The 135,927-nt window shown below is 37.7% G+C and overlaps 4 protein-coding genes and 1 long non-coding RNA gene across 12 annotated transcripts; 3 read left to right on the forward strand and 2 right to left on the reverse strand.

The window, feature by feature from the left end:
- Positions 1 to 3,153: 3,153 nt before the first annotated feature.
- otx2b (orthodenticle homeobox 2b) lies at positions 3,154 to 86,603 on the reverse strand. 7 transcript variants are annotated; one of them, XM_048191687.1, is made up of 7 exons: positions 86,160 to 86,603; positions 82,792 to 82,951; positions 51,585 to 51,672; positions 41,024 to 41,083; positions 5,833 to 6,065; positions 5,094 to 5,245; positions 3,154 to 4,867 (listed from the first exon to the last, which is right to left on the reverse strand). In XM_048191687.1, the coding sequence occupies exons 5-7, from the start codon at positions 5,927 to 5,929 to the stop codon at positions 4,247 to 4,249; spliced, it is 870 nt and encodes a 289-aa protein (XP_048047644.1). In that variant the 5' UTR covers positions 5,930 to 6,065; positions 41,024 to 41,083; positions 51,585 to 51,672; positions 82,792 to 82,951; positions 86,160 to 86,603; the 3' UTR covers positions 3,154 to 4,246. The 7 variants fall into 7 exon arrangements, with proteins under 7 accessions (XP_048047644.1, XP_048047648.1, XP_048047643.1 ...); XM_048191691.1 differs by lacking the exons at positions 51,585 to 51,672; positions 86,160 to 86,603 and adding exons at positions 42,192 to 42,438; positions 85,980 to 86,151; XM_048191686.1 differs by lacking the exon at positions 86,160 to 86,603 and adding an exon at positions 85,980 to 86,151.
- Positions 8,307 to 15,470, forward strand: LOC125269000. Of its 2 annotated transcripts, none has more exons than XR_007185013.1 (4): positions 8,307 to 9,056; positions 9,661 to 9,806; positions 10,820 to 12,591; positions 14,289 to 15,470. It is a non-coding gene; the product is annotated as an uncharacterized LOC125269000 (long non-coding RNA). The 2 variants fall into 2 exon arrangements; XR_007185012.1 differs by having other exon boundaries at positions 9,706 to 9,806.
- Positions 86,604 to 88,875: 2,272 nt separating the features above from the next.
- Positions 88,876 to 106,420, reverse strand: exoc5 (exocyst complex component 5). Its single transcript, XM_048191694.1, has 18 exons — positions 106,251 to 106,420; positions 104,798 to 104,892; positions 101,615 to 101,762; positions 101,281 to 101,475; positions 97,637 to 97,701; positions 96,755 to 96,783; positions 96,557 to 96,666; positions 96,413 to 96,457; positions 96,156 to 96,296; positions 95,084 to 95,166; positions 94,700 to 94,909; positions 94,448 to 94,595; positions 94,212 to 94,320; positions 92,174 to 92,294; positions 91,984 to 92,070; positions 91,771 to 91,879; positions 91,418 to 91,633; positions 88,876 to 90,453 (listed from the first exon to the last, which is right to left on the reverse strand). The coding sequence occupies exons 1-18, from the start codon at positions 106,275 to 106,277 to the stop codon at positions 90,265 to 90,267; spliced, it is 2,127 nt and encodes a 708-aa protein (XP_048047651.1). The 5' UTR covers positions 106,278 to 106,420; the 3' UTR covers positions 88,876 to 90,264.
- A 119-nt stretch (positions 106,421 to 106,539) lies between these two features.
- On the forward strand, positions 106,540 to 113,866 carry ap5m1 (adaptor related protein complex 5 subunit mu 1). Its single transcript, XM_048191695.1, has 8 exons — positions 106,540 to 106,860; positions 108,980 to 109,643; positions 109,728 to 109,955; positions 110,202 to 110,341; positions 110,524 to 110,609; positions 113,048 to 113,160; positions 113,267 to 113,363; positions 113,587 to 113,866. The coding sequence occupies exons 1-8, from the start codon at positions 106,793 to 106,795 to the stop codon at positions 113,667 to 113,669; spliced, it is 1,479 nt and encodes a 492-aa protein (XP_048047652.1). The 5' UTR covers positions 106,540 to 106,792; the 3' UTR covers positions 113,670 to 113,866.
- Positions 113,867 to 117,010: 3,144 nt separating this feature from the next.
- naa30 (N-alpha-acetyltransferase 30, NatC catalytic subunit) lies at positions 117,011 to 125,258 on the forward strand. The gene is made up of 4 exons (XM_048191696.1): positions 117,011 to 118,007; positions 119,610 to 119,733; positions 120,015 to 120,070; positions 122,412 to 125,258. Exons 1-4 carry the CDS (start codon positions 117,219 to 117,221, stop codon positions 122,547 to 122,549), a joined length of 1,107 nt encoding a protein of 368 aa, XP_048047653.1. The 5' UTR covers positions 117,011 to 117,218; the 3' UTR covers positions 122,550 to 125,258.
- The last annotated feature ends 10,669 nt before the right edge of the window (positions 125,259 to 135,927 follow it).

A 135,927-nucleotide genomic window follows, 5' to 3' on the forward strand; every position in this document is an offset into this window, starting at 1 on the left:
AATATGTGTCCCTGAGTGTTGGGGGTGGGTGGCATGGCATAAAGTTTCGCGTAACTGTAGCTCAAAATTCAATTAACTGTCGTTGCAACTGGCACGTCTGTCTGCCACAATGGCAGTAACTGTCATAATTGACCTACTTAGCCCAAGTATTTTCTCACATTTAAGGGTTACAGACACAGTATGACGGTTGGATGAAATGTCAATGAGAATTGTGATGCGGGTTATTACAACCAAGCCCATATCGTTGTATGAGAAAGTGTGCGGTTAAATTGGTATGTGATGTGATATGACTTCTTTTCCACCTGAAATGGTGAGATCATGATATGATTTATGTGAGTCTAAGTAATTTAGGACAACAATATATCATTGTGTAGCAATGTAGTAGGTTTATGTAGGCTATTGAGTATGTTTTGTACCTAATTTTTGCCCACTTTTCAGCTTATTTTTTTATAAAATTGGTGTATGTATTCAAAACAATATTAGGAGCTTGTATAACTACTTATATAAAGCGATTACTTTTTTTTAGTAGGCCTAAGCTGCAGCAACTCCTGAAACATATTTATTGTGGTGCAAACATATTGTTGATTTTTTTTTTTTTTCATCGCACTCTTTTTTCTCAGTTGTTTGTACAGTTACATTGCGCATTTAACATGATGGATATTTTACTTTGTGTTAACGCGTTGAGATATTATTTCATATAGGCTATTATTTAATATTCGCATTAATTTTAGTATCTTTTGTGTCAGTTTACTTGACCATTAACATCTTAATCTTTTAACTTCAAGAAGGTTTTATTATAGACTATAGTTAGAGACAGAAGGTGATGCAGATATGTGTTTGTTAGTCACGAGAAAATCCTGTGTTCTTCGACTGTCTTGGACGCTGAATCTTGTAAATTTCAAACAACACGGACGACTAACACGTGTTAGAAATATACTGGACTCGATGTTCTGTAAAGGTTGGTTTAGAAGAATTATTTCATTATTTTGGGAAAACACCTGGACAACCTGGATAACACCAGCGCTTGTATTCCTCGGTGTTCCAGAAAGAGGAGAAAATAAACAATCAAAAAAAAAAAAAAAAAAAAAAAAAAAAAACATTGGCCTCTAATCGTTAGGGGGTAAAACGAAGAAAATGTATGTAACTAATACATTTCTCTTGGTTGAGTTTTTAAAGTTCGTATGAAAAGGAAGCTGCTTCAAATAAGTTTTCTACAAAAATAGTTAAATATGATATGATATATTAGAAGAAAATACAAATATATCTATTTAAATATATATAATTAATAATTAATGAATAAGTCAGTGAATTAATGATGTTTTATTAAAATCCTTCCAAAACACTGTTTTTCCTAACGAAGAGTTTGTAAGATTAGTCAGATAGTTAGTCATTCAGACTATGTCGGGCAACGTTTTTTCATAGTCATTTTTAACGCAGTTTTCTTTTTACACCGTGCTAAAATGTTTTCTTCGTTTTGTCGCTGTTTAGTGTTTATTTGTTTGACTTGTCACATCTTTATACAATGTTGTGTGTAACGCCTCAAGTGCATATACATTTTTCTGTTTGTTATTCGCGCTGTTTGACACCCTGTGTAAAAAATAGCCTAAGGTTTTTTTTTACGAAAAAAAAAAAAATAAAATAAAAAAATAAGAATTAAGAAAACTAAAACTTCGAACATATATCAATCATTTAGTGAGCTTCATTTCTTCCCAATTTCATTTGGAAACGGTCTAAAATTCCTAAAAAAGGTTTGATCATTTCGCACCATTCATTAAATTGTCTTTAGAGAGGATGTGAATGAAAAAGGAGATTATTTGGCAATGTCAAGGACGATAATTGAATGTTCCATTGCTCGCAATTATGATGGAATAATTCAAAGATTCGATTCTGACTCCCTGCCTCCAAGTGAACTAGTTTAATTATGTGATGTCGCTCAAATCAGGCCCTTACAATAGAATTATTCCAGGACCCGTCGGTAACCGTAAAGTCCTCAGTTTGCTCTCTACGCTCCTTTCCTTTACAGAGGGGACTCTTTGTGAAAGTTTTCCATTCAGTCACAGAGGACTCCGGGGTGTTAGCTCGGTCCTCACAGCTGTTTAAATCAAAATTGGAATTAAAGTAGCCTGTTGGATTTGTAGTTTATTGTATGCCTTTTTAAATAAATAGATTTTTTGGTTTAATTATTGTACCATTGTGTGTTTTTTTAAATGGGGTTTTCTGAATTCGTGTCATAAGAATCCAACACAACAGTACTATTCTAAAGTTTGTCGAATTGTCACGTCAAAAAAAAAAAAAAAAAAAAAAATTCTATTGTGAAATACCATCCGCAGACCAAAATGGTGGGGTGCTGCATTCAGAAAATGCGGTCTTTAAAGTAGGCTTTGAGTTACGTTTGAATTGCCCTCTGCCCTAAAGAAACCCTGCCAGTGAAATATTGGGATTAACTGGTCTTTGAGGCGCGGATTAGCGCGACTTTCCCAAGCCGCGCATTCTTGGTGCCGTGACTCTTAAAACGAAAGGGCCGGAAACCCGGCGGGGAAAATGAGAAATAATTAAAATTTGCTCACGCCTTGCAGTTGCACAGTTACATTGACTTTAAGAGTCCTGATCTTTAATAGCCAAATTACAAGACACATACAAGACAGTGCTTTTTAAGTTTTACCTTTAAGTTTCTGAGTAGGGCTAAACCCTATCAAAGCCAAATAAACCATTCACATTAAATTGATTGGAATACGGCATGGAGTTGAGATCGACAATTTCTTGTAAATCAATCAACCAGGAGATTTCCATTAATATTTAATGTGAATATGAACGGGTTTTCTCTTTTCATTCCTCCAAAGGAAATGGACATAATTTCAGTTTTAAATTATGAACAACATATAAAGTATGTTGTGAACCAATTCACATGTTAGAGCGCTTTTAAATGATCACCATCATTCTGTTAAATAAATAGGTAATATTTTTTTTTTTATGTAGTAGCCTACACGCCATAGTTTGGCAGTTTCCTGATAAATCATCATTGTCCCTCAAGAAAATTTGGCGGTTAATTTTATTTTTCTTTCTTGACATAAATCAGGTCCTATAATCACCTTTATAGCCTTTTAATTTCAAGCTATTGTAGCTAACCTATAAAACACAAGCACACACATAAAATTCAGAATACATTTTAATAACTCGTTCAGACTTAATAACTTTAAATAGGATTGTGTCAGATTTTAAATTGTTTATTCATATTTCTGTGGCGGGACCACATTACCACTCCAGACAAGTTTAAGATCCACGTGGGTGGTATATCAGTTATGACCAATGGAGATCAATGAACGGGGACAGACAGTTCCTTTCTTACACATTCTCTAGAGTCCCTGTATTTTCGAGATCGCTTGTCTCTTGAAATTAATCCAATAGTAATCATGTGACTAATCTTATTTACCGTCGTGTTTTCTTAAAGAAAAAAAAGTTTAAAATCTATTAAAATCACAGCCGAGTCTTCGCAGATGCGACGGAGCTCACAAATTGCATACAGTTACAACAGATCACAGTTTCGAAGGCTAGCACAGATAAAAAAAACAAAAAAACAAAACAAAAAAAAAACACAAATGTACCATTTATATAAGACACACATTGATTGTCTTTTAAAAACTACATATTGATTCCTTATAAACACCTTTTCTTAAATAAAGTAGTGCATCCAGGTCGCCATGGGGGCGTTCAGCACACACGCACACGTACACACGCACTCGCACACATCCTCTCTATCATCCTCCTGATGGAAGTGTCTCTCGTCTTGCCAACATTGAAATAGGTCGGCGTGCTGTAAGAGGCTTAGAGAAAGCCTGCCCATTCCAAGCACTTAAGCAAAAGATTGGCTCCTTTTGCCATGTAGTTTTTTTCTCTCCTCTTTTCTTGTGTAAAGATTTGTTCCGTGGCTTTGACCTAACTTATTACAAATTCACTTTGATTCCCTGTACCTTAAACAACAGGTTGTGGTCAGATGGCCTATGTTTATACGCACTCACCACCCTTCAAATACTTTGCACGCCACAAGGGGTGCATGTAGCTCAAATAGATATTTCATGTCAAAGACAAACTTCAAAAGCGTTGTCGGGCACAATGCAAAACCCATCCATCTCGGAGAGTTCGCGCTTCACGGAACACTTCTGTTTTTGGAAGGATGGCAGGTCTACAACGTTTATTTTATAGTCTTTTAGTGTGTTGATTGGACTGAATGGCAGACGTTTTGTTAGTTTCACAACACCTGGAATTTCCAGGAGGAAGTCTGATCTTTGTAATCCAAGCAATCAGCATTAAAGTTCAGTTTCCACGAGGACGCTTGGTCCTTATAATCCAAGCAATCCGCGGTGGAGTTGAAGCCGAGCCCCGAGGCACCGTAACCTTGTGTGGGAAGGGACGCGGGAGACTGGTTCAGGTGACTGGTGACCGCGTTGCTGCTCATGGGGCTCAAAGTGGATCCTGGCCCGGTCAGCTGATGGTGCATGGGCGTCAAGTAAGAGCCGCAGTCCATGCCCCCAAAGTAGGATGTGGAACCAGCGTAGCCCTGGCTGTATCCAGAAGCTTGAGTATAGGTCATGGGGTATGATCGCTGCATGCAGGAGGAGGAGGTAGAGAGTGGGTCTGACAGCGGCGAGATGGAGGCCGGGCTCCAAATGGACACCGGCGCGGTTGTGGTGGAGATGGCCGGTACTGAAGTGCTGGAGGGCGGGGTGAACTGGCCACTCGCCCCGCTCTCAGAACTGGCCTCCCGAGCTGGAGAGCTCTTCTTTTTGGCAGGTCGCACCTTGTTCTGGCCTCCGTTTTGTTGTTGTTGCTGCTGCTGGCGACACTTTGCCCTTCGGTTTTTAAACCAAACCTGATGTGGTTAAAAATAAAAATAAAAAACAGGGTTTATTAACATTTACAATGTGACCTACAGCTTAATTTGTGGGGCAGCACAACTTCTATCCTTAATTATATGTAAGAAAACAACTTTTATTATTTTAGTGCGTCCCTCAGTTCATAAAGGTGTCCATGCATTTCATATGTTTGGATTTTTAAAATAAGACACTCTTGCATGACTTTAATGATACGCAGCCTACCTGTACACGGGACTCCGGTAAGTTGATTTTCAAGGCCACCTCCTCACGCATGAAAATATCCGGGTAGCGCGTTTTCGCGAATAAAGCCTCCAGCACATCAAGTTGCGCTCTAGTAAATGTTGTCCTTTCCCGCCTCTGCTTTCGAGGAGTCGCTGTTTTAAATAAACAAATGCATCACACTGTTGTCCATCCAAAAATCTTTCATGCATAGTTACTTTAAAAGCAGGTTATAAATATAAATACATGATACAAAAAATAATAATAATAATAAAAAAAATACTACAAAATATTAGTAGGCTATATCTAAAACGGCATCGTACACTGATTAATAAAAATGCTTTAAACTTTTTTTTCTTCTTCTGATATGTGTTATTGTTGGTACAGTTAACAAAAACAATGTAGGCCTAGTTTTGAGAATAAATATAAAAATAATAGATGCAGTTTTATTTTATTTCACCAAGTTTTTAAATTCTTACAATTAAAGTACTATTATTTGAAATTGGATTTTTAAAAAATCTCATAATTGTACAATCTAAAATACATAACCTTTGAAAGTGTAATTATGAGACTAGCAAGCGTATAACACCAGCAAATCAAATAGCCAGGCCTACTATTTACATTTAAGCACATACGGGCAAAACTGTTACTGCATAATCCTGAATCCATAAATAACAACTCTATATCAATCGAGTTTCAATCGTCTTTTACATAGAATTGTTTATTTGGAAGCTTGTCTCACCTGGGTAACCAACGGAAGGGTGCAGAAGGTCCATACCGGAGGTAGTTAAACTTAGCCCGTTGACCGTGTAAGGTGGTTGCTTGAGATACGACATCATGCTAAAGATGGTTGTGGGGGGTAAAGCTGGAGAAAATGTGGAAAGCTGGATACCTGCTCCTTCAGTTTCTTTTCCTTAGCTTACTTTTGCGTCTAGCTTGTTTACGTCTTCAGCAGTGGTTGTGAAACCAAAAACCCTGTTTTAAAAAAAAAATCACAAAGAGATGTTCACGTAATTGCGACGATGCAGCTTGTCGTTTCAACGTCTGTCATTTGATAGAAACGTGGTTCCTCTAGCTACGATGACTTATAGGCGAATAAACCACGTCCACACCGCAACGTGCTCTTAAAGCCGTTCCAGACCTCCAGCTGTCCTCATGAGATGAACGAAGCTCATCTTGACAAACGCCCCCCGTCCCTCCCCTTCCTCCCCTCTCCCCACCAACCCCAAAAAGTAACATCTATTAATTGCAACAAGTCTTCACAAAGACAAAACTCAGTCGTTCAAATGTGCACACAAGCCAGAAACACAATTTGCATAGGAACCCGGCTAATTGTCTCAGGCATAAGAGCATTGATTGGGAGCTATTGGTGGAAACAAAGGCCACTGTTAGCCTGATAACTAATGCTGATAACAAAAGCTCCATTGGCGAGGGACAAAAGTAACAATGACAAAAGTAACCTCCTCCTTTCCTCAATCATATCAGTCAGAACACTATTATAAAAGTATAATTATAGTATTTTCCAGAAATTAACTCTGTTAATTTTGACCATGTTAAATGGAGTCTAACAAATAGCTCAACTTTGGTCTTCCATCAAACATTTGTCCTTCGATGGATTGTGTTTGTTTAGCTGATGTAGTGTTATTGATTACTTTTTATTGGTTTAGATAGCCTAATAGTTTATTAGAATTTTTTTTAAAAAAAGAATCTGACTGAAGAGAAAAGATTATTAGCCAGTTTAAGTTTTCAGGCCCAAATGAAACGTACACGACATCACGTTTCTTATAGTAAGCTATTGGGCCAAGCAAAACTTTAAATTGTCTGAAGTTCAGCACCATCCAACACACAACCCTGTCTGAACAAATGAATATATTATTAAACAAAAACTTCAGACTTGTTATGCAGAAAGTTGTTTTTTTTTTATCCAACGGTTTCGCCCCTCAATCTGTCACTTAAAACAGTCCTCGTCTACCAGTTGCGCAGCCGCTCAATAGTAATTACCTCATCCAAGAATTAATTATGATAAATGTTGTTGTTGATAAATTAACGAGATAATCCGTGTGGCACGCGCTCCCCTAATTACTGGACGCTACCTTTTCAGCTGAACGTTTGGCCTCATTGATTCTGTGCATGACTACAATAAAAATCGCACGCGTGCGCGCTCGCGCACACATACACTCAAACACTTCAATGTAACGTTGTCTCTGACATACTGAACAAACTACTGAAATTAAAAAAGTACTGAGACTATAAGCATCAGATTTCTTCTTGTGCAAGAAAGAGGAAAATAAATCACAAGCCAATCGACACAATACAAAATGTGTGTTTGTACTCCTTGTTTATCTGTATTCATATTATCAGAAATAAGAGAAGTGTGTCGAATTATTTATCTATTATTTATCAATTTGCCCTCAAACTGTTGAAATGGGCAAAAAAGTTACTTACGGTAGCCGCGGATTTAAATAATATTTTAAAAAAGGAAAATTATGAAACGGCGTACTACCACAAGTCAAAATGTGTATCAGGTAATATATCGATTTAAAAAAAAATTAAGGATCACGTTAAACATACAGTAGGCTACTTGTTCGGCGATCTTAAATACAAGCCTAAAAAGAAACGAACGTTTTGGCCATAAAAAGCTTAACTGACTGCACAGAAAGATTAATTTACGTTGCCCAACAACGACGACGATGCGAATAATAATATTAATAATAATAACATCACCACTGCTCGCAAATTCTTGAAACATAAATAATATTGAACATAAACGACTAGCTACATAAAGCGGGCTACTTACTGAATTACTGGATTCAATTCGAAGTCCGTTAAAGTTTTATGTCCGATAGCACATATACGTCTAAATCGTTACAAAAATATTCAAGGCATCAAGATAAAATCCTTTTCATCAAACCGTGAAGCAAATGAGTTACGATGAAGCCTCTACAGCTAAACACGAAGAATGGATAAAATGGTTTAGAGAGATTAAGCACATACGGTTATGATTCGCTGCTCTTCTGGGTTGAAGTTGCTGGAGTCTGATTTGTACAGCACGCTGGCCAATGAAGAGCTCAGGACTGGAGTCTGTTTCTCTCGCAGGGCCCTTTGCAGGGAAACAAATGTCGACAGCTACTTTTTGATGCAAACTCTCCAGCCAATGAGAGCGAGGCCCTAGCGGAGCACATTCTCATCTCTGAGAGTCATCGGAATGTAATTTTATGTTGTAACATTAACTCATAGTGTTTTGAAGAAAGTGGAAAGAGAATTCATTTCTTAATTGTTACACTTTTATCATAAAAACATTGTTTTTATATATTTGCATGATGGATTTGTTTGAAATTACCATGCGGTGGCCCCTAGTGAAAGTGCGCCGTATAGCTATAGCCTACCACTCCAAAAAGTTAACAACAGTATATAATCTCAGGTATGATTATTAATCATCATAAGAGAAAACGGCAGACTCAGTCTTTTATTATTCTTATAGGCTAAATATGACACCGAGGTTAAAGCGGAGAAAACAAATGTTGAAGACGGACGCTTGAATACACGCAGACCTCTTGCATTTCTGTTGCGTAGCTGGAGGGATTTACGGGGACTTAATTCCTTAAAACTGTCCTCTCGTCCACATGACGCTCAAACTGCAAGTGCTCAAGCTGATATACCCAAATGTATCAAGAGATGAGTGCATCGCATTGCCATGGGGCTAGATTAAGGCCTTTTATAAGACATGTAGAATACACGTGAAACCAGTGTGGAGTGGCGCAACGAGGAGGTGAGTTAGATAGCTACCTTTAAAAATGTTTAAAACAACACGTTGCCAATATCCACTTCGAGAAATGTCTATCGGGATTCTTCTGTGTGGGAGGAAAGCCGACAGTATCATAACAGCTTTAAGTCCGTAGCCTACATTTAAAGACATCCTGAGAGAGAACCTGACAAGACTCGAGACGCACGGACAAATGAACAACGGTGAGCAACATATTAACAAAGATCATTGTTATTTAACGCATGCTTTTTAATTTAATTGAATCCAGGAGACTTATGTTTAAATGAAATGAGACTTTTTCTGAATGAAATAATTTGATATAAATGCATCTACATATTTTATGTATTATGTTGATATTTTTATTATCATTATTGTTGCTGTTGAATTTTCAATCCAAAATTGTAATGGGATCAGTACGTTCTAATCCTTTTTCAGTTTAAAGATAACATTGTAACATTTTGTTTGATATTATTCGAGTATAAACTATAGCAAATGGGTAAAATTTTTGATTTTTTTTTTTTAAACAAAAGTTAAGATTAGGGTATTTTTGTGTTTTGTAATAAAGTATAGAAACAACAACTTCTTGAGTAATAATAATAATTACTATTATTATTATTATCATCATTATTATTATTTGAGATTACCCTTGTACATTACACTTATATTAAATAATGCCGTCACTGAGAATGTAAACGCAGACAGTTTAAAAAATTACAAATATAAAGTGTCTGCTGTTTCACTCCAGTTAGAATCTATCAAGTAGACTATGGGCCTAACAAGTTTTTTTTATGTTATATATATTTCTAGGAATGTCATCCCAATAATCGAGTGCGATCTTTTATTGGGTTACAGATGAAGAAGAAAAAAACCTTTTACACTTCAAGACAAGATGGAAAGCTTCGGTTGTGCACCTGCTATTGTGGAATGAGATGATGACAGCCACCATTATCCTGGTGATTTACCTGTTAATATTTCCCCACATCCACCTGCCACGTACTGTTTTGAAAATCTATAAACAATGACTTTCACTGCCTGCGCTTTTGGAGTTCTTTGTGTTCGAAAATGAAAATGAAAAATGAACCCAAATTGCCGTTTCTCCGCTAAACTCGTTCGCTTGAGCTCAAGTATCAAATCTGCAGGTCGCTACATGTCGAGGATTAACCAAAATGATAATTGTTCTGAGTGTGAAAACATCTAAATAGACAACATACAAAAACATGGACATTTTTGCGGTTCTTCCTTTAAGATTAAAAACTGACCGAGCACTAAAAACACTTGAGAAGTTCACATCTGCAGTTCTTTACGCTAGAATATGGGACCGTGTGTTTCACGTTCTATTAATTCGCACTGTGTAATTTATTTAGTAACACGCAATGATAAATAAACGATGTTTCATCCACCACCATTCCGTTTGCCTTTATCGCTGGGATCTCGCCCAGCGTTGCCTCTCGCTGTTTAAACTGCTAAATTATTTATCAAATTCTAAACGCCCCGCGTCCGGAGGGAACTCTCATCTTTAAAGGAATTGTGGTTTGTCAAAGTGAAAAAGAGCAATGCGTGTACGCGCCTGTGGCCACAACAGCGCAATCCCAGTAAATGACACCCTTTCCCTTTAATCTCCACTTTGGTTGAGTGGCGAGCTTCAATCCTAAACGTTTATTTCAGTTATATTGCTGAGCATGCAGCAATACGTAGTAATTTGCTACATTTCCTTTTTTGACGGAATAGTAAATTTACAATCACCCTACTAAAACAGATAATGAAAAATGCGTCGATAATAATAATAATAATAATAATGTTATTATTTTATTATTAACAATAACAGGGATCCATTATTTTTAGTCTATTATTATTATTATTATTATTATTATACAAACAAAAATGATAAAAGTATTGTATAGTTAGAAGTAAATCATTAAAATACTAACACCTCAAACCCTAATCTCTCTTTATGTCTCCCCTGCAGGTCCAAATGTTTTGCAAGCTCTGGTGGGCAAAAGCAAAGTGGACATTATCTGATGTTATCTTATGTGAATGTTTGGAGGAGCACAGTAGGAGTGGATCAGTTTCTTCACAGTTCTGAAGATTAATACATCTTTAGTAGCTTTTCAATTATGATACCATGTGTTGCACTTACTCATTTAAATTAATGTTTGACTTGGTGTGTTACATATATTGTGTTTTTCTCTTCAGAGGTTGAGTTTAGAGATTAGATTAAATCATTTATGTGGTTGAATGGACATAATTTAGCATGATACATTACAAACTGACCTGCTATAATATTCCCCCAAATGTTTCTCTGATTTGACATAATTGTGACAGTGTTTAAATGCGATAACAGAGTCATTTTTTTGATGAGAGGAACACTTGAATGTGAAGGTATATTTGCACAAAGTAATTACTATGAATAAAAGAGCTCGTTTGATCTTTATTGACATTCATAATTTCCCGTGTGCCACATCTTCCCGTAAGGTACAGGAAACTTAAATGGGGTTAAATGTTACGCGTCACGGTCCGAGAAAATAAGGATGTCAGATTGGAAGGGTGGGGGAAACGGAGGATGATTGCACAGTACATTTCAAGAGATCACTAAGGTTACAGCAATCTACATAGAAACAGACTTGGGATAAAAAGAGAGAAAGCACATTAAAATTCTCCAGTAGAGTTATTCATGCTGCAACAATATTGTACAACACCACATTTTAAAATACATCTATGTATCATTGTGCACTGTAAAAAATAATTTTCATGATTTATCACTTTTTTTTCTATTGTCTTAGATAATTAACGTGGTGTTCCGATAACATAATATTTTGAGTTTCTGTTGATTAAACCAATCGCTTTCATTGTATTAACTCAATTTTTTAATTTCAATGAACTCAATTTTAAGGCAACCAGGAAACTCACTTTTTTAAAGTTAAACCAACAATTCTTTTTTACAGTGTTTACGCTTCTGAAAAAATTACTTTTTATGCTTCTTCCTTTACTTTGTTCTCAAGCAAGACAGTTTTTCCCTCAATGCAAGTTTTGGTAACACTTTATTTTACAATGACGTTGTTACACATATTGCATGTACACAGTAAAAAAAAAAAAAAAAAAAAATTCATGATTTGTTTTCAACATTTTTTCTTTTGTCAAATCAACTTAAATAATTAATGTGGTTCAGATAACACCATATTTTGAGTTTCTGTTGATTAAACCAATCACCTTCATTGTATTAACTCAAATTTTTAATTTCAATGAATTCAAAATTTTAAGCCAACCGTTTAACTTACTTTTTTTAAGTTAAACCAACAATTTTTTTTTTTTTTTTTTTTTACAGTAGTAGTTACTTTAGTAATAACTATAAATTATGCATAATTACATGCAACTAACCCTAAACCAAACCCTAATCCTTACACTAACCCTATAGTAAATATATGTAGTTAATTAATATTACTCAGTACTTAAATGTATAATTACACTGTAACAAAGACACCTTAAAATAAAGTGTAACCCAAGTTTTCAAAGTTTGTTGTACAGAAGTGTGCTCTCGAAATTCTAACTAGCAGAAAAAGCCACAAAACCAGGACAGAATTCTGTGCATATGTATGATGCATTTAGTATCTTCTGGAAATATTAAACGGCTATTAATCACCACTGTAATTGTTTGTCTGCTGTTTACACAGGAGCCAAGCGGCAAACAAATGGATTCAATTAAAACCGATTCTTCCCTTCAAGTCATCAATATGAGGCAAAGTAAGCCCTCCACCATACTGACAAGGACAAACAAGTACACACAAGGGGACACTAAACGTTCTTTCAGTCATGCATAAACATGCTTTTCTCTCTACACTCTTGCTCTCTCACTTTCACACACACACACACACACACACACACACACACACACACACACACACACACACACACACACACACACACACACAATACAAAGACCCTCAAGGTGAACTTGGTGAAAGATCTACGAATACAGATCTTCAAAGAATTTGCAGTGCAGTTGTTTCAAATTGACTTCTCCAAATGAATAACGATAACTCCATTATAAAGCAAAAGGATCTAGTATAGAAAAGCAACATCTCTTTTTCTGAGGTGTGTGGAGTACGGTGGAACCTGCCCTGCAGTGTGGGCTTCACTTCTCTTGCCTCTCTCAGAGTTCAAAGGCACAGGGACTGAGAGGGTCGGATTTATTCAGGCTTTATGTGGTAAATGCTTGGATGTCTTTCTTGTAGTCTGCAAGGCCCTAAGATCACATTTAGGAAATGTTCTATTGTGAGGTTGCCTGTGAAATCCCCATAATAAATTCACCAAACAGGCACAAGCAATGGCTATTTATGATCGTGGCCATATTTTTCCTTTCTATCTTGCCTTCTGGGTAAAGGTGTGTCTGTTTATGCATCACTTTTAGACTCACAGTGCTACAAACATGAGTAACATGGACATGAAAGGATCAATGATCCTAAGATATACATTAAAACAGTCTCTCTCCTATTCAAACTTTCAATACAAACGTTGATGGTTTTATGACAGTCCAATTAAACAAATAGTTCACCATCAAAAATGAAAATTTGTTACACATCCTCATGATATGACTTTCCTTCTTCTATGGAAAAATATTCAAATGTCTGTTTTTATCTAATGTTGTTTTTAACCCTCGTGATTTTTAATGTTTTGGCAGAAACATTTTTGTTTACACTTTATTTTAAGGTGACGTAGTTACATTGTATAAGTACTGAGTAATATTAATTAACTACATGTACTTACTATAGAGGGTTTGGTTTAGGGTTAATACCTTGTAATTATGCATAATTTATTACAGTAAGTACATGTTTTACCACATTTTTCAAAATATGAAGAGGAATGAAAGTCATATTTGGAACAACACGAGTAAATGATGACAGAATTTAATTTTTTTTTGTTGGCTAATCTATCCTTTTAAGTAGTGATAGTTATTTAGGTGAGTAAATGATGACAGAATTTTCATTTTTGGGGTAACTATCCCTTTAAGAAGTGACATAACAATTATTTGTTATTTTGCGCCCAAGCCAAATTTTGAGCACCTATCCTCAAACATGCACATTAACATTATTGAGTCTTTAATTATGTGATATAATTAACCCCGCACCCAGTTTGAAAGGCATGTGAGTCGAGGACGAGCCCCCATATGGGGTGAGCATTCCTTGCATGTGCCCCGTCCAAACCCCACTTTGTTTTGAGTGACATTCTGGCACTCGTGTTCATACACTAGTACTCAGCCTCCAAATTGTACCGTCTTGCTGTCTTCCACACTGCCAGTTCACACACATCTCTCTCCCTTTTTAATGCTCTCTCTCACACTCAAAAACGTTTCATCAGGTTTTATGCAAATACATATTTTTTTTTAGTTTTCTGAAAATCTTACACTTTTCTTCTTTTGCTTTCTCTTTTCTTTTTTTTAGTGCCAGTCCCTCTCAACTGTTTATATCTCTTTTGGGAAAGTGGTGGCTGTCTGTTGGGACTCCTCTCATAATTCTGTCAGTTGGATGTTTCCATTACGTTCTCTTCACGTTCCTGCCATGTTCTTGTCCCGGCTCCAGCCTGTAGTCAGCTACCCTTCCAGCCACAGGCTGGCAGCTGTTTTTTTTTTTCTTTTTTCAATTGTGTATCTCTAAGGGCTTGTCTGTCAACTGGAACCCTCCCCTCCAATTAGGAGAGTAAACACAAGACCCGTCTCTGTGTGTGTGCTTGTGTACGTGCTTATATAAAGTTCACAAACTGTCACTTAAAACTCCCCTCTAGTGATAAAACAATGCCTAGATTCTGATTGCCTGATTACTCTCTCCATCACCAAACTCCTACACTTTTAATTGTATAGACTGTCTCTTAACACTAAATTGGATTATTGTGGCATAAATACATAGTAAAAATACTACATACAAACAACAAAGTATATATAAATAAAGAATATATATAAATAAAATTTATATAAATAAAAAAAGTTGTTACTTATCTCCTGTAGATTTGAAAGGAAACATATTTATATTTAATATATTGTAGTTTCTAGACATTTATATTGACTGATTTTTCTGAGCAAGCTGGCGCTTGGTTGGTTGCGGACATATTTCAGTAAAAAAAGTGAAGAAAGTGTTTCTTTTCGACATTAACATGACAGGACACCACTCGCCACTCTCCTGGTTACCATGGGGTACCAATAATGCTGAAAAGAATGTAGAGTCTGCCAGAGTTGCAGACTGGGACAGAACGGGATATGCGTGTGTATGTGTGTGTGTGTGCGCTTGACTGTGTGTGTGCTGGGGGTGGGAACACTCTCAGAAACCCCAGTGGTTACCGCCTTGCGGCTGGCAATAGGGATGCAGGAATTTCACTAGACCTACTGCCCGGAAAATGCCAGGTGGGAGACGAGGAGCGGACAGAGGGTGTGGACGAGTCACATTAATTGTTGGCAGGGGAGGTGGTGGATAGGTAGCTCAGGAACTGTCAGAAGCTCAATAGAAAAATAGAGCAGTCAAATCAGTTGCAGCCTGATGTATTTACTGTCGCTTTAATGTCATTTGCAGAATGAGCATTTCTCTTGCTCTCTAGCTAGAATGCAAACTAATCTCTTTTATTTTCTTCTTTCTTCGGAATATATATATATATATATATATATATATATATATATATATATATATATATATATATATATATATATATATATATATATATATATATATATATTGTTTTGAGTAAGGATTTTATTATTTGTTTAGAGTTAAAGCTGAATAACTGTTTGAAATGGTAAATAAAATGCTACTAAAATATAAAAGGCGTCACCTTTCTTTGTGGTTATTGTTAAAAAATTATTGTGACATGCTGAAAATAATTATAATAAAATTATATTCTTATGATGCTTTTATGATTGCAACCAACATGCTGTAAACTGCATTTAAAAATCTTCAAAATCTTTGTGTAGGTGTATCTTTATCTTTTATTTAACAATGAAAACAATCTTAGTTTTTGACGTTTAAAATAGTTTCAAACACATATTTTAAGATAATATTATAAAATTATCTCTTTTAATAAGTGTTGTTTCATAAAATCGTCTCTTTTTTGTCATTGAACTATGCTGGATTTTGTTTAATAAAAATATTTGTAGTACATCTTGTGGGTGTAAGTCTATTAACAATCATTTTATCATGATTCTATAATGTGACTCACATGGAGCCATAAACATATAAAATGGCATTACATCTACAAATGTGGTGAAGGGGAAGAACAGCTCAGTTGCTCTGAAATCAATGTGGTCTCTGCTGTGGAGCTTCTGGGGCACAGTTCAATAAAGCAGCAGCATAATGGTCAGCACCATGGTGGAGCCATCGAGTCATGGAGCAACATCATGCTCCGCAGCAGGGGAAGACATCGGGCAGATGGGTCCAGTGTAGCGGTACAACTCCATCCCTCCTCCTCTCCATTCTATACTTCTCTCTTTCTAGCTTTCTGCCCCACAGTGCGATTGGTCAGAGTCTGATGAATCGGTCGAAATCAAACAGATCGGGAAGGTTATTGCACAGGAAAAGACCAACAAAGCACAGCAGGACATATTAATGCGGTATGTGCCATTTTTGATTGGCGAATCAATTATCACACTCTAAAAATAAAGGTTCCAAATAGAGGGATACCATTGAAGAAACATTCTGGGTTCCCCAAAGAACCTTTCAGTGTGTGAAGAACATTTCAATAATCTTAAGAACCTGTTGTGTAATGGATATGTTCTGTGGATGTTAAATGTTCTTCATGGGACCCTAGATGCCACTAAAGAACCTTTTTTTTTTAAGAGTGCAGCTACATGGAACCGTATGGTCATTTATTTTAACCAAATGAGAGAGAGAGAGGGCAGATTTGCAAGAGAGTGGTAGGATGAGCTTAAGCGAGGGAACAAGTCGGTGATAAAGACGGAGAAAGAGCAAGGGAAAGGAGGGAGAGAGAGCAAGGGCAAACGTGTGATTGAAAGAGAGAGGGCAGGCATATCCCTTTGAAATGCCCACTCAGGGGTAGGAGCCTGGGGGAGCAGGCTGGAGTGGCCCAGCGCCTGGACAGACAGGCAGTCACCACTCTGGGCCAGGGTCCAGCACCCCTCCGCCATTCCCACCAGCCTCTCCTCCTTGCCCAAGCCAGACTGGCTATGTCCCCCCCTCTGCCCATCAGTCAGCCAGCCTCCAGTGGACCAACTGGAGCCTCCCAACCTCACCTTGCCAACAAACCCCCCTATTTCCAACCCCCACCCAACTGTATGGCCCAGGCCCAAACTGATTCGCCCCATCAGAGCAACCTCTGTAGTGTGAGGGACTGACTGATCACTCCGTAAGCTCGGCACACGGTGTCTGGTGTGTTTAGTTTGGATGTCTGTGTAGTACTAGACCATTCAGTTATTCTTATTGTTGGAACTTAAAACATTTTTGGGACACATGTTCAAAAGAGAACACATCTTAACCCTATGAAACATACTGTATCAAATTTGATATGCAGATTTCTAAGGCCTCCATCTCTCATCATTGTATTACATTATATGTTTTGTGCCCACAATAAAAACTACAGAGCTTTGATCAAAAAAAGAACTTTCTTAAGTATAATCTTACTTAAGACCTGGGTATACTTTGTTTTTTTACGCACACAGTCGAACACACAGCCTTGCAAAGTATACTTCACTTGACTCACACGCGTACACAGGCGTTTGACGCATGCACAATTTTGAGCAATCTTTCGCCATGATTACAACCCATGTAAATATATTTGTATTCTTTCATGCTAGAGTTTTACCAATGAGGGTACTTTCTAACCTATTAGCACAATCTGTCATCTATATACACCTCCTTTGTCGATGTAGCTTGCATGCGTTCCTGCCTGTTTCTTCGACTACCTTGTGAATCGACGCCCCCAGGGCATGGTTGCCACCTTGTGGATAAAGTAATTACTGGAAAAAAAAAAATTAAATGCGCACATGCGACCTGTGTGTACAAAGTACGCACAGTTACAAAAATCCAGTGGTGCGCGTACAGTACACGCATATTCGTGATGAAATTCATGTCGAGCACTGTACGCTGATCCTCGTGTACGCGTAAAAAGAGTATACTTTGGGCTTAAGACATATTATTGGGAGAAACAGAGTGACAGCTGATATTTATATGTATTTTATGTAAGTAGTCGCTATACTGTTATAAAGATCTTATTTTACATTACAAGCTATCAGAATTTCATCTTACTTTTTTGCCATATAAATATCAACAACTGCACCAAATTGCATATTTTTGCTAATTTTTGGTCTCTGAATAAAACTGAGGTGTCCATATTCTCACTACTCCATATTCTCATAATATCATACTATATGCGCCATAAAAGCCTGATGCATCAAATATGAATTTGTTTACTCTCACAAATTTAAAGGTCCCGTTCTTCTAAGTAAATTATGTGAAAAATACTGTTTTTTTTACACGCGAAACATGAACACATGTTATATTGCACACTATAAACACAATCAAAGCTTCAAAAAACCACGTAAAACGGGACCTTTAATGTACTTTTAAATGGAAAGTTCAACACAAAAATGAAAATTCTGTCATTATTTACTCACACTCATGTTGGCCCAAACCTGTAGAAGTTTTTTTTTGCTCTGATTAAAACGTTGACATTTGACACAACTGTATAATTCTCTGTTGTTTTTGAATTGTTAGCCCATATTTTATTTATGTTCAATAAATTTTCCAACATGTTTGTTGTTTTAAGAGTAATATTTTTTCTTTTATTTATTTACCTTTATTCAAATTAAAATGCAAAATATGGAGTTGGCAAAAGGGTGAAGGGGATTTATATAAAAATCAATTGTCGAAATCATAAATCATGCACTGTATATTTTTGTCAACAAATTTAATCTGTAGCAGATTAAAAAGTGCAAAAAGTTTCCTCTAACATAGCTACAACTCCCTGTAGACCCAAATACTTCTGTTGTTCACAGGGATCAATTCGGAGTCCAAGTCAAGTGTCAAGTTTACAACTTAAGTGCTATTCAAGTTTGACTCTCATATGTGCTCTCATATTCAAGTTTGACTCTCATATTCATGTTTTCTTGCATCTTCGTTTTTGCTATTATTGACTGCTTGTGCTTGTCAGTGCCATTGTCTGCCATTGTCAGTTAGTGGTTTGACTTGCCAAGTCCACGATAGCCAGTAATTGTTCAGTGCATTCCTCTATTGTTTCATTCTGAGATATCATCTGATGCGTCATCTCGCCATTATTTTCTGCTCTGCATACTATCAGGGATGACAACCTCAATCTCTCCACCACCCCCAGGTCTAAGGCAAGGTTACCATGTCCCCATGGCAACAGCAGCAGGCCCACATGATTCGGCACAATGTGAGTGGGATTCTTGCCAAAGACTGGGAATTTGGGTGTGATGTAGACATTGTGGATAACAGGTTCAGCCCCAGTGGAAGCACATGGGTCACATGAGGACTGACTTTCAGAGCATTAGATCTCAACGATATTGTTAAGAGCCGCTGTCAGTGTCTTTAATGAAATGTGGTGCTATTAAGATTGGATTTTTTTGTTTAAAATTAAAGTTTGTAGCCAGTTGTAATGAAATCTCTCTCTCTATCAGTCTCTCTCACTCACTCAGCTTGGCTGTGTGTACCGGTGCAATCTACCCAGTGTTTATTTTGTTGTTCTCGTTACAGACCATAAACACCACTTACGCTGCTGTTTGGGGTTGGAGTTGAGTGTGTGTGAGCCATGTGCTATATTTGCTGATAACAGGATTTGCTTGTGTTACAAATCACCAAACGAGAAAGGTTAATTGTCAATGCAAGCTCCAAAATGGCAGTACACTTTAATCTTTAGTATGCGGATGCTTTATTATTTATCTCCAGTAATTAGATATAGACAGACTTTACCCCATTTTTTATCAGCACTTCCATGTTATGTCAAATTGCATTTTTGTTTCTTGGGCATCCTTTATTTCTACAACTGAAATAGGGCTGTTGTTGTTGTTGATAAACGAATTGTAAATTATAAATAATGTAAATTGTGAAGTATTAAGTGAGTAATACAACTACTTATGCTTTGAATTCACAGTTTTAAGCTAATTATAAAAATTTATAAAACATTTATAATAGTCCTTTACGATTGTTGCTTGTCAGACTGTATGAACATGATCCTCATGTCGCACTGTGGGATCTCAGCTGTCATTTATGTCAGACTGTACAACAGTCAAGACATGTTAAAAATGGACACATGCATGAAAACTTTTTTTTTTTACATCATAGTTTTACATCATACACGTTCAGTGACTTTGAGCTGCATTACACGCGGGACTGAAATTGTGGCTAACAAAGACATCTCTAGTGTTTGACGTTTGTTGTAGGAGAATTCACACTGCAGAACTGTGTGCCAAATCTGACACTGCCGGAATTTCGTTGGAGGTAAAATTTGATTGCAACCATCATTAATCGGCTGTCGGTAAACGTCAAACTAGCGATCAAAGTGTAACGTAGCGGGACTCATGGTAAGATCCATATGCAAGCTTTTATTTACAGTGGTAAGCGTGGTCGTACAGGCAGGGTCTAAGCAGGGGCAAACAGGAACAGCAAGGGCTAGGCAGAATCGTAGTCAGGGTACAGGCAGTAGATCGAGGCAGGCAGATAACATTCACAGAACAGGATGGCAAGGCAAGGGTCAAAGGCAGGAACAGGAACAGACAGGGAAACAGGATAAACACAGGGAAACGCTTAGAATTGACACACAGGGTAATCAAGACTTCGCGATCGGATGGTGTGAGTGAGAGTCCTTTTATAGTCCAGGTAACAAGCTGCAGCTGGGTGTGGTGATAGTGAGGAGTGTGTGCATGGCTGTATGTGGCGACAGGTGATAGGTGTGGAGTGAACATGTGACTGGCAGGGAGGATTGTGGGAAGTGTAGTCCGGGAACTGACAGGAGCAGACTGTGATCATGACACAAAGACTACAGATTTTAGCCTAGGATTATAGGAATCTTTTAGGATTCTCAAAATATGTCTCAAATGACCAAATCGTGGCCAAAATCGCACAATGTGCACCCCCCTTTTAGGCCATGTTCACACAGAAACAGAAAACGGTTGTCGGTCCTGTATTTGAGTTCTTATTACAGTTACGTTCACACACAGTACGGTTATTTACGGGAGTGACAACTGCATTCTAGAACCGAACTCACACCCAGATTTTCAGGACTCACAACCGCATTCTCAGAAAACCTGCGCTGTGTGAACAGAAACTAGTTGACTAGTTGTTAACTAGTGGTTGACTAGTTGTTAACTAGTGGTTAACTAGTTGTCCATCACGTCATACATTGCAAGAGAGCATTTCTTTTTTTTTGACTTTCTGTAACTTACAGCTATGAAGATATGAGCTGTGGCTATGTGTCATCTGAAGGTCTTAAATACAGTCACAGTTCTCTTCTCCACTGGAGCGGCTCGCGTTAGTTTTGTGTTCTATGTACGAGCAGCGCAACTCAAATGCTCGCTCTCCACAAAGATATATAAGCTGTTGTTGGTTAACCCTTTCGCACGTAAGTTTAAAATATTCTGGCTGACCCCCCAGCGTGAGTTTTTTAAGGCGACCGTTATTTAGAACGTATCACTTTATGGTTTCTATGGTGACGCGTTACTGCTTGTTACGTGACACACCGCAGCACTGTATGAATGATGATCTGCTTTCATTTAATATTTCCTTTTTTATTCAAAATATTCACAAATTTGTTAACTATAGCATGAAATATCTAATATACCGATTGTCAAATATGTGCAAGTGGATGTGTTTTGCTGTTTAAACACCTTTATAACGATCATGTTAGTTGAGCTGCATGCGCGATGGACGCCGCCATGTTAGTTTGCGCCGCACAGAGAATCGGATCTGTTGGATTTACAACAGGTTAATTTATCCACTTCTCCTGAAATACATGAAAGTAAGTGAGTCGGTGAACTGGGGAAGAATAGAGTAAGCTTTAAAGTTACTTTCACAATGTGTATCTGATATGAATAAAACGTGTCGTCTAATTATAATGGAAAAGGTTGTTATTTCCGCTTCTATAGACGTCATTGTGTATTTTACAAACTCTAAATATAATTGTTTTGTTAGTACTCATGTGTATTTAAATGTCTGAAACCTAAAATAAACATTATTTGGTTGAAAACACTGCATATATGTAATATATGAAAAGCGCTGCGCGCGTCCATCTCTGGTTTAGCGCCAGCCAAAGCGTGCACTCACATTTGAATTTGGCAGTTGATCACGTGATGCGCTGAACGTTCTAATCACACCGGCGTGATCGTATGCTCCTGGGACCAGCCAAGACTGATCACACCGGTGTGATCGTACGCGTTAAAGGGTTAATGAAGATTATAAGGATGAACTCGAGGCTCGATTTTTGTCATGTCAAAAAGTGACAAGACCTTTCATTTTTATGGACGATGCCAGCTTTGATATTACTTTGGTCACTGTCGTGGTTATTGCTAAGACAATACAGACTTGCACGTTCACAGACAGTTGAACAAACGCAACTGTAAGTTGCTGTGTGAACGGGACATTTCGAGACTCACACCTGTAAGTAAATGCTGTGGTCAATCCACAAAACTGACAGTGTGAACGTAGCCTTATAGTATAGTTCAGCCCAAAAAATAAAATCTGTCATCAGTTACTCATCATGTATAACTGTATAACTTTAAAAAAGTTTTCCATAATAAAAAAATTGTTTTGGACTAAAACATTTGAAACTTTATTCAAAATATGTTCTTTTGTGTTCTACAGAAGAAAGAAAGTCATACAGGTTCTGACTTCAAAATTAGTCAAAAGTTACACACTTTACTTCTGTGCGAGTGGTTCACTGGTTGCCAAGCACGAGGATTGACTGGGATAAATAAAGATTGAGAGGTAGGTTGAGAGAGAGTAAGGGGGTGGGGAGGTGGTCATGTTTTCCACTGGCACGTCGTTAACCTCCCGGGTCTGTGGGGAGAATCGGAGCTGCTGTGGGAGCTTAGAGCATGGAGCATTTGTTTGTGGGACCCCCGGGGGGAGGCAGACCCCATGCCTGAAAATGGGCTTCCAAAACAGCAGTGGGTTGACGAGAGGGGAGGGACTGGATGAGAAGAGGGAGGAGGAGAGGGGGAGACTTAAACAAAAACACCCTAAGGGTCGGGGGGTCCCCCTTGGGCAGAGGCCTACAACTATGTCCCCTTAAGAGTGATCCAGAGGCACTGAAACAAGTGTTGTTTATTACTGGTACCTATTGTTCAGCGGTTTCACAAACAATATCATAGATGTGTGCATTGACAAGTCTTTGCACAAAGAGTTGGATTACTACAATCTAATACAGGTAATGTGACTTGACCAAAAGCTGGACTAATCTGGTCATCTAAATTCAGATTTGGAGTTAAAGTCTGTACAACAGTAAATAACGTACCTAACAACAACCCAACATCTACATTTTTAATAGGGCACTGTTGTTTTCCACTAAATTAAGTGCTCTTGGCCAGGGCTTCTAACATTGCACAACTCTTAACCAACACTAAATCCATCTTATTTTGGATGGATGTTAGAACATATTATTCCTCTGATGCAGGAATTTTTACATTTCAAGAAAAAAATTTGAATTTTCAAGAATATTACAATATATAAGGTAAAACTTTATTTTTAGGTGATGTAGTTACTACATGTACTTACTATGTTAATAACAGTAAATTATGCATAATTATAAGTAACTAACCCTAAACCAAACCAAACCCTAACTCTATAGTAAGTACATGTAGTTAATTAATATTACTCAGTACTTATTTGAGTGAGTACAATGTAACTACGTCACCTTAAAATAAAGTGTAACCTTATATTGTACTATATTATATTATACACTATTAACATAAACAAGAATATAAAAATAAAAAAAATTTTGTCACACGTCAATATACTACAAAAGAAGGTATACAGAATTATGGTTATGGGTCATACTAAATCACCCTTTGCGGTCTGGTCTGGTTATGCAAAAATATATACTACCGTCCAAACGTTTGGAGTCAGTAAGATTTCTTTTTTTTCTGTTTTTAAAAGAAGACTTCCATGCTCACCAAATCTACATTTATCTATGAGTGCACTAACAAACCAGACAGAGTATACATTTTTATGCAAAAAATTATCAAAACAAGAATATACTCTTTCTCAGTCCCCTTTTTCTTCAAAATGATATATAGTGGACATCTGTCCACTGCATATGAAGGTGTAGTAAATATTCCAGAGCTTCTGGTGGCTTCACTACTTTCATCAGCCATTTTGAAGATATTACAAATAAATAGTGAAATATGAAGAGGACAGTGATATAGAATAAGGGTTAAAAGGTTAGTTCACCCAAAAATGAAAATAATGTCATTAATTACACACCCTCATGTCGTTCCACACCCATAAGACCTTCGCTCATCTTCGAAACACAAATTAAGATATTTTTGATGAAATCCGATGGCTCAGTGAGGCCTCCATCCGTCACTGAATTTCTCAAGATCCAGAAAGTTACTAAAGACATATTTAAAACAGTTCATGTAAGTACAGTGGTTCTACCTTACTATTATAAAGCAAAGAGAATACTTTTTGTGCGCCCAAAAAAAACTAAACAACGACTTTTCAACAATATCTAGTGATGGACGATTTCAAAACACTGCTTTGAAGCTTCACAAATCTTTTGTTTCGAATCAGTGGTTCGGAGTGCCAAAGTCACATGATTTCAGTAAACTAGCCTTTGTTTACACAATCCGAACCACTGATTCCAAACAAAAGATTCGTAAAGCTTTGAAGCAGTGTTTTGAAATCGGTTGCCACTAGATATTGTTGAAAAGTTATTATTTTGTTGTTGTTTTTATTTGGCACACAAAAAGTATCCTTGTCGCTTTATAATATTAAGGTTGAACCACTGTGCTAACATGAACTGATTTAAATATGTTTTGAGTACCTTTCTGGATCTTGAGAAGTTCAGTGACATTTCTGGCAATAGAGGCCTCATTGGGCCATCGGATTTCATCAATAATACCTTAATTTGTGTTCCGAAGACGAACGAAGGTCTTACGGGTGTGGAACGACATGAGGGTGAGTAATAAATGACAGAATTTTCATTTTGGGGGGAACTAACCCTTTAAAGGACCACCTTGGTTGTCCAGATGTAACATTACACCATTAATGGTTAAGAACTTTCCGTCCATTGTAGTGGGAATCAGAAGATTAAACCATTGAAATGTAAAGATTTTTCTATTCCAAAGTATTTGAAATGACCATTACATTGAAAGACTTTTTTTTTTGAAGGACTAATTTTCCTCTGTTCCAACACTAAAACATGCCAACAACTGATCGCTGCACATGTCATCGGTTTTGTTCTGAAGTGTTGTATTTAAAGTATATTGAGACACTGAGTGCCTCAGGTTGAAACTGTATTGACCCCCGCTGCTCTTTTTAGTGGAAGAGGGTGAGCTAGTACAATGATGATGGCCTAACACTGGCTACAAGACACTGAATCCGCCCTATACCATATACTGCTGAGCTGGTAAATACTCTTACAATCAGTGTATTTTCAACCAACCTTTCACCCCCTTCTTTTTCTTTTCCACCCAACAGTGCCCCTCTATTTTCCTACCTCTTTATCCCTTTTAATTAGAAGGCAAATTCTGCTGGGCTGGAGAGATCTAATCCTCCGCCACCCAACAATGCACAGAGTTTGCTTTGAACAACCGACCTGCGGCCCTTAAACACAAACCCCCGCCTCACAGCTGGCCCCACCCCTCTGTTACCTCTCCTTCTCAGCAGCTGATCTAGGAACAGCGGCATTGGTGTCCTCAGAATGGTCACATATAGGGATTAGAGAGTTGTATTCTGAATCCAGGTCATCTTCAGAGGCCAGGTTGTGGCATGCAAAATCACATACAGAAGGCTTCACTCTTTTTAAACAGTAATAGTTGTATTGAAAAATACTTTCTATTATAGCGTCAACTGGGGGAAACATTCAATAATTCTTAGCTTAATTACCCAAGAAAATGTAATTATTCTCTCAATAACCACGTCGAAGGGTCAGCGTGCAAAAAAAAAAAAAAAGGAAAAAGAAAAAAAAAGTGTTCGTTTTGCTTTGTTGGAGTTTTTATCATTTCATTTCTCCCAAGACAGCGTAAGTGTTATAAACACACCAGTGCAAACGGTGGAAGTACGAGTAAGACAGAGTTAGACGTTAGATGGAGAGAAAGAGAGAAAGTGCTATAGCAATGACAGCCTGTTCCTCTGCTAATTTACATATATATTAATGTTCTTCATTGTACATAGAGGATCTCATTAGTCTGTGTGATTTTCAGTCAAGATGCAGTTGGTGGATATTCATAAAACTCATCATTACATATACATAGACACATACATATGTGTTTATGTGTGCAGATGCACATTTGCATTTTGTTGTTTATGAATGACATTAGTTGATATGAAAGTCTGTCAGTGCAGATAGTTTCGAAAAACAAAGATAAGGCTATGCAAAATTATACATTTACACATACAATTGTATAACAATGCATAATTCCATGTATGTCGTAACATTGCATTCTTTTACATGACATTCAGCTCAATATATGCCGAAAACTCTTTCACGGTGTTAACCAACAAACAATAGAGAGTAAATATTTTAATACACACATGTATAAACATCTAATTTGCAAAGGCTGATGTTTAATTAGTATTCCCAGTTAAAGTTTTCCATTAGCTTGTGTTGAAGAAAATTTCCTATATATAATTAGTTTTTAATTTCTACATTTGGTCCATTAAATTAGCTGACCTTTCTCCATGTCTCTGTACTTTGGATTGGCCAATTACACTGGCTGAAGTGATCATTCTAAAGAGCATAAAATGGAAATGATATTCATGCTGTTCTCAAAGCAGTCTGCCTCTCATATGTCCTCACACCAGGGCAGAGAGTTCATCAGATATAGCCATAATGTGTAAGAATGAAAAAGCATTTAAGAAGGATAATGACCCAGGGTTCTGCTATTATGTACTAAGAGATAAGCACATTTTGTGTTTAATAATTCAGATATATTATATGCATAATTTTATGTTAAATAGGCCTTTCTACTGATCTATTTTTGAGTTTTTTTTCATGTAATTAAACATTTTAATATTTAAAGGTATGTATTGGAAATTTAAAAATGTCTGAAATGCACTCTAGTGGTGTGGCACCCTATTGTATAATTTTCTGATCTCTTTTTCTTACTATTGTTAACTTTCTCCTTTTAAACTATCCATATCAATAAAATGAAGTATTTTATTGGCATATCATTTATATTATGCCAGAAAGATCGTATTTACAAGTTTAACATACATGAACGTCACCACAAAGTCATAATTATGAATGGGAAACTGTTAATTTGTTAAAATGAAAGTTGCATGTACAAAATACCATAGTATTGTACAATTATGATAGAATATATAATGATTCAATTTACAGCACCTTCATAAATTGAATAAATTATAAAATAGCAAATACAGCCGATGCACACTCTTTATTCATCATTTTGTAGATGCACTTAAAAATCTTGTTGAATTTTATGAAATAAAGGTTCATTTGAATGTACCTGACATCGTAATTATGATGTCCAACATAAATACAAACTTCCCAGGAGGACTTGAATGCACCAATAAACACAATATATTTTTGACATGGATTATATGTATACACAGTATATTTACAGTATTTTTTTTATTAATGTTTTTTTTACAAACATAAAAAATACTTTGATTCTGCATGTTTCTTTATATTATCTATGAGTTGTTTACAACTGAAACAAATTAGACTAAATGCAACCCTGCTGCGATGTGTAATGCAGCACACGCTGACTGCTAATATTTGTGTATATTAAGCCTTGCCATTACATAATTATTACTTTGATCTAATGTTAATGTACTCTGATCGTAAGTCTCTGCCTCAGGGGAGTGTGCAGTGTGTATAGGTGATATTTCTCTATGTATCACACAGATGGGGGGGCCACAGGGGAAGTCAGTCCACGGGCCTCCACAGAGTTCTGTGAATGATTGCACACCACGATGGCTCCCCTTGTACAGTTTTGTAGCCTAAATATTTTACAAACTTAATTGGCATTCTCAAGGGAGGGCTGCCAGCTGCCTGCCTGATGGCATGGATGTTTAATTACCAAGCAGGCATGGGCAGGCAGACGGGCAGACTGTCTGGAGAGACAGTGAGGTGGTAACAGAAAGACTGTAAACCATTTACAGTATAAAGAGCTTGAATTTTGCTCTGTATTTAAAGTCATTTGTTTTAAAGGTGCAGTAAGTGATTTCTGTGAAACGCTGTTGAAAGTGGATCAGACCGAACAGCACCACACACTTCAGCCAATCAGCAGTAGGGGGCGTAGACATTCATGATGGAGGAGGAAAGAGAGTGAGCAAGAGGGAGATTTGAAGAAAGACTGTAGAAAGAGACATGGCTGAGAGACATTACAAAAGAGAAAATGTCAGAGGAATATCACTGGAAAAAGAAGAGGTATGTTTAGGGAGGAGCTTTATAGGAGCTGCATTAATATTAGAAAAACTTTTGCTGAAGCCATTAACCAGCATTATTTCACTTATTTTTAAAACAGTTGGTGTTTAACAGCTGAATGTGTGGTGGAAAACCACATTACTCATGATGCTGTACAGAAAAGTCGACTAATCAGAGAGTTGGAGTGAGCAAATCATGCCAAAAGAGCCTACTGCCATGAAGCTCCATGAATGACATAATCGAGTCAGTCTGGATATGCTGTCAAAATACTGAAATATTTGTTACATATATATATATATATATATATATATATATATATATATATATATATATATATATATATATATATAAATGTTTTTAATTTAATATCAATCGCGATGCTTGGTTCTTTTTCTCATTAAAGCAGTTATGTAGTCTTGTACCTTTGTCTTTTTGTCTGAATACTCTTTTGCTTTAAATAAAAGTTTTTAATGTTGTGATTCACCTCATAGCTGGTTGTCTTGGTTCATGGCTTATAACACTTTAACGAAGACTTTATAAAAATCCTTATGGGAAAAATAAATGGAAAAAATACTTCCAGAACCAGTGCCGCTGAAAAAGTGGACGGGCACTAATAAACTCTTTTGGGATCAATTGTGAATAAAGTGTCCCGAGTGGAGGGCAATTTGCATGGAATTGCTGCTTATGTAGAACATTCCATATTAGTGACTTATGAGGTTCCATCTTTGTTAGGATGCTGCCTTAGAAGGCAGCTGCCTATGTAGGTACTAGGCAATGAGGCAACTCACTAGGTTTTAGAAAAGTTTTAATGCAGATGCAGAAAACTTTGAGTTCAATCTAGTAAAAAGTCACAGTGATTTCCACACATAATAGATGGGATAGTAATTTTACATTAGCTTAACAGCCTATGACATATGCAGTGGTCTCTGGAAGTATTTAAATTATTAAGAAACATTTCATTACATTATAATTAAATATCAAACCAAGTATCACCAAGAAGCAAACCTTTTCTCAGTGTTCTAACAAAGTAATCATATGGACATATTTCACTAACACTGGAGAACCAGAAAATGTCCAAATACTTAATTTGTTAGAATTTAAAACCCAAGAAAGCCATGCCATTGTACTACTTTAAAATTCCCTGGCATTTGCCCTAGTTCAAAAATAAATTGTAATATTTTAACTTCAGCAGTAAGTTTAGTAAGTCCTCCAATAAGTAGCTGGAGTATTTAGATAGAGTGTGCTTGTCTCTGATAAATGGAAACTCTCAGAAAGGTTGTTCATTTATTAGTCTTTGACGTAGATAAAAGCAGACACATTAAATTTCCCAGTGCTCATTAGAATCAAGGATCTGAGAATACATACAGCAAGTTCTTATGTCAAAGTACCAAATCTTTCTCTATTTTAATGACCTGCGGTAAGACTGTCAAAACTCGCAAGAGGAAAATCATTTTAAAACAGAAAAAAATATGTATTAACAGTGTCCTGGCTTTCTAATTTATATATATGTATCATATCATAATTTTTGTTAAATTTACAGTAAAAAAAATGGTAGTTACACTTTATTTCGTTGGTCTACTTTAGACATTCTACTAATTACAAGTATCTTTGCAACTAATTGTCATTAAAGTATGAGTAGACTAGTAGACTTTTGACCGTAGTAGACTGTTAGGTTAGAGTTAGGGTTAATACAATAAGTTGACAAGTACTTGCAAAGTTGTCTTTTGGAGAACCAACAAAATAAAATGTTAGCAGATATTAAGGAGACATACTATACTCTAATGACTGGTAGCTTACATGTAGTTGCAAAGTTACTTATAGTCAGTAGAATGTCTAAAGTGAACCATGGAAGTTAAATGTAACCAAACTGGCACCTGTGTCTATCAGAACTTTAGTGTGATGTTACAAGCATTAAAAGGACATGAAACCTCAAAACACTTTTTGAGATGTAAACAGATATGTATAGGCTGCACATCATTGAAAACACTAAAGGTACTCATTAATGTTATTCATAAGTGAAAAATAGTTATTTTTGCATTTTTCAGAGCGATTTCTGTCTTCCGGTTTGAAAAGCTGAGTCGGAGCAACGTCACAAAATCTGACGTAATCGTGTACTTTCAGCCCAAGTATGGGCATGGTCGAATATGCTGACGTAGACCGTTTCGAGCGATTCTCGACATATATTCATGACATAAAGCTCATTCAATCCAATCACTGCGCTGTAGTATGCATAAGATTATAAATGCGGTATTATGCATGAGGAACTTCTCTCGCCTCGGTCTCTTGTCATTCAGAGACATATCGTTGGTGTTTGTTTCCTCAGTGCCACAACACAATGTGTTTTCCTGCGACATGACTAGAGCAGAGGTTTGTGTGCATGTGGATTGTTTAGCTGTAATCTACCAGCACAAATGGAAAATATATTCGCGTGAGATCGCATTACAGCGAAAATGTCACAAAAGTGCGACTCATTCACCTCTGCCTGCTCTAGCTGCGTTCAAACACGCGAGCCGTAGGCTGTTTCCTTCAGCACAGCAGCACATGAGTGTTGTTTGTATTTTGCTCGCAATGCGGTCAGAACTGGAGTTTGAATACAAACGTATGAAAAATACGACTGTTATGATATACATGCAGAGCGCGCATATGATCGGTTTCAGCACGGAGCTTCGCGATGAGTTTAATAACACTAGCCACGTGGATCCTATAGCTCGTATACAGAATAAAGTATCCGTGTTTAAAGTTTTTATTTCACACATTCTCCTGCACCAAACATGAACCAGCACGGTGTAGTTATGCACACATATTTCATCAAGTCTTCTTCAAATGAATTATATGTGCAAACTGGACACTGATACAGTGGTGTAGCCTATTTGAACGCGACGACACGATTATTCTAATAGACAAAAGACTGATTTTGAGACTGCAGTGCTCGTAAACGTAATCAAAGTAGCCTATTATTAGCCCTATTAAATATTCTTTATTCTGTTTAATGAGTGTGTTGTATGTCTGTGCTTCATTGGTTGTTCTCTCCCCTCTTCCCCCCCTCTACACTCCCACTTTTCCAGAGCTTTACACGGCCATTTTTACAGAGTTTTTGCAGCTCAGAGGTGTGAACGACCAGGCTAAAACAGGGGGGTTTCATGACCCTTTAAGGGATGGTAATTGGTGGTAAAAGGCTATACGATGACTTAAAGTACATCAAAATATGCCTCTCTAGTATCTACTGTGGCCAATAACGATGCAAAGGCAATTGGCAGTGATACACACACAAACACGAAACATAACAGACAACACTAAAATAATGAGCAACACTTTACAGTAAGGTTTATTTGTTAACATGTTAGTTAATTACTTTAGTTTAAATGAACTAACATGGAATGAAAAACACTTCTAAAGCATTTAGTAATCTTAGTTAATGTTGTCAACATTTACTATAAAAATTAAAAGTTGTATTTGGTAGTAATATTATTTAATGGACCTGAGCTAATATGAACTAACAATGAACAGTTGTATTTTTATTAACTAACGTTAACAAAGATGAATAAATACTGAACAAAATGTAATGCTCATTGTTAGATAAAGTTTGTTAATAATGCAGAACAATTAATAAGAAGTACACTGAACTACATTCAGTTTTTTACATTTTTTTTTACAGTGGTGTCATGTTAATGCAAGTGAAATTTATCTAAGCCTGCCTCTGCAATTATTAAAGGTGGTTGTGTGTTTAAGGCTGCCTCTAAGAATAACAGAGGGATATATGTGGTATACAAAAATATACGTGTTTTATAGATCTAGTACTATCTCTATTAAGGAGACAGAGGTATGCATATATGGGGTGTCCCTACAGGAGACAGAAGAATTTGAGTGTTGAGTTGAAGCAGCCAGTGATGTTTGGACGGTAGGACATGTTGACTCAACGTATCTCATTACTGGTCCATGTGTCTGCATAGTCATGTTGGATAATGGGCCCGCAGCAGCAGCACGCCAACAGGAAATGTAAAAGTTACAGGCTTTCAAGGGTAAACAGGCTCTTTGCCTTTTGGTTATGTAGAGACAGTTGAGCAATTTACAAACATCAGTCAAAGTAGCCCATGTTAATGATGGATCTTGTTTTAGACATGAGGGGCCAGCAACCTTTGGCTAGATTATACATATTTTGACTTATCATGATAGAAGACATAAGTAACACTTTACAATAAGGTTCCAATAGTTAATATATTTAATATATATTTGTTACAGTATTAATTAATCTTTGTTAACGTTAGTTAAAAATTTAGCTCAGGTCCATTAAGTAACATTAACAGCAATATTTTGATAATGTTTGAAGTCATTAACATTGAGTGGAACAACACTGACTCTTCTTCCTGTTAAAAGATTAACTTTTGATTTTAATGACGTATTAAGAAATGTTGAAAATAACATGAATGGAAACCTTAAATGGAACCATATTGTAAGTGTTATTAACATATTTTATGATGTTGGCCTTATTCTTGAAGTGTCATCATCAATTTGGGAAACATAGACAGATGCTGATGTGGATAGAGTGGTGGGAATGAACATCCTAACTGATTTACTGGCTCAGTTAAGATGAAAACAATGAATTCATTTTTATTTTAGAAGTAGTTTAGGGACCCGGAAACCTTTTGAGAGTGAAATTGCATGGGTGAAAATAAAGTCAGCTCCTCTCACAGAATGCAAACAAATGGGAGGATTTACCACATGACATCCACCTTTGCTATTATGAAAAATGCTAACCGTTCAGTAACATTTCAGTGTCTCATGAATGGATTTTTAAATTGTAAATTTAAAATTCACAACAATATACATTAATAGCACTGTAATTACATAGTAATAACATAGTTATTATTTAGTAATGGCAAAGTAATAAATTGTAGGTCTTGCGGTTAGACCATGAATATCTCGAATGTTTCTAGATTTGGTATAGAGAGGTGACATTGCTCAGATACAAGTTGAGCACAGGATGGTACTAGAACACGGGACTTCTAGCACCATCCAATGCTCAACTTTTGGTATCTGAGCGGTGTCGCTGATGATTAGTGCACGCACCCTGTTTTCTTAATCCGAGTGTCTTGTGTGCGGCAGGACTCTGTCAGGACCCTGTGAGGCAGGCATACTTCTTTTCTGGAGGGTAATCATGTTTTGGTTACTGACGACTGAGGCTAATCTCTCCACCAGCCTGTAATATGGAGCCCGAGTGGCCACTGATATGTGCCACCATTCGTGAATTAAGCTACTTAATAATCTTATTAGCTTACAGTCATCCTTTACTGCACCTTTCATGTGACTTTAGAAGTCCAAACAACTAGCTCTTCCTCTGTCTTTCCCCCAGACCAGAGGATCATAGCCAGTCTAATTAGCAAACTCCTTCATCCACTGCCCTTACCCATAGTCCTCTTCTTCAGCTGCCCTGCTCCCACAAGTCTTTGGAACCAGAAGCCTTCTCTAAAATGTCTTTGGTGTATCTTTACCTCTAGTTTGACATTGCAGTCTTACTGCCAATGTCCTTCTCTCTAATGATTGTTTCAGTATATAAAGTCACAAATCACAAATGCATGAGCCAACTGGTGTCCTCTAATTGTTTATCCAAGTGTTGGGGGAGTAACTGACAAAAAGTAGCGATGCTGCTAACACAGCAGCGTGACAGTAGCTCAGCTGTTTTCAAAATAGAGTAGTTTTTCCAGTAAAGAGCTACTTTTTCCAACACATGGGGTGTAGCGGAATGATACAGCACTGTTTTTAATGCAATGCTCCAGTCTTATAGCTGAGTAAACTAAGGCAATATTTAAATGGCTCTCTTAGAATGTTCTCTCTGACTCATATACACTCCATATACAAGCCATTTTGGGCTTTTCTTGGGCTTTGAAATTGTCGTAACCACAAATTATTGGTCAGGAAATTAGCAAAATTTAAGCAAGTGCACTACTTAAAAAGCCATCGCTGTCTCAGAAAAACATCAAAGACAGAGTGAAGTTTTTGGCAGAATATAGGAGTGATGAATCACAATGAAACACGAGTTGCATGGTGATGCTCCAGAGCGGTCTTCGAAAATCTGCTAAAAATTATAATAATAAATGCATCTCTACCACAGTGAAGCATGGAGGAAAAGTGTCATTGTGTAGGAAGGCTTTTTAGCTGCTGGTATTGTTGAGCTACTTCACTGTGAAGTCATTTAATGCTTTGGGGTACAGGAGAATATTGCAAAATGGCTTGCTTCCCTCAAATGAAAAGTTATCTAAAGAGGAATGATCAGATGTTATTTTTCAAAAGTACAATGCTCCTGCCCAAACTGCAAAGACAACCAAGAAGTGGCTTGAGAACAAGTCCATCAGGCTCATGTTTTGGCCTTGGTCAGAGTCCAGATTTGAACCTATAGTAAGTGTTTGACCACTTAACTACTATTGAGTATTTAACTACTCGTTAACTGTTAAAAGCCATTAACACTGAGTGGACTCTTCTTCCTATAAAAAGCAGTCTGCAAGTTGAGGAAGGCTATTCCGTGCTAATTTACTTTATCTAGAGTATTTGTGCAATTGCTTCTAACTTCCTGACCACTGATTTGTGATTAAAATGGTTAAAACCATTAAAAGACCACTAAATATTTTGCCATTTTTGGCTTGGCCCATTTCTTTGCACAGTATAGTAGTGTTCATCCCATTTATATATAAACTGATTAAAAAAACAAAATATTTGAGTCCCTGTGGATTTTTTTATAATGTAATATATAATTAAATGCTACTGGTTGTTATTTTTACCCAAATATTCCTAAAAATCCATTGCACTTAGAAGAAAAAAGTTATATGAACTCGATAACTGATCATATTAAGCAGAACCGAATAAGTTGCAGAAGATTTCATTTTCCTAGCATGCTTTGCTTCTGACTGTTTAAGGAGAGTGCATTTTGAAATTTTTGTCTTTGGTAAAGATGGTCCAGACTTTCCCAGGCTGTGTGATTTCTTCACACTTCATTGCTCACAGAGTAGTGTGTAAAAGTGGAGAGTTCTTGCATATGTGTGTGTGCGTGGACAGGTTCATTTGCTCTGTGAAGAGTCATGCTTAGGGTAGATGAAAGTAGATGAAAGACTTCATGTCTTCACTTTAGCAGGTCAAGTTGAGCAGCACTCATCCGTGAAGAGACCCTCTTTCTCTTGAACTAAATTGCCCTTCTCACTCTCCCTTCTCTTACTGTTTTTCTCTCTGTTGCTTCTTTCAGACTTTGAGCTTCAGATTTATAAGATGTCAAAAGTGCGACTCACCGTATATATCAAAGTGAGTGGGGTTTATCAGTAATGCATAACTACAATTAATTCAGACATCATTAAAGCTTAAATAATAAACTGATAAATCTGCTTTTTAAACTCTGGAATGCTGTCTTGGTTTACTTATAAGAGTTTTCCTATCACCACAATTATTATTTTCTTTGGTAATCAATGCCACAAATGCTGTTAATAGAACTTGCATTGAACTCAGAACATTCCATTAAGGTCACAATGGCACATGTTCACCTTTCACAGACTGTATGTTTGTTGGACTGTATGTTATTGCACTACAGTACAACCATAACAGACTCTTTTCCACCATCAGGCTGAATGGAAACCAGGCCGTTACCGTTCCAGGCCAGTTGGCACGATTGCGGTTTCTTTTTCCACTGTGATGCTACGAAATCAGGATTAGAATACGTTAACCTCAGTGATGCAATAGTTGCCGACGGCGTGATATTGTAGGGTAAACACTAGAGTAAGCATGTTATGGGAATGATGACATCATACAAAAGGTAAAAGTTCAGACTAGCTACAAAGGACATTTATTGACATAATATTATCTGAGTAGTACTGACATATTGAGGGTAACACTTTATTTCGACGGTCCACTTTACATATTCTACTAACTATAAGTAACTTTGCAACTACATGTCAACTAGCAGTCATTAGAGTATGAGTTGACTGTCTGCTTAATATCTAACACTTTATTTTGATGCTCCCCAACAGACATTTTACTGACTATAAAAGTCTAAAACCTAACCATAACCTAACAGTCTACTACAGTACACTAATACTTTAATGAGAGTTAGTTGACATATGCTTCATAGAATGTCTAAAGTGGACTATTGAAATGAAGTGTAAGCCACATGAAAAACATAAAAAGTGTAGACATCTATAAACATTAAAAACATAAAAGTAAAGACATGTATGTTATGATGCACAACTGAGAAATGAGAAATGTTTCTTGAGCAGCAAATCAGCATATTAGAATGATATCTGAAGGACCATGTGACACTGAAATTCAGCTTTGCCATCACAAGAATAAATTAGATTTGAAATTGTAATAGTATTTCACATTATTACTATTTTTCCTGTATTTTGATTAAATAAACGTAGTCTTGATGAGAATAAAGGCCCGGGTATACCTCACTTTCCGCACCCGGACGTGTCTCGCATGCAGTCGTGCCCGTGCATCTTTCAAATTATACTCAACCGCGGATGTGCGCGGATGACCAAGTTCGACACATGCGCAGTACAATTCAATTTATGAGTCGTGTCATCAGCGGGACATTTGCTGGGCAGGATTGGAGAAGAAAAATAGTGCATCCACCATTGCAACATAGTTGTATAACAATAATATAATATACATCAAGAGAACAAGAATCAAAAATGATGGAGAAGGATAAGCTTCTAAGTTTACTTGTCCTGTTTTTGAATTGTTCTTTCCACACTCTTCTTCGACGACTGCACACTGTGCTCAGTACTGTGTCATCTAGTGGACTCTTCTGTCCTGCTTGCGCAAGCGCTGTTTCACGCGTACCGTCTGTCCGGTCTTGAAATTTGGGCTGCACGCGAACGGCTGAAGTATACTTTGGGCTTAAAGGGTTAGTTCACCCAAAAATGAAAATAATGTCATTTATTACTCACCCTCATGTTGTTCTACACCCAAAAGACCTTTGTTCAACTTTGGAACACAAATTAAGATATTTTTGATCCGATGGCTCAGTGAGGCCTGCATTCACAGCAATGACATTTCCTCTCTCAAGATCCATAAAGGTACTTAAAACATATTTAAAACAGTTCATGCGAGTTCAGTAGTTCTACCTTAATATTATAAAGCGACGAGAATACTTTTTGTGCGCCAAAAACCCCCAAAATAACGACTTTTCAATAATATGGTGATGGGCGATTTCAAAAGTTTTATGAATCGAATCAATGACTCAGATCTCCTATCAAACGGCTAAACTGCTGAAATCACGTGACTTTGGCTCTCCGAGTCACTGATTTGATTCGCAAAGCTCCGAAGCAGTGTTTTGAAATCACCCATCACTATATTAATGAAAAGTCATTATTTTGTTTTTTTGGCGCACAAAAATATTCTTGTCGCTTTATAATATAAGGTAGAACTACTGAACTCGCATGAACTGTTTTAAATATGTTTTTAGTACCTTTATGGATCTTGAGAGAGGAAATGTCATTGCTGTGAATGCAGGCCTCACTGAGCCATCAGATTTAATCAAAAATATCTTAACTTGTGTTCTGAAGATGAACGAAGGTCTTACGGGTGTGGAACGACGTGTAATAAATGACATTATTTTCATTTTTGGGTGAACTAACCCTTTAAGGGACCTCTTTCACAAAATTTTTAAGGATAGTGCACCTCGCTGACAAAAAAGAAGTGTACAAAATACTATATTATATTAGAAAACCAATAAAATATCACTAAAGGCATGGTGGAAACAGTTTGTAAATAAACCATGCCAAACTGGAACTGAAACTGTAATCGCATTTATAGTCCAATGGTGGAAATGTGCTTTATGTCTCTCTTGACAACTACTAAATGTTGAGAAATAAAGCATAATCAAATTACAAGAGTTATCAATGCACACACAAAACTGAAAAACACAAACTATACCTCAGGAAGAACAAGCTTTATGGACTCTTCACCTTGAAGCTCAGCTACCTGTGTTGAACAAGCCCCTCTCAGTCAAACACAATTTCCCCCATGAAAATGTTTCTACATGCGTTTCACAGAGTAAACAGCAGGGAACTAGGAGACTTCAGAAAGGGCAACATCAGGCTGTTGTTTGTTCCAGAAAACAAAAGGGCCTTTTGCCGCTATCAAACTGCCATTAGATACGGGGAATTGAGCGCATGTCTCTCTCAGTGCTCCAAACGCTGGGGTGATAACACTCAGCAAAGGCAGGCCAGCCTGCTAATTGCACACCGAATATTTATAGACCAGACAATTAGCTACTGCCTTTTATATGCAAACAAACAGCAGCGGCAAGGCAACAGAGCGAAGGAGGGATGGACGAGAGGAAGTAATTAAGATGCTGAAAACAGGACACGGACATGCTGTCTGTTGTACAGTGATTTGTGGCAAACAAACACAATAATTAGCCTGTCATTGTGGGATAATGAAATTGCTGGTGTCTTTCGCTCTCTGCCAAGTGCCATTCGGCACAAGGACGTTTTACTCTGAGTCCGCAGCCATATGGCGAGGAGAGGGAGTGTGTGGTTTTGTCTCTGAGAGTTCAAAGGTGACAATGTGTGGCGTGGCTCTCGGGAGAGGTGAGAGCGACTGCTCGGATGAGGTGATTTTTCATGCCACCGCAGGAACGGAAATAGTATTGAGTGGCTACGTGTTGGCGCGCATGTCGACTGAATTGTCCTCTGACAAATACAGTCACGCGCCTACACTCCTACTTTGTTTAACCACACTAGGAGACAAGCAGTTGGTATCAAATATTGTATGACGCATTCACAGAATCATAGTTACTTTTTTTTTTTTTGCCTAAGGAAATTTATTAAGAACATTTATTAAATTTAGACAGATGGGTTTTGCCAGAATACTGCAGCCAAAGAAAGCAAGCAAGTGGCCTAAAAACAGATTCTAGACAACAACAAAAAAAAGAAAAAGGCATGAGCAGTTTGTTTAAGGTTATTTTTTATTATTGTGTCTACCTTTTTAGCATTTGTTAAACATTTAACTGAATTGAAAGTATTATTATGTATTATTTTTGTGTATTATTTATCCTTGCATCATAATGCATGCAATATAATGTCAGTGAGTGTTTATAGGCATGACGCAAGGTGGAAACACCTTCAAACATTATGAAATTACTGTAACATAGAGACTTGAAGGGTTAGTTCACCCAAAAATGAAAATAAGGCCTTTGCCTTATCTGACCTTTGCTCATCTTCGAAACACAAATTAAGATATTTTTGATGAAATCCGATGGCTCAGTGAGGCCTCCATTGCCAGCAATGTCACAGAACCTCTCAAGATCCAGAAAGGTACTCAAAACATATTTAAATCAGTTCATGTAAGTACAGTGGTTCTACCTTAATATTATAAAGCGATGAGAATACTTTTTGTGCGCCAAAAAACCCCAAAATAAGGACTTTTCCTTTTTTTTTTAGTGATAGCCGATTTCAAAACACTGTTTCGAAGCTTTACGAATCTTTCGTTTCGAATCAGTTGTTCAGATTGCGTATCAAACTGCCAAACTGCTGACATCATGTGACTTTGGCGCTCCGAACCACTGATTGGAAACAAAAGCTTCGTAAAGCTTCGAAGCAGTGTTTTGAAATCACTAGACATTGTTGAAAAGTGTTTTTTGTTTTTTTGGCACACAAAAAGTATTCTCGTTGCTTTATAATATTAATTTATAATATTAAGGTCTTATGGGTAGAACAACATGAGGGTGTGTAATTAATGACATAATTTTCATTTTTGGGTGAACTAACCCTTTAATATATGTCAATATATGACAAAAGACATCAATGTTCAATAAGTAATAACATTTATAAAAGTTAATAGTTAACAGTATTATAAACAACTCTTCTAACAGATAATTTAATTCAGTAGATGATATTTAGACTTAGAATTCAACTGATGTGCATTACAGGTACAGTACATGTACTGGCTATTTAATAACTTCTTTAAGTTTTACAACTTCAAATGTGGCTCAGAGCCTGAATTATCTGTTTTATAATGGCATTTGTATGTATGGGTCTCCATAACGTGCATAAAGGGAATATTTCAAAGTCTTCAGACCCTGTAACGGCTCATTCAGACAGGAGTGTTCAGTCTCATTGAGTTTTTCTGACATCTCATTTTCTAGCGTTCCATATCAGCTTTGTAGAATTCCTTTCATATTCACTGCATTGTGCTAAAAGACAGAGGCACACTGCAGTGCAATATGAAGAGGAATGAAACAGGGGACGTGTCACTGTTTGGGGGAGAAAGAAATGTTCTCTTATCAGCATGTATTTGGGTGTGTGTGTAAGTGCTTCCTTATCAGCCAGTATGTACTGCATGAAGGTGTGTGAGACTGGGGCCACAGGTTCAGCAAACCTCCGGTTCTACTGGGCAGGATCATTCTGAGAGCTGAATTGATATTTGGCTCTGATAGGGCCCATAAGAGTGCCTTTGTTCCGCACTATTGTTGCGGAGCTTAAGCTCAAACCCTCTTCATCTTCCTGACTGGCTGGGTTAATAACACTGATAAAGCATCACTTTGATAGAATCATCTCTTTTTTTTCCTGCACATTCACTCGCCTATCTGTCTCTCTGTGTATCAGTCATGAATACTGTCATCTCTTACCTTATTCATCCCCTCGCCTCGTCCTCTGTTTTCCTCTCATTCTTTCTCCACAGCTAATACCTGCCAGTCAAGAGAGAAGAACCTAATGAGGGTGTTTATGTGGTGGTTATTTAGAGGATGCTTTTTCTAACAGCAGCTGCATCAAACCAGGTTTTATGTGTGATTTTACTTGTTTGTGAAACAGATTCTAGGCAAATAAGGGTTTATAATGCTCTTGGGAGATGATTGTGCCATTTGCAAAGGGGACAGCTGAGTATCATGGAAAATATTTAAAATTTGGGTTACACTTTATTTTGATAGTACACTTTAGACATTCTACTAACTTTAAGTAACTCAAACTCCACCCCCACAACGCTTGTGTTCATCTGCCTCCATTTTTGAGTGCAACATCCAATCAACAACCAATAAAACCAAGCCCAACTATTACACTCAGACATATGTCACAATACAGAAGAAAAGATCTATCACTATACTTCTATTTCATCGCTAATCAGCTGCGATTCCACCGCAGGAACTTTCCCCAGGAACTAGGGAGTTTAGGGTGGTACTCGGTATATTAGAGGTGAAATTAAATAAAAAAATTGAAATTGCTGTTTGTTTTATACCTAAATTTGTTTCAAACTTGAATTGTTGTCGTAATTTTTAAAATGTACTTCTTAAAAAACAAGAACAATATCCCATTTGCCATAACAGTATGGGTCAATCAGGATCTGATTTTTCCTTGTCTTGGGTAGAGACATTGGGAACGGTTCCAGATTGGGCTCCATCCTCTTAATGGAAAAAGGTGTGTGTGAGTTGGCTGTGGAGTAATGATGGATGAATCAAGTTCACTCGGACAGCTAATGTAAAATCCTCAAATTCTCAATAAAGTAACTGTGCACTTCATTCAAAGACCATTTGCATGACATAACAGTATGTTTGGCTGTGATCTTTGATCACAGGCACACACTAATGTACACACACGTACACACGGTTAACCTCGCAGCTATGGTTGCCCATTCATTTGATTTCATATCCTCTCTCTGTGTCGCTCTTTCTCTCACCCTCTCCCTTTCCCCCTTTACTAATCTCTGCAGGTATTTCTCTCCTCTGCATTATTAGAATGCAGCCAATGCTCTCTATTGATGCATGTCAGAGCTCATTCTTTCATCTCCAACATTTAATTTACCATCCTGTTGTGTGGCTAATCCCGTGTCGTGCCATTTCCTCCACTCCTCAGATTGCTCTCTCAAAGCCCCTTCTTTTGGCCAGATAAAGGGGAAGGTAATCGCCATTGTCAGCCACAGATACACCACCGTGGCCCTCCCCTCGCTGGTCCCCCCCACTCGGGTCCAAATGAAAGGGGCTGCGCTGGCCTTCCGCCTCACTAATCACTGGCCTGCCTCTCGGTAAGAGTGGAACCAGCGGCTAGTGCACTTTCATCATGAGAGCGAGAGAGTAAGGAAGAAAGGGAAATCGAAAGAGAGGGAGAGAGAGAGCAGTCTTTCCAAAAAATGTACTGTATACCAGGGTCTAAAATTAACTTTTGGCCACACCTTCCAACAGCAGGTGAATTGAAGAGAATATATATATATATATATATATATATATATATATATATATATATATATATATATATATATATATATATATATATTTATATATATATATTTCATGTGTGTCACTTGCAACATCATATACAGTTGCTCCAAATTGTATTTGTCGCATTTAAAAATGATGGACTTTGCAATATAACTATAAGAAAATTAAATAAATATATATAATTAGAAAAAACGTACCTATGCATACAAGCAAAGCATTTCACAAAAAGCATTTTAGATAAAAAAAAAAATAGGATAAGTTCAAAATTATTATTTGAACAGTTAAAAGATATATATGGATACCTTTAGACTGTCAGTGAAACATGCTCATTGTTGTGGTTTCTCTGCTAGGACACCTGTGTAAAACATCATACATCTACTAAAAATCCCATTGAAAATTGTTGGTTAAAAGTAATTGCTCAGAAAAGTTAGCAGTCTTGCATTCTTTGCAGATGCTACTTTGTTCATATTTTGTTATCTAATGCATTTTTAGATGACATTCAAACAATTTTAATTGTCCAACAGTGTCCAAATAATTCTTGGTGCCACTGCACTGTATGTGCTCAATAATTACAACATTCTTATTCTATGGTAGTTATGTATGGAAGCTTGTTTCTACCACTGAATAAAAAAATGAAACAGGTGATTGCGACTTTTTATCTCACAATTCTGACTTTTTTTCTCGCAATTGTGAGTTTACATCTCACGTTTCTGACTTTTTTTTTTTTGGAACTGTGAGATATAATCACAATTGAGTTATAAAGTCAGAATTTCGAGATATAGTCGCAATTGCGTGTTATAAAGACAGAATTCCGAGATATAAAGTCGCAATTGAGTTATAAAATCAGAATTGCGTGTTATAAAGTCAGAATTCCGAGAAAAAAAGTACGAATTGTGAGACAAAAAGTCCCAATTACCTTTTTTATTTTTTATTCCGTGGCGGAAACAAGCTTCCAAACATAAATACTTCCAAGGAGTGGAAAAGCTTCCAAGGAGTGGTACTCCAAGGTACTTAAAAGAATACAATGGTAAATGTCAAATTAATATTTTTGTAAGTAATGCTTTCCTACAATATCATTGTCTACACTGCATTATAACATCAAATATAATTAGTTACATTACACTGAACAGCAATTATTGTTCACAATTAATTGATTTTGGAACACCACTTTACTTCAAATTTATCGTAAAAGTCATCTTTTTTGCGGCGATGACTTGGCCCTCTATAAATTCAATTGCCTCTTGAGTTGAAATGGATCCAAAAACATTTGTTAACCCGAGGACACGAGTAGAAGCGGAAGGGCACGCTAAACGCAGGGCTTTTTGCTTGTGTCGGACACTAAAACCAATCACCTCTTCCGACATGTCTCATTACAGTGTCTGCCTGAGAGTGGGAAATCCTCTTTGACTCAAGTTAAGGGGCTGCTTAATATACAAAGCAAATTAATGGACAACATAGACTGATGCTGCAGTGGTACTTGGGGATGTTGGAGGGGGGTGATGGTGGTGGGGGAGATGATTGCCTGTGATGTGGCCCTAGCTTAAGGTTGTAATCCCTGGCCAACAGATTCTCTCTGTCTCTCTTCACCCACACGGAGGCCCTCGGCCAAGGATCACTCCGAGCTTAATTAGAGAGAGAGAGAGAGAGAGGGAGAGAGAGACATAGAAAGGGAGGGAGGAAAAGCAAGAGAGAAATCGGATGGAGGTGTAGCTAATTAAGATCATAGCTAGGGCTGAAATGCTCTAAATTGCAGCGCTGCAGGAGATGAGTCCCTGGGGAAAGGGATAGGATAGGAGGGAGGATCAAGCGAGACTGGGAATATTCTTTTCCCATATAGTCCGAGATATGGGCCTGGGTCAGGGATTAGGTTCTGACTGGGAGTCAGTGGGTCGAGAGGATGCTATTACTTGATCGTTTCGTTATCTTGCCTTTATAAAGAGCCCTTGGTTGGATTACGTTAGTTTTCTTCATGTGTTTTTCATTGATATAGTTATTACTTGATATCACAAGGATGAGTAATGGACAAGGATAAAGCCTTGCAGGCGGCATGTGTAGATAGGACAATCACAAAAATTACACCAAATCAGAGGGAAAGGTGAGAGTCAACATCTCTTTGATGCAAAGAAATTGACTTATTATGAGATGCCAATCCCATTTTTCAGGAAAAATTATGTAAAAATATGCAAAAATAATTGCAATAATAAATCTACTATTAAGGTGAACTAAGAGGAGAACTGGCCTCCCAACTGAGCATGATTTCTCCCAAGTTTTTTTTTTCTCCACTACTGTCACTTGATGGAGTTTGGGTTCCTTGCCATTGTTGCCTTTGGCTTGCTTAGTAGGGTTTTAAAAGACTCTTAATATTCAGTAATCTAATCGATTTTACAGGACTGACACCACCACATGAGAACAAAACGTGAACTTGAGCAGAATAACGACACTGCTGCCTTCTGCAGAGCTGCTTATGCTGAACTGAACTTGTTTCATAATTGAATAATGACACTATTGTCCTTTTTAGACCTCATATTTGAAGAAATCTGCATCATTGACCCAAGGAACTAGGGACTTTGGGGTGGTACTTTGGTGTGTTTCGATCACAGGGACCAGAGTCTAAATGAAGTTCTGGGTAAAACCCCCGGCAAATTAGTACTTCTTCAAAGTTCAGGAGCTTTTGGGGGATGGGACATGGGTGCTGAACATGCTGATTGGTTGACTAAATGCAGCATTTTACTTTGACCACCATTTTTAAAAGTCTGCTGCGGTGCATGCAGTAAGAGTTGTTTGCTATTCGAATCAACAATGGAGTTTAAAAAAATACGACATATGGACCGACGATGAGGTTCAGGAGCACGAAATCCAGTGGGAACTGGAAAGTTGCGCGCAGTCCTACGTCATCTTCACGGTACTTTAGTCCGAAACACAGACAGCAACAGGTCTGGGGGAAAAAAGTTCCTAGGAAAAAAGTTCCAGGGGCAAATTGTTCCTGGTAATTTTGATGGAAACACGGCTACTGTGAAGCTGCTTTGAAACAATCTGTATTGTAAATGACTTGACGACTGCCATATTAGGATAATTAATCAACTCCGACAAGAATCTAGTGGTTAGCACATATGACAGGGATGGGCAACTTCTGTCCTGAAGGTCCACTGTCCTGCAGAGTTTAGCTCCGACAATGATAAAAAAACTCACCTGTCTATAGCTTTCTAATCTTGAAGACATTGATTAGCTTGTTACGGTGTGTTTGATTAGGGTTGGAGCTAAACTCTGCAAGACAGTGGCTCTCCAGAACTGAAGATGCCCATCCCTGATCGAAGGCTAATGTACTAAATTACACCAACACAGACAGTAATGCTTGTACATACCTAACATGTTCTGGTGTTACTGTGGCTGTAATGAACCTCAAAGGGGTTATAGAGTTACCTTCAAATGTCCGTAAACATGTTGACAGTTTAACTTTTACTTGCTCAGCAAGATTTTCTCCAAACTGTTGCTCTGCCATGACAATACTTGACCTGACAAAGAAAAATGACCATTGAAGAAACCTGTTAACACTAATGCCTGCTACAGTGCCCCTTGTGTCAATGCTGAGAATACAACATGAAGCCTACTCAAATAAAACAATGTATGAAATTGAATATTTAGAAGTAGCTAGCTTGTGTAGCTAGAAGCACTCACATTCATTAACTTACGTCAGGCCTACCAAATTGCATACTGGTGTTCATGAGGGTGATTTTAGATCAAGTTCAAGTTAAAATCCAGTTTACATCATGTCCTAATTATTCCACTGTAATTCCCTGTTGGGTCCTTGCTGCCCAGTAAATATTAGTCCATAAAATTACACACAAATGTCCAACACAACCATTTAAAAGTCTAGGCTTAGTTTTTAATGTTTTTGAAAGAAGACTGCATTTATTCCATAAAATAACAGTAAAACAATAATATTGTGAATTATTATTAAAATTTTAAATAACTGCTTTATATTTGAAAAGATTTTAAAATGTAATTTATTTCTGTGATGGAGCTGAATACTCATAATCATTACACCAGTCTTCAGTGTCACATGATCCTTCAGAAAAAATTCTGATATTTGGTGCGCAAAAACATTTCTTATTATTGTCAATGCAGAATATTTTTCTGCTTATCTTTGTAGAAACTTTTTTTTTTTCAGGATTATTTGATGAATAGTTCAAAACAACAATTTATTTGAAATAGAAATCAGTTGTAACATTATAAATGTTGTTACTGTATTGCTGAATAAAGTATCAATTTCTTAAAAAATAAATAATCTTAATGACCCCAAATTTTTTAAAAATAATGTATAAGATAAATTCCACATATGGTGCTCAGTGGTTCTGTGGTTGCAGGCAAAAATATCAATTTTTGCCCATTTACACTTCATTATAACATTTTGTGGCATCCAAAAGCCCATTACACATTTTCAATGACACATTCCCCAGGTAAAAAGTGATAATGTTAATAATAATATTCCCTATAATGCCACACAGTATAAGGTTTATGCTACTAAGCTGCTATTGACGCAGTGTGTGAGAGGTGAAAGAGCCCGGGGCTATGACAGCCCTGTGCGAGAGTGTGTGTGTTTCTCCGATGGGTTTTCCTCAGGCAGTGTTGATCCTGACTCCCCCGCTATGTCATTACTTAATTGGCTCCTTTGACTAGACACGTGTACAATTTTGATTGTTATATCCCCTCTGGAATTTTAGACAGGCTTCTAAACCCACAGTTTTACGCCTTTTAGGATGTTACATTTAGATGCCATGTTTTGGGGATAACCTTTAACAGACGTCAGCATTTGTTGGTTAAAAAATAAAAAAGTAAAAGTCAGATGTGGCCTTGAAAAGGTCTTTATGCTCAGACACTGAGTTGTGGTGCTCAATCTGGAGAAATGAGCTTGAATCAGAGTCGCGTCAGTCCTTGATCATGTTCTTCATCCCATTAATCATTCCTGCTAACTCTATACTGATAAAAAATATAAAAAAGACTGAAAATAAAATGTTCAAATGCAAAATCTAACATATAAAATAATAATACAAAAACAAATAAGACAAAAAATAGCTACCCAAAAAACAATTACACAAATTTATAGTATTTTTATAGAATATAACAAATTATAATTATAACATGAGCCTACAAAATTCTAAAAACCTCTTTATAAAGGAAGAATATTAGATAAGTACATGTATTTAGAAACAGGAATGCATGCTGCGCTCTTATAAGCTAAGCTACGTTCGCGTCGCCTAGTGACTGGAATATTAAACACTCTCTCAGTTAATAAAAAAGATATCTGTTACTTCGAGGGTCAACGCCATCTCATCTTTTGGGTAAAAATCATTTAACCAGTTAAACATAGGCAGAATCTTTCTTCCCTGCTCAATTCCTCTCTCCTCAGAAACTTGACCTTTGCTTGTGGAGGATTTTTTATATTGGCGAACCCCTCCTCTGCCAGTTGATAAAAAGCGAAGTATCTGAATGTAGCAGGAGAGCTATTATAGTACAGCCCTCCGCTCCCTCCTCCCTCCCCCCCAGCACCTCTCACCTTTAAATCTGTCTTTTCATATTCCTCTCAAAGCCCCTTGTCTGGGAGAAAAAGACACACTAAACAGGATCTCTGGGCAAACAAGTGACGAGGTACAGAGAGGGCGAGAGTGGAGGGTGGGAGCTATAGCAGACATTGTTAAAGGATTCTTAGACCAAGAAGTAAAAAAGTGAAGTAATAACTGCTCTTTTTTTTGTGCCGTACATATATTTAGTGTCATTTTTTGGTGTTTGTGAAGAAAAATAATCTGTCTGCACAATCAAGCAATGAAACTAGCGAAACACACGACTGTTGGGGTGAGCAATGACTTAAGAGTGAAACAAAAGAAGGTGTTTTAATATAATGTAGCCCCAAAATTTGGACAGTCACACTTAAAAAACTATGGATTTAATTGCATTGATAATATATTTGAAAAATGTGCCATTTGTAACCAAATTATGATAGGGAATATATATTTTGTCATTTTTATTGAATTGTTTTTAAATACTTTTACCCACTTGTGAGTACATGCTATGATCCACTAACGTTTGACAACCAGGAAGTGTCCAGCCAAAAGTATTTTTTTGTCTTAATTTTAAACAATATCTACCATTTAAAATTTGAAAAACTTTCTGAAACTTTAAAACTATTTTCTAAAAAATAAAACATTGGTTCAGCAAAAAAAAAAAATATGTTAACGTTTTCCACTAGAATTTTTAACTTAAGCCAGTTGGGAGAATTACATTAATTCAAAGCAATATTTTGAGTTGATCCAACATAATGTTTTAAGTAAGGTGAAGACGTTTTTTTGCCACAGTAAAAACACATTTCTAAGTAACATGAACTTAATAATTGTCAACATGAATGCAACTATTTAAGTTGATCCAACATAATGTTTTAAGTAAGGTGAAAACGTTTTTTTGCCACAATAAAACACATTTCTAAGTAACATGAACTTAATAATTGTCAACATGAATGCAACTATTTAAGTTGATCCAACATAATGTTTTAAGTAAGGTGAAGACGCTTTTTGGACACAATAAAACGCATTTCTAAGTAACATGAACTTAAAAATTATCAACATGAATGCAACTATTTAAGTTGATCCAACATAATGTTTTAAGTAAGTTGAAGACGTTTTTTTGCCACAATAAAACGCATTTCTAAGTAACATGAACTTAAAAATTATCAACATGAATGCAACTTTTTAAGTTGATCCAACATTATGTTTTAAGTAAGGTGAAGATGCTTTTTGGACACAATAAAACGCATTTCTAAGTAACATGAACTTACCAAGCACCGCTTGTCACCATGATGGTAAATCTCCAAAAACCCACATTAACAGAAACTCTTCTAAATTAGAATAACAAAACACTAATTACTGCTAAATCTCCCTTACCATTAATCTTGTGCAAAAAACATTATATAACACTTAATTTTAGCATTTACTCTCCCTTTCACGTGCCATGGGCAAAGCATGATGGGAAATATAAATCCCAGCCCAGTTTCACTTAACTTAAGTTCGTCTAAATTAAAAGAAGTGTTCATACAACTCAAAACAATGAAACACGTTTACACGTCATCAGATTGTATTTTACATTAACAGAACTTAAAATTAAATACATTTTTGATTAACTGAAAATGTTAAACTATGACAAGTCATGATAGTATATCAAATCAATAGGCATAATTTGTGTGTCATCCAAGCTCAATAAAATAACAATTACAAGTAAAAAGTCTAACAGCATTTCAGAACTTGATTTTTTATTTCACAACAATATATATATTTAAGTAATGACTAAAGGTCCCCTGAATTCGTTTTTAGAGTGCAGGAAGTGAGGTGCAATGTAAAAAAGAATTAGTAAAAAAGTAAGTAACCTGGTTGCCCTAAAATTTTGAGTTCATTGAAATTAAAAATTTGAGTTAATACAATGAATTCGAGATTGGTTTAATCAACAGAAACTCAAAATATTATCTTATCTGAACCACATTAATTATTTAAGTTGATTTGACAGAAGAAATAATGTTGTGATAACAAATAATTAAAATATTTTTTTACAGTGTAGGGGAATTTAAGGCAAAATATTTGTATTAAATCAAAGCTACAGTTTATATTTTTTTAAAGGAAAACAAAAACAAAAAACAGCAGTGTTACAAAATGTAAAAGTTAAACAAGCATGTGGGCGAACAATGCAGCGTCACATAGGACTGCATTTGATGTATTTCAATTTGGAGATTAACAGCAACTCGCGACCAACAGGCAAAATGGCGAGACAAATGAAATGGGTAATGAGGCTACATGAGGCAATCCTGAAGACTGGCCCGGCAGCCATAGCTGTGACTATGCCGTTTAAAGAAACAGTCAAACGGTAATCACGCAGCCGTGAATCATAAGCCTTAGGTAAGCTATGTAATGCTGGTAAGACGGTGAGCTGTGTTTTATTGGTGCAGAAAGAAATCCCTCACACCATTCAGAGAAAGAATCACAACAGTAATACCATTAACTTGCACCAGGGATCTCCAAATGCCATTTAATTGCCAATAGCAGGCCTATTGTTTGGTGCGGGTAAACACAGACTTGGCAAGAGGGGGGTTCAAGTTGAAGGAGCGTCAGACTCTGGGCGTCTGGCGACCAGTGGCCCCTTCTCCCAGTCCCTGAAACACGAAGAGGGATTTATACACACACACACACACACACACTAACATAGCCCCCTCATCTCCACCTAAGCTCCAGAGTAACTAGCTTAACTAAAGTCTTCAGAGACGGTAAATTGGGGCAAAGTCTTCTCTTCCTCTTCTTAATACCAGATTTGTTCGACAATGTGATTTGAGGCTTGTCTATTCAAGGCCTTTTTGGGTTCTGAGCAAAGGGCTTGAGGCTCAAGGCCATTTTACCCCACTCATATTATAGGCCCATTTTCATTCGTGTGTGGATTTGTGTCTCTGTGCTTATTTTATGGAGGTGTAATGTTTATAATTCTGATTACGGTGGAGTTTTTGTTTTGCTGTGAACTGCGATCGTGAAGCAGCACTGTAGCAGGTGGCCGTAATGTTGTTATTTAGCTAAGTTGTATCAGTTTCTCTTTTATGAATTTCTCTTTTATGCCCAACAATGGTTTCAGTGAAAGTAGTGAATGTTTATGCCTTTCTGTTTATGCGGTAAATACGTGTCTTTAGGGTTTTGTTCACTGTTCTCTGACAGGCTTGTTCTAAGAGAGCCGTGATTGGCTGCGAGCGGCGTGCAGTAAGTGTGTGCGCTGTGGCTCACAGCAAACTCTATTGTCCACAACTAGAGTCTGGCCAATGAACAGCCATCACCAGTCCTCACCGCTGATTGAGTTTGACAGCGCTTCAGGAGGAGGCAAGCAAAACGTTTTTTGGCCTTTCATTTGAAAATAAAAAAATTTTTTTTTCCTATTTTTTTTAGAGGCCTCCTTTCTTTCTTACCTCACTCACCCCTCCTTTCCCAGCACCCTCTGTTCTTCTGTTGTGACCGGGAGGTTAAATGATGGAGAGAAAGGACACACTATCAAACCTATGAAAAAATTCAAAATAGTCCAATTTATTAACGGTTTTTGTACTTCAAGCTCTATTTTAGTCATGTTTGTGCTGTTGTCATGTAATGCCAGTCAGGTACAGCCGATTTTCAATTTCAACTATTTATTATATGCTTTTTCTCAGAACTGCAACCCTGCTGAAAAGACCCGTATAGCTGGTCACCAGCATATGCTGTGTTTTGGATGCTGGTCCCCTAGCATGTGATGCTGGTGTGATCACCGGGTTTCTTAGCTAACTTAACCAGAAAGGCTACTTTGGGCAGCCAGCTTCACCAGCTACAGTAAGTGTTGAAGTGTGAACAATGAACATTCATGGCAATGCTGGTCCACCATTTAGACCAGCATCAAAACTAACAAGTACAAATCAACCTGTATCAGCATAAACATGCATGCTGGTTAAATCTTTTCAGATATAGGGAACGTAGTCTTAAGAAAGAGTGAGCAGTTATAATTCATTCTTACTTTACTGTATATGCAAGACTCACCATCATATCATCATCAAAGACATTATGTTCAATGTTACGAAAAAAAAACATCCATTTCATTTTAATTCCTAAAAAATATTTTACAATTAATTTATGTTATAATCTCTTAATTTCCATACGTAATGTTGTAAAAAAAAAAAAAAAATAGTAGACTAAAAGAATGTATTAAAATTAGGGGTGTAAAGATATTCTCATGCCACGATTCGATACATATCACGATACTGAACTCACGATACGATATTATTGCGATACTCCAAGACAAATGGTAAAAGTTTAACAAAAAAATGTGCTGTTGATTAAAATGCTAAATTTGGTATTGCACTTGGGGTGGAAATGAATAGGACAATGGTGACACCAGAATAAAAACATCCATGCTTCTGAAGCTGAAAATACAGAATTATTTTAGACGAATATGCTTGCACTCTGTCACTGACTAGATCTATTTAAAATAATGTAGGCCACTTTTTACTGGTAACGTAAGACTTGTGGCATTATCAAGACCCTTAAATATTCCCCCATTGCATTAATATACATTATATTCAACATTATATAAAGTGATTTAATGAAGACACTAAAACTCTGTAAACTTTTTTAAAATTTTTCTCACATAGTAATTTTCAGATTGGGTGAACTATACACAATACATATTGTTGCATTTTTGTATTGCGATATATTGTGACACGATAAATTGTTACACTCCTAATTAAAATACAATAAAAAAGACTTCCAGAGACATTAAAAATGTAATTACTATGTCAATGAAACATGGCCAACTATTTTGTTCTCTTGTCAGCTGGCTAATGTTAGATGAGTCAAGTGGAATCTAACTGTAAGCTACTGAGAATTAATGGAAAAGAGGGAAAAAGTCTTGCTGTTTTCTTTTCAATTTCAGTATACGTGATACAGAACAGTTGATGAGAACATGTTCAAATCACACGTGTGTTGACTATAACACATAGTGAATGAAACCCATAGCGCTGTGTGATTTACTTCCACTTCCAATATGATTCAGGCAGGCGAGGTCCCCAGTGCCCTGAGCTCCTTATTTAATGCAAATGACTGTCATTTAGAATCCAGTGCATTTCTCATGGCAGCACATTGCCTAATCAATGTGAAGAGCCGTGTAAAAAAAAAACATTGGATCTTTGTAATAGTTGTTTTTGACCGAGTCAAGTGTGGCTGCTAGAAGTAATCTTAACCTGAGATTCAATTATGAGTGCCTGACTAAGCAAAAGCAGAAGGAAGGCTTGATCGAAACAAAGGTGTGTGTGTGTGGCTGTCATATAGCAGGGTGCTGAAAAAGGCAACTTTTTTGGGGGGGGGGAATGTTGCAAGGCAAATACAAACTCACATCACCCATCTTAAGCACTAAACACTAGGCCAAGTCTCAGGTGCACAAAAACAACAACAAATCAAAACAAAAAAAAACACGTTTACATAGGTAACACTTTATTTTACAATGTCAGTTACATATGTTACATGTAGTTACTATAGTAGTAACTATTAATTATGCATAATTACATGCAACTAATCCTAACCCTATAGTAAGTATATTTAGTTACTTAATATTCCTCAGTACTTAAATGTATAATTACACTGTAACAAAGACACCTTAAAATAAAGTGTAACCCACTTTCTTTTAGGGTGCCCATTACAGTGTAATTATACATTTTAATTTAAAATACTAATTACCTACAGTATATGTACTTACTATAGGGTTAGGATTAGGGTGTGGTTTGGGTTAGATGCATGTAATTATGCATAATTTACAGTAATTACTAGTAACTACATGTAACATGTAACAAGAACTGTAAAATAAAGTGTTATCAAAAACATTTTAAAGTCGCCTTGAAATCAAAACTGACAATTCTTATTTTTAATGTAATTTTGCAGTATTTATTATAAATGATTTATTCATGCACATAATTTTTTCCCCAATTCATGAGCTCTGTCACTCACATGAGATCAAAGCAAATCACACAATCCAATCGATTCTCAATGTACAAAATCAAGTTTTACATCCTACATTTTTTCTTGTTTGTGAAGCCGTTTCACTCTGATATGTTACAATAGAGAAGGAAAGACTATTGCAACTTCTGTTTCATGCCGACTTTAATAATGTTTCTAATCTGTGATCATCACCATACCTTTTTAGCATACACCATTTCAGTGTTTGGGATTAAAAAAAACTGTTTTATGGAACTGGTGTTACTGCCACTGAATTTCTGTATTTCTATTCTTGTCAATATTTGAATATTAATTTGCTATATTTCCTTTTCTGCAGTGGTGGCACAAGATGAGTCTGTTGGCTTCAGGACCCCAGTGACAATTCAGTCAGCTGGTGTCAGATGGCCTTGATCGTGCATGGGTTACGAAGGAGGAATGTGGCAAATTTTAGCTCAAAATCTCATTGTCACCTTTTTAATAACAAGCTCCCTGTCTGTTTCCCAAATGTGGTGTTTGGGGGAAAATAGAATAGCCCGGAAAGGGAGGGTGATTGCGGAACATCCATGACACCATCCTCACACACTCCGGAAATTCATATTTATTGTGTTTGCAAGCTGATAGGCATGGTTAAGCACAGAGCATTCTGATCCATTAGGGAATCATTACATCCATGTCCTTCGTTATATGTGCAGATTTGTCAATCTAAAAATTCTGCATAATGCATAGCGTCAATTAGGATCATCAACAATGCAACAAATGAGTACAGTTCTAATTTCAGCACATCAGAAGAGGTTCAAACCCTTGAGACAAAATGACTTTGAGCTGATCTTTTCTAAAAAGAGAGAGAGAGAGAGAGAGAGAGAGGAAAGGAGATGGGTTGCAATAAAGGAGAGATTGGTGAAAGGACAGCATGAACTGAATAAACATGCTATGAAGTGGATCTTCCTGTCTTTTCCAAGGACATTCGGAGTCTCTCACTGCACTTCTTTCTCTTTTTCTCCTTTCTCATTCTTCCTAAAATACGACAGTAGGCTAATGACAGCAACATAAATACAAAAAAGGCAATTTAGCGTCTTCTTGTAAAACTTCTTTGAAAATAAAGGAATTTTAATTATGGTGCACAATGAAAAAGAAAAAAAGAAGAGGGGGGAGGAGAGAAGAGAGAGAGAAAACACTCACGCACAGTAAACAAAGCTGAAACAATTATCTTCTGGTGACCAGTGTGTGTTTTTAGAACACTCATTTAATCTTTTATTTACTGCGGAGAGAGGAAGAGTGAGGGAGGGAGAAAACATGCATGTTTGAGAGTGGGAGTGAGAGAGAGGAACTGAGAGATAGGAGGGGAGGGGGTGAGAGAGAGGCTAGGGTGAAAAGAACAAGATAACGTGCAAACATTTTGCATATCCTCGCCCTAATATGTAAAAGATGCATTTTTATGAGGCAAATCGTTCAGCTTGTATTGTGTGTGAAAGGTTGTCATTTGTTGTTGAAGGCCGACATTCACCACCCCCAGCGAAACAACTGTGGTTACAGCTCATCAGTGCATGTTAATGAATTGACATTGAACAACTGCGATGGCCTTGGAAACAACATGGTGGAAAGAAATCCCAAAGTCAATCAGTTTGGCACCCCAACTGGCCCTCTGAGACTGAAATGTTGAAATGCTAAAGAAAAAAAAGGTGAACACTTTTGTTTTTAGGTGCTTTCACACTTGGTTCGATTGCTTGGTCTGAACCAGATTTCCCCTGGATCCTGTTCATACCTGTGTTTCTCTGGTCAGAACCACGGTATGCTTGTGTCATCAAAGCAGCAGCTGTTTACCCCTGTTGTCAGGTAACAATGATGCTGGAAAAGGCAGAAAAATGGATAATGTTGCTTGCCACACTTTGGTTTTGTTTTCAAAGTTTCAACACAGAACCGGCACTCATGTCTGTTTGCCGCAAAGGTAGCAAATGATGCAAAGATGGAGGCCATATAGCTTGCAGTGTGTCAGTCCAATTAGAAAAGTGAGTGAGCATAAACACACACACAATCATTATCTATAGCAGGTTCATGTCAACAATTTAGGACAGAATGCTTTGGGAATTCAAAACAGCTTGTCAAAGTGAACTTTCTGTAAAAGTCTGGCTGGTAAATGCCTTAGATCTACCATTGGTCTGTGGTGATTACATAATAAGTAGGTGTGCTCTGGCACTCCACCTTCTTTGACGTGGAAATCCTCTCTAGTTCATTTCTTTTAAGTCAAGTCCATTGAGGTCAGACACAAGTAAAAATGTGAACACACTGGAGAGCTGCTTTATAGTAGAAATTGAAGTTGCAGTTCTAATTGAGAGACCCTTACACTGTTTACATGTATAATACTGTAAAGCTGCTTGCTTTAAAGCAATCTATTGTATAAAGTGCTAAATAAATAAACGTGACATGACTTGATTGGAGTGCCGAAACACAGAGGTCGTGCAAACACATTGCTAGGATGCTTTCTTAATTGCTGTTTTTTTTTTCCCCCATCGCTGTTTATTTTGTTGTTGAGGGAAAAGTACATGCACATATTTATTAATTCATCTAAACACCGCTCCCAGCAGTGAGGGCAGTGTTGGGATGTTTGCTACCAGCATCTACCCCTCCAAATTTCAAACTTCTTTTTATCCTTAAAAAGCCCCGATATACTCAAGGCAAAGTTCTTTTTCATTCTTCATTTAGGGGTAAAACAAAGTTTGAAATATGTGGTCAATGATATACAATTAGCAAACCTCTAACGCCACAAACTCTGCTGAGAGCGCTGTTCAGATGAATATGTAAATATGTGCTGCCTGCTGTCCTCTCAATAATTACATAATTACCTATTACGTAATTGCCACGGACCAATGGTAGTACGAAGGTGTTTACCAGCCGGAGCGAACTTTTGCGGAAAGTTCGCTTTGGCAAGCTGTTTCGAACTCCTAAAACGAACACCAAACAAACTTCATTTTGGCCTGATTTTGTTTGAAATTATGTCACATCAGTTCGTTCTTCGATTTCGCTTGAACTATATCGAATCCTTAAGTGAAGAACAATTGTATAAAGTGCTAAATAAATAAACGTGACATGACTTGATTGGAGTGCCGAAACACAGAGGTCGTGCAAACACATTGCTAGGATGCTTTCTTAATTGCTGTTTTTTTTTTCCCCCATCGCTGTTTATTTTGTTGTTGAGGGAAAAGTACATGCACATATTTATTAATTCATCTAAACACCGCTCCCAGCAGTGAGGGCAGTGTTGGGATGTTTGCTACCAGCATCTACCCCTCCAAATTTCAAACTTCTTTTTATCCTTAAAAAGCCCCGATATACTCAAGGCAAAGTTCTTTTTCATTCTTCATTTAGGGGTAAAACAAAGTTTGAAATATGTGGTCAATGATATACAATTAGCAAACCTCTAACGCCACAAACTCTGCTGAGAGCGCTGTTCAGATGAATATGTAAATATGTGCTGCCTGCTGTCCTCTCAATAATTACATAATTACCTATTACGTAATTGCCACGGACCAATGGTAGTACGAAGGTGTTTACCAGCCGGAGCGAACTTTTGCGGAAAGTTCGCTTTGGCAAGCTGTTTCGAACTCCTAAAACGAACACCAAACAAACTTCATTTTGGCCTGATTTTGTTTGAAATTATGTCACATCAGTTCGTTCTTCGATTTCGCTTGAACTATATCGAATCCTTAAGTGAAGAACAACAAAGAACTTTGCAACGAATATATCAGGGCCTTTAGTTTCCACCAGTCAGATTACCCAGCAAAAAATGCAGCATTGGTGGTCGTCAGCGTATGTTAGGATGACCTCACTAGGCATCAAAGCTAACATGACTTTCTTGGTCAGACAAGAAAGATTATGCTAGGCAACCAGATACACTAGCTCAGTTTTTCAGGTGAATAGTATGGCTATGCCAGTTCACCAGCCATACCAGCAACTATTTCATCAGGCTTCTTAAATTGTGAGACTACTCTGTCAAAAAGTTACACCAAAAATAACAAGCTGGTCAACAAGATTTTGGTGGTAAACAGTAGCTATGCTGGTCTGCCAGCTACAGCAGTAGCAGGTTCCAGTGGACTAAAATCTGATGCTCATTTTGAATAATGCTCTAACATCAAACTACTAGTATAACCAAAGCTGTCTTTTCTTTTCCTTTCCTTTGGATGTTGGATACTGGTTCAAATTCCCCTCATGGATTAGGAAAATATAATTGATGCATGTCTAGTACCTGCACAACACACTGCACTTCCAGTCCAGCACAAATACAGTGGGAACAAGCTGCAATGGTGTGGAAGTGATGCGAGAGGCACTCAAAAGGCTATTACGCGTGTAGGCCGCCTCTGAATGACATATGGTGATTAAACTAAGTGGATGTCCAGCGGGAGACCGGTGTATAAGAAACTTAATTAAAGCTATCACTGTCAACTGCCAAACGAGCTTATTGACACGTCGGCCTGTGCTGCTACACCGGTTCACGTAGATCTTTATCGGTCTTTACTCAAAGCGTTCCTGGCTGGCGTCTGCTGGTTTCTCTTTTAGGGTGTTAAATACGGAGCAAGGCGTCAGTGTTATCCTTCTTGTGCCCCTTTCACCAACTTACGTGTGTGTTCGTTCATTGTGATTGGTGGGGCAAGATAGCAGAGAGGGGCCACAAAGCTCCATTTGCAATGAGCAGGAGAAGGAGAGGTGAGGGAGAAAATTCCATAGGATTAATTTTCTTCAAGGCGCCCCCACACCCCCTCTTGCAGTCCCTAGCCACCCCCGACCGTAACTTCAGCTGTGCAGCCCGGTGTTAAAAGGCCCAGAGGAATACCGTCTTTGTCATCCCGTCGATTTGGGGGGAAGAATAAGAGAAGTTTAATCCCCATTGTCCGTGGGTCTGGTCGGGAGGGGGGCTGGCGGCTGTAAGATGATCCAACCGGCCTCGCTAATCCCCCCATACCCAATGGAACCTCCCCCCCCCACACACCTCAACAATGGCACAGTCCTAACTGGGAGTCAGACCCCAATGTGCACATTCTATAGAGGAAAATGAAGTGAAGTAAAAAGTTGCCACAACAGAGAGAATGAAGTGCGGGATGGAAGGACAGAGGGCGGAGAAGGCTAAAGGAGGTGTGGGTGGCAGAATACCTTGTGTCCCTCGGAAAGCTGTTGTTGCTCTTTTGTGGGCTCCTTGGCAACAGGGTATGCTGCAAGACTCCCTCAAAACCTTAGTATTCATCTCCCAAATAAGACTCAAGAACAAGGGCAAAGAGGGGGCCTTCTTCAGGAACCAACATACTCCCCAAATTATCAAAAAAAAAATCACATCATCTTTGGAGAAATCTAGGTCTTTACCTCCATCATAATTATAGAGGACATTACAACAGTCACTGTCATGATCGCAAGTATTAGAATCTTCAGAGTTGGAAGACCTCCTTCTAGGCAATTTTTTTGCTGAAAGTCAACAAAGAGAAGGTTAATACTGTTTGCAGGGAGTGGTAGGTGTTTCCATCTTAATGTTTATCTAATATATATAAAAAGTTAAGCTTGCATTTCTGTGGCTCTCTATGTGGTAGGCAGTGATTGGAAAAGGTTGAAAGACAAGGGTAGGCCAGAGAACACTTCTTTAACAGGCAAAGAAAAAGAACATGAGTGATTTGAGACCAGGAGACTGGGGGGAACTTGGATGACTTGTAGACCTTCAGGGTAAATATGATGTTACTGCCTAGTAGTGACTCCATCGCTTGGAACATAGGGTATCCAAACTCTGATGAGGTACAGATCTGATGAGGTACAGTTGAGAGAGAAAGAGGCACTGTGAGGGTAGGGTTAGCATGGGAGAGAGTGAAAGAGAGAGAAAAGGAAAGAGCCAGGAGACAGCCGTTTAAAATTCAGTTTCCTGGGAGTGAAGAGGCTAATCCTGCCTCCGTAATTCCCTGCAGCAGAAGCAAACCCCCATCCATCCATCCCTCCCTCCCTCCCCATCATCATCACTTCTCTCCTCTCTCACTGACTCTACCCTATCTCTTTATTCCTCTGTCTCTAACATTCTCTCTCGCTGTCTTTCGCACTGTCTCACTATTTCTCCGCTTAATCTCTCGCCGTCTCTCTCCCTCTCTTTCCCCCATCTCTCACTTTCTCCCTCTCTCTTTCTCTCTCTGAGTGACAGTACAATGCCCAGACCCTCACATGCTTATCTAACTCTAGCAGATGGTCGACTTGGATCAATGCACACATGCCACGATCAATGGCTGCGATAAAAAGCGGCGGGGATGGTACTTGTTCCCCCTCTCTTTCTCTCTACCCATTTCCCTCCCTTCATGCCCATCGTGCTGCCCGGCCTGATTGTCTCTCCCTTTTCCACATCTGCATCTGGACCAGCACCCAGTGAGGGGAGGCCTCGGAGACTAGGGTGCTTCCAGTCCTTAGGGGCTGCCTGCTGCTATTGCCTGCTGACTTTTGTCCTCTAGTATTTCTCTGCATCCCTTTTCTCTCACCCCTTTCTTCTTCTTTCCAGTCGTCTTCTAGGTCCTGACTGAGCCCAATCCCCGATTCGCTATCAGAGTTGGACTCATCATGAGACTGCTGTTCTACATCTTCGTTCCCATCTCTTTCACACCTGCCCACCTGCCATTGCAGCTGTATTTGTTTATAACACAAGTTGCAGGCATCCATGACATGTTCTCAGAAATGTGTTGCACATTCTAGGTGATCGTCGAGCTCCCCTACAAAACCTATTAACCTAACTTTACATATACCCCACACTGCATGGCCCCACCTTCTTTATCTCGAAAATCTGACCTGTTTCAGTTATTCTCCACACATCCAGAACTTTACCATTTTAAATGTTGATTGTAACATCATTGGACTACTAAAAAATCTTAAGAGATATTTCAGTAGGTGTTTATAGAACAAACTATAAATCTTATATTAAAAGACATCAAGAACGTTTGACTTTATTTTGTTTAATGTCTGCATCTTCGTTCAGAGTCCTCTAAAGTGGTGCACAGACATTTTCAAACTACCCATCAATCTCTGACCACATAAAAATTGTTCAGCACATTTGGATTACCTAAGCAACAAAACCAAACACACATTTTTGAATGATACACAGACGTCTGCACCTACAATACAATACTATTCCATCTAGATTCAAAAAAGTGACCTTGGTTGCCCTTATTTATAGTCTCAAGGGCTTCTAATACATCACTCCTTTGAGCATATTCCCAAATTCACAGTCACAAGTTGCCTTTACTTTCAACTTTTAAAGCACACTGTTCAAAGTTTACCAGCATAAGCTGCCTCCTCTCCTCTTATGGAGATTTTTAATTGGGCATTGGTGATGTAATGTGCCTCATAATAAGCCCATTAAGCTGTCTTTTTTTCTGCATAGATAGAGAGCGTTGTGGCAGTGTGGACACCTCTGCTATTTATACTGCTCAAATCCTCATGAATATTTACACCGAACAGTGATGGCAAAGAGAGTAGGCAGGCACCCTGACAAATAGCTCTCATGGGGAGGATTTCACTCTTCCAGGAGACACACTTGCTCTGAAACTTATATTTTCTATCAGGAATGCACCTCTTCACATGGTTTGGATACTTGCAGCAAAAGCAATTAATTCTTCCATTACACTTTACTAACTAGGATGGGAAAAGTAATGCATTAGTTTAACTAATTTTCCCCTTGAGAAAATCTATCTGTATATGCATCTATCTCATATGTGGACCCGGGTGAGACTCAAATCACAATTTTGAAGTCTTGATGACTTGACTTGGTAAATATTAGAATACTTGAGACTTCACTTTGATTTTGTTGCAATTACTTATTACTTGGACTTGAGCTGATGACTCAAGACAAGTAATTTTCACAGAAAACACAAATCTTCGACCTAGATGCTCTTTTGATGGGCACATCCAACATTTTTTTTTCTTGGTAAAGCATCAAATATGCAGAAAAAAGGGTTTGGTCTGCGTCATTGAAAACAGTCTACTGACAAAATCCAGACGTTTCAACTTTCTATCAATAATTATTCTAAAAGAAACCCAAACCTTCTCAAAATTATAGCTGTTGTCCATCCATCCATCCATCCATCCACAGTTTGATGAGGTGTTGGCTATACACATTTACATTCTGATGTTTTGCTATGTTAAGGGCTGTTTCCATAAAAACGAACTAAAATATCAATATTACATTGAGTGAGTGAGTGAATGAACTTTCTAGATAACAATTATTTATGTAATTAGGAATTACTTCAGCATCATGTCTGCCGACCTGGAGAAGTGAGGGCTGTCATGCCACCGAGTTGACCAAAAGCCTTGTTAAGGCTGTGTAAATTTATTTAATATGGATTAGAAGTTGACGCAAACACAAATGCGGTCTGTGTGTGTGCTACGGCAGCAGGGCAGTCATGAGGCCTGGCCATGGTGTCTAATCCTTGTTTAGGGTGTAGTGAGGCACAGCAGATTAGGTAGCCTGCTCCTCATGCCACCCACAGTTACAGACATCACATTCTCTGAGTTTGTATATCTCTTGCCCTCTATCTCCCTCTTTTTGTCTCTTTAACACACACCAGAAAATTTTCAATTTCTTAACAGGGCTTATAGATCATAGAAAAACACTGAAACAGAAAACATTTTACAAAAGAACACAAATCAACAGAAACTGAATTGATTTCTAGTGTTCCGGAACTTGACTTAATTAAAGTGGGAATAATTGAGCACACTTCAGTTGAAACAAGGGATTTCAGTGGTGTGTTATCAAATTTTGGTTGGAAAAAAAGGCATTCTTGCGATGTTAAAATTGGTGTGCAATGAAATAAAGACACTAACAACTAAACTAAACACTATTGCAATTTAAGTGGGGTTTAGAGTGAATATAAAGTATACTGAACATACGCTTTGGTTAGAAATGTTCCAGTTTATTTAAAATTTACATCTAACAAAATTGTGGAAAATTTATGTTGAAAATAAGAAAAAAAAAAACATTTTGGTAAAAAAAATAGATCTAGTTCTTATAAAGAAAAAAAAAAATGTGTCAAGATATTTTCCACTGCTGATTTAACAGCATGCTACAATGTTTTTTTTTTTTTTTTTTTTACTTATGTCAATGACATTCTATTAATATTTAAAAGTTAAACAATAAATAATAATGTTTTAATTTAAGGCATCATTAATGTTACATATTTTGTCATTTAAAATAAGTTAATGCATATGTGCGTGTGGTATTAAATTGCTGGTCACAGGGCCCATTTAGCAATTGTCACATGACCCAAAACCTGAGGGATCCATGCTGAACTTCCATAAAGCAACACACAACTCCTAACTCACTTAATCCTACTTAATTTTAATGCAAAAAATGCACAAGTGCCAGGAAGAATATATGCGGAGTACACTGCCTCAGTTTTGCCCATCTATAATAAAACGGCCTAGACGCTAAGCTTTATTGATCTTACAACTTGATAAAGTGATTAAGAGAGCTCATGGGGTCCTTTTAAACACATCCCACTTATAGATTACAGGCTATGCTTCGCTACCCCTGAGTGATAGTCAGTTTAAGAGAAAAAAAAAGTATGTTGGTGACTTTGGTGACTATATACCTGTTGGCTAGGTCTGGAGATGTTTAGTGGTATATGCGCGCACACATGAGTAGATGTGTGCACTCATGGATCTCATCTTGTGTGCTTGTGCCTCAGTACACGTGACTGTTTACATTGGATAGAGTTGAAATTCTCAAACCAACATGATGCATGTGAAAAGGATAATTTGTTGGCAAACCACCTCCACTACATTGACATCACACAGATCTTATGGAGGTAGCATAATGGGTTTAGTCTGCTGAGGGCTACAGAGAATCACACACACTCTTTCCCCATCCAAATTTTCCACTCATTTACCAACACCTACGTTCTGTGGGTGGGCAGACATAGCTGAGAGACACAACTGTGACCACCCGGAAGCTGTTCGAGTCATGTGACAGTTAAACTCTTTTTAAAGATGTTTATTTTATACATAGTTAAAAAAAAAAAACATGTCTGTCGTTTTGCTCTGGAATATTTTTTTAAGGATTTCCTCTGGCAGGAATATAAAACAGAATGACAAACATTTCTATTTGTATCTGTTTCAGATATACACATTCATTTAATATAAATCAATGAAGTTATAGTTATATTTATAATGCCTCTAAATTAGTATTAGAATATTGATCAATTTAAAACCAACCTGAATGGTCTTTATCAAGCTAGCAAAATTTTCACTGGAATACATATATTTACACACACTATATGTGTCTGTATGACTCTAGGCTTATTAAAACCTGCATGTGAGGAATAAATATATTTTCTTTTTTGTACAGTATGTAAGGCGGCAGCAAAGTCACTGGAAAATAATCAAGTTGACATAGGCGCCACCTCTCTCCAACAGTTCTGAAAATGCTCTAAATATGAAGTACGACACACGTGTGTGTGGCCACAGCAGTGATGGATGTGAGATGTGGAGGGGAGTGGTATTCTTAAAAGCCCTGGAGTGAGTCCAAAATAAGGCATTAAAAACAGACCCTGTACATAGTGCTGACTCACCTCACTAACCTCACAGCCCTGCTAATGCCAAAGACAAATTAGTAAAGACCTGATGGAAAACTTTGTGAAAAGAGTTCGCAAATATTGTCAATTCTCTGTGAAGGACAAGTTTGTCTATGTACTTCAAAATATGCAATGCATGATCAAAAGAGGAAAATAAACACATTTATGTGTGTTCAAAGCTAACATAGTGAGTATTCATACATTGCACAATATACTGTGTAATGTATGAAGTCAACATATAAGATGCAACATATATATTCAGAGCATCTTATATGTTGACTTCCTTAATTTACCCATACATTTCAAGGGTTGTAACAAGTTCCTCTTACGTCTACAGGAAGAATCTCCTTGCAAAAGCAACTTCTATGTTTATTGTGACTCAATAACACTATTTTGTCATCAAAAATCTAATCTAAACGAAATCTAAAATTTTTTAACATTATGTCAACACTAAAATAAGTTGTGTTGTGTCACTATGGATGAAATATTAAATACAATTACATACAATATTACTAATAATCTAGGAGCAAAAAATCCTAATAAAAAGAAGACCTCAAATAAAAGGTCTGTGTACCTTTTTGACCATTTAATTTTCTATTTGGAAAGAAAAACCAGGAAAGGAAAAGACAGCTCATTTTTGTTGTTTTGTTTTGTTTAACAAAATTATTTTCTATTTGTGGTTAACAAATAGGTTTATGGCTTCAATATTTCATTCGCACATCCAGGTGGCACAGAAACGGACCTTGCATCTGATTGGGCAAAACATCCCGTCTTCTGTACAGCATTAATTTGAGTCATTACTGCACTGCTAATGTGTTTACACTTTAATAAAATCTATCCTAAACCAGAATTATTCATTTATTAACCATGAATGCACCAAGGAGATTTTTTTTTTTTTCAATAAGGGCCTATTTATCACACATAGCTATTGTTGACTTAAAAAGAGGTGGAATACAGTGAATACAGTTGTATACTGTTATATGTTTAAAGTTCTTTTTTTTTCCTTTTGAATTTTGAAAGCTGTAGACCCTATTAATTATATTTTCATGGAAAAGAGTGACGACCAGTATAGTGTAAAAACATTATTTTGTGTTTCATGAAAGAATGAAAGTCATACGGGTTTAGAAAGACATGAGGGTAAGTAAATAATGACAGAATTTTACTTTTTCTTTAGGTGAACTATCCCTTTAAGTCACTGCAGACTTAAAGATTAAAAAGTGGACCTTACATCTTAATAAATGTACATGCAGTCACAGTGGTGTGGGTAACTAAACACAAGACAGCCCTGATGCCTGACAGTGATTGATGTTTATATATGGACTGCATCAATAAGTTTCTGAAGGGCTGCAGGTAGCATTGGTCTGAGCTGCTAGGGGTCTGTTTAATTGAAACCTGTCGGCTTTTTTCCTTTCCCCCGCGTGCCTCGCCTCATTCAGCAACGCTCACTCTCCACTCTCGCTCCCAGCATCTCCCTGCCTTTTGTTCCTCAGACCTACCACCAGCCTGTTTATTTTCCTTCTCAAATTAATTTAGCAGAAAGTAATTAAATCTTTGCTTCAACAACCAGCCGCACATAAGTAAATGCAGCGTGATGAAAGGTGTGTGGAGGGAGGCAGCCGAAAATCAAGAGAAACTGGTGCCAAATGACTGCTGGAGGCTAAATATAATACTAAAGGTTGGAGTCGTAGGGGTTAGGGCTCCTTAATAAAGGAACTGCACAAGATTGCAAAAAAACAAGTACAGGTCACATTGTTGTAGGCACAGGTTGTGGTCGGACTGATGGTTTGGGGTTTGTGTTTGTTTGTGTGTATATACAGTCAGCATTGTTTCAACCCATGGAGTCATAATGCATTTGGCAGCTAGTGTGTGCAAGAAATTAGTTTTTATTAAAGTTCTTTGTTTAATAACAGCTGGTCATAATAACAAGCAAAGAAAAAAAATGAGACATGTTGATTACAATGTTATTTTAAATAAAAGATATTTCGCCATAAAAATGATTTCCTTAAAATGATACTGACACTATAATTGCATTACATGAACTTTAAAAGTTTGATTCATTCACAGTAAAGCCATACACACTTTACCTGAAAAATCTGGACTAATAAGACTAACTTTTTTAAATCCAGTCATGTTAATCCATCTTATTTTTAACCTTCTGTTTGTGCTCTCTGTGTGTGCCCTCTTTGTCGCTTCCTCACATCGTTTTTCTTTGCTAAGTTGAAGAGCCAATCACAGTGATCTCTCTCATCGATGCCAATTCAACATACTCAAAAGTGTGACCAATGGATGTCCGACTAGTGTGGAAAAAAAGAGCAAAAACTGGGTCGACAGACACTCGACGATGACCCGACATTAGCTGACACCGGATCGTCGGCTTGGTGTGTTATGGCCTTAATGAATCGCAAGTATTGCACATTCACAGAAAATAGCTTACTTATGCATTGAAAAACAAGGTGAATAGGAATCTCTGCAACTACAAATTTCATTCGAGGGTGAAAAAATCCCACAAGATGGTGAATTTGCTGTGTTGACCAACAGAAAGCTGCTTAAATTGAAAGAGATGTAAGCAGCATTGCATGCATCACTACACTCTAAAAAACGCTGGGTTAAAAACAACCCAAGTTGGGTTGAACATGGACAAACCCAGCAACGCAAAAGCGGTTGCGTAAATTGTTTTAATTTCCAACCTATTTTGGGTTAATTTTAAGCCAGCCATATAGTAACTTTTAAACAATAGGTTGGTTAAGTAAAACTGCCCAGCACTTTGGCCAAAAATATAACCCAACCGCTGGGTTAAAACAACCCAGTCGCCAGGTTTGTCCATTTTTAACCCAACTTGGGTTGTTTTTAATGCAGTATTTTTTAGAGTATACATTGACAATTGACAGTGGACCTTTTTTGCCTACAAAATGTGCCCCTTCACCTTCATTACAATTAGCATACAAGCCTCTGCACATGCTTCGAAAGACAGTGTCGTGTATTTAATCCTTAAAATTTTTCACAAATTTAATTATATTTGTATCATGAACAGTATACTTTGACAGTGAGATTGGACTGTAGGTCATCTACACCTCAAAACCCGCTGTAGCTCAAGTATACATGTAAACAGTGTTGGCTGCACGATTTTCTTCTGTGGAACATAAAAGAAGATATTCTGAGAAATGTCTCAGTGATTTTTGTCCATACATTGGAAATCAATTGGTTACCAAAACTGTTTGGTTACCAACAACTTTACAAATATCTTCTTTTGTGATTCACTGAGGAAATAAACGCATAAAGGTTTAGAACACCCATGAGGGTTAGTAAAAGATGACAGAATTTTTATTTTTGGATGAACATTTTTCTTCTAGAAGGTCTATTGTTTGTGCCTTGCAAAGGTGACTAGGGTCCAGTCATTAGTAGACATCTAGAGGTTCAATGAGAAGCTGTCTTGGTGGGTCTGAGGCATGAGTTTAGAGGTCTCGCTCGAGTTCAACAAGTGTCTTTGAACTGCACTGTGGCGTTGATTCGGACAGCCACGGCAGGTATTTGCACAGCAAATATTTTAATCCCCAACTAATCACTTGGTTAGACCCCGCGTGTTAAGGGGGAGGGAGCTCGAGGAGGGTGTTAGCATGTTAGCTGGTGGCCTGGCACATTCCTCCTGTCAATGACGCCTTTGTTCTAAGGGGATTGTGGGAAGAGTCAAACATGGTGACCCCCGGAGAGGCACCCTGCAAAGGTACCACCCTTCTCTCCTCCCATATCCCACCCCTAAACGCATGTCAGCAGCCTAACGGACCTGCATGTGTTTCTGCATAACGGCGCCATTGGTCATGTGATATGTTGATGAACAAATTATCTTAAAATACATAGCCTGTCAATAGAGTCATTTATTAGCACCTGGTTCTTAGTGCTAGATTGGATGGAACAAACCACTGCAACACCAAGCACCTGATTCAGCTTATTAAAAAGCTAAGAACTCCATCTCATTTTCTCCTCCAAATTCAAAATCGTCCGACATCATTGTTTTACCTTATTTGTAAAGGCCGTTTGACTTAGTCTTTGCATGGTAGCTTTGTAAACACTTGCTTGGTACTTCCGCCTTTGTCATGCTTGACCTTTCCAACGTGATTATGTAATGTGTGGCGTATCGCAGAGCTAGTGCAAGATGAGCATTTGTGTTTAAAAAGTATATATTTTTTATTATTTTTTAGAAAATGACCGATTGTTTCGTTAGATAAGACCCTTATTTCTCGTCTAGGATTGTGTAGAACCCTTTGAAGTTGCATTTCAACTGGAATTTCTGATCTTCAACCTACTGTATCCTGGTGAAGTCCACTATATGGAGAAAAATCCTGGAATGTTTTCCTCAAAAACCTTAATTTTTTTTTGACTGAAGAAAGAAAGACAAATATCTTGGATGACATGGAGGTGAGTAATTTATCAGGAAATTTTAATTCTGAAGTGAACTGATCCTTTAATCAGAAGATTTATTTTTCCTGTGTTTTACACACCTGCACATGTATGCTAACATGTAATGTAGAAACTTTGACAAGAGTCAAGTGGCTTTAGCACTTTTTCAAGTACTACAGAAATTCAGACTTTCTAAGTTGGATGGAATGCAGCATATAAGAAACTGGAGATAGAAAGGAGAAAGAGGACAGAAATTCCATGTAAAATGTAGTGAACAATCTCCAAGAAAGATGAAAATCAAAGATATTTCCTCCAAAAAGAAACAATTTGTCAGTAGAAATTAAGATAGAATAGTGTGAACTGAGTAATGATACCATTAAAAAAATAATAAGAAGAGATATTAAGGCAAAAGAGTCTCCATTTGCACCTCATTGAGACCAGGAAGAATATGCCAGAGCTGGGTGCCAGATCACAGCCCACTAACTGATGGAGAGGCCCATGTAGACAGCACTGTGGCAGTAGATATGCTTCTGAGAGAGGTTTAAAGAGTGGAACTGATTGTGCATGTCTCATTCGAGCTCTTCACAGCCCTTGCCCAGGGGGCTTGGCTTTCAAAGCTGGGTGACGTGAGTGTGCGCACACACACACACACACACACACACACACACACTGAGAAAGAAACACACTCCATTGACAAAGCTCCTTGCTCTCTTTCTCTCAAATATATGAGCACACAATTAATTTCATAGAGGTAGTCCAAAAATGTGCTCATGATTCTTACTTCCTCCACTGGTCCTTCCTGTTTCCTGTTCTATGCAAATGCTTTAGTATGCTTTGGATCAGTGGTTCCCAACACGGTACCAAAACTGACAACAAAACAAATATCTCCTTAAAGTCGTGATGTAACAGAAGCAATGACAGATCCTTTCTTCTGTATTTTGACGTACATCCAAGTTATCGAAAAGAAAAAAATGTAGGGTCAATTGGTTGTTGACTGAATGGAGTTAGATCTTAAAGAGTTAGTTCACCCAAAAATGAAATTTCTGTCATTTATTACTCACCCTCATGTCGTTCCACACCCGTAAGACCTTCGTTCATCTTCGGAACACAAACTAAGGTATTTTTAATGCAATCCGAGGGTTTCTGAACCACACATAGGCAGCAACATCATTGCACCATTTGAGGTCCAGAAGACATTGTTAAAATAGTCCAATACTTCACTTCAGTGGATCAACCTTAATGTTATGAAGCAACGAGAATACATTTTTTGTGCGCAATAACAACGACTTCATTCAACAATTTATTCTTTTCCCTGTCAGTCTCCTATGCTACTGATGTAGTAAGCACAGTGCAGTGCTTCCGTGTTGTACGTCAGAACACCGGCTCATTATTGGCCAGCTCCTGCATCAGCATCACACGCATACGTTGTGGTTCTCACATGTACAGCGTTGGCCAATACTGAGCTGGCGTTCGAACGTAAACACAGAAACGCTGCACTGCGTTCAATAAGTCAACAGCATATGGGACATATAATAATATAATTATAATATATAATATAATATAATATAAATCACATTTTTCATATATATTATGCTTATGTATTTTATGATTGTTCTCAATCTCTATTTAGACAAAGTTCTTGATGAATTCTTTTTTTAAGAATATTTGGCATAATTGGGTCTGGATCAGGGAACTTAGTAAAAAAAATCCATGTGCTATGAAATAAATGGAAATGTGCCTGATTTTAATGTACAACACCACTGTAAACTGTACAGACGAGAGAGTCAGAGAATCGGAAAGAGTGAGAGCGGGGCTCTGGATTGAGATCTCTGGCCCGTCCCCTGCTGACACTCATGCAGGCAGATCACAGGCTCATCATGTCGCCTGTGTTTGCCCAGAGCCTCCTTCATCAAATGACACGTTTGCCACACGTTTATCTTTATCAGATCTGCCGAGAACCAGAGATGAGAGACGGTGAGGGGGAGTGGAGGATGAGAGCTATTGCCTCTCTCGCACTCTCTCTTTGTACCCGCCATCGCCTGGGGGCCAATTACCTTCTCCTCTGACAGGAGCCCCCCTCCCCTCCTTTCTACCACTCTCCCTCGCTCTCCTGAGCTACAACTCCAGCAACATCTGCCCCTGAATATGCAATCAGCTTGTCAAGGAATCAAGGAAACATATATACATACAAATGTAGTGGCAGGTGTAAAGCTAATATTTACTGACATCAGATCTGTCCGTACTTACTCGCCTTTCATCTGAAGCTGGAGGAAGAGACCTGAGCACTGCCAGCTGACACCCTACCAGGACTGCTATTCTGATCCTGATGTCAAAAACATCAAAACCATCTTGCCCTCTATCCTCTTATGGCTGTACTATATTATCAAAAAACAAGAAGCTAGTTTACCATTTAAAGTCGGCATGAAACGGAAGTTGCAATAATTCTTCCTTATTGTGACGTATATACAAGTGAAACAGCTTCTGGAATTAGAAAAATGTAGGGAGGAATTTGATTTTCGTCCTTTAGGAATTGACTGGATCATGGGAAGTTGGGTGTTGCCAACTAAATGGACGCAGATCTGAATGCCAGTTTGCAGTCAGTTGTGGAGGATATTTGGTCGAAACATACGTCATGAAGAGAACAGATGCTGTTTCGAGGGGGAGGGGAAGTTATAACATATTTGATTAAAGATTACGAGGATATATGAATTTTAAAAAAAATAATGTGCACAGATAAATAATTTATAATAAGCACTGCAATATTCTGTAAAAATAAAGAAGTCAATTTTGATTTCATGGCAACTTTAAAATATTGTAATACTGCTAAGGTGAGCATCACCATTACTATTTTTCATACTTTTTGGCTTAGTTTAATATTAGAGTTATTAAACTAAGCCAAAAAGTATTATGTGCCCTTGAAGATGTGTTTATTTGAAACAGCAGAAAGCAAGCCTATCGTGAATATTAATGAATGATTTTGCTATTTTTAAATTTTAATTTATTTTAATTTACATGATGTATTTCAATGATTTTAAAAGTGCAATGTACGGAACATCTTATAGACAAAATGTGTAAAGATAAAGCAACCTGTGAAAGGTTAGTGATTTTCTAAAGTAAACATTTTTGTTAGAAACCATGTTGTAACGAGGCTGGACTCTGGCAGGGATCCATATGCAAATCTTTTATTAAACGTGAGCGTGGTCGTACAGGCAGGGTCAAATAGGAACAAACAGGTACAGCAAGGGACAGGCAGAGACGTGGTCAGGATACAGGAAGTAGATCAGGGCAGGCAGATATCGTTCACAGAACAGCAGACAAGGCAAGGGTCAGGACAGGCAGCACAGGATCGTAGACGGTAGACAACAGGTTCAGTAACAGACAGGCAGACAGGAAAGTAATGCTCGGAAATGTAACACAAGGTAAACAAGACTTCGCAAAGAGGTGGTGTGTGTGTGAGTCTTTTATAGTCCAGGTAATGAGCTACAGCTGTATGTGGCAATTGGTGATTGGTGTGGAATGTGAGCATGTGACTGGCAGGGAGGATTATGGGAATTGGAGTCCAGGAACTGACAGGAACTGACGGTGATTGTGACATAACGCCCCCCTCCCGGAAGGCGCGTCCTGTGGGTGGGTGCCTTGGAGATCTGCTGGTAGTTCAGGAGGTACGGAGGTCTCCAAGGCAGGACCAGGGACTCTAGGTGTCCTGGCGGGTCAGGTGCCACGGGCAGCCGCGGTGGGTCAAGAGTGTCGGGAAGCCACGACGGGTCAGGTGGCTTGGGCAGCCACAGCAGGTCAGGTGGCTCGGGCGGCCACGGCAGGTCAGGTGGCTCGGGCAGCCACGGCGGGTCAGGAGTGTCGGGAATCCACGGCGGGTCAGAAGTGTCGGGAAGCCACAGCAGGTCAGGTGGCTCGGGCAGCCACGGCAGGTCAGGTGACTCGGGCAGCCATGGCGGGTCAGGTGCTGTGGACGGCCCTGGCAATTCAGGGGCCATTGGTGACCGTGGCAGTCCAGAGTCCATAGACGGCCCTATCGGGCCTGTAAACCCACCCACAGGTTCCCTACCCACCAGTTCCTGAGCCACCAGTTCCCCAACCACAGGTATATGCCCCCCCCCCCTAAAATTTTCTTGGGGAATTCAATGGTGGAAGTGACAGGCTCGTGGGCTAGGAGCTTGGCTGGTGCCGGCAGGGCAAGGAGCTTGGTTGGCGCCGGTAGGGCAAGACGCTTGGACGGCGCTGGCAGGGTACGGAGCCTGGGTTCTGGGGCGGACTCAATGGCTGGAACGACCCCTATGTTCACAGACACCGAAGGGGCGGCCATCTTGCCCGTGGGCACTGGTGAAACGGCCATCTTGTCCATCGCATCCAGAGAGCTTGAGTGCGTAGCAACTGGCGAGCTTGAGCGCGTTGCAACCGGCGAGCTTGAGCATGTTGCAACCGGCGAACTTGCGTGCAAAGCATCCAGCGAGCTTGAGTGCGAAGCGGCTGGCTGGCTTGAGTGCGAAGCGGCTGGCTGGCTTGAGTGCGAAGCGGCCGGCAGGCTTGAGAGCGAAGAGGCCGGCGGGCTTGAGAGCGAAGCAGCCAGCGGGCTTGAGAGCGAAGCAGCCAGTGGGGTTGAGAGCGAGGCGGCCAGCGGAGGCTTAGAAATGCCAGCCGCTCGTGCTGAAGTCAGCGGTGGATCAGCCACACTGGAACGCAACCCTCTCCGCTCCCGGACAGATCCAGAGACGTGACGTGATTCTAGACGATCGCCGAAGACTTGACCTGGCTCTGGAAGATCAGCGAAGACGTGGCATTGCTCTAGAAGATCAGCGGAGACGTGACTTGGCTCTGGAAGATCAGCGAAGACGTGACATTGCTCTAGGAGATCTGCGGAGATGTGACGTGATGTTGTTGTGGCCGCCATCTTGTGAATCTTCTCTTTAGCGGCAACCATTACGTGATTCACCGAGGTGTCGTGTTCCTCCGCGACACCCACAGTAAAGCTAAAGCCACTCAGTTGTAATGCCAGATCTATATATTGTTTTAGAGTCCCATCAGGATCATGCAGTGGCATGAGGGAACTGAGCGGATCAGAAAGTCCTCCGCGAAAGAATATCATGAGACATACAGTGTCAAAGGTTGTTAAATGTGCCAGTCCAATAAAGTCCTCTACATAATCCTCTATCGTTCTGTCTCCTTGACGGAGACACATTAACTGGACAGATGGACTCATATTAGCTGAGACAGGAACACTCACGAAAGCTGCTGGATCTCGGTGAGGCGAAGTCTTCTGTAATGAGGCTGGACTCTGGCAGGGATCCATATCCAAAGCTTTTATTAAACGTGAGCGTGGTCGTACAGGCAGGGTCAAATAGGAACAAACAGGTACAGCAAGGGACAGGCAGAGACGTGGGTCAGGATACAGGTGGTAGATCAGGGCAGGCAGATATCGTTCACAGAACACCAGATAAGGCAAGGGTCAGGACAGGCAGCACAGGATCGTAGACAGTAGACAACAGGTTCAGTAACAGACAGACAGGCAGGCAGACAGGAAAGTAATGCTTGGAAATGTAACACAAGGTAAACAAGACTTCGCAAAGAGGTGGTGTGTGTGTGAGTCTTTTAATGAGCTACAGCTGTATGTGGCAATTGGTGATTGGTGTGGAATGTGAGCATGTGACTGGCAGGGAGGATTATGGGAATTGGAGTCCAGGAACTGACAGGAACTGACGGTGATCGTGACACATGTATAGTATGAGTGATAAAAATCCTAACCCACTCCAACCCTAATCAAACAAAACAGTGGACCACGACAGCTAGAGTTGCCCAGCCCTCCATTAGTACATAACTCATCATTTGTGCTGAATTATATCTCAAATTGTGCGGACAGTTGAGTTGAAAAATTCACTTAGCCTTGTATTGATATTGAATTGTATTGAAGTCCTATCTAGAGACCAGAATATCAGAAACTAGGGTTGGGCTCTTTTAACTTTGACAAGTAAGCAATCACTTAGTCCCCACCAAAAAAACACCTTAGCAACCACCTTCTAACTGCATAGCAACACCTTAAGTACTGATTAAAGTCAGTATTATACAGTAATTCTAACCCTTTTGAAAATAATATAATGGTTCTTCATATCAGTAGTAATATCATTTTTAACATACTTGAGTTGACTATATTGTTATTTGGAGATTTAAAAAGTCCTTCATGTCACATTATGTGTTCTTCTGATCAGTGTGTTGAGTATTATCTATTAATAGTTGATAAGGGAAGCCCTCCAGGGTTCTTTGAGACTCCAATATATAGAAGTTTTTCTGGGGGAAAAACATAGAACTTGATAAAGGTCTTCTTCTGGCATCACATGAACTATAAAAAGTCTTTCAAGGAACTTAAAGTTCTCAGTATTAATTTAATTTCTGCACAGTTTTATTTTGATGAGAATATTTAAATTTAGTGAATATTTCATCATGTCATATTAATAGATTTTAGTCAATTTTACTGAGACAAAAAGTGCAAAAAGAAAGTGCAAGAAAGTGCAAAATGTAACCAAATATTCCAACATATATATATATATATTATTAATAATATATATATATATATATATATATATATATATATACATATATATATATATAAAATTATATATTAATTTAATATGTATCATCATTTAACAAAAACTATGTGAGAAATGTCCTAGTTGTGAAAACCTGAGCCCCTGAAAAAAACATAATATTCATGTGTATTCACAATATGACTTACATATTCTGAATTAAACGTAATTTAATTTCTGCATTTGTCATGAACTGACGTTCACTCACTATTCAAGTGGGTTAAGCCACAATATTATTGACTATCTTTGGATTATCTGAAATAATCAAATTCTTTCTAGATTTTTTCATTCAAAATAGTGCATTGTTAATATGCAGTTGTGTTATTTTGTCTCATCACATCTTGGTCTCAGTGTTAATTAACATCATTAGGGGCTTTCGCACTGGGTAGTTATAGAAACTAATTTATAGCAACTAGCTACCAGGGTGGTCCCCCGAGAACTATATGTTCCCCTAGGGCCATTTTCCTGGTTGCATTCGCACCAGTAGTAGGAACTCTGAAGTGATGTAAGCCGGCCAACAGCAATGTCATATAAAGGAATAGTTCACCCTCAAGCCATCCTAGGTGTATATGACTTTCTTCTTTCAGCCAAGTTTGAAGTTACAAAATACTCATCCATCCATCCATCCATCCATCCATCCATCATAAAAGTAATCCATAGGACTACAGTGGGTAAATAAATGCTTTCTGAAGCAAAGCAAAGCAAAAATAGGTTTTTGAAAGAAAAATATCCATATATTGAACTTTATAAACTATAATAACTGGCTTCCGGCAACGGCCATACACGCGTTCATGAGAGAGTAAAGTTCCGGCAGAAGTTACACAGGAGTTCCTGGTCAGTGTACTCCAGTTCAAACAAATAGAGCTGGACAAAAAAACTCAAGTTCCTCTTCTATTATCTTGAAATCCTCCGATATTTTTCTTTAAAACTTCTCGTTTTAAACTTCTAAATGAGTGTGTTTTGCTCTATCCTCTGTGTTTCAGTCAAAAAAAAAAAAAAAAAACGTTCCTCCGGAAATCGACTCTCTCATGAACGCACGTATGCCACAACCACAAGCATCTGGATGGATTCCAGGGTGGCTTGAAGGTAAGTAAATTATGGGGGTAGTTTTCATTTTTTGGTGAACTATATATAAGCACGGCATTCAACAACATCAACAACTCTGTAGCGTAAAGGTTGAGAAGTGCCTGGACTTTGGTGTCGGTTCAACTATTGCTGTTTTCCATGTTTGTGGAGTTCATTTGTGGAGTAAGTATATGTAAACAGTTTACGCAGCTTTTTAAAAATGACAGGTGCCGGTGTTTCATATGGCATGCGTTCAGCCAATCAACATACACTTACGTCACTGGTAGTTCCTATTGTGCTGGGTTAGTCAGACCCGACTCTGAAGAAGGAGCTAACTTAAGGGACTTTCGCACTAGAGGAACGTTTTCATAATTCCTGTAACTATTGGTGGAAGTACCCATTTTTTGGCATGTTCACACCACAGGAATTGGGAAGATTTTTAGTTATAGGAACACCTTTTGGGGGACTAAATAAGCTTCTACTTCAACTACCAGTGACATAAGTGTACATTGATTGGTTGAACGCATGCCATACGAAACGCCAACATCTGCAATTTGTTAAAAAGCCATGTAAACACAGTTTACGTATACTTACTATACAAACGAACTCCACAAACATGGAAAACAGCAATAGTTGAACCGACACCAACACTTACAACACACAAAAAATTCAGCTCCAATCATGGTGTCCTCCTTACTCCAATTGTTGACATTGTTCAATGCTTCAGAGTTCTGGCAATGTGAATGTAACCAGGAAAATGGCCCTTAAGGGAAAAATTTTTTGGGAAAAAAAAATAGTTCCTATAACTACCCGGTCCGAAAGCCCCTTTAGTCACCCTAAAATGAGTTCATATAACTAGAATCACAGTTCCTGTGGTGCAAACCCGCCAAAAAGAGGTACTTCTGCCAATAGTTATACAACTTTGAAACAGTTCCTCTGGTGCGAAACCCCCTATTTAATTAGCATCATAGATGCACATATTTCATCTCATCTCCATAATTGTTAACATAACACATCAATAAAACATACATTTCAGTAATTTCTTTGACAAGATTAACACTGCTTCTATAGCATTACAGGAACAAGTTCACTTTGACAATATCACAGGAAATTATAACACTGTCTTGAGGCATAACAATAACGAAAAAGGTTCTCCTGACCTATGACATGACAGGAAGGTAAAAAGTTCCTCCTATGACCGTAAAACACATTTTGGTTTTATTTTAAGGGCACGGGTCTGTTAAACCTCTGTAAACTAAACCTAACCAGTGTTGATTTGGAAAACAAAAAGTTTCGTTAATACTGATTGTTATGCGAGCAGTGAGAAGCAACACAATGTGTTCGAGCTTGGAGCTTTTTCCAGCTGTCAGAGTGAAAATGAAGAGGAAAAAAGAGAGCGAAAAGAAAACAGAGACAGACACAGACATAGATGCAGATTATCCTCTCTCCCATTTTACATCCAGAGATTGCAGGAGCATCAGCACCTCAGAGAGAGAGAGAGAGAGAAACAGAGAGAGAAAGAGGGAGGGCTGGGATGACAGGAACAGGCCGTGTTTTGACAGCTGTCTCTTTTATGGGACCCGTCACAATCTCATCCTGCTCTGAGATTAGAGAAATAGAGAGAGGAGAGATGGGAAGAAACAGAGAATTCTATTCTTGTAAAGTGTATGAAGTTTAGGGACAAGTGAGGGAAAAAAAGAGCAGAATGATACACTGAACTAAAGCTATAGGAGTAGCAGAAGACTGAGTGCAGAATGAAAAAAGGAGAGACACTGAAACACTGAGAAAGGAAGAGAGGGAGAGAACAGATATAGAGAGAAAGCATTTGCATAATGTCCTCCACCACAGTCGGACCCCGAGGCTAGCCGCCCAGGATAACAGAGGGCCAATACTCTTAATTCAATCTCGTTATTTTTTCTAATACTTGAGAAATTAATAATTCTGGCCCCCGCCTCCGCAAACCACCATGAGCGCTGAGCATCACAGAGCTGCCTAAGTTTGTAACTTTAACCCAAGCAATTGATGTGGGGAGGCCCTTCAGGCAGACCTACTAATGAATGGATTGCATGTGAGAGAGGGAAGTTAAAAGATGGTCTTTTATAAAGTAATTTAAGAAAATCCTGTTAGCTGGATCAAGTACAAGAGTTTAATTTCTCAAAATGGGGGAATAAGTGAAGGGTTTTTTCCCCATGTCTGCTTCAGACTCAGAGATATGCTGTATAATGCGCACACACAACACAAGCACACAATGCAAACGCACACAGACTCAGTTTTAGTAAATAACAAATTGGGTAAGTATTAATGTGTGTGGATATGTGCATGATAGTGTATGTAGAAATAAAACCACTTAGTCTAGTAAACACTGGATAAGTTATGGGAAGTCAAAGCTTACACAGACAGATATTAATCAGATCAGATTCACCACACTTTATACAGCATCTGTAGGACACTCACCTTCTCTCTCTCTCTCTCTCTCTCTCTCTCTCTCTCTCTCTCACACAGCCACACACACACACACACACGCAGTGAAAAATGTCTCATATTGTATGTTTTCCTTTATCAGGGCACACATTGATTCACTTTGTCATTGTCATTTAGTAGGTTTTTATCCCATTGTTCTTTGACAAAAGATCATCCTACATAAATAAATAAATACATAATTATTAATATTACATTTGTATTTATTTGTTTTTTATTTTATAATGTTATAATTATTATTATTTATATTGTCTACTGTTATTTAATGATATTGGTGTTTATCCCATTGTTCTTTGACCAAAAATCATCCTAAATAAATATGCGATATTTATTATAATAATTAGGTGTTTTTTTGTGTTATAATTATAATTATTTATATTGGCCACTATTATTTAATAATTACTATATTATATTTGTTTTTATTTCCATTGTTCTTTGACCAAAGATCATCCTAAATAATTCAATATGCAATATTAATTATAATATATTATATAATACATATAATTATTATAATTGCTTTTTGTTGTCTTGGCTACTATTACTTGATAATGATTACTATATTATATTAGGCTTTAATTCAGTTGTTTGACCAAATATCATGATACATAAATAACAAACAAATAAAAATGCAATAATAACTTTAATAATAATGTATATTATTGTTATTATTTCCGTCTATTATTTAATGATTATTATATATTATATTACTTATGTAATAGTATTACTATATTAGTAATCTTTCTGATATTTTCTGGCCACAAAGACATTAAACTGATAACTTTGAATAACTGATTATTTGATGTTTTAAAATATAAATCTACATTTTATTATTCAAACTGCAGTGAACCTAAATTGATAAATCTGTCACAACATAACGTTCTGTTTGAATGATTGACCTTTTGTTTGAATGTTTGGACTGTAAATGTTTGACCTTCTGTTTGAATGTTTGGACTGTAAATGTTTGACCTTCTCTTGGTACATAATGATATCATACAAAATTACAAAAGTTTTCACTGTATGAAAACAAGAGTTTGGCATATGACATTTTTGCAATGCATTGGAAAAGGCAGTTGAAAGTATATACACAGGAAATGAAGGTCAAACACTATTATATTACATACTGTACGCTATTATATTATAATTTGATTTATTTTTAAATGTTTTACTCTGATATTGTGTGTTCATTGTCATGTTCAATTTTTTTTTTTTTTTTTTAATGCTTCCTGTTTTTCGTTCTATAAAGAAGCCTATGAATGATTTCCAATGGTTACAATTTTGTTGTAAATCATAATTCTTATGTCAGTTTTATTTGCAGGTGTCATATGACATTCTACGTTGTTATCGCAAATGCCTCATTAATTAAGTTAATGCTAATTTAGCCTTTCTCCTTGTCTCTCTCTCATCTGTGCGACGTGCCTTGGGACGAATCTTTAGAGCTGGAGGGCAATTGAGAGATACTGAAGTGGCTAGATGGCAAGGACTGACTTTGGTACACACACACACACACACACACACTGTCTCTCTCACACACAGTTATCCTCACTCCTGGCAGACATACACAAACATTCCCAATTTCTAATCTCTCTCTCTCTAATCTAATTTTCATCATTCTCTCCCTTGCTCTTTCTCTCTCTCTCCTCGATGCCAGCCAACTCTCTTTTTCTAAATTCTCTCTCCTCTCAGCTCTCTTTCTATCTCCTATTTCCCTTTTTGTTCTCTCTCTCCCTCTCTTTTCCTCTCCTCTCTCTCTGCATCTCTTACAAAGGCAGCAGGCAGTATGCCTCCCCTGAAAATGAGGCCACGCACGGCAAGTATGCAAATGAAAGCAGTGCTGCTGGATTAGAATGGGACACCATATACCCTAAATCATGATTGTCAATCATGGCGAGGGATTAAGGGATACGGGCTTATAGACCTAAAAAAGCAACACTTCCCCCCCGGGCGCACTTCCATTGTGAAAGAGGGAGTGTGGGAGAGAGGGCTTGTTGGGGGGCTGCTTTAGTGCACTACTGCCCTCTGCCTTTCCTTCAAGTTTACTGCAGGCACAGAGCCGAGCAGCTCGGGTTGTATGTTTCAAAACAGCTCAGTGGTTTCCTGATCAGTGCCAAGAACCTTAAAATATTCCACATATTATTTTATTTTAAGGCCAAAGAAACACATCATACAGGAAATTACAAGGACAAAGTGCTTAGAACTTATTTAAAAAAAAATGTAAATTCATCAGTATGACTGATTTTAAAAGTTAGTAATAAAATGAACAACAATGTAACACATTACATTATTATTACATTATTATTATTATTTTGCATTTACACTCCAAGAATTAATGCAGAGGTCATTTGACATACAGTATCAGATTATTGTTAATTTTGTTTTGTTCCATCTATTGCTGTAGTTATCAGTGTCAATCGGATTCAATCATGCATTCAATATGGTTTTCCATCCAAAAACGTTTCAATGTGTAGTTAGCAGCATGATTATGTACAGAAAGCGAGCAAAGATTGCTGCCATTATAATCACTGAAGCTTTCAATTATAACATGAGGCACACAAAGCTGAACTCCCATTATAATCGATGAAGATGTCTATGCTGTGCAATAAATCTCTTATTGACATCGTGGTTATACTTCGTTGGTTATAATGCAAGGATTCGCCAGTGTTCAGAACTCGCATTGAACAAAAACTCTGGTGTTTTGAGTGATGTTGAGCAGATTCTGACTAACTTAAACATCTGATTGGCCATTGCGTTCACACGCTCAACAGATATGTCTGTGATTGTCTACAAAGGTCAACGCTGCAAAAACACATTGTAAATAGAAACCTTTGACGCTCTTCACAATGCACTTACTCACGGGAGAGTTTTAAAGTGAAAGTGACGTGATGTGTGGTGATGTATGTTGTCCCATACTCAGAATTTGTGCTCTGCATCCGCGAACAGACACAGTAGTGAACACTCACCCGGAGCAGTGGGCAGACATTTTTTTTGCTATGGTGACCGGTGAATGATTGGGAGTTAGTTGCCTTGCTCTAGAGCACCTTTGTTGTGGGTAATGAGAATGGAAGAGAGAGCTGTTCATTCACTCCCGCCATCTACATTTCCTGCCGGTACTAAGACTCGAACGACCTTCGAGCTACAAGTCCGGCTCTCTAACCATTAGGCCACAACTGCCCCGACTATAGTGCCACGGTACTGAAGAAGTATCGTAACAGTAAATTATCAAATAAATCTTTGGCAGGACAAGGGCAAGATTCATTTTGGCAGTCACCAAAATATTTTTCGATGCAGGAAAAACCCTATATTGATTTGTGTCACTGGTTTATTGAATATTTAATTGCATATTAGATGGTTTTGCATAAATATTGTCTAATATTTATTGACTAGAAGAATTGATTTATAATTTCATTATATTTCCTAAAAATAATATCATCATTATAGTATTAGCATTACAAAGTTTAAAATAGATTGAATTTTGGGATGAAAACTCTCAGACAGCCCACACAAAACTTGATATTATCAGAAATATCTCCAAATTACACACCAACCTTACCCAAGGTTCATACCTGTATTCTGCTGGATTTTTTACATATCCATTGTGTCCCTCACTTAGCATGGCACCATTGATTCTGGGGGCTTGGCATGGCATAAAGGGTGCATAGGTGGGTAAAAACAGAGGGCAACATCTGCTTCTCAACAGGAGACAAGGCTGCCACCATATTATATCTGCACACACACACACAAAAACCTCATGAACACAAAAAGAAGAGAAAATAGCTTGCAGAAAAAATGCAACAAATGAAACCCTACTGCAATCTAATTGAAGCTCTAAAAATTTGAAAGAAAATTCATATTAAATATTCAATCAAATGAAATTCATATGAAATATTTTCTTAATTTTAAATAATGTACTGTACAGTGTGCCTGAAGCTCGAATACTGCAACGCACAAGAGTTTCACCTCAATATACCAACGAACAAACAAATAAACACTAATTGATACGAGTCTATCGACAGGCATAAGAGCAAAGGGCTAATCGTTCAGCATCATTAGGTGAAGATTTAGCTTAAAAGCTTTGAGCTGGCATTAAGCAAAGCTGCTGTTGACATGGATTGAGTGCTGTAATGCTGTATTGTCACTGCTCCAGGAGGCAGAGAGAGGGCGATTTGAGAGAGTGATGCGCTCAAGCTGGGATTTGTGGGCTGCCATAACACTGGAGGGCACTGGAGGCAGCGTGGACCAGAGGAACGGTTGTGGGAGCTCTAATAACACTGCGAACAATTCTGGATTTACTATCTAATAACTAATTAAATGTGTGGGTAGCATCGTGTAACCAGAAGCTACAGTAAAGTTGTAAGAACTTTGCTGAAAAACCAGTTGTGCACAATCTACATGCATTATGGCCTCCGATTCATAGTTCATACTTTTTCTGCAAGTATAAAAGGCCTTTTAGTAATTCTAAAAAAAGTTGTGGTACATGAGTCTTTTTGTTGTGAAGTCTTTATTGATTTTGATAAAGAAAACATAAGAATAACTTTTATATTGTTTGTAATAATTCAAGATGAACATTTACTGGACTGAAGCAACTTAGGTTACTTGATTATCCATACTTCATTTCGTAGAAAAATCATATTAAAATGAATGAATCAAATATGATACATCAGGCTCTTGAGGGACGTGATCATTGTATTGTATTATGTTTTGCCCCCCACATATAAAACTACAATTTTGTACATATATCCAAGCAATTAAATATAATCTTATTAAGACATATTATTGAGAGAGAGATAACTGAAATATATATGCAGTTTATGTAGTCTGTTATAGAAATCTCATTGATTTTACAAGCCATAATCTTACTTTTTGGCCGTATGAATATCAGCAACTACATCAAATTGCATATTTTTTGCAAATTACAATACAATGATCTACTCAATTGCTGATGGACAAAATAAATTCTTACCCTACATTTTTTCGTCTCGAGACACTGAGATATACTTCACAATAGGGAAAAAAGATGACTGCAACATCCGTTTCATGCCGACTTTAAAACCTGATGTATCAAATACCTTGCTAAAAGCATAAAACATTTGTAAACTTTTTAAATTTTCTTATACATTTTGTCTAAAGGTTGAATAAACTGTTCCATTAAAAAGAAAACAGATTTTTCTGACTATTATGTCATATGTCAGGCTTTACAGGTTTAAATAAGGAATGAAACTGTTGACACTAAAACATTGGAAACAGTGCTGTACTTAGAAAATGTTGCCTTGCCTTTTCAAAAAAAAAAAAAAAAAGGTAAAAAAGCACATTATCATATTCAACTCGGAACATCTTGGAAGACATGAGGGTGAGTAAATTATCAGGAAATTTTCATTCAGAAGTGAACTAATCCTTTAACTACATTAAATGCCTAAATTCAAGCACAGCTAACTAGACTAGGTGTACACATAAACATATTAGAGAGACCAGGGCTATTCTGTGATAATATATTAGGTAACATGCAACAATATCAAGCCATTGTTTTGGCCATTTTTTTCCAATTAATAATTAATTGTACAACTGAATAACATTTAAACCACATGTCCAAATTGACATAATAATAGCTTACTCTTGTCCTTTGAGAACATTACATACAGGTAGCCTAACTTTTGCCTTAAAAGGTTAGTTCACCCAAAAATGAAAATTCTGTCATTTATTACTCACGCTTGTGTCGTTCCAGACCTGTTAGACCTTCATTAATCTTCGGAACACAAATTAAGATATTTCTGGTGAAATCAGATGGCTCCGTGAGGCCTCCATAGCCAGCAATAACATTTCCTCTCTCAAGATCCATAAAGGTACTAAAAACATATTTAAATCAGTTCATGTGAGTACAGTGGTTCAATATTAATATTATAAAGCGACAAGAATGTTTTTGGTGCGCCAAAAAAAACAAAATAACGAATGATTTAGTGATGGCTGATTTCAAAACACACCTTCAGAAAGCTTCGGAGCGTTATGAATCAGTGTGTCGAATCCGCAGTTCGGAGCGCCAAAGTCACGTGATTTCAGCAGTTTGGCGGTTTGACACGCGATCCGAATCATGATTCGATACGCTGATTCATTATGCTCCGATGCTTCATGAAGCAGTGTTTTGAAATCGGCCATCACTAAATAAGTCGTTATTTTGTTTTGTTTTTTGGCGCACCAAAAATATTCTCGTGCTTTATAATATAATATTGAACCACTGTACTCACATGAACTGATTTAAATGTGTTTTAGCACATTAATGGATCTTGAGAGAGGAAATGTCATTTCTGAAGGCCTCACAGATTTCAACCAAAATATCTTAATTTGTGTTCCGAAGATGAACGAAGGTCTTACGGGTGTAAAATGGCATGAGGGTGAGTAATAAATGACAGAATTTTCATTTTTGGGTGAACTAACCCTTTAATGCCTTAGCACTGTGGTTTTATTGAACACTATAAAACCATAGCTATAACAAATTTGAGGAAAAAACTAAATGCCAAAAATATCATGTTGTTTGGGTGTCAGGGGATTAAGATACTAAGCCTAATTGCAAAATCGTTTAACATTTAATGGTAATGGAGAACTGTCATAGAAAGTTTTCTCATTTAAGTGCATTGTTCCAAAATGTGAGAAAAAAAGTTTGACTTTTAACACCTTTAGGATGATCCACAACTGGAGAAAGATCATCATTTCACATGAGGATTCGTCTGTGAACGTTTTCCTTCCCCAAAACAAACCTTACCTCTTCAGATATGCGTGTGAGAGTGAAATGGTAAAATTATGAGCTCTAATGAGCAGACTGAGGAAAGGGTGAGCAGAGGCTTTATCCAGCGTTCAGTGTTGACAGCACCGCTAATCCTCGCCACCTGCTCAAACACACAGGCCTCCATAAACAACAGCAGCGGTCCGCGTTCACACTCACCCTGAGTCAGCCGTTCCCGCGGGAGTCTGGCGCGTTCCCGTCTCTCAACGGTTATCGCTGCCCTCCGCTTCCCGCGCTCACTCGCTACGAGCAAACGCTAATCGCCATGCAAAACAAATAGTTCTCAAATGTTTGGAAAAGGCCGCGCTGTTTGCACCAGGGCCTAACAAAATAATTTTTACAAGCTATCCAGTTGTGATTAGGGCTGAGAGAATTGAATTTCCCTGGCAGTGATCATATTCATATTAGCCTAATTAATAGTGCTGTTTAACTTTGCCTGTTTACCATTGTAGAAACGGCACACTGTGGTGGAAACAGCAGCTCAGTTCAGCTCTGAAGCGTTTCTATCTCTCTCGGCCTTTCCTGGCCGTGACGACCGCACACATCTTAAACACTGCTGGGTGGTTAAGCTTTGCAGTTTTCTCCCATTTTGTCTTTTAAGTCGCGGGAATAATTTTCCTCCTTTGGGAAGATATTACCCTAAACCTTCATGGTTAAGAATACACGATGAGTCCTTGAGAAGAGTCTTTTTTCAAAGACCTATTGAGTCTGTTCTAAGAAGAATATATAAATATATAAAACTCGTGTACTTTATTGATTCTATAGCTATTTAGTGCACACTCTTAAAAATAAAAGTTTCAAAACAGGGTTTTAACAGTGATGTAAGAGAAGAACCAATTTTGGTTTTCCAAAGAACCTTTCAGTAGTTCTTAAAAGGAACCATCTCCTTCTTAAAGGAGGGTTGATTATTATGATTTCACTTTTTTAACTTTAGTTAGTGTTGAATGTTGCTGTTAGAGCATAAACAACATCTGAAAAGTTAGGATGCTCAAAGTTCAAAGCAAAGGGAGATATTTTCTATTAAAGAATTATCTGTTTAAGGACTACAATGGCTCGTAGGGACTACAATGAGCTTCTTCCCGGGTTAAGGACATCACTAACCCTAAAATTTACATAAACCCTGCCCCCGAGAACATGCAACAAAGGTGTGAGGCCATGCTATTGCAATAACACAAATGCAATAGTTTGTCATAAAAGCAAGATGACAATAAGTTTGATCCATAATTAAACTAAACTATATCTGTTCTATCTTCATGCAGCATTCTCTGGCTCTGTAGGATCTTACAACAGTTCCTACACAAGCGATTTATAGATTACCATGACAGAATATGCTAATCAATGACTTTAAGATAGTTAACTCCACATCAGCTACATAAATTTGTCAACTAACCATTCAGAAACGTCCTGTTGCATTCTACATGTTGTCAATTATTCTTTTAGAGTCTCTCCATCATTGTCCAACTCCGGTTTGAAAATAGAAGGCTGCTGAACAGTTTCTGACACTTTAAGTGAGCCTGCATCAGGGTTGCCAGGTTTTTACAACAAAACCCTTTTCATTTCAGGGGGTAAAATCAGCATTTTTTGCGGGGTTCCCCTGGTAAAATTCGCATTCCAGGGGCTAAATATCATGTTTTTTGGGGACGCTTCAACCTGCAGACATGAAAAACAACCCGTGGCAACAGTTTAAGAGTAGCCCGACTTTGCAACACTGGTCTGCGTGAGGTCACTGCTAACATAAGCTCTTGAAACTCCACCCTCTTCTTGAGAGCAGCAGCTCATTTGCATTTAAAGGGACATACAAAGACGTTTTTTTTTTTTGCTCACCCTCAAAAAGTGACAAATTAAACATGCTATAAAAAAATAATATGTTGGTTATTTTGAGCTAAAACTTCACATACACACTCTGGGGGACATCAGAGACTTATTTTACATCTTGTAAAAGTGGCATTATATGACCCCTTTAATGTGAAGAACATTTTAATAATCTAAAGAACCCCTTGTGCAACAGAAAGATTCCACGGATGTTAAAGGTTCTTCATGGATCCATCAATGGCAATAAAGAACCTTTATTTTTTTTTTAAGAGTGCACATTTTTCACTTGACACTAAAAATAAAGGTTCTACCTTTCATTCCCCAAAAGATTCTTTATAGTGAAAAAGGTTATTTAGATTATTAAAATGTTCTTCACACTTGGTTGTTTTAAGAACTGTTCACTGAAAGGTTCTTTGGGGAACCCAAAATGTTTATTCAATAGCGTTGCAGCGAAAACCCCTTTTTGAGAGTGTAAATATAGTGTGACAATAACAATATTCACATGAAATATGAGATATTACAATGAAATTCTAATTTCATTCTATACTTTCATTACTATTTGTACCATGAATGTGTGAAAACTCCCTGACAGTATCTCTGTATAGAATGTGTTAGTCATATTTTTGTAAATCAAGTTTTTATTTAAAATAGAGAAACAGAGGAAAAATATTTCTATAAAACGACTATTTGATTACCAATTAAAACAATTTTCCAGAAAAGATGTTTGGAAGAATTTGATTGAGGAGTTAAAAAAAAAAAAGAAGAGAGAAAAATCAAGAAGAAACACCAATAAAATGTCATAATAAACTGCTAGTTTTTCATTTGAGAAATTAGTGCATCGCACCTGTGGGACGCTGGAAAAATGGTAACATCTGCTAAAACCAAAGTAGTGAAATTATTTAAAATTCACCCTTATGCTCACTTGATGATGATACTGTTATTTTTTTCTCTAACATTTAACATTTTCAGTTTAATAATAGTTTGGATTATATTTGACCCAATAAATAAAGACATGATCAGGACAGAAATGGGGCTTTGAGGCCACCCTCAATAAAACATCTCATTGTTTCACACTTTTTATTTTTGGAAATAACTGATTATAATGAGCAGCTTGTACAGATGAATCAGCTCATATGTATCATCAATCATTCTGACAAATTCATGTTTGAAATCAGTACAGTATAACAGAATCATCTAATCCTTTCTAACAGTCTAACACCTAGGTCATGCCTAGAGGTCACAGATCTAGACCCCTGCCTCTTCAACAGAGGTTAAGGGTTAGTTCAACTAGTCATATGACATTACTGCATTCAACACATCCCTGTCAGATGAAAGTGTCTTGGATTAATGGTTTGTGACTGGTGGTAACTCCTGCATTTCTGACCACGGAGCTTCAGAATATCCATACAGATGTCAGAATACAAAAAGCAAAGAAAGAATCAGAGCAAAAACCCAACACCATGTGACCTGAGCCCTTTGAAACTTCATACAACTCTCAAAGCGGTTTGCCTTATGTTGAGCTGTGCACCAATCATTTCTTTATTAATTACGTGAATGCTATACGAGTATGCAAATATTACTTTGATTTTAGTGAGCAGCGGGTTGTTAGCACAGATGCAATAATTATTTACATCTCAGAAAGATTGTATTTCATGTATGAAGTTATTATTTTAGAATTGAACATACTGGAAAAGGTCAACTTTGGAAGTTTGCATGTAAATCAGACAGAAATTAAATGGCAATCTAATGTAATTTTAATCCTAAAACTAAATGGGTTCATGCACTCATGTTTAAAACAATTGTAAATTGTATTTGTAAGAGTATGAAATGAATTTAAGAAATGAAATGAACATTTGTATAACACCTGCATTGTTCAGCTCAAAACAGTAATTGTAATCTTCGTGAAGCCCTATGTGTGCACAAGAGCCTGAGTGAAATGAGCTGGACAAACTCATTTATCCAGAGCAGCGTGCTGAACCGCCCCTTTCGCCCCAGAAGAGCCACAGAGGATGGATTTGGCACAATCAAAATAAAAAGCAAATAAAAATGGAGTCTCTTAACCACCCAAGTCAATTTGAGTGGTCCACCTCAGTTCATCTCCATTAGAAGCCAAAAACACAGGAAAAATATACTAAACATCCTTCTACTCTTATACTTCGGATTTTTAAAAATCATATTATAAACAAAATATGAGCAAATCTGAGATGAAGAGATGAAACACTATGCTCCCATTAAAACGTGCACGTAGGACAAAATGGGTTAACTTAAAATGGAGCAACCTTGGAAGTGTTGGGCTTTGAAACAGTTGCTCTTTTGTTCTTTAAACACAAAGTTTAATTTCCACACTGAATCATTGACAAAGACAGTTCAAAAGCCACTTAAGATTGGCCACTTGTGTTTCTCGCAGCTCAGTATGGTAGGCTGTGCAGTAATTAGGCAGCCTTGCCAGTCATTAGCTGAAATGCCGGCCCAGTCGGGAGGAGCGATAGTCTACTCTTAGCTGAACGAAAGCGTGGAGGAGGTTCCTGTCAAGGTTGGTCAACTGCTCTCCAGAGCACACCTGCTTGAGGTTGTCCGGGGCAACAACCAGGAGGTTACACAGAGCATGAAGCGTGTCAAAGAGCTGGAGCACGAGAGGAACCTGTGGAGGGTTTTGATGCAGTTGTTGTTAGTCTACTGCTTTAGTGCATGCCTTTATATAAATAAAAAAAATAAAAAAACTGTTGAATTTATCTTAATAATGTTAGAATGAAAATCAATCACAATGCTGTTCTGTATCATCACACACAATTAATAACTTTCGTGCTGAGGTGTAGTCACAGTTTCTATCTTTGTTGACTATTTTCTATTGAAGCAAGACGTTTAGTTTTAGTTTTTAGTCAGTGTCATGAACTATTATTTGCTACTCGCTGGTTGGTTGAAGGGGAAAGAAAGTATTAGATTTCCCTCATTATTAGGTATTTTGATTTTTTTAATTGACAGTTTTTTTTTTTTTTAAACAAAAAAATACAAATTGAATATTGTTGACTAATTTGATTACACTTTTAGCTACCAATTGTATGGATACTGATATTCTGGCTTATGAAAAAAATACACTTACGGTCAAAAGTTTTAGAAAGAAGTCTATTATGCGCACCAAGGCTGCATTAAAATATAGTAAAAACTGTAATACTGTGAAATAGTATTGCAATTTGAAAGAACTGTTTTCTATTTTAATATAGCATTTAGTATACATCTTTACTATTTTGTTAAAGAAAAATGGTTGAGGTTTTACCATATTTGACGAGCACTCTAAGTATAAGCATTGATCAATGTGACTAAACCACTTGATTCATATGGATTAATTTTACAACTTTACGAAGCCTCAAAGTTTAGGCGGAATATACTTTCAAAGGAGGGACAGAAATCTCTAAGGGGTCATTAAAAAAAATATCTTCATTTGTGTTTTCAGATGAACAAAAGTCTAATGGGTCGGCAACGACATGAGGGTGAGTAATTGCGACAGAATTTTCATTTTTGGGTGAACTAACCCTTTAAGGCATTATAAAATAAAATCTACATAATGCCATGAGGTGGCAAAAATAAGACCTTTGACCTCTCCTTACCCTGAAATCTTTGGCGGAGCGGCGGTATTCTGCTACATCACAGATGGCTAGCATGCCACCCATGGAGCTGTAGCTGTACTGCTGCAGGTGCTCATGGATCAGCCGGTGAAACCGCACACCCAGCTCGGTCAAAACCGTGTCCACATTCTTACCGTCCATGGACCTCCGCACACGCTCCACCTGCTTGCTCACATAAGCACACACCTTTGAGCATGCCTTGAAGAAAGAGCACAGGACAAATGACATATTAAACATAGTAGAATCGGGCAGAATATGCCTGCTACTACTACTAAAAATCTTTTCACTGCACTGACAGAACAATTATTAAACAGTACATGATTTTAAGATCTTACTGTAGTGTACTGTATCATGACATTGTTCTCGTCTTCTGGCTTGAAGTCCGTTTTCTTCTGTTCAGTGGCCAGGATGTGCTTCATCTGGCCTATCATGCAATTTAGTGTCCTAAAAACAAGGAAACATTAGAAAAGGGCACAGAAATTGCATTTAATGGCAATGATGAAGTCAAAGATTGGTTTTGATTCAGAAAAAAAGAGTTTTGAACCAACCGATCAATCCCAGTGTCCAGCTTCACCTCCATCTGTTCGATCACCTCTTTCTTCTTGTGCAGGCATTCCGTCAACTTAGGAGAGGAGCTACAGGGGTTAGAGTTCAAACAAATGTCACAGGAAAGTCACCAGTCAGCGGTCACAAAGACAAAGAGTCAGAAGCTAGTGAAACAAAGTCAGTCAAACTCACCTAATAAGAGGCATAAGATGATCGTTAAACTGCTTATCGAAGAGGTGAAAGATTGTGTTGGCCTGCTGAACCACATCCAAAAAGTAGAGGTTGGCATTTTTGGCATCTGCAGATGGGATGGCTGTGCAAGTCGAAAGATAAATAAGAGAGCATTGTCAAGTCACTTCACTTACACACAAATGTGTTTGATTAGACTCTGAACTAATGCTGCCTTCAAGTCATGTAGGAATGATTGTATTTACCACATGAACGCTAATATCTCAGTGGGAAACTCAGTATTTTCATTTAATTTTCTCAATTTAGAGTTTTCCAAACATTATGGCTTGCATGAGAACACTACAGATGAACTCTCATTGCCTCTCTTGACATGATTTGTGAATGCAAAGCACTACAGTTTCACTCACATATAATACCAAATATATCTGGCAGTTACGATTTACTACACAAAGCTCATGGAGTGGTTTTCTCCATGATGGCGGTGATTCTCACACTGTTGTTGCTAACACAAACATGTCAATAGGCCTGTGTATTATTGTCCTCTGGTGGTTATGTTACAGTAGAAGCTAAGTTTAAGGGCAAAACAGACTAAACAAAACTAAAAATTAAATAATTATTTTAGTTCTTCATAGTCATGAGCATTTATGTTAGTTTAATTTTTTATTTCAGTTAAAAAAATGTTTTAATTTAGTCTTCAGTGTAGTTTACAAAAATAACTTTGATTTGAACAAACCTGTAATTACAATCTCTGAACTCATAAGAAGAATTTAAATAGCATAAACTCTGCAAGAAGGCAGCTACACAGGAGCAGGAATGAGTAACACTGTACAGTGGAGGTCATGCACTGAATGAAAATTGTTGCTCACATACTGTGCAACAAAATATATCAAAAAGTGTTGTGGAGTAGCTAACTACAAGTAGCTACTAACTTAACTACATTTTTCAGTAGCTTGACAGTAGCTCAGTTGCTTTTAAAACATTGTAGCTTTTCCAGTATCTAACTACTTTTCCAGCAAGTAGTGGTGTAGTGCGACTAAAAGCTACATCCCTTTTGCGTTCTGACGAACCTGCAATGCACTGAAGCAGTGCAGCATCATCATCTTAATATTAGATCATGAACTAAAATTGTGCATCTCCACCATCTACTGTTATGTCACACATCTTGTAACTTTACAGTTCACTGAGAAGAGATCATCTGATGATTATGTAGGCTAAAGGACATACAGGAGTGCGTTGATATATTTTATGTAGAAGACTTCAAGCACATACAGGTGAATAATAGCCTTTTTAAATTGATTCATTATCCTGCTTTATTGCACTCTATATCAAAAGTCTATATCTGATTTAATTACAATGATGACCCACCATAGTTTCTGTCCTGCTACAGTTTTGTAATGAACCTAAAAGATGACTAATGTTATATTTTATGCCATTGCTTAGGCAAAGCATCTGTCAATCGAACAGAAAACAAAATTTCAGAGCGAAGTGCACTGCGTACGCGCAAGCAGCTCATGTTTTGTGCCTCAGATCAGCTCCGTTCACAGATCCATCACTACATGTGATAAACTGTGAGTTTAATGTGCATTTTTGACTCCCGTATATTTAAGATGCATACATTTTGTTCTTACATTGATGTTACATTTGTACCAATTTTGCACTTTGACACTCAGTTTGAGATATATATTTAAGTATTGTGTGTATCTTTGGATAGTTTACAAAATAAAACAATACTCGTTGAGATCATAATTGTATTGCATTGTTGTTTTAAACCCCAAATTTTTTACTTAAAACATTCTTAATTAACAAATATTCAGTTATTTGTAATATACAAAAAAAAAAAAAATCTAAGTAGCTTCAATGTAGCAAGATACTTTTTGATAGTAACTTGTAGTGTAGCTAACTAATTTTCAGAATGGTAGCTTGACTGTATCTTAACTACTTTAACTTATGAGTAGCTTGTAGCTTGTCAAACTACAGTTTTAGAGTAGCTTCCCCTACACTGATATCAACTGTTCCATGTCTCAGATGGGGTTTGCCATACCTGACAGCCCAATTTCAAGAGCGTAGTCTATATGGTCCACACACAGGTACTCCACCAAAAGCAGGAAGATGGAGAAGGCATTCTTTGGTAGATCTGCTGGGTCCGACAACTGCAACAAAGACAGAAAATGGATCTATGATGCTAATGTTTATGGCCCACAACTTCCAACACTGAAAAAAGACAACATTTTAAAATTCATGTCTTTTGTAACAAATCAGTGCTGAAAATTCATATACCTTGTTGCATCTCTCAAAGGCATGCCGGGTTTCCTGTAGCAGGTTGACTACAACCTCTTGTGAGAGGAAAGTCTCTCCATGTGTGTCAATACTAGGTCCCAGAGGCAGGTTAGTGCGTTGTCTGATCCTCTCTTTTAGCTCCTGGATACTGTTAAAATGAGGAGAAGAAATGGAAGGAAAGGTAAGAGGCATATTTTTCAACATAGTTTTGCAAAAAGAATGGAAAGAAAAAACAAACCAACAGTTCCTCACCTTCCAGTGCCTACAGGGCGTTTTTGGTGGTTCTTAGAGTCGTAATAGCGCTGAAGAATCATGCCACTGCGGTTTTGAAGATATTGTCTCTCCATGTCTATGTAGCTCTCCAGGTAAGAGGAGAAGATATTCTTTATCAGCTTAGATAGGAATGTGTGCTTGTCTGAGCCCAAGTTAAAGTCTGTGAGTTTAGCAGCCAGTGCCGTTGTCCTAAAAAAATGGGTTATATAACAGTTCAAAACTGGTGTTCAGCAAAGCACATGAATTTGACAAACATGTGAGACTTTAAAACATTTTAGAAAAAAAATAAGAAAACCAGGTTTGATGAGAGCAAAGTGAACAATTATTATAATTAAATAGTAATAATGAAAAACTGATTGATACCGTGTATAGAGGTCATAGAGGTTCTTGAGGTATTGCTCCACATCAGAGTTGCGGGTTTCATCTAGTTTTTCTTTGACATGAGCCTGAAATCATAAAAGGGACAATTTGAGTCAATCTGGTTATTTAAAAATTATATAGACCAATAGAAAGTCTATTTCTGGGTATGTAATATATTTACATAAACTAATCTGACAGGTGAATAGAGGCAATTTGTTTAACAAAAGAACCGGTATCTTTGACAACACAAATACTAAGCTGATAGTGAAATGTTAAAAATGTAACAATACAATTCTTTCTGCACTATCGCTAATAACGACTCGATGCAGTTGATAGATGCATCTTTGAGCATTGTAGCCAATCATAGACATGTCTGTTGAGCACATAAATGTAATGGCCAATCAGAGGCATGCTGTGTGCCTTCATTATAACAAAGTGTAAAGACAATGTAAATAAGAAATTCATTGTGCAGCGTAGATAGTTTTTATGCTAATAATGTGAGTTTTGGCAAGAGTGCAGAGCTCAGTCACTGAGCTCACGCTGAACTGAAGTGATTGACAGTTTCAGTGATTTTGCTCACTTTCTGTATATAAGTGATGGGATGGGACAAAAAAAATCTGATATGTCAAAATAGATCTGTGTGTTACAAAAGTTTTTGCATTGGTATCAAAAATGGTACAGAAAATTGTAGAATTTTACTGGTACTGGTACAGACTTCAGATATTTTATATTGTAACAACACTCCACAGTACAATAGTAAGATGCAACTAGAGTTTTTACGTGTTCTGAAGAAAGAAAAATGGCGTAGTACTTGCCCATGCAAAACTCACAGCTATAATGCTTAGGTATTTGAAAAAGTATTGCTAAGTGGTTGCTACAGTATTCTGGGTGTAGTAGTCTGCAGTAGTGCTATATTACAGTCCCTTGGTATAGATCATTTTCATCCTTTAAGTCTACAGATTTTTTTAATCACATCCAGGCAAAATTTGATTTGTTCATATCCCTTACACAAAGCAGCAATAGCCTTAGCAAGCAGCACTAATAATTCGTTAATGAGTAGACATGCGTTATGTACCTGTATCTTGTTCTCAAAGATACTCTGAATGAGTTTGGCCATGACAGTCTCTGGACTGCAGAAGACCTCTCCAACCTGCTTATTAACCCGCTGACACAGAATAGCAATGTCTTCAAATACATCATTCCGCATATATGCTCCCTACAAACATCAAAAAACCATGGTGATATAACAAAACAAACATCGAGCCTAAAATCAAGTTTTCTATTGATGGATATAAAGAACAGAAACAGTGAACATCCTCAAATAATACAAACCTCTTGGCATTGCTTGATGTAGACATCCACACAGTGGGCATAACCCTACAACAAATAAGATAAGAAATAATAATTTCACATTATACATGTAACAAATGTCCAAAAAAATTATTTTGAGGGTTCTCATTGTATCTCCCAACAAACCTTAAAATGTAGCAGGACTGCTGCCACCTCACGCATGCGTCCAATTTCTCCCCTTCGCTGAGCCGCTGTGAACTCCTGGATCAACTGACGCTCAAGGTCATGATATTTACCTTTCAAACAAACACAGGGCTTATGTTAACACTGCATATTTAGCAGATGGGTAAATAACATTGTCTTGTTTAGTTAACAGCTGCTTACTTGCTATCTTGGCCTTGACATCAGAAAATCTGAACAGGGACATAACGAGGAAAACAAGCATGGGAAAGAGAGAAGAACAGGGGGAATTTAAAACAAATCTAACCAAAACACTATACATGATCAATGAGAGAATATAACAGCAAACTTTGAACTTTTGCTTAGATCTAAGACACAGTCAAAACAAACTTTTTTCTCATTTGTTATGTCTTGGCCAATGCATTTATACATTTGTTTGCTTTGAAGTACGTTCGGTTGCATATTCAAATATGACCAAAGGCAAATGGGGTGATTGTTAGGAATCCTGTTTGCAATTTTTTTGGCATATTTTTGCAGCTCCATTGATTACATTTATCAGCTTTAAACCCAAACTATTCTTCGTTTTTTACGCATAGGCTCGCACACAGTGCTTGTGACATAAAAAGCAAAATATATATCTCATGGTGCGTACTGTGTATGCTCAGAGTACACACTCTCATTAACTTTTTTTTTTTTGCACAATTATTTTGTTACTTTATAGGTGACAACACTGGCTTAGGCTGTTGTTTTTACTGTCAAACAATACCAGAACAGTAAACACCCATGTGACAAGTGCTTATTACTTGTGGAGAGAAACAGTGCAGACACTCGACAAGGATGAAACTTTCTAGAACGTGTGTATCGACCGACTGTGTTCGCATACACTATTAAATGGAGTTAACTTTGAAAGGCAATGCATTCAGCTGTATGCACATGCTAAGCATACACGTTAAAAAAAGTAAGTATACTTTGGCTGTTAACATATAATCAGTGCCGTTTATATAATCTCTTGTACAGCACACCATTATTAATATGCCATACCCCAAACTTCCAATATGGCCAAGACTCCATCTGCAGGTCGCTTACCTATCAAACGGCAGCTCCTGAGCAATCAGGTGCAACTTCTGTATAATGTCTGCAGCTTCTTTTATCTGTTTTGGGATGAGAAGAGACTGTGGTGAGAGACAGAAAATGGTCACTACAGGACAGACACCTCAAAACACAAACAGAGGCCAGAGGCAGCACCCTTAAGTCTGGGGATCAGCTTACGGTAAATCTGTCCCTCTCAAATGTGTCCCTCGCTCTTCTCGTCCACCATGAGGATGATAAGAGTTAGCTCAGCCCTGCACACCTGAACCTCATCAGCATCAGACCTTACCCGCCGTCCTTCAGCCGCTGCCCAGCCAACACCTTACGTTCACTCATGACTATTAAGAATGGACTATGGCTAATCCTTCAGTAAATCACCTCCCATAATCTGTCCCCATAGGCAGGTAGGAGGTCTAGGCAAAAACAGGACCCTGACAAGAACCCCCCCACCTCTCCCTTCAAGCCCGATGGATGAGGAGAAGAAAAAGGCGATCCGAAAGGCCCTGCCGTCCACATATCCTCTGTTCCTACTCTCCTCTTCCTGCCTGCCTCAGCTAACATCATTATTGTGCTCCCGTGAGGTGGATCCATCCCTTTTCCGCTCTCCTCGCTGAGGTTTTCTAAGTATCTGTCCCCCAGCTAAGATTAGCTAAATCCCATGTAAGTGATGTAGCCGTCTCCCAGCAGTAGGGGGTTTTACCGGCGCTTGTCTCCTCGCTGCCTGGGCCTGGCCCTCCCTTTCACAGGGATTAACCCAGCCTTCGTTCCTTCCATTTCCCTTCCCTTCACCCCCCCTTAGCTATTCACCGGCAGCCCCTCTCACTTCCCCTCTTTTCTCTTCTGGAGGCGTGTACGTCTTGAGAAATATTGAAAAGTCTGGCGGGTATATTCCCACATGGCTCTCTAGAAGTATGTTGGTGGCCTTATGCTAATAGCATCAGAAGACGTAAGACTTGCCACCCAGGGTTGGTCACATCATTACCGAGTGACTTGAGAGATTAACTTATAAAGTGTCATTTCCAATTAAGTTGGCGTACATCAACATCTAAGCAGGCCACATATACTATCCTCAGGCATCCATTATGGCAGTATGCATCACTGTTGTGTATGAAGAAAATTTTAGCGGCTTTGGTTGCAACAGTTGCTTTGATTACAACTTCAACACAGACCACTGTCGAGAAAGTCCTGTTGTGGTGCAAAGTATTTAGTAATGAATAAGTTAACGAATAAGTTGTAACTTAGTACCAGTACATGTCGCAAAGAACTTTCACATCAGCCAAAATGGCATGATCTCTTGTACTACAATTGATGATGACAAAGAAAGGGAAAGCACGTGACATGGTGAGATGGGCACAGAGCGTTGTACAAATGTGTCAAACATAAACCAGGCTTTGGATGATTTATGGAACCGCATTCTGCCATACACACATTTTACAACACTATTAACTTCCATTCTCAAAAGATGACACATTCACGTACAACAACGCCACACATCAATAGGGTTGGGTATTGAGAACCATTTCCAAATTTCCAAGAACCAGGAATTTGATAAGACGTGCATTTAGATTCCGCTTTATGATTACTGTGTGCACATTTTAATGTTATTTTAAACTTTAAGTGCAAGAAGATGAGAATTTGCGCGCTGTTTTGCGTGCCGTCGCACACATCTGAAACGCGGCCACAGAGAGCCACTGTTTCGGTGCCTGTTCCGGCCTCTATCCGTTCTCGAACAGTTTCACAAATTTCAACTGCAGAAAAGGTAGTTTCAGGCTGGAATTGACTTCTCTTTCAAGTTTCCTTGTGTTTGAATGGAACAATATGCACAAAATTATGTCAATATATCCCCGTAAACACAGCCGAATTGGTCTTAAGTGAACATAAACAGATGTGTAACAGTATTTTGGATCCGTCTCTTTGGTCTTAAAGTGACCGCAGCCTAATAAAAGTGCTGTCTGTCATTAATGTTAATCAAAGAACAAAAGAAAATCATTCACTGATCTTGATTAAAGGTGCCCTAGAACCAGTTTTTACAAGATGTAATATAAGTCTAAGGTGTCCCCTGAATGTGTCTGTGAAGTTTCAGATCAAAATACCCCATAGATTTTTTTAATTAATTTTTTTAACTGCCTATTTTGGGGCATCATTAACTATGCACCGATTCAGGCTGCAGCCCCTTTAAATCGCGCGCTCCCTGCCCCCCCGAGCTCTCGACTATAATACAGTGCATTTACAAAGTTCACACAGCTAATATAACCCTCAAATGGATCTTTACAAGATGTTCGTCACGCATACTGCATGCATGCGTCGGATCATGTGAGTATAGTATTTATTTGGATGTTTACATTTGATTCTGAATGAGTTTGAGGCTATGCTTCATGGCTAAAGCTAACATTACACACTGTTGGAGAGATTTATAAAGAATGAATTTGTGTTTATGCATTATACAGACTGCAAGTGTTTAAAAATGAAAATAGCGACAGCTCTTGTCTCCGTGAATACTGTAAGAAACGATGGTAACTTTAACCACATTTAACAGTACATTAGCAACATGCTAACGAAACATTTATAAAGACAATTTACAAATATCAGTAAAAATATCATGTAATCATGGATCATGTCAGTTATTATCGCTCCATCTGCCATTTTTCGCTATTGTTCTTGCTTGCTTACCTAGTCTGATGATTCAGCTGTGCACATCTCCAGACGTTAATACTGGCTGCCCTTGTGTAATGCCTTGAACATGGGCTGGCATATGCAAATATTAATGATCCCGACTGTTACGTAACAGTCGGTGTAATGTTGAGATTCGCCTGTTCTTCGGAGGTCTTTTAAACAAATGAGATTTATATAAGAAGGAGGAAGCAATGGAATTTGAGACTCACTGTATGTCATTTCCATGTCCTGAACTCTTGTTATTCAACTATGCCAAGGTAAATTCAATTTTTGATTCTAGGGCACCTTTAAATATCTTTTGTGCCTTTAATGAGGATTAATCTATATTTTATTTATGAAAAGAAAACCATCCAGTGTTATTTTACATTTTATTTCAATTTCTGTACCCGAAAGGTGTTCATTTGAATGTATTAATGCTATTGCTAGTTTATTTGTTTGTTCTTAATTTTATTACTGACTGTTTACTTGTCTTTAACCATTTAATGTTTGAAATTTATATTAGTCTAGTTGTTTTTGCTGGGGTATTTTTGTTAAAACCATAGGCAAAATTTCCTCTTGTAGGCTGCTGATTTTTGTTCATGTTACTCGGCTGCAACAGAATGTTTTTCAAAAAGAGAATAAATATGTTTGATATCTAAATGTTTATCTTTATTTTTAATTTTCCCTTATTAGAATTGAAACTAGGAATCGATAGGAATCGGAATCGATAAGCAGAATTATAATCTATAAAATTTAAATGATACCCAACCCTACAGATCAACTGAATTCACTCATATCTTGTCCATGATTCTGAATGATGTAGCTACATTTGAAATGGAACTGACCTGAAACTGACCTTTTTTTTTTTTTTTTACACATAAAAATAAACAATAATATATAATTTCAGCCCTCTGTATCATCTGTGATTTGAATGTGGTCCTCTTGGATTCTGAAGTTGAGTATTACTAAGCAGTCTATCTAAATCCGACCTTGTCAGGATTGTTGAAGACATCACTGCGCAGCTCTCCATCTAGGAACTCGTTGAAGTATGTCATGAGTCTCTGAGCCTCCACTGCCCTCTGTCTTGGTGTATTGACACCCTCCAGCTGATCTCCCAGATGACACACCTTGGTGGCTACATAACTGATATGCTCATCCAACTCCTGAAAGTGCTGGAAAGCTACCTTTGAAAACAAGCATAACAAGAAAGTAAAGGTTATACAACGTAATTGATGGCAAAGTAGCACAAGGTTACCCAAAAAGTTCAAAGGCCCTTGCCTTTTGACGTGTTAAAATAAATGCAAAAATGTAAGGGCCACTGACTTGATTGCTCCTCTGCAGATCTTGAACCTTGTGGGCAAACTCCTTGGCTTCACGGTGGCATTGCTGCTCCAACTTCTCCACCTTCCTTTGGATCCTTTCATCCAGCTGTTTTAGTTCCTCAATGTGGTTCACAAACTCTTCCAGCAACCTGGAACCAAAGACATGAGAATAAAGAGCTGCAGGCGGCAAAACACATTTTCTGACTTGTTGACAAGCATTTTAAATACTTTAAACATAGAAAAAGGGAATATAAAGCTACATGTTTGTAGTATTTAATGCAAAATAGAAGCATTCTGACAAGTGGTCACACACTTCTGGATCTCACTTTATGTTAAAATTTGTGTAGACAGGTTATGTGGATACTAGTTGCTAGCCAAAAGAAGGAGAATCGCTGAGAAAGTAGATTTTATCCAGAACTCTGGAGTACATGAAAAGTACACTAGAGTGGAGGCTTCGATGAGCGTTCCAAAGAACACTCTTTGTGTCCACAGAACACTGAAAAAGGATCCATTTCACAGTCTGATTTGCGAGATGCAAGCTTACGTCCCAAATTAGGTTAGCTTGGCTATAGCATGTAATCTGTGAGGAAATGTTATATAAAACATGACCAATCATATGAAAACGCCTGAAGCTCTGTTCCCAGATCCTGAAACCAGCTCAACGGCAGGGATCAGTATATGCTGGGCTGAGATTCATTTATCGTTCATGAATACTTCTCCAAATAGACTCAGAGAAAAAATCTGAGAGACTGATCTCAAAATGTGAAGCGAAAAAAGCATCCAGGGAGAGCATCTTATTTGTCAAGATCACATAAGCACTTACCTCGGCAGCAAATCAGCTAATGGCCTGTTACCATAAATTGTGGTTCTTCATAAAAAGAGTCTCTCTGTGCTATGCGTGTGCGCAAATATTTAGGAAACCTCACACATACAACCAAAAGCTTCGTCAGCTGCATTTCAAAGAACTTGTAGGACAGCAAAGTCAAAAGCTCCAACTCAGCAAGTTTGGATTCTCTGGGTGGTAGCAAAACATTCTGAAGTGATGAGTATATAATCTCATATCACCGTAATTCCCTAAACGCTGCTGGCAGCTTAAGTTCTTTTTCCTCTCCATCTTTTCCCCTCAAATTTGTTCTCTTCCATCATTTGTAAGTCAATGGTTTGCCCAGCTCACAACAGCCTCTTCATGGTCGGTTATTTGAGAGCTCGGTGTAAAATTTGGGGCGATGTTTCTGCTCTGGTAGTCAAAAGCACTTTTGCTGTGTCTGTGTGTGTTAAAGTAAACTACTTGTCTTTTTTTATGCTTTTGTCTAAGTCAATTGACTGTTGTGATTGTGGACGCTATATAATTATTAAAAAATTAACTGAAGTTTGATTTCTTTCACTTTTGGGCAATTAAGTCACACTAAAAATGAATTCCATTGTATTAGAAAACAATATATCTGTGACATCTGTGGTAAAAACAAGTGGCAAAGAATGGTGCTAGACCTTTTCTCTGGGGAGAAAAAAAAACTTTACTAATGCTCTAAGGTGATTTTTATTGGATGTTTGAAGTCAGTTCCCCTGAATTTCACACAGCAGCGTAACCACAGGTGTAGTTCATCACATTAAAGGGTTAGTTCACCCAAAAATTAAAATTCTGTCATCATTTACTCCAAACCCGTAAGACTTTTGTTCATCTTCAAAACACAAATGAAGATATTTTAGATGAAATCTAAGAGATTTCTGTCCCTTCATTGACAACCTAAGCAACTACTAGTGTCGCTTCAAAAAGTTCATAAAGAGATTGTAAATCTATATGAATCGAACGGTTTAGTCCAAATTTTCTGAAAAGACTGCATTGGTTTATTTGATAAGCCAATTGAATATAGTCTTTTATTCATATCTAAACATTGATCAGCAAACATAAACAGAAGCTCAACTGTACTTTCTTGACACTCGAGAACAAACCTCAATGATTCTTCCGGAAGCTTATACAATGCTGTGTAATACAGGAATGAACCCCATTGGTTCTCGTACGTCAAGCAACCATGCATGAGCTTCCGTTTACTATATCTGATGTCCCATGATGAATGTTTATGTGTGAATACAAGCCTAAATTCAATCTCTTCATCATATAAAGTGATCATTTCTCTTTAGAAAATTTGGACTAAACCGCTCAATTCATATGGATTCGTTTTACAATCTTTTTGAAGCATCAAAGAGGGAGTTGTGTAGCTGCGCATCAGTGGAGGAACAGAAATCTCTCAGATTTTATTAAAATATCTTCATTTGTGTTTCAAAGATGAACAAAAGTCTAACGAATTTGGAACGACATGAGGATGAGTAAATGATGACAGAATTTTCATTTTTGGGTGAACTAACCCATTAACTATGAACATGTTCCACCTGTTGTCCAATGTTTGACAACCAGAAAGTGTCCAAACACTTTTTGCAATCATTTTAAACAATATATCTATAGTTTTGAAACTTATTGTAACTTTTTTGGGGTAAAATGCATTTCTTTAAAATAAATGCAACTTAGTATAATATTTTGTTATATAATGCAACAATATTCAAACAAACTTGAAGTGTGGCTTAAGCATCCAAATGCTTTTTGGGTCACTGTGTGTACAACTAGGCCCTAATTTAGGAAAAATATAAAACTGACAAAAAATTTTCAAGAACTGCACAGTTGAAAAATTAATAACATCTAAACTGTAAGCTCAGTCAAAAATGTATCCACATTACACATTCTTTATGATTATCCATATTTCTTATCCAAAACTATAGGATAAGAAAGTTAAAACTGTTCCCATGCCATTCACCTCTCTCTTTCAGTCTATATAAAATAAAAATATTAAAATCAAAAGTATTATATATTTAAGCTTCTATAAAATGGCCAATTTTTGGCTATATTACAGCTCTGCACATTATGGTGTTCTCTTAACCAATTTCATGATGTTCATCCTGAGATTCATTTTACACAGCAGCACTGAACGAGTTTCCATCTACACTGGCCCTCTTGTTTTCCTTTTCTTTCCCAGACAACTCAAGCATTTCAAGAAGAAATTCATACATAAGCAAACATATGCTTGTCTACAAAACGAATTTCAAACATTTAAGCATAAGTCTTTAGATCAAAAGGTTTTTAATAACACGCCGAAACGTTTGACCGATGGTGCATCAATATTTTGTGACTCACTTTTTGGGGTCAAATGCCTCTGCACCTCCTTTGGAACCTCCTCCAGGTGTTCTCCATGCCAGTCTCTCAATATACTCATCAGCATCAAATGGCTCCTGGTAAAATTATGAATATAATAAAGACAAATAAGCAAAAAATGTAATAATGTCATCACTTTTTCCCTGTTGAAGAAGGCACAGCAGCGGCTGTATTTCCTAAGGACACTGAGGAAGAACAAACTGTCCCAGCAGCTGCTTGTGTCCTTCTACCATTGCTCTGTTGAAAGTGTACGAACGTATGGCATCTTGGTGTGGTATGCTGGTTGTACTATGGCAGAGAGAAAAGCTCTGCAGAGAGTTATCAACTCGGCCCAGAGAATCACAGGCTTACAGCTCCCTTCACTTGAGGATGTTTACAGAACCAGATGCCTACGGCGTGCCAGAAATATAATAAAAGATCCATTTCACCCTGGCAATCATCTCTTCACTCTGCTGCCATCTGGAAGACGTTATCGATCTCTTAGGACATGCACCTCCAGATTTTTGAAAAGTTTCTACCCATGTGCCATCAAGGAACTGAATTCTAGTTAAAACTGGGTTTTTATTAAGTTACGGGTTTGTGCAATAATGTTTTAATTAATATACATTTTTATTGATTATATTTTTATTCAACTTTGTACTTCTTGTCTATATTTTGTTTGTATACATGTTGATGTGCCACCGAGGAGAAGCACAAAATTTCTTTGCATAACTTTGCAATGACAAATAAATTATTCTATTCTTCTGTTCTAATGAGCAAATAAATAAGATTTAATAAATAAGGATGATAATCTGGATTATGTATACAAAGATGGTTTAGAGCAAGGGTTTTCCAACTGAGGAGCCGCTGGGGAGGGAGCGGGGTTGTCCATGGAAAAGTTAAAAAATAATAATAAAAATAAATAAAATAAAAGTGTAAAAATTAAATAAAATTAAACTAAATAAATAAAAATTAATTAAAATCAATACTTAAAATATAAAAATAGATTAAAATAAATAAATACATTTAAATAAACAATACTGTAGCGAGTAAATAGATTAATGCAATATTTTTTCACAGTATAAATTAGGTCCTTATATATAAAAAATAAACAGTAGCCGCTTTAGATTTTAGGATAGGGGTCCTTGACACAAGGATGATCATATTTTGTGATCCGTGGCATCTAAAAGATTGAAAACCCCTGGTCTAGAGGATCTGAGGAGCTTTTATTCATCATTTTGTCCTCTGAGGACACGAACAGCTGGGTAGGGTATTTTTGTGACAGCTTCTCACCAGTGCTGCTCTACTGCCGGCATGCAGCATGTCATTATTATGTCAAAACTATGTAAAGACATCAGGCGAATGACGCACTTATATGAGCTATGGAAACAGTTTATCTGCAAGCTGTAATGCAGACCTTGACAGCTTCCGTGCCATATTTAAAAAACAGACCTACCTCGAACAACTGAGCTGTAGTAGCCATATTTTACTGCGCCAGAAAGCAAAGGTAAGTCCGCAAATACTCCTTAAAGAGCGTCTTTCGAGACTATAATTTGCTTCTTGTTTATATCTATTCTGAAAACAGTTGCTTCCTGCATCCAGCTGCCATGACCGGGCCGGAAATAGAAATAGGGGGTGAGGATACGGCTTGAGAGCAGATCTGAGATCAGTTATGATATTCTACTCCGAACAGCGCAGTTTGTTACAGCTGATCCAGAAACATTCCTTTTTTCGACCACGCCTCAAGATGTCACGTGATCAATGGCAAACAGGAAGAACAAGCTGTCAGATGGGAATAACATAACAGAGACGAGTTCCTCTATTTCTCTTTCTTTTCTTTAAACATGTATCTTAAGTTTAAATCGGTCACTCAGTGTTGAACTGTCAGCAATTAAAAAAAATCTTTTGTCTTACGGAGTGAACTAATAATTGAATACTTTGCTAGATGTTTGGCATGTTAGATTAGTCCCACTCATCAGTAGGGACAGAAACAACAGCATGAGTATACGAGCACTATGGGTTGTGTCACACGAGAAGGGTGAATCTGGAAAAGTTCGATTTTCCAGGTAAGGACACTGTCTGTGATGGAATATTAGCATACTGCTTGTTAAATACTGTGCAGTATGTACTGCATACTACTATGTTTTAGAATGGCATACATACTAACATACTGCTTTTACTCATTCTGCATTGGCCTGCAGTGGTGTTCTGAAACGAGGAGGCAAAGTCCTCACAGTTTTTTAAATTTATATAGATATATAGATAGAAATCAAATGTAAATTCATACATAAGCAAACATGACTTGACTCACTTGATTTTCCCCCATTTATTCTCAATTACCCCCACCAAACCCACTGCAGGCTTAGGGGTTCTGTTAAAACCCAATGGGCTCAGGGGAGGTAAGAGGAGAAGGGTCTGTCTCTGCGTCCCGCAGTACTACACACCACTCCCCTGCAAGTTACACCTACTACTACAGGTTATGTCTCCCCACGAAGAAACAAGCATGGATGTCATTGACTAAAACAATCTTTGAAGTAAAAGCAGTCTGTATAATGCATAAACACAACTTCATTCTTTATAAATCTCTCCAACAGTGTAGCATTAGCCGTTAGCCACGGAGCACAGCCTCAAACTCATTCAGAATCAATGTAAACATCAAAATAAACACTGTACTTACGCGATTAGACATGCTGCATGACAAACACTTTGTAAAGATCCATTTTGAGGGTTATATTAGCTGTTTGAACTTTTTTTATGTTGTTTAAGGCAAGCGCGAGCTCTTGGGGCGTGGAGCACGAGATTTAAAGGGCCACACACCCTGAATCGGCTCATTTCTAATTATGCCTTAAAATAGGCAGTTAAAAAAATGAATAAAAAAAAATCTATGGGGTATTTTGAGCTGAAACTTCACAGACACATTCAGGGGACCTTAGACTTATATTACATCTTTTTAAAAAAAGTTCTAGGGCACCTTTAATTACTCACCCTTATGTCGTCCCAAACCCGTAAGACCTTCGTTCATCTTCGGAATACAAATTAAGATATTTTTGTTGAAATTCGAAAGAAATCTGATTTGATTCTTTTTCAGAAATGCATTAAATACATTATTAAAATAGTCCATGTGACTAAAGTGGTTCAACCTTATTGATACGAAGCAACGAGAATACTTTTTGTGTGAAAAAACAATACAAAAATAACGACTTTATACAACAATTTTTCCGCTTCCCTGTCAGTCCCCTAAGCAGTTGACGCAGTGAACACAGTACAGAGCTTCCGTGTTTATGTCAGAACTCCAGCTCAGTTTTGGCCGACGCTGTACACGTGAGCAGCACGACGCATGCGTGTGATGCTGACGCAGGAGCTGGCCAATAATGAGTCGCCGTTATGACGTTAATACGGAATAGCGCAGTTGCGTGACCAACATGAACAAAGTCTGTGTGTCCAATTTCGCCCACACACAAAACTCCCGATCACTCTGATTCTTTTTGGAATGTCCTCTCAAACATGAAAAAAATGTCAGGCAGGACTTGATTTTGTCCATTGGGAATTGATTGGATCATTGGATCGTAACCTTTTTTGCCCTCACGTAAAACTCCAGATTGCTCAGATTCTTTTTGGAATGACTGGATTACATTAAATCCGGTATGAAGAGAAATTAATTTGTTGCGATTAGTTTGTTCTTCCCTATTGTGACATTGATCAGAGTGAAATGGCCTCTTGCACAAGAAAAAAATGTAGGTCGGAACTGTATTTTGTCCTTTGGGAATTGATTAGATCATTGGATGGTTGTAGTTTGCTATTGCTGTGATGTCATGTGAGTGACAGGTTGTCCCGCCCTCACGCCAGTAAACACATCAGAGTAGAGAAGAGATATCTCTGAAAGAGGGAGGGGAAGTTATTTAGATTAAAGGTTATGAGGGAACATGAATTTAAAAAAATATATATATATATATATATATGTGCAAGGATAGATCATTTGTAATAAATAATGCAATATTACATTAAAAAAAGAATTGTCAAATTTTGATTTTAGGTGACTTTTCATGATTTTCATGAATAAAAAAATACAAACACAGCATGCATACTTGCATACTACATAGTAGTATTGAAAGAAATGGTAGCATGCTTTTTCTATTTTACTTTTCTATTCAGTTTTATGTTTTTTCATTTTTTTTTTTCATTTAGACGATTCCCAACAGTTGAATTCCGTGCCAAATCCTTGGCTGGAACTCAGTATGTGGCTGTTCCGGAGGACCGTGTCATACCCCAGCTTCTGCTGACAGAGTTGGGCCTGGTGGATGCTGACAAACCTTACGTAGAAGCACGGGACGACTGTGCCCGTCAGCACCGGTCACCGGCTGTGGAACTCCATGTAGATGGCCCAGGTGGGAGAACCCTCTGGCCCGTTCTGATCGTCACTCAGGGAGCGTTAATCCTAGCCTGCCTTCCTCTAGTGGAAGCACCCCCTGAGCCTCGGCCTCCTCTTCCCAGCCTGGCCCCAGTCTCTCAGGGCTTAGCTCTTTTGTCAGGCCTGCAGGATTTCCTTTGTGGCCCTGGAGGTAAACCAGAGCCTGATGTGCTGGCCTCTCGTTTGGCTGCCCTTCCCTCTGTGCTTGTGCAGGTTTGCCCTTTGGGGAGGCCACTGGACACCCCTCCTCCAGCTGGATCGGTGCCTGTTGCTGTGGCTCCAAGCCCAGGGGGGGCTCAGAAACAACCAGCCTGGAAGGCAGGGGTCCATCGAGGCAGGGCGGTAGTGAGTGTGGCCCTTACCGAGAAGGTGAGGTCCATGCAGTACAGCAAGAGTAGTCGACAGGATCTCTGGGATGTGTACGGCATGGTCATGTGCAAAGTTAGTCCCCATCCTGTATGCTGAACATATAGATTGATTTGAGTTATTAAACTTGCATTACATTTGCTACTTCATGTTTTTCAGTGTGAGGTTGAAGGTGTTCTGCCCAATGTGACCGTCACCCTCACACTCCCGCCCAACGGTTCACCCCTGCAAGACATTCTTGTCCATCCCTGTGTGACGTCGCTGGATGCAAGCATTCTCACTGCCTGCAGTGTGGATGAGAATGACAGTTCCGCCTTTTCAGGGCCATACAAATTCCCTTTCTCACCACCTCTGGAGCTTTTCAGACTCTGTAGTTACACCTCACAGGTAAAGCTTATTCTAGCAATAGTTTGTCTTATGTTAGTTTTATGTCTCAAAAATATACACTACCATTCAAAAGATTTTTAAGACTCTTTTGCCTACCAAGACTCTATTTAGACTTTATTTGATCAAACATACAGTGAAAACTGTAATATTGTGCATGTACTGTAATAAAATACTGACTCCAAACTTGTATACACACACTATAATTTGTAGTGTCTTTAACTGACTTGGGCTTCTAACTTTTTTGAGGTACCTGTGCCACCAATTCTTGGCTCCTACCAGCTGAAGGCAGAGGAGAATCATCTCAAGGTTAATGTCGTCTTGAAGCTCCATGAAAGTGTCAAAAACAGCTTTGAATACTGTGAGGCACACCTTCCATTTTTCAACAAGTAAGTAATGTAAATTTGTAGTAAACGCTTAATTTTGTTGTCCACATGTGTTGCGAGGGGTGCAGGCATTTACACTTTCAGTCAGATGTTTATAATGGCTCTTTATGTAGTGGTCTCTGCTGTCTTTAGCTGGTTCTGTATTGTTGTGCTGTTACAGTGTCTTCGTGTGTGCTTCTTCACAGGAATCTAATGGGAAGTGTGGAGGTCAAAGTGAGCTCAGGACAGCTTGAGGTGTCGAAAGAGAAGAACTTACTGGTTTGGGTCCTTGGTATGTCTATTCTTAATCTTCCATGATGTTTCACATTTGCATTTATCATTTTTAGGGGCTAAGCACTGAAGATGCCTAGGCACCTATTGAATCCATTAGTGTTCTTCTTCTTATTGCATCTTCTTCTTCTTCTGCTCTTGAGTCTATGGCAGCCCATAGAAATGCTTGAGGGAAAATGCTGAAATTTGGCACATAAAGGACAGTCTGCACATCAATAACAGCAATTTTGAAATCTCTTACTCACTCCATCTAGTGCCACCAACTGTCCAATTTTGCACTTACGTTTATGCTTATAACTTTTGAACCATAAGGGCTAGAAAGAAATTATTTTCCCTCTGATTCCTTGGCTCATGAAGATTCGATTGCACCTTATTTCTGCCATAAAAATCCACCATTTTGAATTTTCCAAAAAAAAAACTACTTTTTTTCTGGCTCCAATCGTGTTAGTAAAAAGTTATTTAAAGGTGCCCTAGATTCAAAAATTGAATTTACCTCGGCATAGTTGAATAACAAGAGTTCAGTACATGGAAATGACATACAGTGAGTCTCAAACTCCATTGTTTCCTCCTTCTTATATAAATCTCATTTGTTTAAAAGACCTCTGAAGAACAGGCGAATCTCAACATAACACTGACTGTTACGTAACAGTAGGGATCATTAATATGTACGCCCCCAATATTTGCATATGCCAGAACATGTTCAAGGCATTACACAAGGGCAGCCAGTATTAACGTCTGGATGTGCACAGCTGAATCATCAGACTAGGTAAGCAAGCAAGGACAATAGCGAAAAATGGCAGATGGAGCAATAATAACTGACATGATCCATGATATCATGATATTTTTAGTGATATTTGTGAATTGTCTTTCTAAATGTTTCGTTAGCATGTTGCTAATGTACTGTTAAATGTGGTTAACGTTACCATTGTTTCTTACTGTATTCACGGAGACAAGAGCCGTCACTATTTTCATTTTTAAATACTTGCAGTCTGTATGATTCATAAACACAACTTCATTCTTTATAAATCTCTCCAACAGTGTAGCATTAGCCGTTAGCCACGGAGCATAGCCTCAATTCAGAATCAAATGTAAACATCCAAATAAACACTGTACTTACGCGATTAGACATGTTGCATTTGTCTAATACTTTGTAAAGATCCATTTTGAGGTAAAGATCCATTTTGAACTTTGTTTATGTTGTTTAAGGCAAGCGCGAGCTCTTGGGGCGTGGAGCACGAGATTTAAAGGGGCCGCGTAGCCTGAATCGGCGCATTTATAATGATGCCCCAAAATAGGCAGTTAAAAAAATGTATTTAAAAAAAACTATGGGGTATTTTGAGCTGAAACTTCACAGACACATTCAGGGGACACCTAAAACTTATATTACATCTTTTGAAAACATGTTCTCGGCAGCTTTTTGATAGACCCAACTGTTTTCAAATAACACGCAAACTGATTCTACAAAAAGCATGGATGTGAAGCTAGGCTATTTCTCCACAACGCTTTAGCGTATTGAGACAAATCTTGGTACACGTCATCACAAGCATGACCTAAGGCTACAGCGCCATCAGGAGATATAAAAAAAAAATAGCTATTTTTGCTTATAAATTCTCAACAGTTTGCCCAAAAATCAGATGAAAACTGGTATCTTTTTATTCAGTGAGTCGAATTATACCCAATTTTCCCATGTCAACCATTTTTGGTGTTGGCCATTTTGAATTTGTCATAAAAAGCTTTATTTTATAAACACATCAGTATATTACGAAACTATATGGGTCATCGGCACAATGCCCTGAATGTCAAAATTTTAAAAAATGCTAATAGCTTTTGATTAATTTTGCCTATTTTAATGAAACTTGTCTTGATAGATTCCTTGTGTCATACAGAGAACAATGATACCAGGTATGCCATAATCAGTCATAATTGCTGTCCGCCATTTTGAATTTCTTTGAAAACTTATTTTTTCGAACTCCTCCTAGACCATTGGTCCAATTTTCACCAAAATTGGCACAGATCATCTTCAGACCATGCCGGCAAAAAATAATTAAAAGCTTTTTGATTGACCAAACCGTTATCGAATAAATTGATGGCACGGTGCCAAGCTGATTCTTAGGCTGTAACTTTGCAAAGCTTTGGCATATTGACAGTAAACTCTGTATGTGTCATGGTCACCTCACAATGACCACACCATATTAATTTGTTAACAGCCCCACCTATTGGTCAGAAGGGATAAGCAGTTAAATCAAATTAGTAATGATTGAATTCATGATTTTTCAGCCATTTTGGCTAAAATCATCTGAAAATGGTTTTAATTACTCATTGTTGCAGTTGCTCCCAGCCATGCTTGCGTGACTTTTTTGTGCTTGGCCTCATTAATTGCTGCTTAATAATTGCTGCTTTATAATTATATAACAGACATTTGTCTTTGTACCTCCTCAGGGCAGAAGTTTCCAAAGTCTCGTGAAGCATCACTGGAGGGGGCTATTCATTTTTCAGGGACTGTTGCTGGACCGACAGACCCTCTATGCACAGGACTCACTGCATATATAAAAGTGGGTGAATTTAGGTTAAATTAATTTATTCTTTCTATAATAAGATATTGAGTGTCGATTTATTGCACAAGATGGATGTATTAATCTGTCTCTGTATTTATTCCAGCTTTATTTCCGTGTGCCAGATTTGACTTTGTCTGGTTGCTGTGTGGACCAACACTCAGTGCAGGTTTACTCATCTGCCAAACCTCGTATCGTCACAAGTGAGTGATTCAGAGACAGTGTTGTTATTAGTAACTAAAGAAATAAAAAATAAAATATAAATGTTAACACTTTACAAAAAGGTCCTATTAGTTATTAATATTAGTTATTGTTAATGCATTAACTAGCAATGAGCAATACATTACAGTACAGTAATTATTCATCTTTGTTAACAGTACTGATTACATCAGCAATGAGAATTAACCTATACCTTTTTTTCTGTAGCACGAGAGCTGGTCTCCTCAGAATATTACATTTGGAACTCAACAGGTGACGCCCCCATCTCATCTGGACTCACGGTGCTGTGACATCATTAATTAATGCACACTGGCCTTAATAAATCATTGTAAATTAATAAATCATAATATATTATATTCTGTATGGAAATGTGGTCTCTGACAAAACACACTCAATCATACAGTGTTGGCTTTGATTTATAATATGACTTTTATGTACTGTATAATTTTTTCTAATCTGTCAGAATAAAATATTCAGTGTCTCACAATGTGCGTATGACTCCTTTATTTAGCTAAAAATGGGCTGATATATAAGAAATGAACGGTCAGAGAGAACCTGTTAAACATTTATAATATAATATAATATATTTATTTTTATTTAGTTATTAACTGTCTTTTATATATAAAGAAAAGATTTTATTTGTGCCATTTTTAGTCAAATGCTCTTTCTTCTTTACTAATAAGAAGTAATGAAGAATTAAAATTCAATTAATAGTCCTTTTATTTAGCTTCAGACTAAGTGTTTACTGCTGTTCAGGCTTTGGTTTTCCCTATTAGCTGTTCAGCTGGTTTATATAGAGGCTCCTTGAGCTCATTCACAAGAGGACTTTGGCCCTGTGTTTGTTTGATGAGGTTGAAAAGAGTGTATTCTGATGGCAGAGAAGGAGAGAAGGCAATTGTTAAAGCGAAATACCAGACTGGTATCCAAAGAGGTTCTTAATTAGTTTCCAAAGTGACCCATAGAGGTCCCACTTAAGCTTGTCTCTGTCTCTCTCCTGCCTAACAAAAACGGTTAATGGAGACTTAAAAATACCAGTCATCCAAATTGCAACTAAGGGGCCCTTTGCTTCTGGTCTTCAATTGTTCAAATACAAAATCAATTATGCCACCTATCCTGAATGTTAAAACTAAATACAAGCATAAATTCCGTGTCACTTTATATGGTTTTAGGCAGCAAGCAGTCATTTCTGCATAGGTATGTTTAGCAGCCGAGTAGCATTTGGCTGTCAATTACGGCTGAGAATTCCCATGGAGAAGACATCAAGATGATGATAGTTCAGCTGGAGCCACATAAGAGCTCTCCACTGAAGCAAACCATTGTCTGAGAGATTAATTGTCTGCCACGTCTACTGATTGCCTTGCTGTGTCTCTGCAAGAACAAGGCAATGCTGCATTCTCACAAGGATTTCCTCCTTAGAACACTGAGCGTGATCAATCTTATGGCTGAGGCAAGTCCCCAATAAGATCCTCTTCATTTCCTTAATGAGTCTGTCTGATTTCAAAAGAGCTTCTTTGAGAATTTCACACTTCCTCTTAGTCTGACTGGCTCCTAGTCATTTGGGCCATTCCCCATCATACAAAGGTACACCTTGCAGAAAACAAAATAAGAGGGATCATACAAAAATGCATGTTATTTTTTATTTAGTACTGTCCTGAATAAGATATTTTACATAAAAGATGTTTACATATAGTCCACACCACAAAAAAAGCTGAATTTATAAGAATGACCCCTTTAAAAAGTTTACTTGATTCTGAATACTGTGTGTGGTTACCTGGATGATCCACAACTGTTTGTTTTGTGATGGTTGTTCACGAGTCCCTTGTTTGTCCTGAGTTAAGCTGAGCTCTGTTCTTCAGAAAAATTTGGTTTTCCAGCATCTTTTGCATATTTGAACCCTTAACATCAGTGACTTTATGATTTTGAGATCCATCTTTCACACTGAGGACAACCGAGGGACTCATATGCAGCTATTACAAAAGCTTCAGAAATTCACTGATGCTCCAGAAGGAAACACGATGAATTAAGAACCAGTGGGTATAAACTTTTGAACAGGATGAAGAAGTGTACATTTTCTTATTTTGTTTAAATATCATATTTTTTCATTTAGTACTGCCCTTCGGAAGAATGACTTACATGTTTCCCAGAAGACAAATTAAGTACAATTTACCTTGATCTTTAAATTCAAAAAGATCAAGGTAATGCATTGTGTTTCCTTCTGGAGCATCACTGAATGTTTGAAACCATAAAAAACAAGGTTGATCTACTAAAATAACTCAAACTGAAATCAATAATAATAAAAAGATGTATTTAAAAAATAATACTAATTAAAATGGAAAAAAAACTAAAACTACAGTTGAACTGGAAAATATAAAAATGAAACAATTATTCAGAATATTAATAAAAAATATAATAGCAGGCTTTCTAAATTATACAAAAATAATTTACATATGAACACTCCCATTAGAATCCTTTAGAATTGGTTCCAAATTAAGACAATAATTTCAACAAGAATTCTATTCAGATTCCTTAAGGATTTCAGAATTGGGTAATTAAACAATAAAAAAAGACAAATGTTTTCATTTTTAATAGAATATTCTCATATTTTCTCATTAAAGTTCAATGTGCATATTGAATTGGCCTGCCGAACAGGCAACACGAATATTTCAGCATGTCATTAGAGAGTATTATTTCACTAAGGCAATACTTCTGTAGCACTAGACATAACAGAGACATTTTAAGGCGTGCGCGCTCAAAACACACAATCTGCAACAATAAGCACACACACACACACACACACACACACACACACACACACACACACACACACACACACACACACGCACGATGTGCTCTGGGACAAAGTCACACAAAATTGGATGTATATAGGTCCATCTAGTGGCTTGTCTTGGAAAATAGGTTTTGGACATCCAAAATGATTTTGGATGTCCAAAACGTCTAAGTAAGCTAATTCGCAATGGCCGGTTTCCTCTGGAAATATATTTTTAAAATGGCGATTTTGAAGTAAATGCCGCATGAATTCAGGGAGTGATATTGACTAAAACTAAAGTTTTTTGTTTTTGTTTTTGTTTTTGTTTTTGTTTTTTTGACTAAAACTCAAGTTAAAACTATCAAAATCGTTTTCGTTAATTGAAAAAAAAAAAAAAAAAACTTTTAAGATTTTGAATAAAAATAGAAATGTTGCCTTGGCAGCTAAGTGAAATGAATTTTACATTTCAAAAAGTAGTATGCTACTAAAATGACAAAAACTGATAAAAAATAAAGCTAGAAATATATTTTTTGAAAAATATTCAAAATGATATAACACATAACAAATTACCTAAACTACAAATAAAATGAAAACTGAAAATATAACAAATAGCTAAATCAAAATATTAATAAATACTATAATACTAGGTTATAGGCTATATAAATAGCCTACTGGTTTGGGGGGTGATCTCCTTTTTATATATATATATATATATATATATATATATATATATATATATATATATATATATATATATATATATCTTAAATGTGTGCGAATTGTTTTTTAATTTATATCAATATATTAAAAACTCAATTTCCCAGCATCCTTTACTGCAACGCGCCGACATAGTGTCGTAAATCATCCGCTCTGCTTTACGGCAGATAATAAGCAAGTGTGGAGTGAATTGAGTAATGGCAGGAACAGACACGAGATAGTCCACGAACTTGACATTATTCCTACATTTATCAGGTACCGGCAGCCGGACAGACGTCTGTCTTTGTCGTCGTTCGCTGTGAGAGGCTGATTCCGACCCCGTTTTTCTGTCATCATAGTAACTGTATGCAGTGGAATGGCTGAAGTGCCGCCAGGGCCTAACGCACTGCCTTCATCCCCGAGCGCGATCACACCACTGCCCGTGGACGGCTGCACCTTACTGGGCAACGATGAGGGACGGGACATCATCAGCCCCGGCCAGGGACACCAGTACGCCAGCGACCATAAGGCGATTGTCAAATCCAACCAGAACAACGTGCACCCCAATGCATCAGCCGCCCAGTTCCACACAGCCCAGCTGAACGGGGTCCAGTGCAACCACACTCACCTCCAGAACCACGTCCAACAACACCGGCCGTCCGACAATCAAAACGCCGCTTCTGATCATCACTTGGACGGGATCGGTGAAACACACGGCGATCACACGGAAAACAACAATTTAACGAGAAATAAACGATGTAGTGATGTATCGCAGAGCCAATCGCCGCCGAACAACGGGATAAACTGCACTGATAGTATGGCCATAACGGAGAGCAGATCTTGTCGATTGGAAAATGATGTAAGTAACAGGACCTGTTCGGTGGATCCGGCTCGAGCGGCTGCGGCGGCGCTGATGGACGGGGCTGAGTCAGGCCTGGGCCCGCAGGGCGCTGGAGTAGAGCAGGCGGCGGCTGACAGCGCTCCGGTGACGGAGATGTCGAGACTAGCGCTGGAGGAGCACGACGAGTCCATCCGATACGTGAGATACGAGTCTGAGCTCCAGATGCCCGATATAATCCGACTCATAACTAAAGACTTATCTGAGCCCTACTCTATATATACCTATAGGTACTTTATTCACAACTGGCCTCAGCTCTGCTTTCTGGTATGTATCGTGACATTCAGTTATTGAAATCAATATCAAAGCATTCAACATCATCTCCGATATAACAAAATGTGTCCTTGCTACATTGACGGTTAAAATGCTAATGATTAATGATGGCATTTAAATGATACTCCAATGTAAATGTAATAATATCAAAATAAACATGGTATGTGTCCAAAACAATGTAATCTAAACAAAATAACCATGGTATCTCATATAACCATGTCCGAGAAAACATGATAATGTTTTTAATATTAAATTCCTGTTTTATAAATTCCAGTGTTATATTGTTTAAAGCGATGGCCTGTATTTAGTTCGTGCCAAATTTAAATCACATTCTAACCTTTCTGGAAATTTACCATGGTATTATTACTATAGTACGTGTCCAAAAACAAACAAAAAATCTAAACAAAATAACCATGATATTTCATTTGACCATGACATTACTGTATAACCATGTCCAAGAAAACATAATATTTTTTTATTCGTTTCATTCAGATTGCTTAAAGCAATGGCCTGGTTTAGTCCGTGCCAAATTTAAATCACATTCTGACCCTTCTGAAAATTTACCATGGTATTACTATAGTACGTGTCCAAAAACAAACAAACAATCTAAACAAAATAACAGTGATATCTCATGTGACCATGACATTACTATATAACCATGTCCAAGAAAACATAATATTTTTTATTCATTGTTTTATTCAGATTGCTTAAAGTGATGGCCTGGATTTAGTCCATGCCAAATTTAAATCACATTCTGAGCCTTCTGAAAATTTACCATGGTTTTACTATAGTAACACTAACTAGCAACTTTTTTTCTACTAACAAATGAGTACAAAAAATATCAATATCAGAGCATCCAACATATAAACAAATGTATAACGCGTCCATGGTACAGAAATGATGCTTATTTTAACGATAGGCCAATTTACATAAAAAATAGTACGTTATTACTATGGTAAGTGTCCAATACATGACTAAAATAAGCATGGTATTACTATAGTATGTGCCAAAAAAAAAAACTAATATAAACAAAGGTACCATATAATCTATAAGGGAGTGATCCTGACTTTCATAACGGAGGAGAATCAAAAAGTGTCATGGTAAGCTTTTTCTGGACATGTACCATGATAATACCTTGCATTTTTGACATCCTAGTACCATAGTATTGAAGTACCAGTACTAGGGTAGTTTAATTAATCATTAATCATGTAGTACAACAGGATATACCATCCATCACTCTACCACAGTATTTTGTAAGGGTCATTTTTATTACACAGATGGTGAGTATTGTAATGAGAAAAACCATAATTTGTTTTATGGAAACCAGTCTAACCATGATAATGAGGAGCAGTCCATATCATGGTTTCACCTATGGTTTTATTAAAAAGTACCACAGTTACTATATCATAACTATGCTACATTACAAGGTGTTAAAGTGTTTTTTTATATCTTTACGAACACGAGTTCAGGGTGGTGTAGTTATTATAACGAATTGATCCTAATAATAGAGATATTTGTCATTGTTTTGCTCATAGTTCACAGCCCACAAGATTAATTGCAGTGTCTTGATGACTGTTTCTTTGTGATGTGTCCCAGGCGATGGTTGACAAGGACTGTGTTGGTGCCATTGTGTGTAAGCTAGACATGCATAAGAAGATGTTCCGTCGAGGATACATCGCCATGCTCGCCGTGGACTCCAAATTCCGCAGGAAAGGCATCGGTAAGAGCCGTGCTAGCATGGCTGCCCTCACCTCAGAATGGCAACAGAAACGGATCTTTTTATAGGACACACATCTGCTTCAGTGTCAGCTCATGGATACATTTAGTGTCTTTGAATGCTTTGAACTGCTATGAATCAATGGTTTGCCATTCTGTGTCGAAGGAGCTCGATCCTTCCATGTGTATTCTCCATTCATATTGTATTATTTAGCATATTCAACAGGTATATATATAATACTGTAAATGTATTATGAATTATTAAAAGCTGTACTTGTTTGTTAGGCACTAACCTTGTGAAAAAGGCCATTTATGCTATGGTGGAGGGGGATTGTGATGAGGTAAGAGATTAATCTCGTAAATATTTCACACTACAGATATATTTGGAATGGAATACTGCTACATACTTCATACTACACAGTAGAGGCAAACTTAAGAAGTATGGATTTTCCCAGACGGGTCTCTGTTATTAAGTATTATACTTAGAATTGCATTTTAAATTTTTGCTATGAATTTAATGTTAAAATAGTAAGTTATATAGTAATAAATGTTTTAAACTGCATGTGAAATAACACTGAATATCAGAAACGAATGCTTTTCATCATGATAAATGCTAAATGTGATTGTGCTGAGCATTTAGAATGCAAATTAGCACTTTATTTAATTTTGTATAAAAATGTTATACAGTGTTTTCTGTATAACAGAAAAATGTTGTAGTCCAGCAGTGAGGAAATATCATACCATAATATTCATCACTGTCCACCATTTTTATTTTATTTTCTTGAATAGAAATTCATATTACATTGTGAGACACATTATCCAAAGCTTAGCAGTCAGGATGTATTCTGTAAATGTAACAAATCTATATGTACAGTGCCATTCAAAAGTATAAATGGTTAATACTTTTATTTAGCAATTTTCAATATTGATAATATTGCCTCAAATAAGCATATTAGAATGATTTCTGAAGGATCATGTGACACTAAAGCCTGGAGTAATGATGCTGAAAATTCAGCTTTGCCATCACAGGAAATAATTCGTTTTTAAAATATATTAAAATATTTAAAAAAAAAGTTAGTTTGGGTTGGCAAGATTTGTAATATTTTTGAAAGTTGAAAGTTTTGAAACTTGCATTATTACTTCAGTCTTCATTGTCACATGATCCTTCAGAAATTACTCTTAATAGTGTAAATGCAGCCTACATTCCAACTGAGGGCCTGTCTACACCTGGTCACGTCATGCGTTTTCTTTGATCGGATAGCTATCTGATCGTAAAAAGACCAAGGGTAAATGTCTTCCAAAATGCTTTGGAGACAGATTTAAATCCGATCACTCAAACCACTTCAGGAGGTGGTCTGAGACGCATTCCAGACTAAACTGGACAAGTGTAAATGTAAATTTGAATCATCCCAAAATGTTAAAAAATAAACACGTGATAGCATGTTATAGGCTTTATGATGATGTTATAGCCAGATATGACGGCACTACTGCAACACACATCGCCACAGTTGAGCTGAGTATCTCTTCAGCAAGCCAATGTGCGAACTGCCACAAATGAAACTGAAAGTAATTCACAGATCATTAAATCTTAATCATAAAATCTTCATTAAAGGGATAGTTCACCCAAAAATGAAAATTTGATATTTATCTGCTTACCCTCAGGGCATCCAAGATGTAGGTGACTTTGTTTCTTCAGCAGAACACAAATGATGATTTTTAACTCCAACCGTTGCCGTCTGTCAGTCTTATAATGCGAGTGAATGGCAACACAATCTATAAGAGTCAATAAACATGCACAGACGAATCCAAATTAAACCCTGCGGCTCGTGACGGCACATTGATGTCCTAAGACACAAAACGATCGGTTTGTGCGAGAAACTGAACAGTATATCATTTTTTTTTACCTCTGATACACCGCTATGTCCAACTGCGTTCAGCATCCAGTTGGTAAAGTCTGAAAACGCGTTCTGATGACGGAAGTGATGTCTCGCGCGTATACTTCAATGAGTGCGAGAGATCACTTCCTTTGTCAGAGCGCGTTCAGACCTCACTAACTGGATGCGTAACGCAGTGTTTTAGAGGTAAAAAATGATATAAATACTGTTCAGTTTTTCGCACAAACCGATCGTTTCGTGTCTTAGGACATCAATGTGTCGTCACGAGCCGCAGGGTTTAATTTGGATTTGTCTGTGCATGTTTTTTTGACTCTTATATATTGTGTTGCCATTGACACGCATTATACGACTGACAGACGGCAACAGTTGGAGTTAAAAATCATCATTTGTGTTCTACTGAAGAAACAAAGTCACCTACATCTTGGATGCCCTGGGGGTAAGCAGCTAAACATCAAATTTTCATTTTTGGGTGAACTATCCCTTTAAAAGTAGTGAGAATTAATGACCAGTGCTGATGCTGCTCTTTCTCCAATTTTCTCCAACTCCAATGTTTTGCAGAGACACATTTATGTGTAAACGGAACCATTTTAACCAATCGGATAGCTATCCGATCAGTAAAAAGGCATGAAATGACCCGGTGTAAACAGGCCCTAAGAGTATGTGGTACTATGCCATTCCAAATATGCCACAACTTCTATGTTCCTCTCACCTGTGTTTTTCTTGTAACAATGTATTTCAAAACCTGTGCTATGCCTAGTATGTCTATATGCTTTATTCTCATCCACAGGTGGTGCTAGAGACGGAAATCACCAACAAATCAGCTCTGAAACTCTATGAGAACCTGGGCTTTGTCAGGGACAAGCGGCTGTTTAGATATTATTTAAACGGAGTGGATGCACTTCGGCTTAAACTCTGGCTTCGCTAAATCAAACTACGGGGTCCCTCAACTCTTTCTCCATCCCTTTTGGCCCATTTCCTCCGCCCCAGTCCTTTGGCTCAGATCACCTGACTTCCCATCAATAGAAAGACACTCGACCTCTGCTGAGCCACAAAGGGGAAACTCTGAGGGAAATTTCAACCAATCATAATAAAGTGTTTTAAGAACTTTTTGTGTAAACAAAAGAGAGGTCATTGCAAAAAAGAAAAGAAAAAGATGTGCAAAGTCGGGTACTAATAGGACATTGACACCACGTGGTGGCTTCTATGTTCAGGTGTCAATAGCCTGGCTTAAGACCTCCTCCGTGTATTTGCGTCAGGCAGTGGAGACGGATGGGCTGAATGTGTCGACGGCATTGGCGAAATGAATCGTGCCGAAAGCAAACAGTGCGCCACGCTCTGTTTTTTTTTTTTTTTTTCTTTGTTTGTTTTTTATGAACAATCACAAAGCGAAGGATGAAAATGTGTTTAAACCGACTCAACGAAACTACTCAAATCAATTTTTGTTTTACAATTTTTTTTTTTTTCTTCTGAAAGAGGGTGCACGGGAGCATTGCAGGTTGCGATTGTGCCTGCTACTTTGCGTTGTTTTTGTGCGTACGGGGGTCTGTGGTTTATTTTATGTGTTTATTTTATGTTTTGGAGAACGCTGAGCAGAGCCTTGTCTTCTTTAGAAGTTTGATCTACGACAGACTAACATATACAGAAACACTTTAACCTGAGTGCAGACCGCATCTCTGCTCTTTTAAGTTGGTCATATTAGCTCACATTATGCCATATTGGTTTATGTGGCTTGTGATTCTGACACAAGTGTTTTGTACAACTAAATTAAAATGAATGAAAATTAATTACTAAATGGGCCTGAAAGGAGAGTATTCCCTGTTTTTTCAGTACTTTTTACCATAGTCTTCATCATAGATACTCCCTTTCCATATCTGATACGATGTTTGGATATTCAGAGAAAAGAACCTCTAACAGACGCACTTCTCATTTTTGCACTGATTAGATAGGGAATTTGTACTCCTTGTAGTTCCCTTGTCCGCCACTGCTTTAGTGGACCAGTAGGGGACAGACTACAGATCTCACCAGCTCAGTTGCTCCATTGGACTCATGCAAATAGTTGCTTTAACAGATTGATTATATGCAAGATGACATTGTTTAGAGGTGTTTTTAAAATTAAATTGAGGAAATTTCCAGAGGTTCTTGTTTTTATCGGTTTGTGTTTAACAGTAGTGTGCTGTGGCAGGTTGTACCATCACCCACGTTGTATGTAAGTGTTTCTGTGTCATTGCCAATAGACCCCCATTTTGCTTTGCTGCTGGCTCATGAGTTGTTCTTGAAAAAAAAACCTTTGTTTTTTCAAGTTTGGAGTGGGAAACAATTTCTTTGATTTGCTAAATGTACATATGGAAGTTTGATTTGTTGTTTTTGATTGTCATCGGAAAAGTTCCCCAAAGAGCTGCTGCTCTCAACTGTCGAGAAGATGGATGGGTTGCTTTATAAATTTGCGCTGAAATACACTGATATTGCTGATGGATTTATGGGAAGAGGAATTTATGCATCTTTTGGTTGTTTTCTGTTTAATTGCGTTTTTTTTTAAGCCCAAATTGTAGTACATCTCCCAGAAATGTAACAGTCCCATCAATCCCCTATGTCAGTAAGGCTCAGGTGTTTGGTTTCTACTCAGTTCTCCGGGGCTCTTTTCAAGGACCCAGTGGTTATTAACAGCCAACTTGACTTTGATTCCTTTTGATTTGTGTGGACAGTCAATGATGAAATGGAAATTTGAGAGCCTTTGAGTAGTTTTCGTCCATACAGACCATCTAAGTCAGTCTTTAGATGGCAGATGTGAATTTAGCTTGAGATACAGGGATTGTTCACATCATTTACTCATCCTCATGTCTTCTGTAGAATATACTAGAAGACATTTTGAAAAGCTGTTGGGGTCAAAAGAACATTGGAACCCACTGACTGGACAAAAATGGTTGAAGCGTTCTTCAAAATATGTTTTTGTGTTCTGCAGAAGAAAAAGTCATGTTTGGAACGAGATGAGGGTGAGTAAATGAAGACTTTAAATTCAAAGCTTCTCACAAGATGCCAACTTTAACAGACAATAATGCATTTCTGGCTATTGAGTGTTGCCATTCTATACTGCCCATATTTTCATATTGGAGAAATACTTATTGTTTGAAACTGTGGTTGGCACGATGATGATTCTTTGCACTGCCAATTTCTGACTTTTGTGGTTTATTACTGTATGCTGTCCATCAAAGGTTAGGCCATTAACAGCTTTAGACCGAACAGCTGGCAGGTTCTAGCTGGGTAAGATCACATATTGTGATGATGTGGACACTAATCTGACTGGCTTCTGTTTTTGGGGAATCATTCATTGATGGGACTAATTTTGAATCTGCACTTGTGGCTAAATATCACCCTTGTAAACGGTGGAGTTTATGTTGTAGTTAGTGTAACTCTTGTACTTTCAGCTGATGATTTGGACGAGTGAGATCTGCACCTCAAACATGGATCCATTTTGTTGGGTGAAGAGCGACCGTTTGCATGTTGATGAAAATTTTCTCCACCCTTCTTTCTCCCACTTTCACCCCTGACAAAATGTCTTGCAAAAGTTTCTTTGTTTTCAAGTGGACAACAGACCTGGTTTAAAAATTATAAATAAATTATTTGATTTTTAAGCAAATGTAGTAGCTTGTTTTTTCTGAAAGGAGAGCTGGGACTTCAAACTTTGAAATGTGAATTGATTTCAACTTGATTTTAATGACATGGTTTATTTTTATTTAATTATTTATTTTGATGTGATAAATCAGACAATTAAAGGTTACTTAAAGGATTAGTCCACTTTTAAATAAACGTTTCTAATTTACTCACCCCCATGTCATCCAAGATGTCCATGTCTTTCTTTCTTCAGTTGAAAAGAAATTAAGGTTTTTGATGAAAACATTCCAGGATGTTTTTCCATATAGTGGACTTTAATGGGCACCAAACAGTTGAAGATCAAAATTAGTTTCACTGCAGCTTCAAATTGTTCTACACGATCCTAGACGAGGTCAAAGTTTGAACTAATTGTTATATACTATTGAACTAACATATTCCATATAAAAATTAGTTCAAAACTTTGACCTGTGGAGGACAGTAATACGCTTAGCAGTGTCTACACTGCTGGAATTCAAATAGAGAAGAAGAAGAGAGCTAGTTCAAGATGAGCATTTCTGGTTAAAATGTGTAAAATTTTATTTATTTTTTAGAAAATGAGTGATGGTTATTTCTCGTCTGGGATCGTGTAGAACAATTTGAAGCTGCAGTAAAACTAATTTTGACCAACTGTTTGGTGCCCATTGAAGTCCACTATATGGAGAAAAATCTTGGAATGTTTTCATCAAAAACTTTAATTTCTTTTCGACTGAAGAAAGAAAGACATTAACATCTTTGATGACATGGGGGTGAGTAAATTATCAGGAAGTTTATTTAAAAGTGGTCTAATCCTTTAAGTGAAACTGCAATCTGCTAAGTGGCCAAATATTAGTGGTATTTTTTGGAGGAAACTGCATCTTTGACTAAATAATGGCAGCCGGAGAATTGTTTGGAAGCTGTTTGCAACGTCATTATTTTTCAAATTCTGTTTGATGCTGATAGTGGTGCCGCAATTACAAACTTGACCTTTAAACCTTGCTTACTTCAGTATAAAAAGGTCATCACGGCATAAGGGACACTGGTTTTGACATCAGCTGTATTCAGATGCAGTAGTTCATTTCATTATTTACAGCAGCAGTGGTACTTGATTATTCATTGCTGTTAATTTGTGTAAGTACACAAATTTAAATCTGTTAAAATTCATTTTTGTTGTCAAGAGGAGGCAGCTGTACTCAAAACCACTACAATGTTTTGTTTAACATAATTGCACAATACTGATTCACATAAGTTTTTTTTTTTTTTATTATTCCACGGACTACAGATACAGACATGTTCTGCAGGCAAATTGCATGATTTACATCTTCTGTCATTCTTATTTTATCATTGTGTAATCATAATATCAGATCATGTGTTACAATTTATACCAGTTTTAAATTCAGTTATATACATTCTTTTCACAAGTTGCTTGCTTCACTTTATCCTTAGTTTTTTTTCCAAATGGTTTTGTTTAAAAAGTGCAAATCTTCAAATTGGCTAGCTAGAAAAGACCAATGCCTGCAGGATTAAAAAATGATGATTATATAAGTATTACATGTCAGTCGAACACATTATGTTGTAGGATGCACAATGAAGGGAGGATTATGGTCTGGTGACTTCAATTTCTGGGTTAACTGGTCATTGGTATTGTAAACTATATTCTTCAGTCATTTCACAGCAAGAAGGACCCCAGTTCAAGACGCTGCTGAGCCATCCCTTCTGCATGGAGTATGCATGTTGCCGTGAGTTTCTTCCAGTTTCCCCCACAATCCAAAGACATGCAAGGTTGAATTGGAAACAATAAATTGCCATTGGGTGTGTGCGAATGTGTGTTAGTCCAGCGATGGAATGGCCATTTTTTTAATGAATGGATGGTGCTTAGGATTGCCCCAACAATTTTTGTTTTAGCAGCCCAGGTTTAATCCATTACACTCATTGCTTTTAAAACATTTATTCCAGAATATATGCTTACAACTTACGGTCGATGTACAGCATTTGTGGCATGCAGTCAAGTACCTTAAAAATAATTGTGCTTCATCCTTCAGTTAATAAAAATGAACAAAGTTGCATTTACAACTTAAACTCTAGCAGACATATTTAACACTTAAACATTACCTCTGGTTTCACTTGTCTGTGAAACCAGGGGTACATGTGTTCGAATGAGATGTGAGACAGATGTGTGATATAAATAATTGCTTACCAACCATATCTTAACCATGTCATGTCCAATCTTTCAACGTGTGTCATGACTAGCAGAAAAAGTTAGTTTGGTTCATTCCACTTGGTATCTACAGGAAAATATCTGGCAAAACATGAAAGGATCATAGTGTATGTAAAGCACCATTGACTTGCAGCTAAATTCTATAAACTCCACAGGAATATGGCCTGCTTGCCTGCTAGAAGTTGTACTACAAGTGTACTATGACGTTTCCCAATCATTTATGAACTGAAGGATGAGTTCATTTTGTCTGGGTAACTGACAGCATACCACAGTACAAAGACATTAGATTGATTCATGTACACTCCACCTCATGCTTGCTTCCTCTCAGACTGTGCTTTTCGGAGTCTGTCTGGAACAAAGGCCTCTTGTTAAGTTCCCATTCTTCCCTGTTCTTTAGATATACTTTCATGGATGACCCAGAGTAATGTCCATACTCCCAACTTTTTTACGATTGTACGTTTTCAGATTCATGAAGTTTCTCCTCAAGTCCCTTCAAGTCTTGAAGCCAAGGTAACTTCATGTTTTTGTCGCAAAACCTTTGCATAGTTCCTGTCAATTCTGGGTCCAGATTTGTTCTACTCTTTGTAGAATTTGGGGAGTCCTTATGGTGACTTTCTTTCCCCAGTCCTTCAAATTTTTGGTCTTCTACCTCTGGCAGGATTTCATTTGCCATTAGCGGTTTGTGACTCATCATGTCTCCCACGTTTGGGTCTGTCAGCTGTGGACTTGGCTGCAGCAGCTCTCTTACGTCCAGAATCTGTCCCTCAAACTCATCCCAGAAGACATTTTGTTGCATTGGCCTGGACACAAGCCGGATCCTCTGATTTCTTTCCATCTCATCTCCTTCCACTGATGCATAAGACAAGACTGAGCTCAAGTACACAATCAAAGTGAAAAGGACCATTTGGGCAGTTCAATAATTGGCAAAGTGTTTGAACTGAGGGACTCACCATAAGAGGTGTACACCCTCTTCGATTTCCCCCGTCTTTCCCTAAAGCACTTCTGCTGAGCTTGCCGCTTCTTGGTTGCTTGGCGACTGAGCATCGTCTGTGCCAACAGGAGACCTTTCATGTGTCCCTGCAAAGGTCAAGAATGCTTAAGTGATCCACCTAAGAATAGCCTCAATGTGTTAATATAATTCTGAGTGGTATTTGTAAGTAGATGCTAAAGAATTGTCATAACATTTCAAAAAAATTATGGAAGACTCAACAGAAAGTGTCCCACCTTTAGAGATTGAGATATGGCCAATGAGTGGAGCTCCCCCTCTCTGGATGTAATGGATAGAGCTTGAAGGTCCAGCCACACCCTAACCATAACCATCCCTAAACATAGGTCAAGCTTCACCCATTACATCCGGAGAGGGACAGCTGGACATAATTTGGCTCAGCACCTGCTTGTATGATGCAAATGCACAAATAAAATTAATTGGAAAGGTTGGTTGAAGGCGTGCAAGATCTCTCGGTGTTGACGACACTGGGAATTCCAGAGTGTGGAGAAGGGATCTACTCCCATTCCCTGTACCCTGATGATGGATCCCAGAGATGAAGCTACCATGGCTGCACCCCAGCATACTTTCCACTCCAACAACACCGTAATCAGATCTAGTGGGACCACAGGGCAAGGCTCAGTGCTCACCAGCTGTCTGTCTTCTCCCTCTTTATCTACGTCTTTTAGTCACCATCACAAACTCTCGGTTCCTGAGTTGTCACAGACCCTCCTCTTTCAGAATGTATCTGACTGCATGTCTATTTATATACTTCTATATGCAAGAGAAGGATCAGTGTATACATTGAAATCCTTCTATGAGCTGGGGCTTTAATATTTGGAAGACCCTCCACATGGGGATCCTGATCAGGAGGTTTATTTTGCGATATTGACTGGTTGACTGTACATTATCCATTATATACTATACTACACAACCCATCAATGAATCTTGATAGTGCAAATTTAGCTGTTACTTTTAGAAGTTTTAAGGTAATGTATTTGGTTTCACAAATTTTTAAATGTCCACCAGAGATGATTTTACGAAATAAGTGTTTAAGAGCAAAAGTGTTGAAGATTAGCCCAATAGGCTGTCGATTAATTAAATAATAAGCCGTTTTCCCAAAAAACCACAGGTTATTTAGCGGAATGAAGCCTCTCCTCCATTGACATCCATTAATAAAATGGCCTCTTGTCTCCTTTACTACTGCTGCAGTGTTAGCATGCTTTTTTTTGCTAACCTTGGAGGCTTGTCTTAGGGGCTTTACACAACACCGTTTTCAACTAAAAATAGAACTTTCTATGCGTTTTGGCCGTTCATTTACACAACAACGGCGTTTTGGTGGCCTGAAAATGCAAACTTTTGAAAACAGGTTTCAGTGTTTCAAGTTTTGAAAACGATACCGTTGTCATCTTCGTGTCAACTGCAAAAATGCGAATCTGTGAAAACGGTGACGACATGCACATGCTTATTACGTGTTTAGTCTATCCACCTTATTTTTCAACATGAAGGTAAGGTGTTTTCTGTGAATGCGTGAGACTTCCGATTTATTAGCCACTATAGGGTAATAACAAGAAGAATATCGAAGTGCAGTAAACTGTACAAATAAGGTGGATAGGCATGTGCGTTTGGCGCGAGTGCTCTGTAAAAGAATGTGAATGCGCAGGCGCGATGTCTTTCTTTACAAAGTGACATCGCCTGGACATCGCCAACTACTTGTTGTCTGGCATGCATACAACGTTTTAGTCATTTTCACGGATCCGTGTAAACGGGGATAGTTTTGATAACGTTGTCATCTTTACAAATAAAAAAACTTGTTCAGTTTTTAGTACATCGTTGTCATGTAAAGGTACCCAGTGGCTTTGCGTCCACCATGGTGTCCTCCCAGAAAAGAGTTGTATACCTGTAGTGTGCTGCTTGTGCCACAGTGCCCTTCCAGGCTGGGAGTGGAATAGCAATGGACAGGCCCATCTCTCCATTCCGTGTCCTGACAAGAACAAAACGCATGATGTTCATTAAAAGTCAAGACATTAGCTACCCTCAGATTTTCCCTTTTAAATGATTCATTCTTTCAAACTATTCAGAGAAGGTGGAAGAACATAGTGAAAGACCTCAGACTCTGCCGCTTTGTATGCCATGTGTGCATGTTTGACAGGATTCACATCAGCCCCTGTGACAAGAGTCATTGTTTGCCATGCCTGTGAGTTGAATGATGTTCATAATTAGAATCAGAATTATATTGAATAAATTGAAGGACTTAATGAAAGTATGAATGACTTGAAAGTAATTATACAGTACAGTAACTATACGACATGTTCAGACCTTTGCTGGCTGTGGTGGATGAGACTTAATAATGCTTTTATCACAGACACTTTGAGATCCTGTGGGTGACATCACAACTAACAACACAAGCATGAATGAAATAATGAAAAACAAGGCCTATGTCAGGCCCATAAAAATGGCTTACCCAGGTTGAATTAAAAATAGCTTTACTACTCTTACCCTAACGTGAAATTAATACACTAGTATGCTATTCAAAGTTACTACTAATATGGAAAAAAATCACACTTTAAATGGATAATACTTTCTGCACTTTGTAATAGGCTACTTATGTCTGAACATTCACTTAGCTATGTCATAAATAGATATGATAGTCGGCACTCTTTTGCTGAAATTCAAAGGTCAAAAGAGTAAATATAAAGAATAAACTTGTTCATAATTAGTGTTAAATGTAAAGTCTAATTATCACAGCACTGACCTGGTTCTAAATGAACAATATGAGGCACTTTGTGTCTTCCTGTCAAAGGAGGCAGATGGTTGGTCTTCCTCTGTACCACAATCCCTTTCTCTTGCCTCTCTGAGCCTTTACCAGTAGTTATCATCCATGGTGAGGTTGGAAGCAGTGAAGGCTCATCCTCCATTGATTGACCAAGAGATGGTGCAACTTGGCAAATTTTTGGCCTGGAGTTGCTGTTCCCCATGGTCCATTTATACTCCCAGCCAAGGTAAGTTATGTATCAAATATATATCAAAAATATGTTCCTCAAGGAACCACATTAGACTCCATTTCTTGACCTGCTTTCAAAGGTATAATCCAGGCCTAACTTCTCACTCAATCTGAATGTTGTATCCAGGTTGAATCAGCTGTTATGTAAAGAGTATCCCCCCTCAGTGCTGTTTAACTGTACAAAATGAAACTCTGGCTAAGTTGTGTTGTGAAATGGCAGGTGCGTGCCCCCCTCTCTCGCTTTATATTTCTCAGTTTTGGCGTAATGAGGTAAGTTTCCATGGTGACTGTCCCCACAGGTTACTTTATAACTGTGTGTTAATGCTTGGACGGCGGTGAGAGGGCCCGTCTCTCCACTGATTGCTCAGGCATGCGACTGCTCAGGGAACTAGGCTTGATGATTGACAGAATTAGTGACAGTTTTCTGTTTGTCTGATTACAGCAGGTATAACTTGACTTTAGAGAAAATTAACCTAGCTGGGTTGCAATTATTACACAGCAATATAATTTATGCCAATTCATAGTACATTTTTTTAAAAACTTGTGCCTGCTACGACCTCAGATTGATCCAAATCTTTATATCTATATCTATATCTATATCTATATATACACTCAAATGTTTGGGGTCAGTAAGATTTGATCAAAAGTGTCAGCAAAGTCTTTGTTTGTAACAAAAATATTATATTTCAAATACAGGTGCTGGTCATATAATTAGAATATCATGAAAAAGTTCATTTTTTTTATTGTAAATTATTTTTAAAAATGAAACTTTCATATATTCTAGATTCCCTACATGTAAAGTAAAACATTTCAAAAGGTTTTTTTTATTTTGATGATTAGAGCGTACAGCTCATGAAAGTCCAAAATCCAGTATCTCAAAATATTAGAATATTTACATTTGAGTTTCATTAAATGACCATCCCTACAGTATAAATTCCGGGTATCTCTTGTTCTTTGAAACCACACTAATGGGGAAGACTGCTGACTTGGCAATGGTCCAAGAGACAATCATTGACACCCTCCACAAAGAAAGTAAGTCACAGATGGTCATTACTGAATGTGGTGGCTGTTTACAGAGTGATGTATCAAAGCATATTAAATGCAAAGTTGACTAGAAGGAAGAAATTGGGTAGGCAAAGGTGCACAAGCAACAGGGATGACCACAAGCTTGAGAATACTGTCAAGTAAAGCCGATTCAGACACTTGGGAGAGCTTCACAATGAGTCAAACGAAGCCGGAGTCAGCGCATCAAGAGTCACCACACTCGGACATCTTCAGGCAAAGCACTACCAAGCCACTTCTGAAACAGAAACAACATCAGATGCATCTTACCTGGGCTAAGGAGAAAAAGAACTGGACAGTGAACAGTGGTCGAAAGTCCTCTTTTCAGATAAAAGTAAATTTTGCATTTCATGTTGAAATCATGGTCCCAGAGTCTGAAGGAAGACTGGAGAGGCACAGAATCCAAGCTGCTTGAAGTCTAGTGGGAAGTTTCTGAAGTTAGTAATGATTTGGGGGGCCGTGACGTCTGCTGGTGTTGGTCCATTGTGTTTTATCAAGTGCAAAGTCAATGCAGCCATCTTCCAGGAGATTTTGGAGCTCTTTGCTTCCATCTGCTGACAAGCTTTATGGAGATACTTATTTTCTTTTCCAGCAGGACTTTAGCACCTGCCCACAGTGCAAAAACCACTTCCAAGTGGTTTGTTGACCATGATATTACTGTGCTTTATTGGCCAGCCATTCACACCATGCCTGACCCCTGAATCTATGGGATATTTTCAAGAGAAAGATGAGAAACAGTCGATCCAACAATATACAGATGATCTGAAGGCTCAATAGTGCCTCAGCAGTGCCACAGGCTGATCACTTCCATGCCACACTTCACTGATGCTGTAATTTGTGCTAGGAGCAAGTCATTTGCTGTAATATGTGCTGCCGACCAAGTATTGAGTGTACAAATGAACATACTTTAAAGAACTTTTCTGTTTTGAAAATCCATTTTTTGATTCATCTTAGGAAATATTCGAATATTTTGAGATACTGGATTTTGGACTTTCATGAGCTGTACGCTCTAATCATCAAAATTAAAAAAAAAAAAAAAACCTTTTGAAATGTTTTACTTTACATGTAGGGAATCTAGAATATATGAAAGTTTCATTTTTAAAAATAATTTACAACAAAAAAATGAACTTTTTCACGATATTCTAATTATATGACCAGCACCTGTAAATGCTGTTCTTTTGAAGTATATATTTATCAAAGATTCTTGAAGAAAATGTATCAGCGTTTCCACAAATACAGTATATTCAGCAGTACAAACATTTACAACTGTGATAATGATAAGAAATGTATCTTGACCCCCAAATCAGCACATTAGAATGATATAAAACAGAAAATATTAAATGGTTATTAATAATATTCAACAATATTACTGTTTTCATTGTCTTTTTGATTCAATTAACTGGTGAGCGTAAGAGGCTTCTTCATTTCTTCATTTTTTTCAAAAACATTTCACTGACCCCAAACTTTTGAACGGCAGTATAGATCATAAAAATTACTGTAAATCTTCCTGTTGAACTGTGTCAGCATATGGAGTGTTATCGTCACCTCCCAGGGTGAAAGAACTGGGCCCCATAACGCGGATTTAAAGACTTCCTCTGTTCCCATACCTTCTCTCCTGTTACCCTTCACTTCCTTTCTCTGCCTCATTTGATTTAATGGGCTTCTGCAGCAGTCTGAAGATGTTCAGCCTGTCCACTCAGCTAATATCTCATTACATTTCCAAGAAAGCAAGGTCGTTATATGCATTCACACAATGCAGCTGTCACAGGACTGTGAAGGTGTCCCCGTGTGTTTATAGCAGGGAAAAATGAGGGAATGATGGGTTTTTCTAAGTCAATCAGCATGTGTTTTTCTGTATTCTGGTATATATCATGGTCAGAGCTGTGGCACAGTGAGCAATGGACATTCTCATTCTCACATTCACACATGCTCAAACCTATAGAGCGTTTATGCTCATGGGATGTCTATTGTTACACTCTTAAATATAAAGGTTCTTTATTGGCATTGATGGTTCCACAAAGAACCTTTAACATCCATGGAATCTTTCCATTGCACAAAAGATTCTTCTTCACACTTCCAATCACTGAAAGGTTCTTTGGGGAACCAAAAATGTATCTTCTATGGCATTGCTGAGAAAAAACAAACAAACAAACAAAAAAACATGTACACTACTATTCAAAATTTTGTTGGTAAAGTGTTTTTGAAAGTAGTCTCTTCTGCTCACCAATGCTGCATTTATTTGATCAAAAATACAGTACAAACAGCAATACAGTGAAATATTATTACAATTAAAAATGTTTTTTTTTTTATCTTTTTTTATCTTATATATTGATTGCAAAGCTGAATTTTCAACATCATTACTCCAGTCTTCAGAAATTATACATGATCCTTCAGAAATTATTCTAATATGCTGATTTGCTGCTCAAGAAATATTTCTAAAGGGTTAGTTCACCCAAAAATGAAAATTCTGTCATTTATTACTTACTCTCATGTCGCTCCACACCTGTAAGACCTTCGTTAATCTTCAGAACACAAATTAAGATATTTTAGTTGAAATCTGATGGCTCAGTGAGGCCTTCATAAGGAGCAATGACACTTCCTCTCTCAAGATCCATAAAGGTACTAAAAACATATTTAAATCGGTTCCTGTGAGTACAGTGCTTCAATATTAATATTATAAAGCGACGAGAATATTTTTGGAGCGCCAAAAAAAACTAAATAACGACTTATTTAGTGATGACCGATTTCAAAACACTGCTTCAGGAAGCATCGGAGCACAGATGAATCAGTGTGTCGAATCTGCTGTTCGGCGCGCCAAAGTCACGTGATTTCAGCCGTTGGTAGTTTGACACGCGATCTGAATCATGATTCGACACACTGATTCATCTGTGCTCCGATGCTTCATGAAGCAGTGTTTTGAAATCGGCCATCACTAAATAAGTCGTTATTTTGGTTTTTTTGGAGCTCCAAAAATATTCTCGTCGCTTTATAATATTAACATTGAACCACTGTACTCGCATGAACCGATTTAAATATGTTTTTAGTACCTTTATGGATCTTGAGAGAGGAAGTGTCATTGCTCCCTATGAAGGCCTCACGGAGCCATCAGATTTCAACTAAAATAACGAAGGTCTTACGGGTGTGGAACGACATGAGGGTAAGTAATAAATGACAGAATTTTCATTTTTGGGTGAACTAACCCTTTAAAAACAGTTTTGCTGCTCAATGTTTTGTGGAAATTAATGGTTTGATGAAAAGAATTTTATTGCAATTGCAAAATATTCCAATATATGTTGTTTGAAAGTATAGGGAGATCATCTTGATTATGTTAATGGAAATGCTTTCCAATTTCCGTCTTCATTCTAATCTCTTCAGGATTATGGGTAGCGTGGTTCTTCATCAGGAATTCA

This window comes from Megalobrama amblycephala, linkage group LG5 (assembly GCF_018812025.1).
Source record: "Megalobrama amblycephala isolate DHTTF-2021 linkage group LG5, ASM1881202v1, whole genome shotgun sequence".
Taxonomy (NCBI): domain Eukaryota; kingdom Metazoa; phylum Chordata; class Actinopteri; order Cypriniformes; family Xenocyprididae; genus Megalobrama; species Megalobrama amblycephala.

Bases quoted from the DNA above. Each gene is read 5' to 3' on its own strand.
- otx2b (XM_048191687.1), bottom strand. From the start codon at position 5,929: ATGATGTCGTATCTCAAGCAACCACCTTACACGGTCAACGGGCTAAGT. The intron at 5,246-5,832 runs GTGAGACAAGCT...TATTTAAAACAG, and splicing joins CCCTTCCGTTGGTTACCCAG to CGACTCCTCGAAAGCAGAGG. The intron at 4,868-5,093 runs GTAGGCTGCGTA...TAACCACATCAG, and splicing joins TACCGGAGTCCCGTGTACAG to GTTTGGTTTAAAAACCGAAG.
- exoc5 (XM_048191694.1), bottom strand. From the start codon at position 106,277: ATGGCTACTACAGCTCAGTTGTTCGAG. The intron at 104,893-106,250 runs GTAGGTCTGTTT...TAATTTTACCAG, and splicing joins CTACAGCTCAGTTGTTCGAG to GAGCCATTTGATGCTGATGA. The intron at 94,321-94,447 runs GTATATGAATTT...TCTTTGTTGCAG, and splicing joins CCTTTGAGAGATGCAACAAG to TTGTCGGACCCAGCAGATCT.
- ap5m1 (XM_048191695.1), top strand. From the start codon at position 106,793: ATGAGTATACGAGCACTATGGGTTGTGTCACACGAGAAGGGTGAATCT. The intron at 110,610-113,047 runs GTATGTCTATTC...GTACCTCCTCAG, and splicing joins CTTACTGGTTTGGGTCCTTG to GGCAGAAGTTTCCAAAGTCT. The intron at 113,161-113,266 runs GTGGGTGAATTT...TATTTATTCCAG, and splicing joins GACTCACTGCATATATAAAA to CTTTATTTCCGTGTGCCAGA.
- naa30 (XM_048191696.1), top strand. From the start codon at position 117,219: ATGGCTGAAGTGCCGCCAGGGCCTAACGCACTGCCTTCATCCCCGAGC. The intron at 118,008-119,609 runs GTATGTATCGTG...GATGTGTCCCAG, and splicing joins GGCCTCAGCTCTGCTTTCTG to GCGATGGTTGACAAGGACTG. The intron at 120,071-122,411 runs GTAAGAGATTAA...TCTCATCCACAG, and splicing joins TGGAGGGGGATTGTGATGAG to GTGGTGCTAGAGACGGAAAT.